The 107,330-nt window shown below is 34.6% G+C and overlaps 16 protein-coding genes across 21 annotated transcripts; 10 read left to right on the forward strand and 6 right to left on the reverse strand.

The window, feature by feature from the left end:
* Nucleotides 1-837: 837 nt before the first annotated feature.
* On the forward strand, nt 838-7,541 carry LOC123214039 (protein STICHEL). The gene is made up of 6 exons (XM_044633728.1): nt 838-3,403; nt 3,599-3,788; nt 4,422-4,988; nt 5,627-6,422; nt 6,876-6,957; nt 7,042-7,541. The coding sequence occupies exons 1-6, from the start codon at nt 1,256-1,258 to the stop codon at nt 7,138-7,140; spliced, it is 3,882 nt and encodes a 1,293-aa protein (XP_044489663.1). The 5' UTR covers nt 838-1,255; the 3' UTR covers nt 7,141-7,541.
* Nucleotides 7,542-7,781: 240 nt separating this feature from the next.
* LOC123214040 (2-C-methyl-D-erythritol 4-phosphate cytidylyltransferase, chloroplastic) lies at nt 7,782-11,921 on the reverse strand. The gene is made up of 12 exons (XM_044633729.1): nt 11,766-11,921; nt 11,604-11,686; nt 11,288-11,359; nt 10,522-10,577; nt 9,922-10,001; nt 9,665-9,747; nt 9,219-9,296; nt 8,944-9,012; nt 8,533-8,601; nt 8,377-8,423; nt 8,132-8,222; nt 7,782-8,030 (listed from the first exon to the last, which is right to left on the reverse strand). The coding sequence occupies exons 1-12, from the start codon at nt 11,842-11,844 to the stop codon at nt 7,956-7,958; spliced, it is 882 nt and encodes a 293-aa protein (XP_044489664.1). The 5' UTR covers nt 11,845-11,921; the 3' UTR covers nt 7,782-7,955.
* Nucleotides 11,922-15,760: 3,839 nt separating this feature from the next.
* On the forward strand, nt 15,761-18,827 carry LOC123212766 (phenylacetaldehyde reductase). Its single transcript, XM_044631954.1, has 3 exons — nt 15,761-16,374; nt 16,968-17,317; nt 18,510-18,827. The coding sequence occupies exons 1-3, from the start codon at nt 15,898-15,900 to the stop codon at nt 18,670-18,672; spliced, it is 990 nt and encodes a 329-aa protein (XP_044487889.1). The 5' UTR covers nt 15,761-15,897; the 3' UTR covers nt 18,673-18,827.
* A 2,170-nt stretch (nt 18,828-20,997) lies between these two features.
* Nucleotides 20,998-22,350, forward strand: LOC123212759 (probable methyltransferase At1g29790). The gene has a single exon (XM_044631946.1). The coding sequence runs from the start codon at nt 20,998-21,000 to the stop codon at nt 22,348-22,350; it is 1,353 nt and encodes a 450-aa protein (XP_044487881.1).
* Nucleotides 22,351-22,734: 384 nt separating this feature from the next.
* LOC123212823 (leucine-rich repeat receptor protein kinase HPCA1-like) lies at nt 22,735-29,521 on the reverse strand. The gene is made up of 19 exons (XM_044632032.1): nt 28,795-29,521; nt 28,158-28,278; nt 27,995-28,066; nt 27,758-27,832; nt 27,591-27,662; nt 27,316-27,477; nt 27,144-27,218; nt 26,964-27,035; nt 26,795-26,866; nt 26,613-26,681; nt 26,456-26,530; nt 25,975-26,046; nt 25,711-25,848; nt 25,058-25,539; nt 24,816-24,968; nt 24,598-24,734; nt 24,249-24,468; nt 23,659-23,894; nt 22,735-23,395 (listed from the first exon to the last, which is right to left on the reverse strand). The coding sequence occupies exons 1-19, from the start codon at nt 28,874-28,876 to the stop codon at nt 22,916-22,918; spliced, it is 2,865 nt and encodes a 954-aa protein (XP_044487967.1). The 5' UTR covers nt 28,877-29,521; the 3' UTR covers nt 22,735-22,915.
* Nucleotides 29,522-41,266: 11,745 nt separating this feature from the next.
* On the forward strand, nt 41,267-44,363 carry LOC123214409 (calcium-transporting ATPase 12, plasma membrane-type-like). Its single transcript, XM_044634152.1, is given in 2 exon segments — nt 41,267-41,765; nt 41,768-44,363. Coding segments are annotated over 2 exon segments (2,907 nt in total). The 5' UTR covers nt 41,267-41,344; the 3' UTR covers nt 44,254-44,363.
* A 1,458-nt stretch (nt 44,364-45,821) lies between these two features.
* On the forward strand, nt 45,822-47,061 carry LOC123214413 (60S acidic ribosomal protein P1-like). Its single transcript, XM_044634159.1, has 4 exons — nt 45,822-45,948; nt 46,057-46,137; nt 46,526-46,738; nt 46,836-47,061. Exons 2-4 carry the CDS (start codon nt 46,069-46,071, stop codon nt 46,887-46,889), a joined length of 336 nt encoding a protein of 111 aa, XP_044490094.1. The 5' UTR covers nt 45,822-45,948; nt 46,057-46,068; the 3' UTR covers nt 46,890-47,061.
* Nucleotides 47,062-49,576: 2,515 nt separating this feature from the next.
* On the forward strand, nt 49,577-52,610 carry LOC123214411 (pentatricopeptide repeat-containing protein At1g05600). 3 transcript variants are annotated; one of them, XM_044634155.1, is made up of 2 exons: nt 49,577-49,693; nt 49,924-52,610. In XM_044634155.1, exon 2 carries the CDS (start codon nt 50,082-50,084, stop codon nt 51,606-51,608), a length of 1,527 nt encoding a protein of 508 aa, XP_044490090.1. In that variant the 5' UTR covers nt 49,577-49,693; nt 49,924-50,081; the 3' UTR covers nt 51,609-52,610. The 3 variants fall into 3 exon arrangements, with proteins under 3 accessions (XP_044490090.1, XP_044490091.1, XP_044490092.1); XM_044634156.1 differs by having other exon boundaries at nt 49,587-49,677; XM_044634157.1 differs by having other exon boundaries at nt 49,630-51,330; nt 51,436-52,610.
* Nucleotides 52,611-53,707: 1,097 nt separating this feature from the next.
* On the forward strand, nt 53,708-56,082 carry LOC123214412 (basic transcription factor 3-like). The gene is made up of 6 exons (XM_044634158.1): nt 53,708-53,840; nt 54,490-54,557; nt 55,051-55,199; nt 55,312-55,368; nt 55,621-55,659; nt 55,758-56,082. Exons 2-6 carry the CDS (start codon nt 54,490-54,492, stop codon nt 55,928-55,930), a joined length of 486 nt encoding a protein of 161 aa, XP_044490093.1. The 5' UTR covers nt 53,708-53,840; the 3' UTR covers nt 55,931-56,082.
* Nucleotides 56,083-57,110: 1,028 nt separating this feature from the next.
* On the reverse strand, nt 57,111-62,516 carry LOC123214410 (leucine-rich repeat receptor protein kinase HPCA1-like). Its single transcript, XM_044634154.1, has 19 exons — nt 62,157-62,516; nt 61,791-61,911; nt 61,590-61,661; nt 61,356-61,430; nt 61,177-61,248; nt 60,880-61,041; nt 60,720-60,794; nt 60,457-60,528; nt 60,291-60,362; nt 60,124-60,192; nt 59,939-60,013; nt 59,773-59,844; nt 59,523-59,654; nt 59,009-59,439; nt 58,753-58,896; nt 58,536-58,669; nt 58,088-58,307; nt 57,745-57,980; nt 57,111-57,573 (listed from the first exon to the last, which is right to left on the reverse strand). Exons 1-19 carry the CDS (start codon nt 62,236-62,238, stop codon nt 57,187-57,189), a joined length of 2,703 nt encoding a protein of 900 aa, XP_044490089.1. The 5' UTR covers nt 62,239-62,516; the 3' UTR covers nt 57,111-57,186.
* Nucleotides 62,517-63,496: 980 nt separating this feature from the next.
* Nucleotides 63,497-68,674, reverse strand: LOC123214414 (glutathione S-transferase zeta class-like). The gene is made up of 11 exons (XM_044634160.1): nt 68,516-68,674; nt 68,333-68,429; nt 68,186-68,242; nt 68,023-68,108; nt 67,861-67,932; nt 66,980-67,033; nt 66,807-66,882; nt 65,547-65,608; nt 64,488-64,547; nt 63,979-64,106; nt 63,497-63,668 (listed from the first exon to the last, which is right to left on the reverse strand). The coding sequence occupies exons 1-10, from the start codon at nt 68,516-68,518 to the stop codon at nt 64,005-64,007; spliced, it is 669 nt and encodes a 222-aa protein (XP_044490095.1). The 5' UTR covers nt 68,519-68,674; the 3' UTR covers nt 63,497-63,668; nt 63,979-64,004.
* A 4,353-nt stretch (nt 68,675-73,027) lies between these two features.
* Nucleotides 73,028-77,427, forward strand: LOC123214863 (ferric reduction oxidase 7, chloroplastic-like). Its single transcript, XM_044634869.1, has 9 exons — nt 73,028-73,572; nt 73,666-73,759; nt 73,831-74,028; nt 74,926-75,160; nt 75,307-75,634; nt 75,720-75,987; nt 76,177-76,432; nt 76,533-76,968; nt 77,051-77,427. The coding sequence occupies exons 1-9, from the start codon at nt 73,356-73,358 to the stop codon at nt 77,218-77,220; spliced, it is 2,202 nt and encodes a 733-aa protein (XP_044490804.1). The 5' UTR covers nt 73,028-73,355; the 3' UTR covers nt 77,221-77,427.
* Nucleotides 77,428-80,250: 2,823 nt separating this feature from the next.
* On the forward strand, nt 80,251-84,455 carry LOC123213056 (endoglucanase 25-like). Its single transcript, XM_044632390.1, has 6 exons — nt 80,251-80,754; nt 81,008-81,324; nt 81,458-81,916; nt 83,151-83,286; nt 83,363-83,535; nt 83,649-84,455. Exons 1-6 carry the CDS (start codon nt 80,376-80,378, stop codon nt 84,048-84,050), a joined length of 1,866 nt encoding a protein of 621 aa, XP_044488325.1. The 5' UTR covers nt 80,251-80,375; the 3' UTR covers nt 84,051-84,455.
* Nucleotides 84,456-84,588: 133 nt separating this feature from the next.
* LOC123213057 (MLO-like protein 13) lies at nt 84,589-89,137 on the forward strand. Its single transcript, XM_044632391.1, has 14 exons — nt 84,589-84,983; nt 85,205-85,323; nt 85,876-85,933; nt 86,253-86,458; nt 86,801-86,917; nt 87,115-87,261; nt 87,447-87,521; nt 87,625-87,713; nt 87,814-87,863; nt 87,947-87,987; nt 88,066-88,269; nt 88,353-88,420; nt 88,532-88,592; nt 88,738-89,137. Exons 2-14 carry the CDS (start codon nt 85,207-85,209, stop codon nt 88,957-88,959), a joined length of 1,455 nt encoding a protein of 484 aa, XP_044488326.1. The 5' UTR covers nt 84,589-84,983; nt 85,205-85,206; the 3' UTR covers nt 88,960-89,137.
* A 6-nt stretch (nt 89,138-89,143) lies between these two features.
* LOC123213058 (transmembrane protein 64-like) lies at nt 89,144-91,601 on the reverse strand. Of its 2 annotated transcripts, XM_044632393.1 has the most exons (6): nt 91,453-91,601; nt 91,268-91,362; nt 90,949-91,170; nt 90,345-90,581; nt 90,028-90,245; nt 89,144-89,687 (listed from the first exon to the last, which is right to left on the reverse strand). In XM_044632393.1, exons 3-6 carry the CDS (start codon nt 91,168-91,170, stop codon nt 89,414-89,416), a joined length of 951 nt encoding a protein of 316 aa, XP_044488328.1. In that variant the 5' UTR covers nt 91,268-91,362; nt 91,453-91,601; the 3' UTR covers nt 89,144-89,413. The 2 variants fall into 2 exon arrangements, with proteins under 2 accessions (XP_044488328.1, XP_044488327.1); XM_044632392.1 differs by having other exon boundaries at nt 91,268-91,601.
* Nucleotides 91,602-92,165: 564 nt separating this feature from the next.
* On the reverse strand, nt 92,166-107,049 carry LOC123213798 (nuclear pore complex protein NUP160). Of its 3 annotated transcripts, none has more exons than XM_044633385.1 (25): nt 106,420-107,049; nt 106,280-106,340; nt 106,043-106,200; nt 105,606-105,691; nt 104,294-104,398; nt 104,109-104,200; nt 103,508-103,628; nt 102,807-102,989; nt 102,452-102,644; nt 101,687-102,261; nt 100,982-101,144; nt 99,626-99,903; nt 99,308-99,495; nt 98,488-98,564; nt 98,027-98,373; nt 97,430-97,498; nt 97,012-97,330; nt 96,372-96,497; nt 95,853-95,961; nt 95,684-95,755; nt 95,443-95,578; nt 94,596-94,703; nt 94,100-94,240; nt 92,677-92,850; nt 92,166-92,587 (listed from the first exon to the last, which is right to left on the reverse strand). In XM_044633385.1, the coding sequence occupies exons 1-25, from the start codon at nt 106,994-106,996 to the stop codon at nt 92,516-92,518; spliced, it is 4,530 nt and encodes a 1,509-aa protein (XP_044489320.1). In that variant the 5' UTR covers nt 106,997-107,049; the 3' UTR covers nt 92,166-92,515. The 3 variants fall into 3 exon arrangements, with proteins under 3 accessions (XP_044489320.1, XP_044489321.1, XP_044489319.1); XM_044633386.1 differs by having other exon boundaries at nt 95,443-95,566; nt 96,372-96,500; nt 106,420-107,048; XM_044633384.1 differs by having other exon boundaries at nt 96,372-96,500; nt 106,420-107,048.
* Nucleotides 107,050-107,330: the final 281 nt, after the last annotated feature.

Consider the following 107,330-nt stretch of genomic DNA (forward strand, 5'->3'; position numbering starts at 1 on the left):
AAAAAGTGTATTTGTATTTTCTAAATTAATGAAAATTGGACCAAAGATGAGAATTTATTAATGTTTTTATTTTAAAGGTAAAATATGTCATTTTGAAAAAAAAAAAAAAGTGGAAAATAGTTTTTTTTTTTTTTTCCAATTTCAAATAAATACAATAATAATTGTAAGATGTTGGGTTTTAAAATTCATCTTTTCATTACAAAGGTGCTTGTCTGGATTCCATCTAACCAATCAATGTCTTGTCGAAATTGTGAATTTATGACTGGGTTGGGATAGTGAGCTGTGGATTCTTCTCATAATATTGGCTATCTCACCTAAAATTTCACTTTTGGGGTTTTGCATTTAAATGTTTTCCATTGCATTAATTCGACAATTTTGGTTTTATAAAAAAAAAAAAAAAGGGCAATAAATTATCACATTAATTAATTATCCAAAATCTTGATGAAAATATCATTAGTGATCAACTCATCATATCATCTATTAACAAAAAAACAAGATGCAAAATAGCATGGAATTTATTATATATACTTTTAAGAACAATGAATAATAATAATAATATCATTCAAGATATTAACTAAATAATAAAAAATTATATACACAAATATTTAAATATATAAATAATAAATAATTAAATAATTTTTAAATTAATAATAAAATAATATATAATAAAATTGAGAATAATGAGATATACTAGATTATATTACAGGATATAAATAGATAAAATTTTATTATTTATTTTTTAAAATAGTATGATTTATGGTAATTATATACATGATTATGTAATAAAAGGAAACACAACGTGTAGTAAAACAAAATAAATCCCAACACATTCACCCAAATAACAGGAGGTTCACCTTGTTAATGTTCCACTCAAACAAAAGTTTCAATTTTCAAAGGACTTTGATTTGAGGCGCCAACTCTAAAATGAAATCCCCCTCAAGAAAACCCTATTGAGCCAGTCAGTGTTTAAGAAGAAAAGAATTTTTCTTTTCTATTTGAACAATAAGCGGTCGATTTCTTACTTGAGTCGAGCCCCACTGTGTCAGTTTCTTTTCAGAACCCTTAATGGCATACCGTCTTTGCTTCCCATCTGAACAACCTTTTCAAACTCAATAAATGTCGCTGCTGTTCTTCATTAAAGTTTCAAATTTGAATGATTTTGTGTGTTTGATGGATGAGATGGGAATGCGGGTATTGCTGCGAAGTGAGTTTTGATTGGTGGGTAGTTTTTTATTTTGTTTTGGTTTGATTAAGAATGGCTGAAATGAGAAACAAGCTTCAGTTGAAGAGAGAGCTGACACAGATAAAGAAAGCATCCAGGGTTTTGCGTGATCCGGGGACAACTTCATCGTGGAAGTCACCTTTGAGTTCGTCCAGATCTATAGCAGCAGTAGCAGCAGCAGCAGCAGCAGCAGCTTCGGGGTCTGGTTCTTCTGGTTGGAAGAACAACAAGCAATTGGTTGATGAAAACACCAATGTGAATATGAATGGGAGTGTGAGAGAGAAGAAGGTGTTCTTGTATAATTGGAAGAATCACAAGTCCTCAAGTGAAGCAAGTGCAATTGCGAGAAAGGATGAAGACGATGATTATGTTGACGAGGATGATGAGCGTGAAGGGTCTTCTTCTGTCATTAAGAGTTTTGATGATAGTTGCAGTGATGCAAGAAATGGTGGTGGTGGTGGTGGGGACATTGATTCAAAGAGTGATACTTTTTTGGGTGATAAAAGGTCTTCTTCTATGATTTTGAGATGTAGAGATGCAAATCTTGCCTCGTTGGCAACTCCATCTATGAGAAGAGCTCTGGGAGCCAAGACGAAGAGTAAGTTAATCAATTCCCATTTAGATTCTTTATCTAGATATCATAAAAAACAACTGGTTCTTGCTAGGAATTCAGTTCATTCTAAATTAAGATTGCGAGCAGTTCATCCTTCGATGACATTAGGTTTAGGCAGACATGATTCTGTTGAGCAATCTGATGATACTGAAGACTATTGTAATTCGGAAGATTTACGCAAATATTTGGGGGCTTCCCCATTGCTTTTAAAACTCAAGCATAAGAATTGGTCACATTCATCGCCTAAATTTTTGAGAAATAGCGGGAAAGACGACTCTTCCTATTCCTATAGTACACCTGCATTGTCAACTAGTTCTTATAATAGGTATGTTAATCAAAATCCAAGCAGGATTGGATTTTGGGATGCCACAACAGCATCAGTGAATGATAATGATGATGAAGTGGATGATCATTTCGATTTTCCGGGTCGCCAAGGATGTGGGATTCCTTGCTATTGGTCTAAGAGGACGCCGAAACATAGAGGGGTCTGTGGGAGTTGTTGCTCTCCTTCCCTTTCAGATACTTTACGGAGGAAAGGGAGTAGCATATTCTGTGGGAGTCAGAGTATGCGTCATGGAAGAAGACGTTCGTCATCCATTTCTAATAAACGGAGAATGGCTTCTAGAAGCGCTCAAGGTATTCTGCCGTTACTTACCAACAGTGGTGATGGGAGCACAGGGTCATCCATAGGAACTGGGCGTAGTGATGATGAGCTCTCAACAAACTATGGGGAGCTTGATTTGGAAGCTTTAAGTAGACTGGATGGAAGGAGGTGGTCATCAAGCTGTAGGAGTCAAGATGGGCATGAGATTGTGGCTCTAAATGGAGAAGAGGATGGTACACTGGAAAACATAAGGAGTCTAAGCCAGAAGTATAAGCCAATGTTCTTTGATGAACTGATTGGGCAGAATATTGTGGTTCAATCACTTGCAAATGCTGTTTCAAGGGGAAGAATTGCTCCTGTTTATCTATTTCAAGGCCCTCGAGGGACTGGGAAAACATCAACAGCTAAGATCTTTGCTGCATCTCTAAATTGTCTGGCTACTGAAGAAACAAAGCCATGTGGGTTTTGTAGAGAATGCTCTGATTTCATGTCCAGAAAAAGCAGGGATTTCTTTGAAGTTGATGGCACTAATAAGAAAGGAGTTGACAGAGTTAGGTACCTTTTAAAAAACCTGTCAATTGAATCCCCATTAGCCTCTTCACGGTATAGGGTTTTTGTTATCGATGAGTGTCACTTGTTGCCCTCTAAGACATGGCTGGCATTTCTCAAATTTCTCGAAGAACCATTGCAGCGAGTTGTGTTCATATTCATAACAACCGATATTGACAATGTGCCCCGTACCATACAGTCACGGTGTCAGAAGTACTATTTCAACAAAATAAAAGATGGTGAGATTGTAAACAGGTTGAGGAAAATTTCTGCTGAAGAGAATCTGGATGTTGAATTAGATGCATTGAATTTGATTGCTTTGAATGCTGATGGTTCTCTTCGAGATGCAGAAACAATGTTAGATCAGCTGAGTTTGCTGGGAAAAAGAATAACTACATCTCTTGTAAACGAACTTGTGAGTATCTCAACATTCCTCTTTTAACACGTTTTGCTTCAGCTTTTGTTTTTGCCTTTACTGCAAAAGATCATTTGAAGAACAATAACTTTATGAGGAAAAACAACTCCTCTCATGAAAATGCTTTTCTTTTCATGGCCATTTAGTTGTACAGATAAATGGAATGAACTTTGTAACCTGCTGTCTTCTCTGCAGGTTGGGGTCGTTTCAGATGATAAGTTACTGGAACTTTTGGAATTGGCAATGTCATCAGACACTGCTGAGACAGTAAAAAGAGCCAGAGAGTTGATGGACTCCGGAGTCGATCCGATGGTTTTGACGTCTCAACTGGCAAGCCTTATAATGGATATCATTGCTGGAACTTACAATATCGGAGGAAGGAGTTGTGAGTATCATCTGTTTAATCTATTTTGCTAAGGCAAACTCTCAAGAGATAGCTAATTCATACTATAATAGGATTAATCTGTTGTGTTTGAGATGGCATTTGAAACAATTTATATGAGGTAATATGGAATTACCATGAACAACAGGATATCATTATTCTCATGAACCCATAACCGGCATTCAGACGAGAAATATTTGATTCAGTCTAAGTTTTAGGGATTCAAGTGTTCATTAACATTGCTTTCAAAACGTAGGATTTTTGGCAATAATTTTATATATTGTATTAACAGTACTCACCTTCCATTGGTGCTGCACAATTTGCTGTATTTTGGATTTAGCCTTGATTGGAAAATGACACTTCTGATGTAATTTAAACCACCAACATTAAAGAGTCATGCTCTGCTGCAAAATTACATATATATTTTAGTGCTGCTGAAGGTTCTTTCATTCTCAACTCAATTGAGGTTTTCTTAACTTTTTCATGATGTTCCATTTGTGAATCTCAGAAAAAAGGATAAGATCTCTACTCATTTTATCCTTTTTGGGAACTCCTTGAGTTTGCTAACTTGTCTCTATTTTAATGCCTGTACATGGTGGTATAGTACTGATTTGAATCTTTGGTGTCATTTTCCAGTAACTGAAGTGGAGTTAGAGAGATTAAAGCATGCTTTGAAGCTTCTTTCAGAGGCCGAGAAACAGCTAAGGGTTTCAAGTGAACGCTCGACATGGTTCACAGCAACTTTATTGCAGCTTGGTTTAATGCCTTCTCCAGAACTCTCCCTGTCAGGTAGCAGCAGGCGGCAGAGCTCTAAAACAACCGAGGAAGATCCTTCAAGTGCTTCAAGAGAAGCTACTGTTCACCAGTGGAAATTGGGTGGTGCTCAATATATGCATCGTGATTCAGCTTCTCCTGCTTCTGTACATGAACTATTAAATGGAAATAGCATTCATCAGGGGGAATTATTTTCATGGATTGATGGTCATAATTCTTATTCCAAGCCATCACATAGCCAATTGAAGGACTCTGGTGCCTTAGCTGCTTCAAATGATAATGGCACGGTTGGCAATATGATTATTACATGCAGAAATTCAGAAAAGCTTAGAGATATCTGGGCAAAGTGTATTGAAAGGTGCCACTCAAAGACACTGAAGCAGCTACTGCGAGCCCATGGAAAGCTTTTGTCTATCTCTGAAGTTGAAGGTAAGCCCATAACTATTAAATTACAAAAAAGCAGAACTTACTATGCAGATGTATGTATGTATTCATAATCATTATTATTTTTATTGTGATTAAATCCATTTCTCTTAAACCTCAAGTAGCCGCCTAGGTGCTTCCAAGCAAATTTTGATAGAAAGATATGCGTTTGGTCTAGAGATTTTATGTATCGGTGAAAGCATAGTAGTTCTGTTGTCTATGAAATCACTATCTAGTAAGTTATTTTAGTTCTTTAGAGAACTAAATTGAAACGGGTTCTGGCTAAAATACCACCTGTGTATTGTTAACTGTTCCCTGTGGAGAAAACTTGTCATCAAGCTTATTATCTGGGGCAATACCCTCTTAGTTTGTCCCATCATTCTAAACGGCTTGATGGTTGAAATGCAACTTTTTACTGTCATATAATGTGTTACATAGTTCAAATCAGCAAAGCTGCAGGTAGTGTTGTGCAAGAAATAAATCTTGAAGGACAATATTATTTATAGTTCTCAAAGTTTAATAAACACTTGGGCTACAATTTTTTGCAAGGATTTACACATCTGACTGTCAAAGGATTTTGTTGTCGATTGTAGATTTCATTTCTTTTTCCATTTCTGATTCCCTTATAATGGTTCTCCTTGCAGGTGTTTTTGTTGCCTTTGTCGCATTTGGGGACTCGGCTATTAAATCTAGAGTAGAAAGATTTTTGAGCAGTATCACCAATTCAATTGAATTTGTTCTGAGACGAAATGTGGAGGTTAGAATAATCCTTTTCCCAGATGATGAGGTTTCTTTAAATGGTGGAATTTTGAATGATTTACCAAAAGGTCTGAAGCAGACACAAAAAGCTGCAGCAGTTGAGAGAGAAAGAAAGGCAGTTTGTTCAAATGCAAACAATAAATATTCTCTTTCAGACTTACAACTGATGCCCCACAAGTTATCCAGAGGAAATTTTGATGAGTTGGGATCAGAAGATTATTCTAATTGTTCCCCATTTCAGGCTGGAACCTTTCAATCTACCAGTAGATCATTGGAATTGCTGGCTGAGGGCAATTCTGGACTTATTGGTACAAAAGAGAGACCGGAGATTCCAATGCAGAGAATAGAATCCATTATCTGTGAGCAGAGGTTAGAAACTGCTTGGTTACAGGCTGCAGAGAAAGGCACATCTGAATCGTTGAGTCATTTGAGACCTGAGAAGAATCAAGTACTGCCTCAGGAGGGTATCTATATACAAAATCATATAGAATCCATTCTTTCATCAGGATTGCCGTCAAAGCAATGGGAAGATCAACTAAATCAGGAACTCAGAGCATTGAAGCTTGAAGATGAAAGAGTGCTTCAAAAAGACCAGAATGGTAAAAGGGGTGATCATTATCCTATGTCACCAAGCTTATTGCATGAAAGCAACTTTATGGGCAATTTCAGCAAAGAGAGCCTGTAAGTCTTTCACTGTTCTATACACTAACTGAACTCTTTTCTTTTTTTTTTGTTATCCTCTGCAAAGTTCTTTAGGCCTCAAATGATTGGAATCACTTATGTCTAGTAATTGACAACAGTTAGCTTCCTTGAAAGCTTGTTGAACTACTTAATTGTTTGTTTCAAATGTCTGGTTTCATTCTAGCTTCTTGGTTACATTTTTGCATAACACCATGGATTAGTGTTCCATGTACGGTGGAAATTTCTCCCAAATGCTTAACAGCCTTGGGAGACATGTAAGTTTTAGGAAAAATATTTCTAATGCCATCCGAACTAATTGTTCCTGGTGTTCATGACATGGTCTTTTTATTTAGATTTTAAATTTTAAAAAAATTAACTTGTCAAAAGATGGTAGTCATCAGTTTATCACTTAGGCTGTATTCAGTTTATGTTAAATCCTGGTGTTTCTACTAGGGGATATGAATCAGGGTCAGCAGCTGGAGGTTGCAGTGGACTTTTCTGTTGGAATAATGGCAAAACTCATAAGAGGGGAAAGGTATGCCATCCCTACCCCTATAATTCACTCCTTAGTGCTTTGAATAGCTTTAAGAATGTGTTATTGCTGTTTGTGGATTAATAGGTCAAAGGAACCTTAGTTCGAGCACGCAAAAGTGGGCGGTTTTCATTATTTGGTGACTGTGCAAAGGGAAAGAAAAGTGAGAGCAGACTCAGAAGATAAATGGGAAGTTTCAATGGTTCGGAGTCAAAGGCCTTTTTGTTCCATTACCTATATATAATAGTTTTCTGTGTATTTATTTTCTATCTAAGTCATTCTTCAAGAAATGGAAAGCTTATGTGGTTGGACTTCTGCATATCTTAAGTCCAGCCAATTCTCGTGCAATGAAAAACACAAATGTGGAGTTTAGCTGAATATACAAATGAGAACTTTATTGGGGCATTTGGGGTTGCTTTGAAAGGGTGGTGTAGAATTTCATTTTTTGGAACGATAAGAGACTGTTCATGCAGAATTGTAATACTCGGGAGGCTTATCTGGCACTTGTTGCTTAGATCTCTATGTGGGCTACTAGAAGTTGAATTTTTTTGGTTTCATAACATTTATTTACCAGTTATGCTTGTGAATATTACTAAAATGTATACCACATCATCATATGGATTTTGACTGAAAATTGCATGGATGGCGTGGTAGAAATCTTTTTACTTCAGACTTTTCCTGAAATTACTCATCTGGCATTACTTATATCTGTGCTGATGCTTGAATGGACTTTACTATCAAAACAGAAATAAAAGAATGCATATGTGCAATAAAATGATCAGTAGGACTGCAGAGTGCTGCAAACGGATTTGCATTGAGATCCAAGCTTTTAATGAATTTCTCTCTTTTATTCCCCTTCAAACTTCTTATTACATTTTTTCTCTATGATTGCCCAGCGAGAATTTTGCACAGATGTATCCTAATACAAGGCTTACGGTTTCGAAATTATTCTAACATGTAATTCAAACTGAATGGGAAAGTGAATATGAAAAGATAGTGGACTAAACTTTATTTGCAGGCTCCAAGTTCATATTCAATATTCTTTCTGCAAGTAACAAATCATCAGGGGTTGTAACCTGCAGGCCGGAAATAGGTGAAATAGAAGTGATTACTTTTCTCATGCATAGAATGAATTGATATATGTTTTTGTGACTATGTATAGAAGTGAGCTCCTTACCTTGATGTTTGTGTAGGATCCTTCAGTGATGTATACAGGATGCTTAAGATGCTCTATGATTGACACATCATCAGTGACTTCAAGACCTTCCCTGTAATCAAGTAGAAAGCTAAGAACTTATTTTCTGTTTAGGATATGATTGTAGAATCCCTAAATTTCCATTTAGAGCTATTATTTCCAGGTATAAATTTAATGAAATGAGTTTCACTAGCAGTTTGAACAGGGAAACTAAGAATCATTAGTACCTATTAACAAGTTCGAAACCTTTTTTAAGCAATTCAGGTTTAATCACCTGCAAAAAAGATTTGACAGAAATTACCAAAAAAGACATATCGGATATTTTGAATTATGATGCATGCAACAAGAATATTAATAAGCTATTATTTCTTTCAATAGCAAACCTGAGGAGTTTGAATTTCCCAAAGTGTTTTCCGGTCTAGGGTTCTGACTACAAAAGATTCATTGTTTGCCTGTGTATGGACCAAAAAATGAATTTCTTATCACTAATAATAACAATGATTCGAACAAAATTTAAACATTACACTGTATCACCAGAATGCTTAAATTATGGATCAAAGGAGATCAATCTAAGATGATGAGACATTCTATAAAATATATGTTGCATTAAGTATCGTCCAGTTTGTATGATGGTATATCACAGGGCTGAAGGAAAAGAAAAAAATTTCTTGTCTAGCAGATTTCACATTTCATGGAAATCAGAACAAAAAGAAGAGTGTGACATTAACCAGCCAAACTTACCAGCAGCCCCCAAAATTCTGTGACATCAACAAGATTCAAAGATTAATAGGTACCTCTTTAATTGTAGCTTTGGCAGGAACACCAAGTACAGCTGCTCCAATCAGCCAACCATCCTTAAGGACCTAGTAAGCAGTTCATGAACACAATAAGCCTCTTACAGGTAATGTCATTTAGGGACAAAGATCAAATAGTACCAACCTGTCCAACATAACTATCTCTTTTTTATCACTTTCGCTTTACAATTTAAAATGTAAATTAACAATTAAATTAGCATGTAAAACTGCAAAAAATCTGAAAACAACTCAAGCGTTAGTGTTCCCATGCATACCTTTTCTACATCCCCAGCTGTTACCAGAGGTCTTGCAGAATCATGGATGCAAACAAGCTCAGAATTTGAATCAATTGCCTGGAAACAAAAGTATCATATGTTGGTTTGAACATATTTTATCATCAAGAATGATCATGTCTATATCAGCCACTAACAGCACATCAAGCAACAGAAAAAAAATGAGTATGATAATATGATCAAACTACAGAGTATTGGCCAGCCATTGATAGCCTCTGGATATAATGAGATCATCAGAAGCCCTTCACAAATAAAAATATTGAACTGACATTTGAGATAAATAAGTAGAACAGGTGTACTGCTCTCAAATTTTAGATTAGGAGACATTCCGTTCATCCAACTGATACATCACATGATCATGGAAAATTTAGTCTACAAAGACGATCAAAAAACAAACTTCTCTTAATCAATGAGCATCATTCATGCACCTGAAATCCACTATGAACAGAATCCTGCCTCTCCTTCCCCGGCAGTGTGAATTTAAGGTCTACACTGATTTTTTCTTTGGAATCTAAGAAGAAAACCAAGAAATTAGTATAAGTAACTGCAGCCGTACACCTACTAACTCAAAGCAACATTACAAAGTGGAATATAAACTTGTCTAAGCATGCATATATACAGAAGTGTGCAGTGGGCTCAAGGGGGAGTATATATATACACACACGATAAAAGACAGAGATGAAACCTGCAAAGACATCTTGGTAGGATGGATCACAAACTACAACAATTTCCTTCACTTCAGGCAAGCGTGAGAAAGTGTAGAAACTAGACAGAAAAAGCAAAAAATAAAGCATGTATCAGTTTCAGCATAAAATGAACTACATTTCCTAGGGTTCACCTATATGCCAAGGACATCTCTAGCACATGCAACATTGATCCATGAACCAAATTAGGAACATTGAGTTAACAAAGTAATGTCACTTCTATGCTAGATCCCATGCCAATGTTCCCAGTCATGACACCTCTCACACCTTATTTATTCTTCACCTTAGTTATTCTTCCTACTAACTATAACTAACATAATATTTATTATAATCAAGTGGCATAAGACTAATGCATCAATTTAATGTTCTATTTCTGCTGGTTATAAAACATTATATCTGTTTTATGATCAGAACAGATCGTCAATATCCTCTTTAACCATACATTGCATCACAATTTGCTGGTCTGTTTTATGATTGCAGGATTTTTGGTTACCGTCTTCAGCAAGAATGTAGATAACACAAGGCAAAATGTTCCCAAATGTAAAAATGTAGTATAGTTGGTTCAATTTATTGCCATTTACCTATACAAAGCAATTGGTTGTCCCAAGAGTGGTAGATACTGCTTTGGCATGCTTGCCTATTTGAACAAACATAACAAAACCATCATCTGGAAGACCATAGATAATGAAGTAGATGAAAAACTTAAGCATATAATATGCATAAGCATACTATTGTGCAAAACTTATGGAAACACCAAAATATTAATGCATGAATAAAGTACATAACAACATCAAAACAAAATGATAACAATTAACACATGAACATGCAGCTCTTGATACTGGTAGAATACCAAAATATTAGTGAATGTTTTGATAGGTAACTCTGATGAGAAAGGAAAAACAAATGAATCTAGAAAGTATAATTCAACAGCTTATCAAGTGAGGTCATGTGAAAGCTTAATCCATCAGCATTGCATAATCATGATTATATTAAAAAGAGTGCATTGACCGAATAACTGTGACTTACAAGATAACTTCTCCTTTGTTGGTTGCTATAACCAACCATCCTACAATGCATGAAATACCACTTTATAAGAAAGCAATTTCCAAACAATGTAAGAGGAAATGGTTACGGAATATGGCCATTGTATTCAAATAAGACTTAGGATAAGAAGTGAACAAATGAAAATAACATGTCTGTAGAAAATTAGTAATAGCCCGAGCATTAAATTCATACATGCGATCAAAAATCAAAGAACAATATGATATTTGGATGATATGCCAAATGTTAAAACACCCTCGTCTTCATGTAATACAAGAATAACTATTCAAACAATGTGAGACTTACAGCCATTCTCTTGCCCTTCCCCCCAGCCAAAAGAATAACTGAGACACTTTTCTCTTTCACAACAACAGAACTCTGTCACATAAAAGCACAACAAAAATTACTCAATATATAAAACATAATCTAAGCATTATCTGAAAATTATAGTTTATATATAAATGGTTTTAAGTAACTAAAACATCGCTACACAAGTACTGTAGCAAAACCCCGTTATCTATGACACAATTAATCCTGCAAAAGAAGTAAACAAACCAGACCCACATCGCACATACGCTTCTAATTGCAATAAAACTAATCAAAATAAACTAATCCCACTTACATTATCAAGCTTTGCAGAACAACAAATCCTGGATGAGGCAATTCTGGCCTTCCTTGGTAAACCAAAGATTTGATTTTTATGACCTGAAACAACACCAAAATCAATAAAAATCAAATACGTCACAACACACAAAGTACAGAATCCTCGTTTAAAGGGAAGCACCAGTTTTGGTGAGCATTCGATGAGTGTCTGGAATGAGAGAAAGAGATGGAGGAGTCAAGTTGAGTAGAAGAAGCCCCATGTTCTTGGATTGTTTGTGAGCCTAACTCACTCACTCAGTAAGTCAGACAGTGAAATAAGTATGAAAATTGAAATGTGGAGGGTATTCAGAACTAGAAGGTGTTGATTTTGTGGAGAATCCGACAAAACATAAGGATCATGTTTACATGTACATGTAAAAACGAAGACGTGTGACATGTTTATTTACCGAAAATTCCTTTTTGAATTTATAAATGTTTTTTTTCAATAAAACTCGTATTTTTCTCTTTTCTTCAAAATATTCTCTCTCTGTATGTATAAGTTAGATATACCGATGTTTTTAAAATTGGATTGATGATTAAATTAATTATCTTATTAATTTATGATTTAATCAATTCAATCAGAGAATAATAAAAAAATAATTAAATTATTAAAAAATCAATAAAACTATGTATACCTATTTTTGATACATAATTTGTGTACACAGATAAGGTGTTATTATGTGATTAGATGTTTCTTTATCATATGATGACACGTTTTAAAACCACCTAATTACATGATGACACATCATTGTGTACATAAATTGTGTACCAAAAATGGGTACACATAACATTACTCTTAAAAAATAAATAAAATTTAAAAAAGTTTAAAAGTTCAATCCAATCAAATTTGAATTTTGATCAATTTATTCAGTCAAACACAATTTTTGATTAGATTCAACTGAATCAATAGTAAAATCAATTTTTTATAGTAATCAGACCAGACTTAAAGTCAGTTTCTGGTTTAACCAATTTATCTGATTCAATTTTTAAATCATTGAGATAACTATAATATTTTAGTATGAAAATGAGCCAGTTATTTATAAAAGAGGAAAAGAGTTTTTTTATTAATTAAAAGTTGTTAATACGGTTGATAATGAGTTTGCATTTTAAATAAAAAGGTTAAGTTTGGTTTTAAAATGGACAATTTACTCTTAGCAACAAAGTCTTACTAAGTAATTGACTCATTATCTTATCGCATTCATTTCATTACAACTCCTCTTTGATGTTTTAACCATATCATGTTAGCCTGACAATGGCCATATCAACCATAAGCTTAAAAAACTTGATTTGGGTTTCAATAAGTAAAATTTTAGTTCGTGTTAAAATCTATTTTTAAGATAGATTATGTTAGGGTCTACAAGAAAGGGCCATGAGCTCCCTTAGAATGGCCTCAAAAATTTTATAAATTATAAATATATATATATCTTTAATAAAGAATATATTAAAGATTCATTTTTGGTGGGTTGATCTTGAAAAACCCATCAAAATAGATTTACATAATAAAAGTATAGATTATATCTTTAAGTCGACACAATTTGCAAGACTCATTTTTTGATGGGTTATAACCTATCGTATAACTATCATGCTAAATTAGGTTTGATCAAATTCATAATATGTTTACTTTATTATTATATGTTAAAGTTTAAGATCCTCTCTTAAAACCAAACTATATTACATGTTAGTTGAGAATTCACTAAGATATGAATATATAACTAAATTAAATAGGAGGAAAGTCATCCCTTTTGTTGCTTAAAAAAAAAAATTATCTCTTTTGTTAGGTATGAGAAAAGATGAAGGTCCCTATCACATAATAGGTGATATTTTTTAGTTGAAGGTTAAAAGATAATTTTATTAATCTCTTCTTTCTATACCCAAAATAAAAGGAGTTTGTTACGTTGATATTGCACGAATGACCTAATATATTTTTAAGGATAGGGTTTTGACTTGGCTGAGGGGAGGCTATGAGTGATGTTAGCATGAAGGTAATTTTCACATACATTTGAGAGAAAGTTAATGGGTTTATTTGTGAGTAGTATTGACCGATGACTTAATATGTAGTAAATGAAAGATTGCAATGGTGGACTTGAGCTGAGGCTTTTGGATTTGTTATCGGCCAAACGACTATTTCCCACCCAAGGTTTAGCGTTTTCTCAAATGTACCCCCTTTAACTATGGAAACACCAAACACCCACCCATGGTCGGTTAGATTTAACCAAACCCTAACGGTGATAGGGGTAAAATCGTCATTTTTGCTATAATATTAAAAATAAACTAAAATAGAATCTAATTTTGCCCCCCTAAACTTTAAAAACTAAAATTTTCCCCCAGCCTAAGTTTTAAAAAATCGCAGTTTCACCCTAGGGTTTGGTTTTGAAATCTCCGGCGACCGTTCCGGCTCCGTTGCCGACGGTCTCTCCCTCCAGAAGCAGCCTCTCCTTCCGGCGAATACTTTCCTCCCATTTGGAGGCTCCATCGGCGTCGAAAACGGGAAGAGAGACGAAGAACTTCGTCGGGGAAGACGAAGTTCTTCGTCTCCTCAGACGAAGACGAAGCTGTCGTCTTCGTCTGGGAAGACGATCGTCTTCCCAGTGGGAGGATGATCGTCTTCCCAGACGAAGACGACGGCTTCGTCTTCGTCTGGGGAGACGAAGAACTTCGTCTTCCCCGACGAAGTTCTTCGTCTCTCTTCCCGTTTCCGACGCCGATGGAGCCTCCAAATGGGAGGAAAGTATTCGCCGGAAGGAGAGGCTGCTTCGGGAGGGAGAGACTGTCGGCAACGGAGCCGGAACGGTCGCCGGAGATTTCAAAACCAAACCCTAGGGTGAAACTGCGATTTTTTAAAACTTAGGCTGAGGGAAAATTTTAGTTTTTAAAGTTTAGGGGGGTAAAAAGAGATAAAATTTTTAGGCGTTAGGGTTTGGTTAAATCTAACCGGCCATGGGTGGGTGTTTGGTGTTTCCATAGTTAAAGGGGGTACATTTGAGAAAACGCTAAACCTTGGGTGGGAAATAGTCGTTTGGCCTTTGTTATCCCCGATGATCAAATGTATAACAAGGACAGGATTATTGAGTGTCATCTTTTATGATCGGAGAGACCTATAACATTTTTCAAAGACTAAAGGGCTATTTTATCTCAAGTTTTAGTATATTCTTAAAATCATATTTACGAAGTTTGAAAAATTTAAAATTTTACCTATGAGCTAACTTCTATTTAAAAAAGTAAGGATAAATCATCATTTTATTAATTATATTAAAATGATATAAAATTAATTATTTCTTTCCCCCACAGTTTTAAAAATTAACAAAATTTATTTTTGTCTAAAGTTTTCTAACTTTTAAAAGTAACATTCCTCCCACCCAAAACCTAAGGTTTATTTTCCAAAGACTCTTTGACCAACAAAGAAAGAGCTTCAACCTACCATCTCACTGGCCACCTTCGAAGCTTCCAGATGGCCCATCGAAGAGTAATCTTTGTCGAATCTAGAAGAATCGACTAAGATGCTTATCTTTGTCGATTCCAGAAGAATCGACTAAGATGTTTATCTTTGTCTATTCGTTTGGAATCGACGAAGATTTCGTCGATTCAAACGAATCAACGTGTCTTTGTTGATTCGTTTGGAATTGACAAAAACGCGTCTTTATCACCTCTTCTTTCATCAAAGAGTGAAGATCTGGTGGTCGACGAATAGTGGGTAGAAGCGTTGTCGTTGGTTGTCGAAGATGGTGGCCGAAGAACATATGGAAAATAATCTCTAGGTTTTGGAGGGGGGAAATGTTACTTTTGAAAATTATAAAACTTTAGGTAAGGGTGAAATTGTTAGTTTTTTAATTGTGAGAGAAAAATATAATAAATTTTATATATTTTTAATATAATTAATGAAATAACGATTCTACCCTTACTTTTTTTTAATGGAAATTAGTTTATGAATGGGACTTCAAATTTTTCAAACTCGATGGATGTGACTTTAAGAATCTGCTAAAACTTGGGGGTGAAAGAGTCATTTGGCCTTTTTCAAACCCTAACAAAGATCCTTTAACATGTTTATGTAGTTTGATATTTGTGCTTGGATATAATCAGATAATTGTCTCGCTAAATCAAACATTAAAAAAATAAATAAATAAAAAGACAGAGAGGGGCCGTTCATCAGTTAAGTATCAAAACCAAATTCTATCATAGGATAATCCTATCCTCATCCAAAAACATTTTATCCATTAAATGAAGTATAATTAGCAATATCACTGCTGATACCTAACCAAAACTTCACCAACCAACAAATGACAGAGGTCAGCAAGGAAGCAGTGTGTGTGACTGGAGCCAACGGGTTTATCGGCTCATGGCTGGTCCAGACCCTTCTCACCACCGGCTACACCACCATTCACGCTACCATCTATCCGGGCTCTGACCCATCTCATCTCTTTACTCTCCAATCTGCCTCCAAGGCCAACATCAAAGTCTTCGAGGCTGACATTCTAGATGAGGGGGCAGTTTTAAGGGCAGTGGAGGGTTGCTCAGGGGTCTTCCACGTGGCATCTCCATGTACCTTGGAGGATCCTCAGGACCCACAAAAGGAACTTGTTTTGCCTGCTGTACAAGGTACTCTTAATGTGTTGGAGGCTGCTAAGAAAATCAAGGTGAGGCGTGTGGTGCTCACGAGCTCTATTTCTGCTCTTGTGCCTAACCCCGCTTGGCCTCATAATAAAGTGTTTGATGAGACTTCGTGGACTGACCTTGATTATTGCAAGTCTCGCCAGGTATTTTTATAAACTGGGTAACTGTTGCTTCGATTGATTTTGGCTTAAAGACTTCTTTTTAATGAATAGTGAAAGATGTTTTGATTTTTAAACGTTTTAGTACGATATTGCTGATTATCTTTAAATTGATCTTCTATTTGATTGAGTTTGTGCTCTGTGAAATTACTGAAAGAAGTTAAAGTTCTGATCTTTATGTGTTTTGAAATGAGATTGTTGATTATAATTGGTTTGTCTTGGTGGACGTTTAAATGGGAATTAAGTAGCAATGTGCACCATGTTAGTTATTATCACTCTTCTAAGCTTTTATGTTTTTGGTTTGGTGGCTGCTTAACATGATATCTCTGTCCTGTCATGAGTCTTATTGTGTATCTGCTTTGTCTTCTGGTATCTCTGTTGGATTGGTCTTACTTAAGGAAGGTTGTACTATTGTTTTGTGTTTACCAACTAGCCTAAGTTGAATCACTTTGTTTATACTTTTCGGTATTATGAAAACCACCCTGTTGGATTATAAGCTCTACTTTGTGATAATGATTTATGCATGAACTGAGGTTGTTTTGTGCTGCATTTGTTTTTTGTTGTTTTAACCGTGGCAGAAATGGTACGCTGTGTCAAAGACATTGGCAGAGAAAGTGGCATGGGAATTTGCTGAGAAGAATGGGATTGATGTCGTGGCTATCCACCCGGCTACATGTCTGGGTCCGCTTCTCCAACCTTATTTGAATGCGAGCTGTGCTGTGTTGCAGCAGTTGTTGCAGGGTTCAAAAGATCCTCAAGAGTTTCATTGGTTGGGAGCTGTGCATGTCAAAGATGTTGCAAAGGCGCAAGTGTTGCTGTTTGAATCGCCTGCTGCTTCTGGTAGATATCTTTGCACCAATGGTATCTATCAGTTTAGTGAATTTGCTGAAAGAGTTTCCAAGCTCTTCCCCAAGTTTCCGGTTCACAGGTTTGTGTCTCTTATAACCTTATGCTCTGTATCAAATACAGTGACCTAGTTACTTGTAATACAAATAAAGAACACATGCATTGAAATCTGAAAATTTGTCATTCCCAATATATAATTTAGTGGCTTCTTGATGCAAAGTTTGGTAGTTCTCTTTTTCAACTACTAGAGAATCCCAATCAAATATAATCAGAACAGCTAACATTAAAACTGATTTGTTTGCCTGTGTCCAATGGAGTTTACCTCACTTCTGAATGGTTAGTTGTCACACAACAAAAGATTACTCTTCAGATAAATCTGCCAGATTCAATTATTGTGTGTAGTTTGCATTTGGTATTGGATGCTCTCTATTTGGCCTTGTTGAACAAGCTTTACCTTCTAGATGTGTTCCTAGAGTCCTTTTGAAGCTTTGATGTGTTATAATGCTGGTATGATTTTTTATACTGCTTTTTACAAAGTTAAAGAAGACAAACCTAAAGGTAAAATGTTCCATGTAGTAGTTCTTCATTATATACTCATTACCTGTGTATTACTTGATAATGCAAGGTACTCCACCTACTGTTTGTGTATCGAGTAATTCCTTGTCACCATCGGCTTCCTCTCTAGATTTTTACTGCTGGTGAATAACGAATACGCTATAGTATATTTTAATTTTAAGCTTGATGTGCATTAAATTATTCATGTTTTTACTTTTGCTTCTTGTGGGGCTCTTCATGGTACCAAATTGGATTAATCTTATCATTACTAATCATTGAAAGTATTTTCAACTAATTTGTTGGATTCATCACTTGTCATTCATCATTCTTTGAACTCTTCTCATTCATTAGTAGGATCCTTATATTGTTTGGGATTTTAATAATATTGTCTACCTCATTTGCCTTCATATGCAAAGGAGTTTATGCATCTAATTTTTATGAACAAATAATTTTTTACCTGTTAACCGAATTCTCGGTTTTTACTTGCCTTTTATACATCTTAATTTGTATGAACAAATAATTTTTGTTGGGAGGGTGCATGCCAGTCCTTTGAGAGTATGCCTGCATTGATATTCCTGTTCACTCTTCTAACTTCATATCATTTAGTATTCCAAAATTTATCAAAATTATATCCCAACTTTTGTATATGTTTATCTGGCATTGATGTGTAAATATGAAAGTTTTCTTCTGTTTTGTGATTGACATGAATCATTGTACAGATTTGATGGGGAAACTCATCCAGGTCTGGTTTCCTGCAAAGATGCGGCCAAGAGACTAATGAATCTGGGACTTATTTTCACACCAGTCGAAGATGCTGTTTCTGAGACAGTTGAAAGTCTTGAAGCTAAAGGCTTCCTTGTGCAGAAAATGTCACATTCTTAAGCTATTTCTTCTTTTTTATGTGGGTTGAGGTGAGGGACCTGTGTTTTGATTACCTAAAGTCTCTTTTTGATTCATTTCTCAATGTAACTAGTTGTCAGCAAACAATAAAGACATTTCCATCGTCTGATAAATTAATCACTCTCTTTCATCATTAATCTCTCTTTAAATCTTCTAAAAGGAACTTTTATTCCTTGATCTTATTGTTGCTACTTGAAAAGGGATGAAATAATCTAATCATGAACCTTACTTGTAACATCTGCAATCCTATAAATCAGGATCCTCCTAATGAATGAGAAGAATGATAATGACACATTCTAATCATTAAAATTTAAATAATATGGCTAACACTCTGAAGCATGGCCAACACTCCACGTGAATCATCTACCCAAGCAAAGAGCCTCTCTTTGATCTCCCAAAAAGAAAAATGTGCTTCTATCACTTCACCCCACTTCCTATTGTTTTACTCTCCTCATTACCCTCCCCTCCTAATAGGTGCCCGCGACAGTCTCCTCCTGACTAGGTGTAATCTTTATCATTTATGAACGACACAAAACCATGGAAGATGACACTTGTGTAAGTAGTAGACGCAGAATTTTACTGCTTGTTCATATAAAGAAAAGTTGGGAAAATGTTTAATGATGCAATTAGTGTGTGGTCCAATTAGAGGTGGCTGCAGTAGCTTCACTGCCAAAAGAGATAGCTGCTTGCTTTTATCCAAAGCAAAACAATGCAATAAGAGGACTTTTGCTTCAATCAGGATGGGCTGTGGAGAAGGTTGTAGATGACTCCTGTATGGTCACATATATTCCTTTTTGGTTTTCTGAGGTACATCCTGTAGGACAGGTGCCAAAGTGCTTTGTGAATCGGCTAAACCACAAAACTGGTTATGATAATAGAAAACCTTAGAAAGCTAGCACAGCCTTTTCCAACAAATTGTGTGATTGTGACGAGACAACAATATAACTCTTTGTAAAGTTATGAAAAATTCAAGATTTAGTAATTAATGTTTACAGTGATGAAAATTATTAACTCTCCCTATTAATTTCTCCCCAAGTTCTACCTACTTGGGATTATAATTTGCTAGTTTAAGTCAAGGGTGGTCCTAATTAATATTAATTATCATTAACTCAACATGGTAAATATCCTAATTATTAATATTTCTTCAAATGCATTGAAGAAGTCTGGCAGAGGCAAGCTGCCTGCTTTGATTGCTTCAAATGCAATGAAGAAATCCAGATCCTTATTGGTTTTATATTTAATTCATAACACCATTAACTAGATTTGAGCTCCATCTGCATTGGGAATATATTAATATTTCTTTCCTAGTTCCTATGCGTCAATCCTTATTTTAATATTACAATAAATAAATGCAAAATATAAAGTAAAAATATCCCACTACTTGTAGGGTGGGGTGATGATCCTGATGGGTATTGCAGCTAACATCTTCATGACACCATTAAAATATTCACAAGCTGGATCTTTCGCTGGAATTCCAGGTTTGACCTATCAAGTTCAGATCTTGTAAAAATTTTCAGGTCTATATAAAGACAAGTGTATGTAAACAGTTTATAATATTTTGACTTTTACATCAACACGAATTTGTTTCAGAGTTTCATGTAAAATATCCTCTGCTAAAAAATGAATGGAATGTGATACTGCCATTGATAAATTATAAAAGTTGATTCATTTATGGAAAATGTGAACATTTGTACTTGGTTATTAATATTATAGACATCAAAATACTTAATTTTGAGACAATTCTAGTGAGATCCAAAGTATATAGCAAATGACTTGCTTGTAAAATCATCAAGAATATTTTTTTCTTGAGGTGAAAGCTTCTTTGACTCTAAGTCAAATTCAGTTGTCTTGTATAACCAAATTTAGAGTAGCTACTTTAAGAGGTATTTTGAGGGGTAAGGGAGAAGATTCCAAATATTGAAGAGTAAGAGTTTAAATTTCTCATAATAAATTTTTAAAATTGAACTCTTAATTTTTCCGATAACGTAAGTTAATGTGAGATATAACAAAAGAATTAAAAATGCAGATGTCCTCGACCCTTTGCATTCTAACAAACTCGGCAACTGGCCAGAAATGAACTAAAATGCTGCAGTAGCCAATGAGATGAGTCAAGATCCGAAGAGCGTGCAAAGTTGACATTGTATTCCTTTGCATGTTCTGTAATAAAGTTCTTGAACGTCCAAAGCGGCGAATAACAATGGCCGAAGTCCCTTTTGAACATGAACTTCTGCTTCTTTCTTCTCTTATCATTCACTTTATAACCTTCAGACTTCCTCCATTCATTTCAGTCTCTTTGTTGAGCACAATATGGGAAATGGAGCTCATGACGATTATGCTAAAAAGCAAGCAAAACAGCAGCCTCACAACAAGTATAAACTCAAGATTCTTTTGCTTGTTATTTTTACAAATCTTCTCACTATATACATCTTCAGTGGCCCTTCTTTAAACTGGAAGTTAACTGGGTACAGCAACCACTTTTCTCTCCCTCTTTGGGGCTCTTCCATTCTCTTGCAGGAGCTCAACTCTACTAAATTGGAGCTTGCAGCTAGTCATTCCTTCATTGTTGAGTTGCAGCAGCAGCTCAAGTCTACTAATCTGCTTGTAGAGGCCTTGTTGATTGAGCTTACAAGAGAACAGGAACATTCGACTCAGAAGGTAGCGGGTGTGTCTGGTGGGAAGTTCAATGCTGACTTAATTGTCAGATTGCCTAATGAACTGAGGGCTGCATTAGGTCCTCACAAGCTTCCCTTAGGGAAGTCTCCAACAACAGGATTGGATGAAGTAAACTCGCCGGTTGGGGCAGGCTGCTTTAAGTTTCAAGAGGAGTTGGTTCAGTATATGACATATGAGATTGGCGGGGAGTGTCCTGTAGATGATGTTTTTGCACAGAGGCTTTTGCTTAAAGGCTGTGAACCATTGCCTCGTAGGAGATGCCATCCTAAGTCCCCTGTCAATTATGTTGAGCCGACGCCATTTCCAGAAAGTCTATGGGCAAAAGCACCAGACACCAGCATCATTTGGGATCCTTACACCTGCAAAAGCTACCAGTGCCTCATTGACCGAAACAATGCGCCAGGTGTCTTTGATTGCAAAGATTGCTTTGACCTGCAGGGCAGAGAGAAGAATAGATGGCTCTTTGACAGAGGCCTGGATTATGGCATTGATCAAGTTCTGAACACGAAACCTCGAAGGACAATCCGAATTGGACTTGATATAGGAGGAGGATCCGGCACATTTGCTGCTAGAATGAGGGAGAGGAATGTGACAGTTGTCACAACTTCAATGAATTTTGATGGTCCATTCAACAGCTTTATTGCTTCAAGAGGGTTGATACCAATGCATGTTAGTGTTTTCCAGAGGCTTCCTTTCTTTGAAAACACACTGGATATAGTACATTCGATGCACGTCCTAAGCAACTGGATCCCAGATGCCATGCTTCAGTTCACACTCTTTGACATCTATAGAGTGCTGAGGCCAGGAGGGCTTTTCTGGCTTGACCACTTCTTCTGCTTTGGATCACAGCTAAACGAAACTTATGTTCCAATGTTCAATAGGATTGGATTCAGGAAACTCAGATGGAATACTGGTATGAAGCTTGATCGGGGAATTGACAAGAATGAATGGTACTTTTCAGCTCTGCTGGAGAAACCAATGAGCTGATGTATACATTTATATACCATTTTGTGCTAGATTAAAACTATTTTATATAACAAAGGCAAGAGGATTCTATAAACATCTTTACTGGTTTTTGTATGATTTATTATATAGTTCATTAAGAAAATGACATCACATATCAGTTCCTTGTTCTCCTAGGAATTAAGAAACAAAGAAATTGAATGATTATGATAAAAAAAACGACATGTTGGAAGACTACTGTTGGAAGATTTGATTCATTTTAATTTAGGAAAAGAAAAATGGTAATATTGTATTTTCCTTTTCTTCAAACCAGAAAACTTTGTTTAAATTAAAACCAAAGCGAGGCATTCTATTACAATATTAGAATACAATCAATTTAATCAAAAAGAGCCTATACCAGATGAATGCTTTTCTTGTAAACAGTTTTTCTGTCCTATATTCACAATGAAAGATCACAAGCTGCATTTCTAGTCATTAGTACAAACAACAGTGTTCATCCAAACCAATTTGCATCCTCTACCCACGGCAAATACCAAACATGGGAATATCTATTTCTTACCAAGTTCAACATTCAAAACTTAAGTGATACTCAATGAGGCTTTACATTTGAAGACGGAAAGCTACCACTGTAATCGAAAGCCTCATCAACATTGTCGTAAGGGTGCTTTAAAGAATCTTTACTTGCATTGTCATAACTTGCTGATGTGGATGCTGATTCTGCTTTCGGATTTAGACCAGCAATCTGCAAAATATTCTCAATCTCCTTCACCACTTCACTCATTGTAGGCCTATCAGCTCCTGATTCTTGAACACAGCTCATTGCCACGTCCACATACTTTCCAAAACCTTTCAGTGTTGTACCCAAACCAATGGTTGGGTCAAGAAGTTCATATAGGTTATACAGATCTTTTTTCTTATCAATTGCAGTCTTTATCTCTCTCACAATGTACTTGCCTCGCTCTATTGGCCTTCTTGCAGTTATTAGCTCCAACATCAGCACTCCAAAGCTATAAACATCACTCTTTTCAGTCAACTGTTGTGTCATGTAATATTCAGGATCCAAGTAACCCTGCACACAAAAAAGAAGAATCCATACTGAGGATATATAGCATTGGTTTAGAATATTCAGTGAACTTTACAGGGTTTCACATAAATTTATTAAACTAAACATTCTTAGTGATATCAAGTTGCACACTTGTTTCACTAAAATAATGCAGATTAAGCAGCTTCCGTAATTTTGGCAGCAAAGATGACCAAAAAAGGGGAGGGGTGTGGTTGGGGGGAATGAAAAGATATACATACTAGAGCACGTGTATACTTAAAATTACTTACTATCGTCCCCTTAACTTGAGTAGAGACATGATCCTTCCCAGTCTCAATCATAGCTCTAGAAAGACCAAAATCAGCAACCTTTGCATTTAAGCAATCATCTAGTAATATGTTTGTTGATTTGATATCCCTGTGTATGATTGGAGGGTTCGCAAGCTCATGCAGATAGGCTAGGCCTCTGGCTGCTCCAAGTGTTATTTTAAGTCTTCTTAACCAATCCATTTTGATTCCAGTCTTTCCTGCAAATATAGGATGCAATTTTTTTCAGAAGTGATTAGACAAAGCGTAATATAACCAGCAAATAATTTTCCTTTTTTCAATAATAGAAGTTCTGATCCATTGAAGGGGTAGCTCAGTATGCTTCAGAGCTTGAAAAGAATAATTTGTCAGCTCTATAGTATCCATTGTTTTTACAAGCTAGCTTGATGATATTCACTATGTTTCACTATTGTTTTTTTTTATGGAGACAGAATATTTTAAATTATGGATGCTGAAAACTGTAGTCTCATGAAATAGTAAGTAATCAATTGAAGAATCAAAGTGTACAGGAATTCTTGCAGTGGTGAAGAAGGTAAAGAGAAGGAGGGGAATACCTGATAAAGTATCACTCAGAGAACCATTTGGAATGTACTCATATATTAGCATTTGTTCACCTTGTTCAAAGCAGAATCCATAAAGGCCAACAAGATTTTTATGATGCACTCTAGATAGAAGTTCAATCTCTGTTTTGAATTCATGTCCACCTTGCATAGATCCTTGTCGAGCTCGTTTAATGGCAACCAGTTCTCCAGTGGGAAGAGTTCCTCTATAAACCTGCAAAAATGTTGACAAAATAAATATCTGTGAATGAGTAAATTAATCAACATGTTGTGCTGAATGAGCAATGAACCAACCATGGAAAGTGGTGAGGAAGGGGATCAAAGGGGCAAAAGAGAATCAAACCTTTCCATAACCGCCAGATCCGATGCTGTTGGTTTCTGAAAAATGATTTGTGCATTTGTTGACCTCTTCAAAGGAGAAGCATCTTGCGGCTTTCAGTTGAGGAATACTACCACTGCTCTTGTTTTGCTCCCAGTGTCCTGCATGGATTTGTACAACATAAATACTTATGACAATTCATAAACTGACGAATATTAAGTGTAGATAAAATCCTATGGTACCAAAAGGGTTCTGTTCGTATGCTTTTTGTGCTATCTTCTTTTGACGCTGTGCATAAACCCCAGCAAAGATTAATAGTAACAGAAGGACACAACCACCAGCTGCTGCTCCAATGATAATGCCAATGTTTGTCGACTTATTTGATCCCGATTCTCCTGAAAGATGACACATAAATACACTTGCATCAATATCAAAAAGGCATACTCCAACTAATCATTTAGTTCTATGAGAATAGCAGACTTACCAGCAAAGTGCTGATACTGCCCAGCAATAAAATAGTATGGTCCAAAATCACTTGGAGGTTTGTAAGTCTGGTTGCTAAGGACAAATCCAAGACTATAAATTCCTGTTAGATTGAAACTATCCTCACCAGATGGAGGAAATACTTGGAGATTCAAATTGAGGTACTCATTTGAATCCCAGTGTGGGTTACTCAAAGAAATTGAATCCACAGGAAGTTGATAAGACTGGAATGCTCGTATCATAGATTCCACAAGACTTGTAAAGTAAGTGTAGTTATTCAAGCCTGAAAAGGAGAGAGCTCTGAAGACTAGAGTTCCTTTATATGGGTGAGCACAGTGACAGTTGGGGCTAGAAATCTGATCTGAAGGGCAGGGACTGGAAATACAATTGTTGTATGGTGTTGAATAGTTGGAATTCTCTTGGTCGGGTGAGCAGTAATCTCTTGTTGCACCTGACTCCTCACAAATCGGGTTACTTGCAAGTCTGCATAAATCAGTAAAAAAGCCCACTAAGTGAAAGAAAACATTTTTCTTCTTTTTGGAAGTACCTTGAATTCTTATCCAGGGTCTATAAAGCCCAAGAAGTTATCAGTCACACATTTTAAAGCAAACGATTGGAGAACAATTCTAAGAGAATTGAAGAATTAAGCTTTACATGAACTCAACATTTTCTGCTCCTGTTGTTTCCGTGAAACTATCAATTTGATTTCCTGTTAAATCAATTAATTCCAGCTGGGTGCTGTGGCTGCTGCCAATGTTCAAGGTGCCATTAAGCTGGTTGTTTCTCATTACCCTGTCACATCGTCAATAAAATTAGAAATTTTTGCCATTGCTTGGGGAGTTTCACTAATTTTCTGCTTCAGTTGTAATTTTTTATAGCAAGTAATGTCCACTACTTGAAATTGAAGCCTATACTTACACTGTCTGTAAAGAGGGAAGGCTGAAAAATTCAGTAGGAACTTCACCTTGCAGTTGAGTACTGTCCATCGTTCTGCCACACAAAGTAGTTGGTTATTGTCCTTCTCATGTGACTGAAAATTTCATAAGACCAAACACACAGAGTACAGGGGGAGAGAAGTTCCACAAGATTTCTTTCTAAAAGATAATAAGAAAGATAGTCATTAAATGAAGACTACTAATACAGCCTAGAAAGTGGGATATTTTTCTAGAGTATATTCAGATCAATGTGCATCTGCAATCTAATATGCTAATGTTCTGAAAGAAGAAAGCAGTGAGTATCATTAACAAAATGAATGGCCTTGATAAAAAGAACAGTGATAAAAGTGTTACTCGGGAACCAGAATGATGCAACTAATCCACTGTCACTTGAAAATTACATCTCTGTACTGCGTCATTGGTAAGAGAGTAAGAGATGGAGAAGAAAGAACAGAGAGACATACAATGTTGTTAACAATTGCATTGTCAAAAGCCATGTAGGAAAAGTGGATGAATCAAAACTGTTATTACTCATGTCCCTGCAGATCAAAACATAGAATTAAAATTGAGATCAAATGAGGTGAAAAAAATCAATAGAGCTAATTAACCTTCTCTACTTACAAGTAGCTGAGGGCATTCAAGCCAGAAAGGTTAGGCATGGGACCAGTCAGTCTATTGTTGGACAAAAACCTGAAAATTTTATCAACAAACACTAAAATTGTAAAGGTTTTTGTGTAAGAGGATGATGCCTTCCCAGAAACAAGTATCAAAGCTTATTTGTCAAGGCTTTTTTGTCGGCTTACAGCTCATTAATATTTGAAAGATTGTTGAGGTTTGCAGGAACAGATCCACTCAATTGATTTCTATCAAAGCGTCTGTAATCAGGACCGAAAAATTCATCAGAAGAAATTTCAGAGGACCTCAGTGTTGCAAATCTATTATTTCCTTTGAAAGTAAGATGCAGATACTCACACCACCTCCAGAGTTTGCACAAGTCCAAGGGATGTAGGAAGACTACCATTGAGGTTGTTGCTGTCAAATAGCCTGGCACAAGGTGGAGAAAAGTTAAATGTAAAGAAAAGAAATATTAACTGAAAGCAGTACTTGCAATGGTTACTCCACACATATCATTAGAAACTCCAGTAAACTTACACATGTAACAGAGACATGTTTGAGCTGAAAAGTTGTTCCGGGATGGTGCCTGACAGTTGATTCATTCCAAAATGACTGTCATTGATGGAGAGGATGTTAGACTAAAATAAAGCAAAGAAAACAAGACCATAGTTTGTGAAAGGAACTAAAGTATCAAACGCATATGACATACAAGTGCTTGGTACCAACTAGCATATCCAGGCCAGGTGAATTTCCACTAGAGACTGGGACTGTCCCAGTAAGTTTGTTATCAGCGAGATCAAGCCAATAAAGTTCGGCCAGGTTACCGATAGTAGGCGGAATTGGTCCACTAAAACTATTAGAATTTAGAGATCTGCGTACAGAAGAGCTTGTAAGCTATAAACCTATGATGAGATATTCAGACATTAGATGCCTCAAGTAAAACATATAATTAACACTTGTGATAGTATAAGTGAAGTGTCTTACAGAAAGACAAGCTTGGATAGAGATCCAATTGAGTTGGGAATTGGCCCAGAAAAACCGCAACCTACCAAGATTCTGGCAAGCAAAACAAACACAATGTATTTTTCATGAGGATTCTAACCAAAGAAGTTCCTATCAGCTAATGGTTTGAGAAGAATTTATGTCCTTACAAGTTTGTTAGCTTCTTCAAATTCCCGATTGTTGATGGAAGGGGTCCGGTCAGATCCTGGTTGTAGGATAAATCCCTGCATGAAGAGTTCATAATCAAATAAAGACAGGTATGAAGGAAAAAAATTTTCCAACGAAGACATAACAGTCAAATGAAGGTGCTGACTTATACGAAATGAAAAGATAAAAAGAGATGTAGAATTCTCCATTCACATTATCAGTAACTTTAAAAGACATACAGAGTTTGTAATTCTGATAAAGTTGTTATGTCTCCGGATAGAGTACCCGACAATCCAATGCCTGATAATGTTCTGAAAGAAAGAGTGGTTTAGCTTTAAAAGGCCGAAGAAGCAACTTATTTGTAAATATTCAGCATGCAAAAAAGCTTGCTAAAAACTTTACATAGAAATCACACGAGACTTGCTGCACTGAATTCCATCCCAATTTCCACCACAAGGATCTGAGCCCTTCCAATTAGGTGGAAAATTCTGCCAGATATCCTTGAGAGACGATAGAGCAGCAGCTGTATCAAAATCCATAAAACAAAAGAAATAATGTTTATCTGGTCAGCACCAAAATCTTATAATTTGAGAAAGAAGTAGGATTTACAGATTATTTTAACACCAGTCTTAGCCCTGAAATTAAGTATTATTGCAATGTAAGCAATATTTCCTAGAACAGCTGCTCAAAACTCTAAAGTGCCGTCGTACCAACAAAATTCAAAAGAAAATGAAGGATAAGCTGATTCTCTTTACTGGTCCATTCCAAGTATTTCCTAGACCTAGATAGTACTCTAATAACTCAAACTACGAGCATAAGTAATTCTGCCAAAAGGTCAGATTGAAAATTCAATATCATTTTGCAGTTAATAACACAACAGGCAGAAGTAACTATCAACTGTAAACAAAAAATTATCTCCAAAACCCTACAATTGATGCTTCATTTAAAGTTATTGAATCTTGATTTTTCACCAAAACTAAGCTAAAACCTCACAAGCATGAAAGATCCTTTCATTACAAATCAACAATGCAAAACTTACCATCATCTGAGTTAGTTGTTGCTGCTATGATTAAAAATTGGATTGAAAGACACAGCACAAACACTTGAAATTTTAGACCCATTTCTGAAGAAACAAATAAATACAAGCTTCAAACTTGAAGAAGCTTTACAACTTTTCTTGTCCTCTCAGTTTCTAAACTTGCAGAAAACACAAAACCCATATGATATAATTCTCTAAAACAGCTGATGGAAAGCCACAAATTTGACAAAACAGAGTTATAAAGCATGTTGGTTCATATTAATTGGCAACCAAAGCTTTGTCTCATCCCGGAAGAAATACAGAAGATCGCTTGCACGTTGGAGGTTACAAAGTCAATAATCTATTTTTTAACTTAAAAACACCAAGTAAACGTTCAAGAAAATGAACTGGAGTTGTCTTACATTGGTCCATGGCCAACCAAAAAATCAAAATATATTATAATAACTAAAAATCTGGTCTGAATTGACGCAGTCTAACAACTGGGTTGCATTAAATGTATGAACAGAGTATTGGTGAGAAGCATTTGGTGGTTTATTATTTCGATAATTATCAGACCAGCGGAAAAAAAATTTATGACTTGGCTTGTGGTTGTGCGGTTGGAAAAATTTTCAAGTATTCATTAGGAATCATTCAACGTGTTGAATTTTAACATGAACAAACAAGCAACTGTTTGAGGCAATAATTTAAGGGTTTTTAATTAAAAATAGGTGGAAAATAATTCCAGATGAAAAGGTTTCCATACCTAATCTTAATGATAGGTATCCGAGAAATCTTTTTGAATGTTGAAAAGGTTTGCACTGGGATTTGTCTCAATCTAATTGTCTTTTCCTCTGATGTAAAGATCATATTTTATGTACTCCAAAATGTAAACACATCATCAACAACTATGTAATCTCGATTATTTATCTGTACAGGATTTACTCTCCATGATATAATATAGGCTAAAAGATTATTCCCACCAACTGTTTATTAAAAACTTGAACAGGTATCTACTCATTTTTAAAAATTTAGATATCCATTCATGGATAATTTTTTTATTAAAAATCTCAATTAAAATTAAGGTAAAATTATTATTTAATAAAAAAATAAAAAAAACATTTATCATAATTTTTCTCCTTAATTCAAAAATCTTTTAATTTTTTTTTATAATTTTCTTCGAAATTTGAAAAGTAATTATTTTTCTTAGATTTTTTTTTCTTCGATGACAATTTCTTCCTAGCCTGTTGACCGACCTTCCCTTCTTCTTCTCCCTCGATCGGTCGCCTCCTTCCATCCTTCATCAGAGACAGAGATCATCATCTCTGTTTCAGAAGTAGACAAAGGCCTTCATCTCTTTATAAGAGAAGAAGACCTTCATCTCATCTCAGATGAAGAAGAAAAGTCTTCGTCTGAGACGAAGATGTCGTCTCCAACGAAGGCAAAATTAGTACAAGGATTGTCGATCGGCTAGGGAGAAGAAAGAGGGAAGGTCAGTTGATGGCTAGGAAGAGTGAGTTGTTGGAGGAGAAAAAACTAGGGGGAAATTGTGAGATTTCAAACTTTGAAGGAAAATTTAGGGGAAAATTGTGAGATTTTAAAATTAAAGGGGAAAAAGTTATAAAAAGTTTAGTCTTTTTAAATTTTTTTGTTAAATGATAATTTTACTTTTAATTTTAACTGAGATTTTTGATAAAAAGTTGCTAATGGGTAAGTGTTTAGGCTTTTGAAAGTTAGTGGGTATCACTTTAAGTTTTCAATAAACCTTAGGTGGGAATAAGTCTTTTGGCCTATAATATAATATGTTATATTTTTGCCCTTCTTCTCTTGTTTGGGTGTAGAGAGGCCCTTTTACTTTTGGGCCAAAAGATTATTTCCCACCCAAGTTTTAATTCAATCTTAAAAACATATTCACGATAGATTAAAAACTCAAACATTCACCCATAAGTTAATTGTCGTTATAATTTTCAGTTAGAAGCGAGGGCAAAATCATTATTTCACCATTAAACCTTAAATTTTTAAAAGTTAATATCATTTTTCCTTAAATTTTAAAAATTAACATTTTACCTTATTCTCAAAGTTTAAAAAGTTTAGATTTTACCCTTAGAGTTTATTTCACTTCTTTGACCACCACCATTCCAACCATTGGTCAATGCTTTTTACCCATCCTTCAAATTTGACAGCAAAGACAATCACCCAACCACCACGAAGGACAACCATTGTCATTGTCACATTTGAAAGACACAATAAAAGATGATGTTTCATCGCATATGGACAACGGTATGACGAACGACAATAAAGTGTGGTCGTGTCTCGATGACGAGACAAAGCATCATCCTTCCAGATGCGACAATGACAGTCATCGTCCTTCGTGGTGGTTGGATAGTTGTCCTTCATCGCTAGATCTGAAAGATGAGTAAAAAGCGTTGACCAATGACCAGAATAGTGGTGGTCGAAGAATCTAAACAAACCATAGAGGTGAAATTTAAACTTTTTAAACTTTAAAAATAAAGGTAAAAGTTAGTTTTTAAAATCTTGGGGGGGATGATATTAATTTTTAAAAAATTAAGGTTTAGTGGTAAAATGACGATTTTACTATTACTTTTCACTGAAAATTATAATAGCAGTTAACTCATAGATGGATGTTTGAATTTTTCATCTGTCGTGGATATGCTTTTGAGATTGAGTTAAAACTTGGGTAGAAAATTGTCCTTTGCCCTTTACTTTTGACCATACTTTATGTATGCTGGATTAATAATTGAGCCCTAAATTTAGAATTAAAAGTTTCATAATTAAATTATAAATATATTATTGTTTATTAATATCATATATTTTAATCTTAATATAATTTTATTTTTAATTTAAAATTATTTAATTCTAAGATAATAAATCACAAATCACTTTGTAGGCATCACATTGCAATCACGGAAAGACTGTCTAATTATCAAAGTGAAAACTATTTTAAGCGCTTGATAGAGATCCCGTGCTAAAAAAAGCAAAGACGTACCTATAACTGAAGGAGAAATTATCTCACAAGTATCATCACATAATCATAAATAAAATCTCATCTTTCTGTTGTGTGACTGTCAATTTTCTCTGTGTTGAAGTTAAAGTTGAAATACTTGAAATTCATAACAGTGTTGAAGAATATGATATCCTCTTCAAATTAGAGAGACGCATTCAGAATCTGACAATTGAGATGGAAAAGATATATCTCTTTAATAAAGAGATACGAACAGAAGAGAACCTGAAATTCGGAAGAGGACCCAGTTCCTTTATAAAAATTGAATGCTAAAACATTTAAGCTAGCTCTAACTTCAGTTCCACCACCCAGATGCGCAAGAAAGGTGGTGATCATCGAAATCAAAGCATTTTTAAGTTTGATATTGAGAAACTCAAGCAGGCCTCTTAACTTTTTGACGTAAATTTTAAATTTCTTTCTTTTACTAGTCAGAAAAGCCGCCTGGTCTCCATGATTTCCTAGTGAAGATTAAGCTCCAAATATCTGGCCTCAGCATGCCGGCTGCACTGACCTGTTCGCTATGTAGAAAAGGGTAAGTCAATATTCCCAAACTTCAGGTAAAATCTTTGCAAGATATATATGTAATAATTTTTTGTCCTAGCATTCTAATATTAATTTCTCAGAATTATGTATCATTATATTTGTCATAAATATTATATAAAAAATTATTATCAAAATATCCTGGATAAAATATGACAAATCTTATCATTTCTATTCAAGAGATCGGTTTTACGTCTTTCCAGGCCGCTTGAAACCCACAAGAGTCTGCTCTGAAAACTTCATTTATGAATTCCATAACATTATCTGCAAGCCTGGTATATTATTATTGAGTTAGCTGGGAGGTGACTGTTGCTGATTCTTGTTTATTCTCTGGATATATAAACTCATAGATTAATAGAAGAATCTACATATAAACCAGCAACCTAACAACTCATCAACTCTTGCTTAACTGACTCGAATATGAATTGAGCCTCGACGGTATCTAAAATGAAGAAAGATTCTAAATAAGGGTGACTGGGATTGGGATGTAATGATACTTTTATCCCTTTAAGGAGATTAATATAAGGGAAATTTTAGAAAATCGCCAAAATGCCCCCCCATTAAGCAAAAATACCCAAAATCACTATTTTCAAGCCAAAATGCCCAAAATCACTGTTTCAAAAAAAAATGCCTATAACTTTTTTTAATACCAAAACTACCCTTCCCCTCATATTTATATAACTCTCCCACTTACTATGGGGTTTTAATGTAATTTTAGATAAATATGAGAGGTTTTTGGATATTTTATATTATAAAGGCATTTTGATATTTATTTATTTATTTCAAGCTTTTTCTAAAATGTCAAAATTACTCTTCTCTTCATTTATATAACTCCCCTCACTCATTATGGGGGTTAAAATAATTTTAGATAAATATGAGGGGTTTTTGGATATTTTACATTGTAAAGGCATTTCCATTTTTCAACTTTTAGAATTGGAATTTCAGTTCCGTTTTTTCGAATTTCACCATTTTACGATATATCGATTCGTATTTTTCAGATTTCTGAAGGATTTTCCGTTTGTTGCCATTCTAGGGTTTTTCAACTTTGACAATTCGAATTTCAGTTTCGTTTTTTCGGATTTCATCGTTTTACGAGATATCGACTCGTATTTTTTAGATTTTCGAAGGATTTTTCGTTTGTTGCCATTCTAGGGTTTTTCAACTTTTAGAATTCGAATTTCAGTTTCGTTTTTTCAGATTTCACCGTTTTACGAGATATCGACTCATATTTTTCAGATTTCTGAAGGATTTTTCGATTGTTGTCATTCTAGGGTTTTTTAACTTTTAGAATTCGAATTTTAGTTTAGTTTTTTCGAATTTCACCGTTTGACGAGATATCGACTCGTATTTTTCAGATTTCTGAAGGATTTTCCGTTTGTTGCCATTTTAGGGTTTTTCAACTTTTAGAATTTGAATTTCAGTTCCGTTTTTTCAGATTTCACCGTTTGACGAGATATCGACTCGTATTTTTCAGATTTCCGAAGGATTTTCTGTTTGTTACCATTCTAGGGTTTTTCAACTTTTAGAATTTAAATTTCAGTTTCGTTTTTTCGGATTTCACCGTTTTATGAGATATCGACTCGTATTTTTCAGATTTCTGAAGGATTTTTCGATTGTTGTCATTCTAGGGTTTTTCAACTTTTACAATTCGAATTTCAATTTCATTTTTTTGAATTTTATCGTTTTACGAGATATGGACTTGTATTTTCCAGATTTTCGAACGAGATCTTGACATGCTTATACTCAATTTTATTTTTTATATGATTCTTCATTGTTGTACTTCAGGTTTATGTAACCGATATATTTTTATTATTGTTTTAAATGTGTAATTGTATTGTCATTTGATGTAATAAATTTAGTGTTACTTTATTTCAGTATTATTTTATTTTCTCTAATTGTTTCAATTATGTAAATGTTTGAGTAATCATACGTTTTTATTGTTTTTTCATGATAAGATTATTTAAAAAATGAAATCAAATACGATACACATTCATATATAACCACAAATAAAGTATATCATACACATATGCACATACAATAAATATATACATCTAAACATAGGAATAACGCTAAATATATACATCAATATCCCACAGAATTTGGTTTCGGGTAAACGAAGGAAGGACCCGAAACATGTCCTCTCAAATAGTCGCAGCTGTCGAGGGGTCAATGTAGAAGAAATCTGGGATAATGCAGTACGCTGTGCACGAGATATCGCATCTGCCCGGAAGTGTCTGGACTCGTCGGGAATGCGCAGCTCTGTGTCAACCCGTCTTCTTTTGCGAGAAATATCCTGTAACAATCACATAAAATTTGTTAGACATTCATAAAAATAAATATGTAAACAAATGTATTAGTGAAAAAAACATAAAAAGATGAGAAATACCAAATAATTAAAAAGGAAATGACAAAACTTAACAAATAAGAACTGAAATTCGAGTTCTATACGTTCAACTGTCGTAGAATGTTAACAATCTAAAAAGTTATCATGAAATGACGAAAAATAGAAAAAACGAAACTGAAATTCAAATTGTGTAGGTTGAAATACCTTGAAGTGACGATAATCAGAAAATTGTTCGAAAATTTTGAAAATATGAATCTATACATCCTAAAATAGTGAAATTCGAAAAAACGGAAATGAAAAGCGAATTCTATACGTTGAAATACATAAAAGGCACGATAATCGAAAAATAGTTCAAAAATCTTGAAAATACGAATCGATATATCCTAAATTGGTAAAATTTGAAAAACGGAACTGGAAATCGAATTCTATACGTTGAAACACCTTAAAGTGACCATACTCAGAAAATCATTCGGAAATCGTCAAAATACGAATCGATATATCCTAAAATGATGAAATTTGAAAAAACGTAACTGAAATTCGAATTCTATACGCTGAAATACCTTAAAGTGACAATAATTGAAAAATCGTTCGGAGATCATGAAAATACGATTCGATATATCCTGAAATGGTGAAATTCGAAAAAATGGAGTTGAAATTCGAATTCTATACGTTGAAATACCTTAAAGTTACGATAATCAAAAAATCGTTCGAAACTCATGAAAGTACGAATTCATATATCCTAAGATGGTGAAATTCGGAAAAACGGAACTGAAATTCGAATTTTATACGTTGAAATACCTTAAAGTGACCATACTCGAAAAATCATTCGGAAATCGTCAAAATACGAATCGATATATCCTAAAATGGTGAAATTCAAAAAACGTAACTGAAATTCGAATTCTATACGCTGAAATACCTTAAAATGACGATAATTGAAAAATCGTTCAGAGATCATGAAAATACGATTCGATATATCCTGAAATGGTAAAATTCGGAAAAACAGAGCTAAAATTCGAACTCTATCAATTGAAATACTTATGAATGTCGCTAACCGAAAAATCATTTAAAAAATTGAAAAAATCGATTTGATATATCCTATAAATAAAAATATCAAAATATTAAGTTGAAATAACGTCGTTACATCGTAAATTGTGTCAAAAAGCACCAAAATTCGAAAACAGATATAAAATTCGAAAACTACACGATCGGAAACCGTGAATAAGAAAATTCGCAATTTAACCCCTCGTAAAAGTTCTTTAATGATTTATTAGGTCCTAATCGGACTTAAATAAAGATTTTGTACGCATAATTATTTTGCTTTTTCAGGAAACTGGCATGCAATTAATGTGGCATGCAATTAATGTTGAGCTGCTGGAAAAGAGAAAAAAAAAAAAGTCAAAAAGTATTTGCTTTTTCAGGAAACTGGCATGTAATTAATGTGGGTGCCTGGAAACAGAACAATATCCATAAAACCCCCTCTTTTGAAATGAGTGTTCCGGCTCCCCAAGGTTTTAAAAAATCCACTTTACCCCCCAACTAGACTTGCAAAGGACGCTGCCGTGGGAAAATTCGTCCTGCCGTGGGAAATTCCGTTCCCACGGCAGACTGCCGATCCATTCGGCAGCCAATTTCGCTTCATTTTTGGTCGTTTCAACCTCCGATTTTTACATAAATCAACTCTACACATTGTATTACATAAAACCCCTCAATCAATTCAACAAAAACAACCAAAAATCCAAACATTTTAACCAATATTCAAAGCGTAAACCCTAAACTTTCAAACCCAAAATTCTCAATCAAATCTCAATTATATCAGCAATAAATTGATCCAAACAAGATTACGGGAGATATACTAACCTTCTTTGCCATTTACGGTTGCCGGAAAGCTTCAAAATCGACGGAAATGACCTTTGCCGTGGGATTGACGTGGGAGGAGGAAAACTTGTGGAATTTTCGTGGACATGCACAGTAAAAACAAAACTTGCCGTGGGATTTTCGTGAAATTTTGGTGTGTTTATAAAGGGGGCAGTTTCGTAATTTGGCTTTTCCCACGACAACCTGCGAAATTTCAAAAAAACCCGACGTGGGCTAAGAATTTCCCCGACACCCCAATGTGTTAAAAAAGCCAGTTTACCCCCCCAAACCCATTGTCCATTCAACTGCCGTGGGAGAATTCGTCTTGCCGTGGGAAACTCCGTTCCCACGGCAGACTGCCGATCCTTTCGGCAGCCAATTTCGGCCAATTTTTGGTCGTTTCGACCTCCGATTTTTTCATAAATCAAATCTACACATTGTATAACATAATACCCCTCAATCAATTCAACAAAAACAACCAAAAATTGAAACATTTTAAGCATTATTCAAACCGTAAACCCTAAAATTTCAAACCCAAAAATCTCAATCAAATCTCAATAATATGAGCAATAACTTGATCCAAACAAGATTACGGGAGATGTGATAACATTATTTTCCATTTTCGGTTGCCGGAAAGCGAGAAAATCGACGGAAATGACGTTCGCCGTGGGATGTGGAAAAAATTCGAATTTTCTTTGAATTGCACAGTGAAAATTTGCTGTGTTTATATATGGGGGCAGTTTCGTCATTTCATAAAACATGGGTATTTTTGCTTAAACCTGAATTTTTTGGGCAATTTCGCTTAGACCCCTTTAATTTTGCCTAGTTTTTAAAATTTCCCTTAATATAAAAAGGCCAAATTGACTACTCCTACCCAAGGTTTGATTTTACCACCCGTTAACAAGAGAAAATTTAAATACCTACTTGTTTGTTAAATTTTGTTATTACTGTCAAGGATAAAATTATTATTTATCAAAACATTAAAAAAAACAAAATTTTATCACATTCCTTCTCCTCTCTTCCCCCCCCATTCAAAAAAAATTTTAAAATCTAACAAATTTTTCTTTACCTAAATTTAAAAAATCAACAATTTCCCTTAAAGTTTTCCCAACCATGTTGTTGGCAGTTGGAAACGACAATGGCAATGGCCTTCTCCTCTCTCCCTCGCAGTTTCTCTACCACGAAAGACCACCAATTTCGATTGGAACAGTGGCCCAAAGACCTGTGTCTCCTGGAATCTTTGTCGACTCTTTGAGACGAAGAGTGATGAAGATTTGTGCAAAATGCCGATCTTTGGCATCTTTCACCTTCTGGAAACATCTATTAGTCTAATCAACGTTTCCCAAAGATGAAGGACATCGAGCCAATGGAGATTCCAGGAAACACTAGTCTTTGGGTCATCGTTCCAACCGATATTGGTGGTCTTTCGTGGTAGAGAAGCCTGGAGGGAGGAGGAGAAGGTCGTCACAGTCTTTGACTGTCGACAAAGGAGCTAGGAAAACCCTAAGGAAAAATGTTGATTTTTCAAACTTTAAATGAGGAAAAATTTGTTAGATTTTAAAATTTAAGGGGGGAAATGTGATAAATTTTTAATTTTTTAAAAATATTTTGATAAATGACAATTTTACTCTTGGCAATAATAATAAAATTTGATAGACGTTTTGATATTTGAAATTTTCTATAATTAATGGGTGAAAAGGGTTTTGCACTAAACTTTGGTGGGAAATAGTTATTTGGCCATATAAAAATGTAAAGAGAGATCATGGTGTGATGTGTCAAATTCCCAACACCGTCCATAGTCTCTTTTTAGATGTAATTTTGAGAAAGAATCTCAGCATTTATATGGCATCATTATACTCTTGACATCTTATGTAAATTGCTTTTCAAACCTTATACAATTAATACAACAATCAATCAATCAATATTATTCTTGTAACAATAAGTCTGGGACTAGGAGTTTTCCCTTGTTTTAACCTTGCAAAAAGGTTACCCATTTCTGGTTAATATGACCAAAATAACTTCATCAATAACTATATAAGAAGGTAATATAGTAATTAGAATCGACGAAAAAAGAAATAACAAATAAGACCACCTCAATTTCTCTTTTTAAGATTGATTCAATTTGAAAATACGCTGAGGTTACATAAGGTTCGATACTCTCACAAAATAATAGTTATGATCATTACATTCTATAGATGTGATACATAAATTTCATTTTTCTCTTTGTAAAGTAGTTGAACTATTCCATAATTTGTTTTTGCATAGGATAGATGCCTCTAGCAGTTGATTTTCATATAACTTCACTATCATGATCTCATAATTCTAAGGGTTGCTAGCTAGGTTTGAACAATCTTATTGACTTGACTAGGATCAAATATCCTTGACATTGATACTCATTGAAGGTGGAAAGTTACCACTATATATGAAAGCCTCTTCGTCATTTCCATATGGATGCTGCAAATTATCTTTTTTTGGGTTTTTTGTAACTCGCCGAAGTGGATGCTGATTCTGCATTCGGATTCAGACCAGCAATCTGCAAAATGTTCTTCATCTCCCTTACCACATCACTCATTGCAGGCCTGTCAGCTTGTGATTCTTGAGCACAACTCAGGGCCGCATCCACATATTTTTGGAAACCTTTTGCTGTGTCATGTAATATTCTGGATCCATGTAACCCAGCATATAAAAGAGAAGAATCCATACTGAAGATTTATAGCATTGGTTGAGAATACTTAATGAACTTTACAGGGATTACATAAAATCGATCTATTAACTAAACATGCTTAGTCATATCAAGTTGCATATTTGTTTCACTAAAATAATCCAGATTAAGCAGTTATCATAATCTCGGCAACAGAGATGAGCAAAAAGGGGTAATGATATTCATACTAGAGCAAGTGTAAGCATAACGTTGATTATCATTATCCCCTTAACTTGAGTAGAGGCATGACCCTAATCAGTATCGATCATAACTCTAGACAAGCCAAAATCAACAATTTTTGCTTTTTGGCTTTCATCTAGTGGTATGTTTGTTGATTTGATATCCCTATGTATAATTGAAGGGTTCACAAGCTCATGGAGATAGGCCAGGCCTCAGGCTTCTCCAAGGGTTATTTAAGTTTCTTAAACAATCCATGCTGATTCCAGCCTTTCCTGCATGCAATTATTTTTGTAAGTGATTAGAGACAGCATAATATAGCCAGCAATAATAGGTCCGCATACCTTCTGGCTAATGTGATAGACCTTTTATTCTATTTATATTCATATGTACATAATTTTGTACACAAACAACGGAATATCAATATATAATCAGATATTATTTTATCTTTAATTTTTAACTATCTAATCATATGATAATCTGTTATTATATATACATAAAATTATGCATATATCACTACTCTATTCATAATAAATACACAAAATTTTTATTGTATCTATATTCATGGCAGGTTTGCAATCCTTTCATTAGTCATATTCATCATGTATCTGTAAATTTTTCAACATTCATCATGCAACAAATAATAAATATTATTATTGTCAATTTTTTTAAATATATAAATGCTTCATACTATTTCAATATGGTTGTTGGTCAATATGACTATGTGGAGAAAATAGTCCATTTGAATATCAAAAGCAAGCAATTAGATCAGGGGAATGCAATCCAAAGGCATTCCACACATCAGGACTATGTGGGCCAGTTTAAATGTTCACAAGACTTTCTTGGGCCCAGGTTCATTTTTTCACTAGTCATTGCAATGATTTTGATTGAAAACTCAAGTTTAATTGTCTCTGGTCTTGAAAATAAGCAATTTGAGTCAATGGTGAAGGAAGCAGAGAATGATTTATCATGTGGTAGCACAAGTTCTGGGTAACTAATCCATTTGGGAACATTCATTCTTTGTTTATAATTTTAAGTAGTTGTTTAGATGCCGCTGCATAATTGATCTATATTTTTTTAATATGTACAGAATTTATGACTTGCAAGTTAAGGATGATGAATGATGATGATTTACCAACGTTGGAGAAGAAAGAGAACCAGTTTGTGGTAAGTGGCCAACCCTTCTGTGTTAATGGGTTCGATACTTTCTGGCCGATGGTATTTGCTGCTGATAAATCTACAAGGGGAAAGGTCAGTGAAGTGTTCCAACACTTCTGTGGGTCTAACAGTATGTAGGACTTGGGCTTTTAACGATGGCCAATGGCAACCTCTTCAGAAATCTCCAGCAGTATATGATGAGGAAGTTTTCAAAGTATTCTTGTTTGTCAGTTCTCATACTTGTACTAAATTATATGCCTTTTTGTAAGTAGGAAGGCTCTTACCAAGAGTCAACCAATTTATATCCCCTTACTAAAACTTCTTTCATGCCTCTTTTCAAGTAGGAATGCTCTTACCAACAGTCCGCCAAGGATTCTTGGAGGATTTGCAACGACTAAAGAATCAAACAATTCCAGGAGGCAATAACTCTAAACTAATTTGGCAACGACAAGCATAATAGGCGAAACTCAACAAATGAGAATTGGAACTTTTGACGATAGATTGATAGAGAGCTTCAATGGTGACAACAACAAGAAGTATATAAAAGTAATATTGGAAACTTCGCTGACATATATTGATCCTCCAAATTTGTTTTGATCCTTATATTTTTTACTTGCGTAATTAACTACGCTCCAATCAGGCCGGTATATACTTTGAACAAATTTGTATCGAAACTACTTAATGATATTTTAATATCTGGGAATGATGGAAACGTCTACCAAATTGAAAAACTTTCCCTTTTAGTTGGTTTCTCAATGTAGTCATCAGTAGGGAAACCATGGCTGACAGAAGTACAACGAAGTTTAATATCACCGCCTCCACACTGTCAGAAACAGTGAAGAGCAAAGACTCGAAGGCTTTGCGTAATCATGGAGGAGTTGAAGGCGTGGCGAGAGCTGTAGGAACAAATCCCAGCAATGGAATCAGCGGCAGCAAGGATGATATAAAGAGGAGGTCCCAACATTTTGGAACAAACACTTACCGTAAGCCCCCTCCAAAAGGGTTTCTATATTTTCTAATGGATGCTTTTAAAGATACTGCCATAATTATTCTTCTTCTGTGGGCTGCCCTGGCTCTTGGAAATGGGATTTATGCATATGGGGTTGAAGAAGGTTGGCATGATGGTGGAATTTTATTAGTGGCTGTTCTTTGCCTGACTGTTTTATCTGCGTTTAGCAACTTCACTCTGGAAACTCACTTTGAAAACTCTCAGAGTCGAATATCAAAGTTAGAGTTGTAAGAGACGGACAGGGACTAGAAGTCTCCATATTTGACCTTGTAGTCGGAGATGTTGTGTTCCTAAGAATCGGTGATCAGATTCCGGCTGACGGGCTGTTCTTGGATGGAGATTCTTTGCTGGTGGAGGAGTCAAGCATCACAGGACAAAGTAACTTTGTTCACATCGATTCCAATGATAATCCTTTCCTGTTTTCTGGCACAAAAGTAGCATCTGGTTCTTGTCAGATGCTGGTGGTGTCAGTGGGAATGAACACTGCATGGGGTCAGATGATGAGTTCGATATCATGTCAATCCAATGAAACTAGAACTCCATTACAAGCTTGGATTCACAAACTAATCTCCTCTATTGGAAGATTTGTCCTCGTAGTAGCTTCGCTAGTTCTTTTCTATCTGATAGTTCACTATTTCACTGGAAAAACAAAAGATAAGACTGGGAAAAAGGAGTTTAATGGTAGTAAAACAGACTTAAATGATGTTCTTAGATCTGTTGCCCGCTTTGTTGCGGCTGCTGCGGCCGTCGTGGTGTCGGGGATCCCCGGAAGTTTATCGTTGTGTGTATCTCTCACTCTTGCTGATTCCGTGAAGAGGATGAAGGCTAATCAGGCAATGGTAAGAAAACTTTCGGCTTGTGAGACAATGGGCTCAGCCACAGTTATTTGTACAGACAAAACGGGCACATTGACCTTAAATCAGATGAAAGTAATCAGGTTTTGGCTTGGCCAAGAATCCATTGAGGAAGAGTCTTATAAAGAAGTTGCCACAGATGTTCTTGAATTAATCCACCAAGCAGTTAGTTTGAACACCTCTGGTAGAGTTGGCAAACCTGTTTCGGGATCTGCACCTGAAATTTCCGGTAGCCCAACTGAAAAAGCAATTATTTTGTGGGGAGTTGAAGAATTAGGGATGAACATGGAAGAAATGAAGCAAAGATACACCATTGTCCGCCAAGAAGCCTTCACCTCTGAGAAAAAACGAAGTGGGGTTTCGATTAGGAAAAAAGCCGACAACACAGTTCACGTACACTGGAAAGGAGCTGCTGAGATGATCCTAGCTATGTGTTCATATTATTGTGAAAAAAGTGGGAACATAAAGACCATGGATGAAGATGAAAGGATAAGAATGGAAAATATAATCAATGGCATGGCAGCTAGTTGTCTCAGATGCATTGCTTTTGCCCACAAGCAAATTCAAGATGGAACTACCCATATGAAAGAAGATGGCTTGACCCTGCTGGGAATTGTTGCTCTCAAGGATCCATGTCAGCCAGATATAAGGAAATGTGTGGAAATTTGCAAATCAGCCGGCGTGGACATCAAAATGATCACAGGGGACAATGTTTTCACAGCCAAAGCTATAGCTACAGAGTGTGGAATACTACAGTACCATGAGCAAGCCACAAATGGCCAACAGGTGGTAGAAGGCATACAATTTCGGAACTATACACAGGCAGAGAGAATGGAAAAGGTCGATAAGATCCGGGTAATGGCAAGGTCTTCTCCTTCAGACAAACTTTTGTTAGTACAAAGTTTGAAAGAGAAAGGTCGTGTGGTTGCAGTCACTGGAGATGATACAAATGATATCCCTGCACTTATAGAAGCTGATATAGGACTTTTTATGGGCATTCAAGACTCTCGGGTCACAAAGGAAAGCTCAGATATCATCATATTAGATAATAAATTCACTACTGTGGCTGTTGTTATAAGATGGGGACGATGTGTTTATAACATCCAAAAATTCATTCAGTTTCAACTCACCATCAATGTTGCAGCTCTTGTGATCAACTGTGTTGAAGTTTTTATTCCTGGTGAGTCTCCTCTTACAACAGTTCAGTTGTTATGGGTGAACCTCATCATGGGCACACTAGGAGCTTTTGCACTGGCTACCGAAAGGCCAGCAGATGAGCTAATCAAGAGGCCTCCTAAGGGTCGTTCGGAGCCCCTTTTAACAAACATCATTTGGAGAAATCTTCTATCTCAAGCCCTGTATCAGATAGCAATCTCATTGATCTTGCAATTCAAGGGCAAATCCATCCTTAATTTGAGTCGTCAAGTAATCAACACAATGATTTTCAATACTTTCGTCCTTTGCCAAGTTTTCAGTCTCTTCAATGCAAGGAAGTTGGAGACAAAGAATATCTTCAAGGGCATTAACAAGAACAGATTGCTCCTCGGAATTGTGGGAATAACTCTGGGAGCTCAATTTCTGATGGTGGAGCTCTCAAACAAATTTGCTTCTACAGAAAGATTGAATCTGAGGCAATGGCAAATTTGTGTTGGGCTAGCAGCTGTCACCTGGCCAATTGGTTTGATTGCGAAGTTCATATCAGTTCCAGAGAAGCCAGTGCTCTTCATCAACTCCCAGGGTGAATTGGAGTTCGGTTTTATAAAATGCCTCAAATTCTTGTTGTGTGTTCTAAAATTATTTCTTCTAAGTGATTGTGACCATTAGTCTATCACTATAAGTTTTTAAAGAAATGTATTTTAATGTAACTACGTGCTCATAAATCTGGATATGAATAAGAAAAAAGAAATGCAGCCTGTTTAATAGGTATTTTCTTCTGTTTTTTTGGGTAAAGTTTTAGTCCATACAATATTAAAAGAAAGAAAATTGTATAGAGGCTCACGTCTATCAATCTCGAAAGGTCAAAAAAGTTGGTGACCTTATATATGAGGAGTTGGTAATCAAATTCAATTTATTGAATTATCACTTAAAGAGAAATTTAAAATCGGTTATGATGCAAAAATAATTTTTTAAGAATGATGTTATGAAAACAAGTAGAAATCTAATTTGAATATGTTCCGAATATGAGGTTCTACAGTAAAAATATCAGAGACGAATGAGTAAAACATCAAAATTTGTAGATGGCAATAGGGAAAACCAATCTTCTAGGGCAATTATGCAATGGCCAAAAAATGGAATTTTAAAGAGGAGTATGAATGATTGACTTTAAAACGTAAAATTGAACTAAATTGTTTAAAAATTATAGTTTGGTTTGGTTTTGATTAAAAAATTTTCAAATTATTTTTTTCAATTTGGGTTATGATTTGAATGATTTTTAAACTGATACAAACCATAAACCATATTATATATATATATATATGAGCAATGCTATGTGTACCCATTTTTGGTACATAATTCATGTACACAGTGATGTGTCATCATGTAATTGAATGATTTTAAAACATGTGTCACCGTATGAAAAAGAAATATCCAATCATATGATGACACCTCATCTGTGTATACAAATTGTGTATAAAAAATTGGTATACATAGTTTTATTGTATATATATATATATAACTATGTTTCACATAATTTTTTAATAAATAATTGGATGTATAATTTATTTTTTAATATTTTTTTATCATTTTCTTTAAATGTATATTATATATACATTTTATATTTATTTTACATGTTTATATTATATTTCAAAAATTATAATTCAATCAATTTTATTAAATTTTATATATAATTTTAAAAAATTCAAACCATGATAGTCGAATCGCTTATTGTATCGTATATTAAAATCTTAATTTTTCATATTATGTATTATGTATCGTATCGTATCGTATGATACATTTTTTTAAAAAATAAAATAATAAAATATGATAATTGACATGTCATTATTTTAGAAAATATCACAAACAGCTTTAACATTTGAAAATTTTTCATAAACACCCATATTGCACCATCATTTTATCTGAAAAACTATATCAATCTATATTAGTAATATGTATCGTATTATTAGATACATTAACTATATCATATTAATTTGATACATTTTATGATATGTATGATTTTTCATATGTATTATCTCGTATTATATCATAGAATATTACTAACTATGATTCAAACCATAATTCAAACCAAACCAAACAGTATTTTTTAGATTAAAAAATTTTTAATTCATTTTTTAAGTTTGGTTTGAAAAAATTTTCAAACTGCACCAAACGAACTGTACACACCCATAATTTTAAACATTAGACGGGAGAATTGCAGGCCCACATGGTTCGGATGGGCCTTCAAATTGTGGTGAAGCCCAAACTAACAGAGTGTCTTTAAAATCTCGCAGAAACCCTAACCCTAAATCTAGCATCGCTTCGCAGCAAACGGCACTGAGCAACCAGTAGCAGACATTTCCTTAGGTAACAAATTTACCCTCTGTAGCTTATTTCTCTGTCGTCGATTCTTTTTCAGTCAGTTGATCATATTAGCACTTTAGCTATATTAATTTGGCGTTTATCGTTGTCTAGTCAGATCAAACGATGTCGGTTGCAGAACTTGCGTGCACTTATGCTTGTTTGGCCCTCCATGATGATGGTATCGCCATCACTGTATCCTTCTCAACCAGTTTTATGAATGCTCTTCTGTGTTTTTTTCATTTATTTTGGCTTTAAATAATTATTTATGGTTGAGATCTGAGATTAGTGTTTTGTGTTTTAGTGTTTTACAAACTCGTTTTTATGAATGCCCTTTTTTCTTTTCATTTGGCTTTAAATAATTAGCTTACTTCACATGACGATAATTCTGGAAGAATTAATGAAAACTATTGTTGAAGTTAATGTTCAGTTAGTTTTATCTCTTTTATGCTTCTATCTAATTTATTTGACAGTAAAGAGATGATATGAATGTAAATGGTTAAATTGTTTGTTCTTTCTGTAATGGAATATGGATTTAGGGTATATGGATTTAGGGTATATTTTTTCTTAACGGTTTGAATAGGCAGAGAAGATTGCACAATTGGTGAAAGCTTCTAATATTACCGTGGAATCTTACTGGCCTAGCTTGTTTGCTAAGCTTGCTGAGAAGCGTAGCATTGATGACCTTGTTATGAATGTGGGTGCTGGTGGCGGTGGTGCTCCAGCTGCTGTTGCTGCCCCTGCTGGAGGTGCTGGTGGGGCTGCTGCTGCTGCCCCTCCACCAGAGGAGAAGAAGGTAACTGAGATGTCCTTTATCTGCATTTATTTTATTGTTCTGTATTTATGAGCTCTGTGTTATCTAATATTCCTATGATTTCTATGTGAATTTGCAGGAGGAGCCAAAGGAAGAGAGTGATGACGACATGGGATTCAGTTTGTTTGATTAGGAGCTCCTTTCAGTATGTTTTGGTCATCATCTAAAGTGTAGTTTACTTTTGAATGTAGTAGTATTTTTCTTTTTGGTTCAAGGTATTGATAATTGCCAGCATTTGGATTTTGAAAATTTTGTGTTTGAGATTCTGAATCTATACAAGTTTTAATGGATTAGTTTTGTTTTCATCATTGTTCAATTGTTTCCTGTTTATGCATTGATGGATAAATAATGCTGAATCTGTTGGTTTCAGCCTATTGTGAAGGCATTGCTTCTTTACTAAGCCTTAGTAGCGCTAGTTGTAGTCCGATATACAATGCCTAAACCTTTCTTTTTTGTGGGTGGATACGAATGAACTCCACATAAATATCAGCTATATTACCTTTATAATTTGATTACAATTTATGGATTTGTATCGATGTCAAAAATTTAGTGAATTAGCATTATACTTGGAAATATTACATTGTGTGCAAATTTCAAACTCCAAAATGAACAGCGTTAATTACCCCATAACCATTTCGGTGACAAAGCTCAACGTTGACACAAGAAGTCAAGAAGAGAGCATTAATTTTGTACTTCGCGTCAAAAAATGCCTGGACAAATTCGATTTTTCATTTTTAAAATTTGTTCTAGATAGTGAAAATGGAAGAGGTCGAAGTGCCAGCCTAGAAAACTCAAGCGCAAAGACGATGACACAGAGGACGAAGAGGAAGAACAAGAAAACTACAACAAAAACGAAGATCATAATATTAAAAATTACTGTAATATGGACAACGATAATGACTTAGAAAACGTTGCGATGGTGCCAGCTTTGACAGGGAACGAGAACAAGATCTTCATTGATGGTGGGACGGGCATCTATGGACAAGTCAAAGGTTTGGTTAGTGGTGGGATGCATGATCGAGAACGAGGTCTTGATCTTCAGCTAGCGGTGAATTGATTGCACGCGTCTAAGATGAATGTTGTGGCGATTGATAGAGCGAAGTTGGTTAGGGACAGTAGTAGGGGGAATTCGGTTATGTTGTTGGAGAATATTAAGCTTTCTCGGCTATGCTTGTCGAACGAGCGACATTACATCTAGACATGGGGTGATGGCAAGAATACAAAGTTTTCATAGTCGATGGAAGATTAACCCTATAAGTAAATCAATAGTCTTATTAGTAAATTATTTAAATAAATATTATAAATAATTTTTATATCTATTAAACATATAAAAATAAGCTTAAATTTTTTATTTTTCTTTTTAAAATATAAAGGATAGGTTAAACTTAGGGGGAAAAAAACAAAACTCTCATGTGATTTGATGATTCTTTTCATCTTATATAATGGTTGAAATTCAAGTTTAAATCTCATTAAAAAAAAAATTGCATTTTTTTTCTACTAACGTCAATAACTAGGTTTAACCAAGTAATCACGGTCCAATTTAATGCAATAACTATAATAATATTACTACTAATCGTTTTTATTATATATAGCAAGTGATGGTTTGATCAGAATACATCGTCGGTGTGATTCCTTCAAAACAAATTATGAAGAGAAAATAGTGAAATTTAAAAGGTTATATTTTTTTTTTTTTAAATAAGATTAAAATGCAACAACGTGTAATATAAATGTTTAATACGAGTTTAATATGACAAATATATAAAATATGTATTTTATATGTTTAAAATTTAAAGATAGATTGAACATGTTTAAATTGGTATAATATGACAAGCATATATAATTCACATATAATACACGAATTTACTATCAAAAGGTTTTTTATACGAAATTTTGGTTTATATATTTAATTGGTGAAAAAAAAAGCTTTAAGGCCAAACTTTGGATCGGAAAATGTCAGTCACTCTTTCGGTAAAAGGAAAATTTGATATAAGTCATCTATAACGTTAGTACGAAACTTGGCAAAACTATTTTCTAAAGGCCAAAGGACTTATTCATCTCAAGTTTTGACGTGTTTTGAAATTTGATGTGTTTTGATAGTCATATTTATCAAATTTAAAAAATTTAAAATTTTATTTATAGATTAATTATCATTAAAATTTTATGTTAGAGATAAGGTAAAATCGTAATTTAATTAATAATATTAAAAAAATATAAAATTCGTTACATTTCACTTCTAAGTTTTAAAACTAATAATTTTATCTTTCTCTAAAGTTTTTTAATATTGAAAAGTCACAATTCCCTCCCCCCCACAAACCTAAGGTTTTTTTCTTTATTCCTCCAACCACTATCTTCGACACCGATGAGCTTTTCTTTCCACCATAAAACATTAATTGATATATGACAGGACATGATGACCTCCCCTCTCTAGATATTTATTTCTTCGTCGAGACAAAAAGACCAATCTCTTCTTTGGAGATAAAGAGAGAAAAAAACATCGACCAATGTTTTAGGGAGGATAGGCGAGGTCGTTGGTGTCGAAGATGGTGACCAAAGGGAAGAAGAAAAAAACCTAAGTTTGGGGGGAAAATATGATTTTTCAAAATCAGAAAACTTTAAGTAGGGGTAAAATAGTTAGTTTTTAAAACTTTAGAGGGAAAATGTAATGAATGAATTTTTATTTTGTAATATTATTAGTAAAATGATAATTTTACCCTCATCTTTAACAGAAAATTTTAACCCCGATTGGCTCAGGGGTGTAATTTTAGGTTTTTCAAATCCCATAGGTGTGAAAAGACACATCAAAACTTGGGGGTGATACAGTACTTTGGCCATTTCTTCTAAATTTCACAGTGTAATTGCAAGCACCCATGATTTATATGCGGAAGTGGATGCTCACAAAAGGCCAAATACGAAGAAACAACGTAAGCGCTCCCCTCTGTAAGTTCGAAAGTTCCATTGTTGAGACTTGAGAGTTGAGAGTATTAACCATCCACAGACTTCATTTTACCTTCTGGGTTCTTTTGATTATTCCTCAAACCTGTTTGTTTCTGAGAGATCTTAATCTACTGTCTATGTTTAAGAAAAAAATTGTATATTTTCTATTATTTCCTGTTTAAAATAGTTTAATATTGTTACATTCGAGTAATTCTTTTTTAATTATAATGCAGTTTTTTTGTATTTGGGGGCTTCAAAATAGTAGAGGTTTTGTTGGAGTAGTAGAGAAAAGCGCGGTTTAGCACATGTTCGACGAAATGTCTCGATGAAGAAATTGAAATGCACCCAATAATTTGAAAGACAAGTTTGTGTGGCAGCGAAGCGGATCACAATGAGTGTTGTATGGCCAAGGCTTCTAACTCCTAATAACCTTTCTCAGATCATAAAAAAGCAGAAAAATCCACTGACAGCTCTCAGAATTTTTAATGAAGCTCTAGAGAGATGCCCCAGTTATCGACACAATGGTCCGGTTTATGCTACAATGATTGGCATTCTTGCAAGTTCGAATCGAATCATGGAAATGAAAGAAGTTATTAATCAGATGAGAGAGGATTCTTGTGAGTGTAAGGATAATGTTTTTGCCACTGCTATACAGACTTATGCAAGTGCTGGATTATTGAATGAAGCTGTTGCGCTTTTTAAGAACCTTTCACAATTCAATTGTGTGAATTGGACAGAGTCTTTTAATACCCTTTTGAGGGTAATGGTGAAAGAGTCCAAGCTTGAAGACGTTCATCAAATATTCTTGGAGAGTTGTTATGGATGGGAAGTGAAGTCTCGAGTTCAGTCGCTGAATTTGCTAATGGATGTATTATGTCAACGTAAACGGTCTGATCTTGCATTGCAAATTTTTCAGGAGATGGATTATCAGGGTTGTTATCCCGATAGGGAAAGTTATCGTATCTTAATGAGGGGTTTGTGTGGTGATGAGAGACTTCATGAGGCAAAGCACTTGTTGTATTCTATGTTTTGGAGAATCTCTCAGAAGGGTAGTGGTGAGGATATTGTGGTGTATAGGATTTTTTTATTTGCTTTATGTGATAACGGGAAAGTTCAAGAGGCAATTGAGATTCTTGAAAAGATCTTAAGGAAGGGGCTTAAGTCTCCTAAGAGTTGTCGCCATCGTATGGATCTTAGTCCATGTAATACTGGTGAAGATATAGAAAGGACTAAGTGTTTGATTAGTGAAGCTTTGATCAGAGGAAGTATTCCCAGTTTGCGTAGTTACAGTGCAATGGCTGTTGATCTATATAAAGAAGGTAGGATTGGTGAGGGTAATAAACTGCTTGATGAGATGCGAACTAAAGGCTTTTGGCCATCACTGGTGATTTATGAAGCAAAATTGGCAGCTTTGTGTAAAGAAGGCATGGTTAATGAAGCAGTTAAGGTGGTTGAGGAGGAAATGGTGAAAGGAACTTCATTGCCCACTGTTAAAGTGTATAATATCTTATTGAAAGGCCTATGTGATGCAGGGAATTCAAGAGTTGCGGTTGGCTATTTGAACAAGATGGCTAAACAGGTTGGCTGTGTTGCTAACGAGGAAACTTATGGCATTTTAGTGGATGGGTTGTGTAGAGATGGTAATTTTATTGAAGCAAATAAGATTTTGGAGAAGATGCTGATTAAATCTTATTGGCCTTCTCTTCACATTTACAATGTGCTTATAAAAGGTCTTTGCTCTGTAGGCAGGCAATATGAAGCAATGATGTGGTTGGAGGAGATGATCAGCCAGGGGAAGCTGCCAGAGCCTTCTGTTTGGAGCTGCTTGGCAGCATCTGTATGCTGCGATATGGCTGACATGAACGTTTGCTATAAGACCTTTGAGCAGCTAAGTGGTGGTGATACAAATGCTGTTTAAGCCTCATCTAACTGAGGGGATAGAAGGTAACTGAAACACCTTTTGTAGGATCTGCCTATCTATATACAGGGTTCTAGAAGTTCTGCCTTTCAACCATGTGAATGAATCAACAAGTTAAAGTCTTCAAGATTGAGCAAAAGCTTTTCTTTTTTGAGATGGATGGAAAACATTTTTGGGCATAAATCAGATTAACTGAAAAAACAGATTTCATTGATCTGGAATGTGCAGTGGCTAGAGGATAAATTTTAGATGCTGTTGGTGAAAGATCCAGGTCACACTTATTCAGAAACTTTAATGACCATGCCTATCTGTGTGGATAGATAAGTAAAGAACTCCTTAATTAGAGGCAATGAAGGATATCATAAAAGGTGGCAGAAGCATCAGGGCCATGACTAGAGGCCGAATCAGCTGTCAGAAGCCAAAGAAAACAGATTTGGGATTGTTATTGAATTTGAACCGTACAATTCCAGGTGATAAAGCAATATTCTTCAGTCATAATCTAAAAGAAGCAGAAAGGTTGGATTCTTTGGGTTTTTGTTGACTATATGATAAAATTCATGTACAGCTGAGTTGATGGCCTTCATATGTTTACACCAGAACAGAAACACCAGAGTGCAGGGGGTGGGTTTGTTCATGGCTACCTCTTAACTATAATGTGAAGAGAGTCAAGGAGAGTTTTGGTGGGTTAGGCTTAGGTAGACTAATTATTGGTGCTCTCTCCTCCTGTGTGCGTTGAAGAAGATGGTAGAAAGCTATGTGTTAGGTTGGTGTTATCTTGTGTGGCTTGGAAGCAGCACAAGGGTTTCATGCCTACTTATGCCAAAGTCTGTTCTTCACTAGATTTCGTATAATAGACTTAAAATGATAATTGAATTAATATGTTGTCTACTGTTAGGATTAATCGCAGGAATCCTTTATTTATATCTTAATTTACTAGCCTTGTTATATACTTTGTCATGATCCAAGTGAAATGAATTCATAAATGAGTTTATTTTTGTCATCCTAGCTGGAAGTAAAATAAAGAAAGAATGGAAAGAGACAGAATCCAAGAACAAAAGAATAAATTGTTCATTTTCATCAATGGATGAGTTCATTTTCACAGTTATGATATAATGTCTTTATCTCTGTTTCCCTTAACTTGAGTAGGGACATATATGTTTTTAGTGTCGTGGGTAAGTTCTGAGATACCAAATTCTGCAACTTTTCCTTTGAAAATGTTTATCCAATAGTATGGTGGTTCATTTGGCATCCCTAACCTATGTATAATTTGGTCTCAAGTTGCATCAAGGGCTATTTTGAGTCTTGTTACCCAGTCCAAATTGATACTTCCCAATATGAAGGGGCATGTTAACTTACCCTTACTTAAAATCAAGCACAAAAGAAAACTTATAAATAATAATTGAACATGAATGAAAATCTTATTAGACACCATAAAAAATGTCTGAACATAACTCAAATCTTGTTCATATAAAACATTAAATGTCTTAATACATCACAATATAAATAAAAATAAATCACAACTTATAATGAAAACAATCTCTCTATATATATTCATTATAGTTAACACTCGTTTTGTGCAAAAAAATAAAAAAATGTATGAATCAAGTTAAATTATCAAATTAAAACTTTAATTTAAGTAGAGCCAAATATTAACTCAAGTTAAATTAACTTAATTTGGGTATACTCTGAGATAAAAATAACTCATTTTTATTTATACCATTTTGACCTGGCCCATTCCCGACCCATGTGCCCATCTTACAGTAGTAGGGCGAATCTTGATGGGAAATGTTTCACTCTTTCATGCAAGTCATATGATAAATTGAATTTTATTATTAGATTCTTGATCACAATCCACAGCCGAAGTTTTGTGGTTAAACCATTGTTAGAGTTCAACTGTATAACTCGTCCAAGTAACTAATTTCTATTTCTAAGTCTTTAATTCCTTGTCCGAGAAATATATAAATTAACGGCCTGGATCAATTTGATATCCACCCAATTAAGATCCAACGGCAGATAAAGACTTCACAATTCAATGAAGCAAGCCTTTTTCTCCGTTAAGATCACGCCACGTGGGCAACCTTACAACGGATCTTGGCCGTCACTCTGGAAAAGCATTTTTATATCGAAGCAAATGCTAATCCAAAGCCTTAAGCGCCGCCTGCGAACTAAGCAAGCAAACTTCTCTTATTTTTTCTCCCATCCTCTTCTTCCCCACACAAAACCCTAGCCAAGGTAACCCTAAAACCCTTCTGGGTCTTCTTGTTATTTCTCTTTTATTCTAAATAATCCCACTTTATTAATCACTTATTGCTCATATTTGGTTTTTATTTTGCTTTATTGATATGTGGTTCATGGGTTTTCTTTTTGGTTCTTTTGTTGGATTGATTATGCGGGTTGAGCTGAAATATATGTATTTTTAAAGTTCTGCACCATTTTAGATAATAGGGTATTGCGCTTTTGTTTCAATTGCGCCATTGTTGTTACTCCTGGGACTGTTGCTAATTTTTTGTTTTAGGGTTAGGTTTTATATTGTATATGTAATTTGTTTTGGAATTAGGATTTTTAGCTGAAATAATTTAATCGTACTCTTTTTGCGGCGCATATTTTTGAGATTTTTATATAAATGCCAATATGTGGTTCAATTTTTGTTCCTTCAAGCTTAAACTGGTTATGTATTGTTGTGTAGTCGTTACATGTTAATTCAAAACTCTTGCAATTATATTGTGGGTACATTTGCTTTTTGACATCTTGCATTTTGTGGAGATTTTAGCATCCATTTCCTTTTGTTCTTTGATACAGCCTAAGATGTCTTTTTTGGGTGTGGGTTGACTGATGTTATCCGTGTAATTTATTCTGATTGTTTCCTATCTCTTTTATGCAGATGAATGTTGAGAGGCTAATGAAGATGGCTGGTGCAGTTCGCACTGGCGGAAAGGGTAGCATGAGAAGGTGTGGAATTTACTTTGCTGTGAATTAATTTTATGTGGTTTGAATGAAAATGTGGAGAGTTCGTTTTCAATTAGCATGATAACCAGATTATTGTTACCTGTTCTTTTATGCTTTGAACTTTAAAATTGTTTCTATGCATTCTGTTTGGTATTATTTAGTTTCAGCATCTAGCCAGAAAGATTTTAATTTATGAAATAAGGCTTCTTTTTGTGATAATCTTGGTGTTTTTGGTAGTTAAATTAAGAAATGTTCATTGAGTGGCTCTGGTATCAGGAGGGAGAAGAGTCCAACACTAGTCTTTAGTGCTTTTTTTATTTGCAATAAAAGATTTGGTTAATTATGTTGCCTTTGGTCTGTGTGTGTATAACTGCATCCTAAATAAATAGTTTTGCTTCAGTTGGAGAAGTTTTAGGTTCTTTCAGTGAGATTGGGTTGTACTTGAAAATTTGAGATAAATCCTATTTTCTTTCTTAACATTTGCTTTAATATACAGAAAGAAGAAAGCTGTCCACAAGACAACCACCACTGATGACAAAAGACTTCAGAGCACCTTGAAGAGAATAGGGGTGAATGCTATTCCTGCAATTGAGGAAGTTAACATTTTCAAGGATGATGTAGTTATTCAGTTTGTAAACCCCAAAGGTAAAGCCTATGTAACACAAGTTATGGAGCCTTTCATGTTTTAGTTTTTTCATCTGTTCAATCAATTATAATCCTCTCTGTCAGCTTTCTAACTATTTTTTTTTATGTTCAGTTCAAGCTTCTATTGCTGCAAATACATGGGTTGTTAGTGGTTCTCCACAGACCAAGAGTAAGCTTAGCTGTCATTTATAATCTGGAAAGAAAAATCTTTAATACGTGTGTGTGTGTGTGTGTATGACCACAGCTTGGTTTTAGGAAAAACTTTGTTTTACTTATTAAGAATCTGGTTCTGTGGCAGTTATCTTGTATTTTTGTTGCTGATGTCATTTGAGCTATCCTTGGCATTCTTCATTTTGGTGCTTGTTAAATTCTGATAATTATAATGTCATGAGAATTGACTTATGATTTTTCTGTTTAACAGAGTTGCAGGATATTCTCCCGGGAATCATTAACCAATTAGGTATGCATTTTGTGTTTTTGTTTTCTTTTCTTGAATAATTGTCCTCACTTAATTTGTTACATTTGGCTGAACCATGTTTGCTTTCAAATCAATATCAGGACCAGATAACTTGGACAACTTGAGGAAGCTGGCAGAGCAGTTCCAGAAGCAAGTGCCTGCTGCTGGAGCTGGTGCTGCCAACAATCAAGAGGAAGATGATGATGAGGTCCCAGAGCTTGTGGCTGGTGAGACCTTTGAAGCTGCAGCAGAGGAAAAAACTGCTGCCTCTTAGAGAGTTTTTCCCATTAGATGGACTATGTGTTATTCTACATATTTTCTATGATTTTATTATTTTTTTTCCAGTTTTAACTTTGTGATGTTTAATCAGATGCTTCTTGTGACACCAGTATTGTTGCCTCAATTTAATGTTTTGGTCCAAAGAAACTTCATTCTCGCAGTGTTATTATTTTTGTTAAGACGAAGCAACAACACACCATAATTTACATGGTTCAGTGTATTGATTCGATTTTTGAGTCAACGAAGTTTGTTTTTCTAGACCCAAATCCTGGAAGATGCATGAATACTCTTGTGCTATGCTTTGAGCAATTGTGAACCACAACTGTGTCAATTCACCATTGCTAAGATAACACCAACTGAAGAAATCTGTAAAATACAATCTTCTCACCAATTGAATTGGATTTTGTTTAAACAAAAACTTTAAATTTAAACTTCTAACATGTACGTTTGCTCGTCTGTATTACAGCCACGACTGCATTTACATTTTGTGTCAGTCGTTGCCCACAAAGCTACATATTATGGCCACAGCGCCTCTAAGGGACGGTATTTGCCATTCTTCCTTGCTTTACTAAAGACATGGACGAGTTTCCACACTATTTTCACTCAAAAGGATGTGTAAAGGAGTATTCAACCGCTGGATTCTTTACTAGATCTTTTCTTAATGAAATTAAGCATTCTCTGGATTTCATTTTCAGTGATTTGGTCAAATTTCTTCTCCTGTGGGTTCTCAGAAATTGAATAGGTAAATTATTGTATTTTATAAGATTAACAACTTTTTTAGTTGTACGTCACTCCACAAAAAACATTTTATAGTCATAGTTTAGCCATCACTCGGAGTAGTTTAACATGACAGAAACAGAATTATTATTAAAAAAAGTGCTTGCAAATCCAATCCATGTACTCAAAAGTTAAAATTTACATTGTGCTGAATTAGGTTCCACCTTCCCAAGTTCTTTTTAAGTTCTTATTTGATCTATACAATGAAAGTTCATTAGAGACAAACTTTTTAATCACATTCTAATAGTTATAATAAGATTTAACTGATTTGTTCCATTGAATCTAATCTTTTTTTTTTTTTTAATGAATCTGGGTTGAACACTCTGCTTAAAGGCATAAAACCTTCAAGAATATATGCATGGAAGAAACTATACAACAGCAAAAGAGGTATCGGGCAATGACAGAAAAAATAAAGAGCTAGTACTGATTATCTACTTTCAATAAAAAAGAATCTTAATGTTCAAATTATCCAGGTTATTTGAAACTAATAGAAAAGACTGATGGTTCAGATTGGAGATCATCAGAGTCAGCTAGCTGTAGGATGCGTTCAATCACTCTGACTACCTCACTCATTGTGGGCCTTTTGTCTCCAAATTCTTCAACACACATCATAGCCAGATCAACAAAATTCTCAAAACCGATTAATGTTGTGTCCTCACTGATGGCAGGATCAAGCATTTCATGGAGGTTATATAAATTCTTTGTCCTATCCATTGCCATCTTCAACTCACTCACAATGTAACTCCCTCTTTCAATTGGACTTCGCCCAGTTATTAACTCTGCCATTACCACTCCTAAGCTATAAACATCGCTCTTTTTCGTTAACTGCAGTGTCTTGAAATATTCGGGATCCAAGTAGCCCTGGACCATTAAAATAAAAATTTAGTTCTCATGCAAACCTCTACACTGCTATAGTATGATGCTCACTAAATCAAATCTTTTAGCCAACAAGCTTATTATCTGTTATAATTCATCACTTGATTAACATAATTCATGCTAGTATAAGGTTTTGGAGGATGCTGCTATACTTACTGGGGTTCCTTTGACGTCCGTAATAATTTGGTTTTTTTCACTGCCATCCAAAGTCTTCGATAGACCAAAATCAGCAACTTTTGCAATTAAGTGATCATCAAGTAGAATGTTATTTGATTTGATGTCCCTGTGTATGATTGTTGGATTTGCAAGCTCATGCAAATATGCCAAACCTCTTGCTGCATCAAGGGCTATTCTCAGTCTCCATATCCAACTTAACTGGATTCCTGATTTTCCTGCTTTGTCAAAATTAGATCAAGACAATATATTATAAATTTGTTTTGATGTTCAGAAATTTAGCGTATGATAAAGTATGTGACAGAAGAAGTGTGGAAAGAGGTACCTGAGAGACTATCTTTTAAAGTACCATTCTGAATGAATTCATAGACCAGCATCTGTTCTCCTTGCTCATAGCAGAAACCCACAAGACTTAAAACATTTCTATGATGAAGCCTTGATAGGAGTTCGATCTCACTTTTAAACTCATTTAAACCCTGCAACGATCCCTGCTTAGCTCTTTTAATTGCAACTATTAACCCTGTTTCAAGCCTTCCTTTGTAGACCTGTCCACGTTTTGGAAAACCAACATGCCATTATAAATTGACAAACTATAAAGATACAAGACAAAAAGTTAAAAGCAACTTTTTCTTTCAAGACAAGCAACACATGCTAAAAGAAAGTGATTAGTGCAGTCAAATTAGAACTTTATCCCATATGATTGTTTAATGATTCTGTTAAAATTCATGCTCAATCTTGGAAGGGAACAATGGCAAAGAAACAAACAAATGAACCTGTCCATAACCCCCAGATCCTAGAATGTTGGTGTTTGAAAAATTGTTGGTACATTTCTTTAGCTCTTCAAAGGAGAAACATCTCACACCATTGATATGAGGACGGCTAGTAGTGTCATTCAGATCCCAAGATGCTGCAAAAGTATGACACAGGAACTTTAAGCAATGGAATAATTACTGCGTAGAATGCACTGGAGAAAAAATAGTTTCCAATTACCAAATGGATCATTTAGTTGAGTCGCCCTTTTAGCTCTCTTCCTCTGACGAATAGCATACATTCCAGTAATAACTAGTAGTACTAGAAGTATAAATCCACCTACTGTTGCTCCAATAATGACTCCAATATTTGCTGATTTTTTCGCTGCATAACATACGGAAAAGAATGAGAGACCATCAATTTCCCCTGTAAGTTCAGCAAAATGTGGATGAATTCCTAAAATAATGGTATCAGATACAGCAAAATTTGTTCTTACTTCGATAATAATCACTGTTGTAGCCATATTCAAAGGGTCCGAAATTTGCTCCAAGAGTGACAAAACTTATGTTGTTTAGCTGAGAGACGATGAGGGAAAAATTTGTTCTGTCGAGAAGACCATTTCCAGATGGATAGACTAGCACCTCAAGTGCTAGGTATTCATCCCCAGACACGACCTGGAAGGTCACTGACATTGACTGTACAGGAAGATTTAATGCTTTAAAAGAGCTCATGAACTTGTCTCTGACATCATTGTAGTAACTTTCGTTGTCCCAGTTTGAGAAGGTAAAGGATCTAAAGTATAAGGTTCCGGTGATTGGTGGCGATGAACAGGTCTCACAAGCGTTTGTTGGTGTGGAAGGTGAAGAGCTTGAAACTTGCGAGCAGTTATTTTCTTCTGAGTTCTCACAAACTGGATTATTCAGAAGACTGGAAAAAATAGATGAGGAAAAGTCACATCTTTGAGGTATCATAAAGTTGAAAAACAAGCAATGCTGAAGACTGTAACTTACTCTAATGTCTTATTGTATCCGCTTGCTTCCACAGAATCTATGAAATTGCTCTGCAAATCAATGAGTTGCAACTCACTTCCGTAGCTTGAACCGATATCTAAGGTTCCATTGAGCTGGTTGTTCTTTAGTACCCTGTAACCAAGGTCAAATTGATCAGATTATAACATTATTCCATCTTATTGGCTAGCAGTTCATGTTTGCGTCCGATGGATTTCAATGTGGCGATTTTTGAGAATAAGCTGATACTCACACCGACTGCAACAGAGGAAGACTGAAGAGTTCAACTGGTATTGATCCCTGAAGTTGTGTGTTCTCCATTATTCTGCCAGTGCAAGGTAATAACCATTATAATTCATACTCATTGTTAAAAATGCAAGCCCCAAGGGTTTGTGAGAGAGAGAGAGAGAGAGATTTACAAAGTTGTCAAAGATTGCAAGCTTGAAAACCATGGTGGAATTGTTGAAACTTCAAAACTGTTGTTGCTCATGTCCCTGTAAATTAGATATTTGTTATCCAAATTAGAGGAAGAAGAGGAATATAATACTTAATGGTGTTTCAGAACCACACTATAAACAGATTTCTGAGAGTTCTGTTATCTTACACATAGCGCAGGCTGCTAACGCCAGTAAGATTAGGCATAGGGCCAGTCAATTGATTATTGGACAAATGTCTGAAAATAAGTTACAAAAAATTTAATGAAAAAACAGTAATCAGTTAATATTGAAAATACAAGTTTAACTTGCCAACTTCTCTGCATATTTCACTTACATAGTTGTGATATTTGGAAACTTAGTGAAATTCAAACCGACTGTCCCAGTAAATAAATTGTTGTCCATACGTCTGTTGCCAAGACAAACTTAAGATAAGAAACTCAGGAATTAATGACAAGAAAATCTGAAACTTTCCAGCTAATGCTGATGATTAGGATACTCACATGACCTGCAAGCTTTGCGCTTGTTCTAATGAACTGGGGATACTGCCAGTGAAGTTGTTGTTTCCGAAAAGCCTGCTCAAATCAATAATTGTCTCTCAGCAGCTAGCATGATGAATGCAATTTGAGTTTTAAGCTGTTGATGCCTAATGTTTGTATATAAATGTGCTCATTAAGTATGGAAGCATACTAAATATGAATACAAGGTCACAACTCAACATGTAAGTCTTATCTCATCATCAGGTAGCCCGTCCAGAAGAACTTACACATGTATCAGTTTCATTTTTGAGCTGAAAAGTGAAAGCGGGACTGGTCCTGTAAGCAGATTTCTTCCAAAATGACTGCAGATATAATAGAACAGTGTTGATTAGTCGCTTTAAAAAAAAAATAAAGCTTGCAAAGGAAGGAACATTGTGTAGTACAGACAAGTGCAATGCGTTTACTAGTCCATCCAATCCAGGTGAACTGTCATTAGAGACCGGAATTGTTCCATCAAGCTGGTTGTCAGTTAAATCCAGCAACACAAGTTTGGTAAGATTGCCAATTGAAGCTGGTATAGGTCCACTGAAGCTATTAGAATTTAAATTTCTGCAGAAAATGGCATGGAAGAGTTTTCACAAATAGGACAAGATACAATCTGGATCTTAAACATCCTTCTAAATTGATATTTAAGAATAAGAGCCCCAAAAAACCAGAAGAGAGTACCGAAGGTGAAGTGCTTACAAAGTAACCAGCTGTGTCAGAGATCCTAATGTGTCTGGAATCAGGCCGCTGAAGCCACAATTTGTAAGCACTCTGGCAAGCAATGCAAAAGATTCAAATAGGTGAATAATACATTTGCCATAATGAAAAATATATTTATATATTTAAGGTAGAGAAGCTGTGGCAAAAATTAATCTTACAGGTTCACAAGCTTTTTCAAATTCCCAATTGCTGGTGTGAGAGTTCCTGTCAAACCTTTGTTTTGAGATAGATCCCTGTGGAGCAGATGCAACAATCAAGACAATATCATATGTTTATGCTTATGAAGATTAAACACATCTAGCAAATTTGAGCAGTCAAAAACATATCGGTAGATCTAATATTGTTGGTCAATCTTTGCATCAGGAAAGAGAAAGGGAGGAGAGGAAACTTACAACTTCGTTAGTTCTGGTAAATTCTGAATGTCTGCTGGCAGGTTCCCTTTCAAGCCTATGCCTGATAATACTCTGAAAATTAAAAAAAAAAAGAAAAAAAAAAAAAAAACCTCCTCAGGTCTTTCTCAAGCAGTGGAACATGAATATTAGCAGCCACACAAGAGCTTGCACCATAAGTTCAAGAAGAAAAAACTGGCTTACATGGAGATCACACTAGAATTGATACAACTAATTCCTTGCCAAGAACTGCCACAAGGATCATCACCAACCCAATTGGGTGGCGTGTTCTGCCACTGATCGTTGAGAGACTTTAGAGCAGCAACTGCATGCAGTAGATTGCACAAAATAGCATTCTTCGATCAAATACCAAAACTGAATTCATCAGTCAGAAAGAAATAGATGCAAGCTGAGCTATGATCTAGCATCAGTAGATAAAAACAAGTTTTAGAAACACATGCATCGCAAGTTTTAAACAAGTAATCTTAGCAAACCATTTTTCATATGGTGTGTGTGACCAAATTATAGGACAAATGATCTGCACTGCACATAAATATATAAAAAACTTACATTCCTGAGGATTTGTTTCTGCCGTTGAAACAAGAAACTGAATGCATAGAGCTAGCAGGAAAACACTGGATCTAAGAGCCATTGCTTGATGAAATGATTGGCACAAATCCCACAAATCCTAAAAGAATGTTTACAGCTTCATATATAACTCTTTATATAAGAATAATATTTAAACTTGAGAGCATTTGACAAGAAAGAAAGAACCCTTCTTAAATAGAAACTTTCCCAAGTCAAGCAACCATATTTGATATGTTCAAGAATCTCTAAAAGAGCCTTGCATCTTTTGCTCTAGATTTCATATTCAGTGATTTGGTCAAGCTCCTTCTTATTCATATGTTGGTAAATTTTTGTCATCTATAAAATATTTGCGTTTGTAATTGACTCTAGCTATAACATGAGACAGAGTAGTTTGGCATGACGGAAGCAGATTATTATAAAATGCTTGCAATTGTAATCCAAATGACGCATTTTCATTTTATTCAGGTGTAAAATTGAGACACGTTATTTTTAATGTTTTAACTCCAACTCCTGCTTTCCCATGTCCTATACTCAGTTCCCATTCGACTCATATCGTTCCTTTGAAACCGAACCAACAATACAAACAAAACAAACTTTGATCCAATAATCGATCTTATAACCATTGAACCAAGTAAATCAAAAGTTTGATCTTGATATGCTTGTTAAAGTTTTTTTTACATAAAGTCTCATTTTTTGTGAGCTAAATTAGCTATTTAAGGTTTCTTTTCTCAGTTATTGTTTGTGGTACAGTAATGTCTGATCTCATATGCTTGTTCTTTCTCCAGATATAATTTCCATAATATTCAATTGCGTTAGATGATATTGTCCATCGTACTACAATTAACTACAATGAGAAATCTTCTTCGTTTTGACCAATTTATAAGGTTTAAAAAAGCCAGAATATTAAACTGTCTAAATACTGAACCGTCCTTATTCCACGGTTTTTAGTAATTTATAAAATCATCAAACAAGTACAAAAATTGTATGAGATTCAATGAACTTGTCTAAAAAGAAAATTCAGTTTCTGATATGCACACAAATAATTCTTCCTTTAATATTATTATAACGCATTTAAAATCTAATTCTTCAATAATAAAATGAAATAAATCAAAATTCGGAAAATAAATTTAACTGGTTAGGATAAAAGAAAGAAAAATTGTTTTTAAACTTATTCCAACTTCTTAGCTTCTTATTGAATCGACATAATAGTTCAAAACTTAAACAGTGGTAATCTATGGATATTAAGACAGTTTTTACAAGAAAATATAGTTGGCTTGCATCATATTTAACTGATAAAGCAAATAGTTACAAGGGAATGAAGATGATGAAGGGGGCTCAAGAAAATTCAAATTAGATATTCATATAATCCTTTATTATAATTCATCACAGCTATACATGACAGAACAACCCACTTATTTGCAAATTCTTTGAAACCTTTAACTAAAGCTCCAATGTTTTGCACTTGAGCTGAATACTTGAGTCAACAATGTTGATCTGAAAAGGAGAAAGCAAAAGGAAATGTCAACTGATTATTTTTATCATCTTAATAATCAATTAGAAAATATGTTCAGAGAAAACACTATGTATAAAACCACAATCACTGAGCTGGGTGGTTTATGAAACTTCTTATCACAATTCATATGCAACTACTCAGGAATCTGGATTTCCTGTAAGGTATATAGCAAATATATTTTTTCCAGCAACCCAACATACTTGGAAATAAAGAAAAAAACTATAAAAATATTAGTGAAAACTTTCATTGGTGCAGAATATTAATCATTATTTGTAAAATGTTATTGCATACCTCCTCAGCTTATTTATCTAACAAGTTCAGGAGGAAGGGGTGTCGGGCTGGTTTGCTGGCATAGCTTTTTGGAATGCCGGTAGCTCACCATATGCTTCATGCAACCTCACTAAAATAGGGAACTCGCTCTGCATAAACCATTGAGGAAAGGCATTTGTTGGCAGAAACATAAAAAGAAATGCTAATGTAAATTGTACAATATAACAAAGAACAAGATAAAAGAGTGGTTGGTTATCATAAGAGACAGTGGAAAGATTTGTATCTGTTTACACATGATAGAACTATGAAAGGAAACATAGAACTATAACACCAATGAATTTTATGGATGATATGCAGCAAAATTAGCAAATACATAAGTTTGAAACATGTCTTTTCTTTTCCACTTCATGATTTCAAGGAATATAGTACCACTGCAAGTTTGAAATATAAGAAATTCTGAAATCATAAATTAGAAATGCAAATTGCTGGGAGATGTAGATAATACATAAAATTCATAGGGAAAGCATTACCATATCAAGATTAAACCTTTTAAATGCTGTATCAAGTTGCGGCGCCAGAAAACAATCTGCCTGCAATTTACATAATATATTAGGCCTTTCCAAACCATACAAACTCCTTTTCCACGTTCTATGGTCAATTAGATATGTTAAGTTTAGCATCCCATGCACATGCACCTTAAGAGCACATACTGCATGCCTGACAATAGTATAATTATGATCAACATATTTTCTATCTAACCCTAGTTTTACAGATGGCAAGTTCTATGGTCAATTAGATATGTTAAGTTTCAGCATCCCATGCACATGCATCTTAAGAGTACATACTGCATGCCTGACAATAGTATTATTATGATCAACATATTTTCTATCTAACCCTAGTTTTACAGATGGCACGTTCTATGGTCAATTATATATGTTAAGTTTTAGCATCCCATGCACATGCATCTTAAGAGTACATACTGCATGCCTGACATTAGTATAATTATGATCAACATATTTTCTGTCTAAACCTAGTTTTACAGATGGAATTGGGAGAACTCCATTTAAGAAGCCCATGTCACAAAAGGGAGAGTGCATACATTCTTTTACAGGCTAAAACTTGGAAAATACACTATAAAATGCAAATCATTGCTCTTCCCTGCAGGTTTTGTTGAGCCCTTGCCCCCACCCGCTTCTCACTTTCTCTATGACAATTATTTCCAGATAATATTTTTATGATAGAGAGAGCTCAATGTTTGGCAGTGAAGAAAGGATATAAAGATACATGAATATTGTTATCATACAAGTCCTTGGCTGTGATAGCTAACATGTTATATTGATTTTTCAATTTGCAGGTTTCTTTTTGTGAAATTATGTATTTATATCTTCTATGTTCTATCCATACTGATAGTGTGGTAACCTGAACACATCCCACTTAGATCTACCAAACCTAATTAAATCTTAATCTTCCATCTAGTACATCTTCAAAACTTTCAAAACCCAGCTTTCATTAAAGTTTGATCACAACTACCATGTATTACCATAAATGAATTCAGTGGAACACAAACAGTGAAGAAAGTAAAAACAAACCAGGTATACTTCATCTCCAGTTGCATATTTTCCAGCATAGTCTTTTAGCAGCTTCTCAAGTGCTGAATCGCAGGCAAGTTATGGTTAAGTCAAAAAGGTAAAGCAATACAGGAATCATAAACAATCATGTATCTCAACAAGATAGTTCATATTTCAGAATTAACCAGGAAAAATTCAAACTTCAACACAAATCCTCCAATGAAACATATCCGAAAGTGTTATGTATGTAAGTATAAATTCTAAGTATGTAAAATATATTCCAAATGTGTGTAATCATGTATTTACATGCATAAAATACACATGTGCCTAGGTGCATGTGTGCTTGCTGATTTATATGAATATGCATGAGATGTGTAAATGTGTGTGTGAGAGAGAGAGCACTTATCTGTGTTGTGCACATAAATATCATTTAGTTTTTAAGGTGAGATGAGTTCTTTTCGAACTTCCAGTACAATCATAGAGGTATATGTAATCGACAGTGGAGCTATCAAATGTTCTCACATATACATGGCTGAAGGTAATGCAACAATGCCCATTGGATTTTGCAATAACTCAGAAACTTGCTCAATGGATGTACTAAATGGGTCTGTTTTTAAATAGGGAGGTCATATTTGTTACATTATCATATCTAAAATCTCTCACACTCATATAAATGTCTTTCACATAGTACAACAATTGAATTGATCTTTCATTGTTTAAACATTTTTCCAAATTCTAGTCATAAGAAGTAACTTAAGCAAAAAGAATAGTTCTGCAAAAAGAAGTAAGATAATAAACAGCAGTTGATATCAAGTTTATCAATTAATAGTAGTAATGATATAGATAATCATTAAATGCCAATTCTGACATAGTTAAATCAATTATTCCATCCATCAGCTATGCCTTTCATGCTTTTTTGAATACCATATCGGTAAAAAACCAAAAGCCTAACATGAAGGATATGCAAAAGCAATATAAATAACTATAGCCTCTCATGCATAAGATCAAATCAGAATTTCTAGGAAGTAATTTTACTCTTCAGTTTTACATACTCCTCTCCTAATAAAACCTTTATTGTTCATGAAAATGAAACTCTGAACAGACATATTAGATGTCTGTTTTACAATCAAAAGAAAATTGGAAGCACAAATACTATGTTTGGATTAATCAGGAAGATTTTCAGCTTTCAGTTACTCATATATTGTCTTCTTTTCTCCTTCCTTTGGTTTAGAGGAGATGTGCAAATTTGTGTAGGTGAAAGGGGAATTTTGCAATGTTTACCTGCAAAGCCTTTTCCAAGGAAATGTTTAACCCAAGGAAGTTTCTCATCAGGGCTAAATTTCTCATCAATGTACTTCTGCAAATGTAGAAGCCACAACCAAAATAAAATGTTGTCTATACATTCAAATACATTAGAAAATATCTCAAGAATGAAAAGGATTTCTGATTCAGACCAATACAACAAGATTTTGCAGAGGCTGTATGCTTGAGGACACAATATTTGCAACCTGCAAATCAGTTTACAAAAAGGATATTCATTGGTGTCCAAAATCTGAAACATATATTTTTAGTACATTGTGAAGCACACTAGATATTGAAGCCCACAAAAAGAACAAAAAGGTGAGGAAAGTCAATAAGCTAATAAAAATAAAAATAAAATAAAAACACTGAAGATATGAGCATCCTAAAAGCTGACTACGGATACAGTAAGGATTGTGAAATATTAATTATGTTAGGCAATGATATAAAAGGTAATCCCTATTGGTAAAATTTGTATGCATACAACATATAATTTATGCATCTCAGAACTGTTCTGTGTGACATTGTTAGTGTCTTTCTAAACCTCCATATGTACAGCAATACGTGGTGCTGAATCAAGAACAAGTTATAATTCATAAATTTGTAACAAAAATTACTTCGAGTCCCATGAATCCAACCAAACCTCGCAAGCAAGAACAATTAGAGTAATAAGCACAGGCTTGTTATACATTCATGTGAATCATGTCAAATGCTACATTCCTAATTCTATGCAATAACAGAAAATTCACAAGCTTCAATGTCTCAAGTTGCTAGGAACAAATAGCAGGGAAAATTGAATCACATACAAAGCCATATCCAGCCGACCCCAAAACATGGAACAACATGTAAGTGACCAAAAATGAAAACGAATAGTCCTCTGCAAAATTAGAAATCAGAACAGATAAATTCTAAAAGCAGACGCAGGATTCTTGGTTTACGAAGAACCAGTTTCTTTATGATGGTTATCATATTACAGAAAAATATGCCAATGGAACAATAAGAAAAATAATTGAGGGGAAAGAAAATAGATATTAACCTCAAAATTGATAGCTTTTATCTTAAGATCAGAAGGCAACAACGGATGTTGAGGAAACTTCTCTTCCAGATACTGCAAGCAAAGACAACATACACTAAAAATTCCTCCATATGAAACAAAAGAGACCCAAAGATAATATAAATTTTAGGAGTAATAACTGACCATTAAAATAGCAAAAGAATCAGAGAGAACAACATCCCCATCTACCAAAACCGGCACATAACCAAGAGGATTGAGCTTTCTAAACTCTACAAAAAGTCAAACCCACATCCATTTGAGCCATCGGGTACTGTAGTTATCATAAAAAACCAAAAACATAACTCACCAGGACTGTCCTGCTCTCCCTTCACCAAGTTCACGGCTTTATATTCATAATCTAATCCTAAAATACTCAAATACCCAGAATCAAATTTCAAATCTTTTTCAATTAACGAGTAGAAACACAATGATTGAATTAAAAAAAAAACTGAACCTTTCAAATTGAGGCCAATTCGGACACGACAAGAGCAAGAACTCCTCCAGTAAGAATAGAGTTGGAGCTTACTGTTACCGCTTTCATTTCCACTTGCCTAACAAGTAACAACAATGAAAATTAGATTGCATCCCATTAAATAAGAAAATAACAATCAAAAGCAAGATGAAGAGGTTGTTGTACCATGTTTGAGTCTCTGACCAAGCGACAAGACCAAGAAAATAATCTGAAGTTTAAGTGGAAAAATAACAGACGTGCTCTACTCAAATACTGCTTTTGGTTTAACTTGTCATTTGTCACACAAACTTTGGTGCCGGCTATGTGATTAGATTAACTCATTTATGAGTCACTCGTGACGCATGCCTTTGTCAATCTGTGAAAGCCCCCGTTCTGGAATGGCCAATTGAATTTTTTTCACCTTAGTTTTAATCCAATATTAAAATCACATTTACAATGGTTTAAAAATTTAAATATTTATTTATAACTTAACTTTTATTAAAATTTTTTGTTAAAAATAATAGTAGAATTATCATTTTATCATTAAATCTTAAAACCCTAAAAATTTATATAATTTTTTTTTTAGCTTAAAAAACTAACAATTTTTTCAGTGGCTCAACGAAATTCAATGGCCAAGAGAACCGGACCACCGTGGAGAAGATGCATCAACGAAGGATTTGATAGCGAAGAAGTGTCCTTCATTGACACTTCTGGGCTTCATCATCAAGAAGCGTCAACGAAGAATGCTTTTGGACCAAATTCCCTTGAATCATCTCTAATCTCCTCTAGAATCGTCAATCCCTAGTCTCATATGAAAATCAAGTCATCAAAAAAATTGAAACCCTAGGGGAGAATGTAATTTTTCAAAGTTTAATTATGAGAAAAATTTGTTAGTTTTCTAAACTAAAGAGAGAAAATGATATAAATTTTTAGAGTTTTAAGGTTTAGTGATAAAATGATAATTTTACCCTTGCCTATAATGAAAAATTTTAACAAAAGTTAAGTTATAGGTGAGTATTTCAATTTTTAAATTGTCATAGGATGTAATTTTGAAATTAGACTAAAACTTGGGTGGGAAATAGTCCTTTGGCCTTTTGGAATTTTGATTTCTTGAGATATCTCAATTCCTTTTGGTTATTTCAGTTATTGACATAAGTCTATAAGTGAATAAAACTGTGGTGTGGGAATAATAAATGAAGGTACAATTGACTGGGGGTGGATATGAATTGAACCTAGTCTAAACACCTCTTGGCTCGATTTAATTTGAATAAAAATTAACTCAATTTGAGTTTGATTCGAATTTGTCAAGCTAAAATTAAAGATGGTTCAAGTTTAGTTCAAATAAAAATAATACAATTCGAGTTTAATTCGAATTTATGATTCAAATTTATGACTCGGATATGTGGCTCAAATTGGTGGTTTGAATTTGTGACTCATTGATAAAACGACATCGTTTAACAATTAAGGGTGGATATGAACTGAACCTAGTCTAAACACCTTTTGGCTCGAGTTTAATTCGAATAAAAATTAACTCAGCTTGAGTTTGATTCGAATTTGTCGAGCCAACATTAAGGGTGGTTCAAGTTTAGTTCAAAAAAAATAATACAATTCGAGTTTAACTCGAATCTATGACTCAAATTCATGACTCGGATATGTGGCTCAAATTGGTGGTTTGAATTCATGGCTCATTGATAAAACGATATCGTTTAATAATTATTTAACATAATTCGAATTAAGCTACAAGCCAAGTTCGAACTGAATAAAGTCATCTATGTAACTCGTGAGCTAAACTGAATCAAAAACTCTATAGCTTGAGTTTGGCTCGGTTTTAAAACGAGTCGAGCCTCTTAATTCAAACTTGATTTATATTCGAATTAAATGAATTTGAATCAAATCGATTCAAATCTAGCCTTACAACTGACCCAAAGGATTCCAAAAAAACAATATATTATGTGTTGGATAATGGCTAAAATGATTTTTTTTTTCCCAACTTCTATTAAATTTTGTTGTTAGTTATAAAGATAAAAATATCATTTAAATAGTAATATTAAAAAAACTGAGATTTTATCTTTTTTTCACTTTAATTTTAAAAACTAACAATTTTTTTCTTTACTTTATATATTTTAGTTTTGAAAAATAAGTTTTTCCCCTTAACTCTTGGTTTCATATTTTTCAAATTTCTCTTTTTAGCCACTCTCCCAAACTTTTTGAACTGTCATTTCACCCCCATGTAATTTTCATCTGTTGCCCTTCTTCAGGCGACTTCCTCCCTTTGTCTTCAGTCACCATCAACCTAGTATCAATGTATGGCAAAGAAAGGACAAAGAGGGTGCGTCAGACTCAATGTTCTCCTTTGTGTTTCTGTGTTCAAGAAAGAGATGTGTTTCTTGCTTGAGTAGAGCAAAAGAGATCATTGGTGTGTTGATCGAGAGGAATGGAAGGCATCGGCCAGAGATAGAAAGGTCGTCGATGACAAATGTCATTGCTAAGTAGAGAAAGAGAGGTGTTGCCAAGCAGAAAATATGTCCCTCTCTTGGACACAAAAACATAGAGGAGGCCGCAAAAATGGGCACACTCTCTTTGTCCTCTCTTCGTTGAAGAATGATGTTGAGCTAACTATGGTCGAAGATAAAGAGAGGAGGTCGTCAGAAGAAGGGCAGTAAATGGAAATTATACGGTAGTGAAATGAAAGTTTTAAAAAGTTTTGAGAGCATGAGAAACTTGAAAAATATGAAACCATTGAATTGAGAGAAAAAATCACTTTTCAAAACTAAAAAATATGAGTTCAAAAGAAAAATTATCAGTTTTTAAAATTAAACTGATAAAATGGGATAAAATTTTAATTTTTTTAATATTATTAATTAAATAATATTTTTACTTTTATAATTAATAGTAAAATTTAATAAAAATTGAATAATAAATGATTATTTAAATTTGTAAAACTTAATATATAGACTAAACCTTTTTCTTTTTTTTTTTTCAGCAAAATAGATTATCCTATTAGACTTTTTCAAAGTTGTCAAACCATGTGAGATCAATCCATTAAAGCCTGAGGTTAAGTTTATCGAAGTTATATCATGTTGTTACTAGCCGAGGAAGAAAAATAGACAGTTGAACAGTAATGAACAGAAACATTACTCCTGCACATTTGATTTAGAAATGAAGAAATAGAGACTGACACAGGGCAATTATCCAAACACTTGGCTGCAAATTGTTGGCGTGGACATTGCTCTGCCACTTTACACTCAGTCCTAGGAACAAATTTAGCTCTGGATGGCAGAGCCCATCACTTATGCTCTTTTTGATTGGATTATGATTGAAAAGTTGACTTTAACCTTAGTCCAAGGGTTCATACAAGTAATTTACATTAACCCTAATCAATATTATAAATGGATTTAACTCTTAATTTGCACCTTACTTATAAAGTAGCATTACACATACAAGCCGTGCGTCTAGAAATTAAGCCTGAAAATGCACCATAATTAGACTTCGGTCTCATGAAAATTAGGTTGCAGTCACATCCATTTGTGGACAGGTTTCTTCTTCTTCTTCTTCGTTATGTCAAAAAAATTTTCACCATGCATTCATTTTTACAGTATATATATGGTCTGTGCAATGGTCATATTGAACCAGACCTAATTTGTTCAAACTTAGAATAAAAAAATTTTATTCTCGAGACTTCGATATGCTCATTCGAGTTTTAGAATTTTTCAGACTTCAAATTTGTTTTGGGTTGCCAAAGTACCTTTTAAAAATATATAAAACATCTCACTAAATCAAAAGTGGGTTCAAACACCTCATAATTTTGTGTTTAATTTTTCATACAATTAAACACAAACATTTTCCATATCTCTTCCCATCAAACAAGTATTCTTCAGTTCTATCAATACAAATGTATTGAAACAAAATTCTCTCTCTTAAACTCCATTCGAAGATAATTTAACCAATTCAACTTAATTCTTTGCCGTTTATCAATCTCGACCACAAGTCATTCAATAACAAGAAAAATAAAAGTCCACAAGAGATTCATTAATAACACCAAATATAGCATCATTTACATAGATTTGAACAATTAAAATGTGGCACTTATGTATTTTAATATATAAAAGTGATATCCATATATTTTAAATTATACTTATCAGACAGGTTTGAAGGTGTTTATTAGATTTTCATTTATTTTTTTTGCTGCTATTAGAATAAAAAGGAATTATTTAATGAAAAATAATTTCCATCTCAATTCTATATAGCAATTAAAAAATTATCATTTATTGTTTATGAGAATTTAGCATTAATTGATGTGACGATGATAAGCAATGAAGGTGTAAGGTCCCTCCTCTAACAAAAATCCTGGTTCATCCCTCATTGTAGTTACTAAAATAAATGCGTCTATTGGCATTATAATTATTTCCTCAAGCAAATTCTTGTTTCAAAAATAAGTTATAATATTTTCTTTGTCCCTGTACTGGAGGGCTTCTCTGGTTTTTTATGATGAAGGTACAAACTTAGTGGACCTTCTTGTGGACCTTCTCTCCCTCAATAATTTGCATTTGACAATTGACAAGGCATAAGCACAACCACCTGATATTTTACGTTTTTTTCCTTTTATAAACCAAGCATATTACTTGGAATTAAAGCCACCACGCGTTCCGAGATTCCTTACAAGTAACATTCTGTTAACAGTTATAGTACCATCACCAAAACTCAGATGGCTGCTAGTGTTATTTGTCTACACTTGTAATCTGTTGATTCTGGTGGGAATTCATTTCTCATCAGATTTTTTAAGCAATCTGTGGACACTCTTCTACCTTTTTTTTGTGGCTTTGTTTTAGTTATCCTCAAGTCCAAATCTTTTCATGTGTGAAACGACAAATCCTTAATATACTTGGCTTCTGTGGGACTGGGTTCCACAAAGTTTGGATTTTTTTCCGATCTTTACCTGTATTTATGTAGCTTTTGGACTTCTGGGTTCACTCATCAGCACACTGCACGCCAGAGAAAACGCTGAAAAAGAAGTGATTTTGTTGCCATGGACGAACCTCTTCTTCAAAATGGAGGTGTTGAGGCTGTTTATGTGAAGAAGACGTCTCTTTTTGTATCATCAGTCAAATGGGTTCTCAAGTTTGTGATGTGCGTGGTTTTTGTTGCTTGGATTGCTTTCATATTTGTGTACCCGTCAGAATTAGGTACCCAACTGTTTGAGATATGGATTAAAGCCACCACTGGAACCGTTTTCGGTGTTACAGGTTGGAAATTCAAACTTTTGGCTCTCTGTATTTCATCTTTTTTTATTGTTGTCTTGTTAGTCGTCTCCAGTTTAATAATTTGTAATATTGCAGGGAGCATATTTTTGATATTCAGTGGACCAGTCCTTGTTATTGCATTTCTTTCCATTATGCATCTTACTCTCTCAGGGGAAGAGGACCTCCCAAGGTTTGTGATTCTGTGATAAGTGAGATTTCCGTGTTAAATGCGTTATTGTGTAACATAGAACTTGTGTTTAGGAAGAAGACTTCAAAATATCCGCGATTTCGGTTGTGGACGTTTCCTGTGCTTGTGGATGGACCATTTGGAGTTGTATCTGCGGCTGAGTTTGTTGGGATTGTCCTGTTTGTTGTGTTCATAATTTGGGCTGTTTATGCTTACACCATGACTAATTTCAGTACCCTATCCAAGTTCCAAATTCCTTCTAAAGAGAAAAGGTACCATATCTTTTCTGTCATAGATCAATTATGTTGCCTCTTTTGTTGATTTTAGTTGTTAAAACTTTTATTTTATTAGAAAGCAATTGGTCATCGTAACTTTTAGCTTGTTGAAGTCGATAGTTTCTGCCAATTGATGAATACTCTCCTTTTCACTTTTCCTTTTTTTCTTTTTCTTTTTTTCTCTAAATACTCTCTGCCACCAATTCTGGCTAGATTCATTTTAGAATGGCCGTCTATCATTTCTTTTATACTGCTTGAGCTTGTTTAGGCCTCCTTTTATTTTTAATTGAAACTGCATATGAGGGCTAATTTGACTTTGTTCTTACTACTGGCTAAACCATGACCTGGATTCAACTCAACTGATGGTTTGCAAATATATATAATGAAAACGGTTAGGAGAAATAAAAATTATAATTGGAACTTTCTAGTTTATTTTTATTCAACTCCATTTCAAAATTTGGCCTGATTGGAATATGAAACCTTGTTAAAGCTTCTAGTTCAATATTTTTCAAGTTCAACTAGTAATCTGATTCTCACATCCATTGGCCTTATCATTGTACTAGTCCTATCATAGATTCTTTGGCATTTACATGTCTAGGAAATTTTTCTCTGTAATTGATATTCTCTATTAGTACACATGTTCTGCTCCACAGCTCTACTTGAATATGTTTTGAGATATTGTTATTTTTTTTTCTCATAATTTTCCTTTGTTTATTTGAAAATATTCTGCTGGTCTAAGACTAAAATTTCAGTAGGTTGTTATAATTAAACTTGTAACAAGAAACCATTAAGATAGTTCAGGTGGTTAGTGTCTGCAATTAATAGGCTTTGTTATTCGTTTATTTATAAGGATCATTAATATTTAATGACATCCTTGTGTCCTTGAACTTTCAGTCTTTTGATGTTAGAATTATCTGGACTGCGCTTTGGTATGATTGGATTACTTTGCTTGGCATTTTTGTTTCTCCCGGTTGCAAGAGGTTCTGTTCTTCTCCGCCTGGTAGACATCCCTTTTGAGCATGCTACTAAATATCATGTGTGGCTGGGACATCTCACCATGCTGCTTTTCACTCTTCATGGGCTATTTTATGTTATTGCATGGGCTATTCAAGGTCGTCTCCAAAAGGAAGTGAGTTTTCACACACTTGATTCTCTTCATCATATGAATATGTGTGCTTTGTGGAAATACAATGCATACATATACACGACATGCTTGTGCTTCACTGAAATAGAGCAAATTTGTTACTTATTACATGTTTTAATTTGTACGTGCAGCTACGGGCGTGGGCAAATTATGGTGTTGCTAATCTTCCAGGAGTTATCAGCCTTTTAGCTGGACTGATGATGTGGGTGACATCACTTCATCCTGTGAGAAAGCAGTTTTTCGAGTTGTTCTTCTACACGCATCAGTTATATGTAGTCTTTGTTGTCTTCCTGGCACTGCATGTTGGTGATTTCATTTTTAGTATAGCTGCTGGAGGAATATTTCTTTTCATACTTGATCGCTTTCTGAGGTTCTGCCAATCAAGAAGGACAGTGGATGTACTTTCAGCCTCGTGCCTTTCCTGTGGGACTGTGGAATTGGTTGTTTCAAAACCAGCAAGTAATTATAATGCTGCATGAAGTTATTGTTTTCTTGAAATTTTTTAACTACAATGTCGTTAATTGTTTCATTTATGACTATGCAGGTATGCGGTACAATGCCCTCAGTTTCATTTTCCTTCAGATTCGAGAATTATCTTGGTTGCAGTGGCATCCTTTCAGTGTCTCCTCTAGTCCTCTAGATGGTAAATATCATCTGTCTGTTCTCATAAAGGTTCTTGGAGAATGGACAGAGAAGTTAAGGGGAAATATTTTGAAAATATCCAAGGCTGAATCCGAACAAGAGCTACTTAATACCAAGATAACAGCTTCTGTGGAGGGACCATATGGACATGAATTGCCTTACCACTTAATGTATGTGCACTAAATCTTGATTAAATTGCTGTGCACGATGACTGATGACCATCCTTTGTCTTTTCTTTGCTGAATTATTTAGTTCCAATTTAGAACCATCACGCTATTGCAATGGTGTTTACTGGACATTCAGATTATTTCTAAGTTTTATCCTTCTGAAGCTTTTTTTTTTTTTTTTGGTTATCTTAGGTATGAGAACCTTATCTTGGTGGCCGGTGGCATTGGAATTTCACCATTCTTGGCTATTATAAGTGATATTCTCCACCGTGTAAGGGAACAGAAACCTTGTCTTCCAAGAAAGATTTTGATTGTTTGGGCGGTCAAGAAATCAAATGAGCTTCCTCTTCTTTTAAATCTTGACATGGAATCAATATGCCCGTCTTACTCTAACAAACTAAGTATTCAGTCTTGCATATATGTCACACGAGAATCAGAACCTCCATTGGTAGGTTAAGTTTTTTCTGTATCTTCCCTAAATAATTTTTCCTTTACCTTTTCATTAAAATCAGTCAACTGAGTTCTGACATTTCATTTTTCTTCTGCAGGAGGAGGGTATGCATCACAAGGCTATAAGCTCTTCAGTTTATCGTGTCTCCAATGGTTGTGGCATGTCGGTTTTGGTTGGTACAGGAGATAATATATGGTCTGGGCTATATGTTATCTCATCTACGTTAGGATTTATTATTTTGGTGGCTCTGTTGAATATCTTCTATGTAAACCGCTTTAGCATTGATACATGGTGGTACAAAGGCCTTCTTTTCGTAGTTTGTATGGTTGCTGGTGCGCTACTATTTGGAGGTTCTGTGATTGGTTTATGGCATCTTTGGGGAAGACAAAATTCTGAAAGGGATGAATATAAGGATGATGGGATAGAAGTTGACAGATCACAGAATGTTGAGACCGTGGCACCCAAAGATATCGAACCAGCGAATCCCAACAGTTCAACTGTTTTTGTGTATGGTTCAAGGCCAGACTTTGAAGGTATTTTCCCTCTTTCCGTTCTCTTTTTTAGTACAAAACCATAATGATAAGAAATGTCTCTGAAATGTTCTTTTTGCTGCAGAAATATTTGGATCCGTATCTAAAAAATGGGGCAATGTTGATGTGGGTGTAATCGTGTGTGGTCCACCTACTCTGCAGTCAAGTGTTGCAAAAGAAATCCGATCGCACAGTTTATGCAGAGAGAAGCATCATCCAATATTCCATTTCAACAGCCATAGCTTTGATCTGTAGCAGCTGCATCTTCCTTCTAACTATTACTACTCAAAAAATGCATACACCCTTCTGCGTAGCTTTGTATAAAGAGCAGCGTAGCTTTGTATATATGTATGTGTATATATAGGCTTTCATTTTCGAATATGTTTTCTTAACCCACATATATTTTACATGTAGTTATGGTTCAATATATATAATATAAAGATATGCTGTGCTAAAAAATAAGACCTTTTGTCGATTTATCTCCATTTGAAAATCTGCCGCTTCCCAAAACAACAAGCTCTTCATTTGTTTACCCATAGATTGAGGATTATTGCCCCTTTTTGCGGAAAATTTTATTTATCAAGGCTTTGATGTTGGTCTGCTTTTGTGTAATCCTGAAACCCTTTACCACATCATTTGAGGAGCGATCAGCCAATGCTGGCTCTATTTCAGTAGCCATGGTTCTGATTTGTTATGGTAATCTTCATTAATTTGTTAATTAAGACATTCCATGCACCAAAACGAATTGACATGTTTACTAGTAGTTTGGTTTCAAAATACCAACCATGACTGGAATTATCAGGTGCTGAATAAGTTTAGAAGAAAAGAGTGAATGAGCCAGAAATAGGTTACAAGTTGCTTGGATCTCAGTTAAATAAAAAAGATTTAGATCTTAATCATTCAAGTATTGTTGGTGAGCTGTACAATTCAGTTCTTATAATGGAAGAAGGACAATTTATCTGACAAATTGATTGGTTTTGGTTGTTGTAACTGAAATATAAGAAAATGAAAGGCTTTAATGTTCTGTCCATGTGTTTTTTCTGCTGTTGATGATGAGATTGGCATCAATGCCCATGTGGGTGTATTGGAATTTTATAAGACACTCTAATGGTAAACTGGGTTTTTTATTTTTAATTAATTGTCATCAATTTGTAATTTTCAAAATTAACAAACCCACCATTTGGTATAGAATGAATGAGGAAGGGTGTCAAAAGACAGATGCACAAACGTTGAAACCAAAAGAAGAAAGAGAAAACAATAATTAATATCTTAAGAGTGTCGGCAAAGGTTCTGTTTTGAAGGAGGCTTCACTTTGAAAGTGATGGGTGTGGTTAAAAAGAGTCGGTAGTCGGTGCTGCTAAGGCCAAAATTTTATACTTTTTTATTTATTTTAAAAACAATATTTGGCAACCTTTTTGCCAAGTTTTATTTTATTAATAAATTTTATCAAATTTTAGGGTAAAAATACTCTTAATAATTAATTAAAAAAATAAATTTTAATATGATAAATTTAAATATTCTTATTTTTTATTATAATGTTAAAATAATAAAATTATCCTTTTATAATTTCTCCGAAAGCAACGTCTTTCTTTCCTTGGATAATACCTCTCAACAAGATTGATCCCTTTGGATTTTGGCCTATGATGGCCTTTGTGATTGCATTAGAACTAATAGAAAAGAGAAACAATTAATGGAGTGGTTTGTGAGGATAAGCACGGTGACAGAAGAGTGGATCTGATGGTATCGATTGGTTATGAACAATTGGAATATACAAGTAATGGTAGTGATGTCACTGGTAAAAGAGTTTGTATTTGATGAGAGAATAAATTGTGAATGAACAAAATAAAAATAATTATAATTAATAATTAGAGTTTGATGACAATTTTGAAAGGTAAGAAAATATTCTTTAATAAAAAAGAGAGGATGAAAAATAGTCCTTGAGCTGAAAGAAATGAACCAAAGAGCAAGATAAAGATTAGGCGGCAATAGTGGGTTGAAGGGAGCTTTCATGGAAGGAAACTTATTAAGTGCAAGACAAGCAAGCACCAACTGTACTACAGTGTTATTCACTTACTTTCTCTGCCAAAGCACTATTTCCCCCCAAGGTTTAATAGGTTCCCAAAGTCATATTTACAAGATTTAATAAATCAAATCTTCTACCTATAAACTAAGTTCTGTTACCAGAGGTAAAGATAAAATTATTTTTTTATTAATAATATTAAAAAATATATAAAATTTATTTTATTTTTCCCTTCACAATTTTAACTTTACCCTGACCTAAAATTTTCTAATATTTAAAAGTAGCATTCCTTCCTTTCAAAATCTAGGATTTATTTTTTAGAGATTCTCTTATTGCTAGAGAAAACGTTTCAACCCACCATCTCAGTGACCACCCTTCATCTCTTCGAAACTTACAAATGATGCAACAAAAATGCATCTTATGACAAATCGACAAAGACTCGTCTTTGTTGACTCTATTAATTCCAGGTGAATTGATGACAACGAGGGTCTTTATTACTTTTTTTACCTCAAAGAGTGAAGATCTAGTGGCTAACAAGATAGTGGGTTGAAACATTATTGTCAATGGTCAAAGAGTGTTTGAAAAATAATCTCGAGGTTTTAAGAGAAAAAAAATATTATTTTTGAAAGTTAGAATACTTCAAACAGAGGTAAAGTTATTAGTTTTTAAAACTATAGAAAAAAATAAATGAATTTTATATTTTTTAAATATTATTAATAATATGATAATTTTATCCTTGTCTCTTTTAACAAAAGTTACCTTATGGATGGGATTTTTGGTTTTTTAAACTCTATAGGTGTACTAGGCTATACACTAAAACTTTAGGGGGGGGAGGGTCATTTGGCCTTACTTTCTCATTAATTTTGGTTACCAAAAACATGACAACCCCCAAATTTAGCGAATATACTTAATCTTCCACTAGTTTTAGAAACTAACAACACTTATGACAAATGGATTTACATCACATACAAATAAATTTTTTAATATTAAAGTAGTACTATTATATATCTTAACATTCACATACATCATGTGATTTACAAATCACTTGGCTTTACTTGAAGAGTCACACTGAATCAAAATTTAGTGGGAAGTAATGTTTAATTACCAAACATTGGGGGGGTTTCAATTTTCAAAGTAAAAATTGCAGAGAAAAAACGAGACCGGACAGACAGGCTGTCTGTGTCGATTGGTGGACTTGTTGGTGTCATAAATTGGACCTAGCACTTACTATAAAATTTAAAAAATACAATCCACGCCCACATGATTTTATTTATTTATTGTTCACTCCCACCGTCATCGCCACTCTTCCTCTTTACTTAACTTTACTATCCACTTTCTGTCTCTCTGCGTTGCTCTCACTTCCAGCTAGCTAGATCTGTCTTAACGCAAAATGAGTATGTACGGCAGAGATCCATGGGGCGGGCCCCTTGAGATAAACACGGCGGACTCAGCCACCGACGACGACCGCAGTAGGAATCTGCAGGATTTCGATCGAGCTGCGTTGTCGAGACCGTTGGATGAGACGCAGCAGAGCTGGCTTTTGGGTCCTACTGAGCAGAAGAAGAAGAAGTACGTAGATCTGGGATGTATCATTGTGAGCCGTAAGATCTTTGTTTGGACGGTCGGAACTCTCCTCGTCTCCGGCTTATTGGCTGGTTTCATCACTCTTATTGTCAAGACTGTGCCACATCATCACCATGCTCATGGCCCTCCTGATAATTACACCCTCGCTCTTCACAAGGCCCTCATGTTTTTCAATGCTCAGAAATGTATGTATTTGATCTTGCTTTTCTTTGCTTTTAGTTTCTGATCTGAAAATATTCTTCGAATATTAGGATAAAATTCTAATATCTGAGTTCAAGATGACTTCTTTTTAGCCAAATGGGTTTGAGTAAAATTTATTATATACTGGAGAGATGAAAAAGAACATTTTTTACACTAGTGTATAAGATTGAATCTGGAAACTCTATTTACATTTTATCAGAGTTTGCATTGATGAGGTTTAATTGAATTGATTTGCAGCGGGGAGGTTGCCCAAGCATAATAATGTGTCGTGGAGAGGTAATTCATGTTTGAATGATGGGAAATCGTCTTCCTCGAGTTCAAGTATTACCAAAGATCTGGTGGGGGGCTATTACGATGCTGGGGATGCTATTAAATTTCATTTCCCAGCATCTTTTGCTATGACTATGCTTAGTTGGAGTGTGATTGAGTACAGTGCTAAATATGAAGCTGCTGGTGAACTCAACCATGTTAAAGACATTATCAAATGGGGTGCTGATTATTTTCTCAAGACCTTCAATCATACTGCGGATTCTATTTCTATCATGATTTCACAGGTAAACATTGATTTGTACGCTGATCTGTTCAATTTGTTTGCATTTTGCTATTTTAGAAATAAAAAATGAGACTTTATTCTCCTCAATAGATAATATTCCATTTTTATTTCTTCTGATACGTCATTTTTAACAGGTTGGAGTGGGCGATACAAGCGGTGGAAGTACCACTGAAAATGATCATTATTGTTGGATGCGTCCTGAGGACATTGATTATGATCGACCTGTTGCACAATGTAGTAGTTGTTCAGATCTTGCAGCTGAAATGGCTGCTGCTTTGGCTTCTGCATCTATTGTTTTTAAGGACAATAAGGCGTATTCGCAGAAACTTGTTCATGGTGCGAAAACCCTATTTAGGTTCTCGAGGGAACAGCGAGGCAGATACAGTGCTGGTAATGAGGCTGCGATTTTCTATAATTCTACTAGTTACTGGGATGAGTTTATTTGGGGTGGAGCTTGGTTGTACTATGCAACTGGGAATTCTTCCTATCTTCAGCTCGCTACCACAACTGGTATTGCTAAACATGCTGGGGTTTTCTGGGGAATTCTAGATAATAGCGTACTTAGCTGGGACAACAAGCTTGCCGGTGCTGCTGTGAGTCTCATCTATTTTCATTTTATCTTTTTTTTAACTTGTTTAACTGGTTATGCAATTTGCTTTTTTAACTTTCGTTTTGTGGTAACTGTGACATTTATGTTGCCAAGCTTGTAATTTGATCCAGTTGAGGGTTATCCATCCAGATTCAGATTACCATATTATAATGGAACTTCTTTTGAGCATCTTTTAGGGGCCAATTGCTTAATTTGTTCTTCAATTTCATAACTTTGTTGTAGGTGTAGATTCAAGCTATGGCAATCTCAAGTTTGGCTCGGTTTCAGGGAGTCGAGCTTAAGTATAGGCTTGAGTTCAACAAGCTCCCCTCAAGTCAAGTTCGAGTTTGGCTTGACTTGAGTGAAGTCGAACTCAAGCTTGGCTTGAGTTCAGGCATAGTGCCGAGTCAAGCTTGAGGTGAGCTCAGCTTAGCCTAGCTTGACAGTATAATTTTGTTTTTAATATTTATACAATTTTTTACTAAATTATTTATATTTTGAATTTATCAATGATTGTTTTTTAAAAACTTATGATAACTTTTAAATTTTATGTTTTATTATAAGAGAAAACAGTAGAGAGAAGTTGAATGGTATTGAGAGAGGAAAAAAGTGACGTTGTTTATAATGGAAGAAATGAATGGCTAAGGTATCTCTTTCCGATGTGGGTCTTAAAAAAATTGGGTTTATAAGAGAATTTGGCTTATGAGAATTGGGTTTATTTAGTTAGGTTTTTGAAAATTGGGTTGGGATATTGGGTTTGTGTACTTGGGTTTAGAAATTTGAGAGGGAAATTGAATTGGGTTTTGGGAAGGGAAATTAATATGGAATTTTATTGAAATTGTGAAATATTGGAGGGAAAATGAATTTAATTGAATTGATGGTAAAATTCCACATTGCTTAGGAAAAGAAAGGTTGATGGTTTTATATACAAGGGATTTCCCTTTAGAAGAAATTGGAGAAAGGTAGGAAAGAGGGATGTCATATGACACTATGAATTAATTTTTTTACTTCTCAAATAATTATATTATTTATTTTCATATTTGGTCAAAATGACTTCGTTTTGACTTGAGTTCAAAATCAGGCTTGCCCAAGCTTGTGAGCTTGGTGAGCCGAGCAAGTCTTCAGTATCACTTTGTGGAAATACAAACATGGTTCTCTTTTTGCTTGCTTGTTCTAAAGCTTTCTTGAGTTTTCTTGGAGCGAGGCTATTCATTGCTGATTACTATATGTTTTTCCAGCTGCTTTTAAGCCGCTTGAGATTGTTCTTGAGCCCTGGGTATCCATATGAAGAAATGTTGAGGACGTTCCACAATCAAACAAGCATAACCATGTGCTCGTTCCTCCCGGATTTCACAAGCTTTAATAGGACCAGAGGTAAACTGCATTTTCACTTTTTTGATTGATTTATTTTTATATATTTACCAACGTGTTTTTTGGGAATCTTTCACAGGAGGCTTGATCCAATTAAACCATGGAAGGCCTCAGCCTCTCCAATATGTTGCCAATGCAGCCTTCTTGGCAGCCTTATTCAGTGATTATCTTGATGCTGCAGATACACCTGGATGGTATTGTGGACCCAATTTCTTTTCAACTGATGTCTTGCGTAAATTTGCAAAGACCCAGGTGCGATTTCCTTAATTTATTGGTCAGGGGATTTGATTCTGCTGACACATTTATAAATCGCGGTTACATATGGTAGCTAATAACTGTGTTTCTTTACCTCTTGCCTTTTTCAGATTGATTACATCCTTGGCAAAAATCCTCAGAAAATGAGCTACATAGCGGGTTTTGGTAATCATTATCCGAAACATGTCCACCATAGAGGAGCTTCTATACCAAAGAATAAGATAAGATACAACTGTAAAGGAGGATGGAAATGGAGGGACAGTAAAAAGCCAAACCCAAATACACTTGTTGGTGCTATGGTTGCTGGTCCTGACAAGCATGATGGTTTTCATGATGTGAGAACTAACTATAATTATACCGAGCCAACTCTAGCAGGTAATGCAGGTTTGGTTGCAGCCCTTGTGGCTTTGTCAGGGGAAAAGAGTACTGGCATAGACAAGAACACCATTTTCTCTGCTGTTCCTCCAATGTTCCCAACTCCACCGCCACCCCCAGCACCATGGAAACCATAAAAAGCCATCAAGACTGTCCTTTTACATTAAGTTTGTTGTGTGACTTATGGTCAGATGATTTTGCTGTGGTAGTACTTGGAATGTGAATCATTGAAGTTTAAGCTGATTTAAGACGAGGGATGATATGGAGCTAGTGGAGAACGCTATACACCGAAGGTTGTGAAGAACTAGTGCCAAGTTGGGACTCTAGCTAGCACTGCACTAAGAATTTCTTTGTCAGGACACTTTGTTGTAATTTGTGATATAGATAGTGTATATGTAAGAGAAAAGGGTCTTGTATTCTTTGAAAACACCAGAAGTTGAACAGTTTGAAATTGTTTAACAATAAATACCTCTAAATGTCTAACAATTACCCTCTTGCTGGACGAAATATCATGCTTATATCAATTCTTTTTCTTTTTGCAATGTTTTTTTTGTCTGTCTTCACTGCCTTACGTTTTATGTTTCAACCTTGAGAATGAAGCTTTGCACTATGCAGATTGTGTTTGACGCCAATTTGTATGCTGATTGTATTTGTTTTTATTTCCGCGCCACGGCTTGCTTCCCTACTTTTGGTTTAGTTGATTAGGTGCTGCAACTCAAAGCTTGGGTGCGTTTGATAGTTTTTGTTTTTTCCGGAAACGCCTTCTCCTTCACTGAAAGCCATTTGAAAGAGCGTTTTGAAGGGGTTTAAAAACACATACAAGCACTCCTGCAAGTAACAAATCGGTGGAGTCTGTTATAGGAGTCATCATCAGGCAAGCTAAAGCTGGAGAACTGGAATTGATTGCTTTTCTCAGAACTTTTGAAAAGAAACATTATGTTACAATGAATTTACCTAGTCAAAAGTCATAGCAACAGAATCTCCAGCTTAAAGATTGACACTGTTTTGGGGCTCGTTGCTTCTCACACTCGGTCTGCATTTTATGCTTTTCCTTTGTAACCACTGACCAGGTAAACATTCTTGTGTACGCAAGCTACTTCATTCTTTCTTTTTCACTTTCAGCCCTTACATATTCTTTTCCTTCACCTTTTAAACATGGTTATTCTTTGCCACCCCACATACATTTCTTCCATGTATCACTTTCTGAGGGGATATATATTCTACAATTGTTTGAACGTATTTGCCATGTTTTTCCACATATACTGAGCTGTAGCACTTCTCTCTTTTCAAGTTATGGAGGAGGAGTCCAATTCTATGGAGCATACACCAACATGGGTTGTGGCTGTTGTCTGTTTTGTCATCATTCTCATCTCTTTTTGTGCCGAGCAAGGTCTTCATAAACTTGGAAAGGTACCCAAACAAACTATTTCTATTTCTTTTGGTTTTTACTTCTAGCATTTAGTGGCTTCTTGTTGCTTAATTGTTTTCATTCCACCTTAGCTTGACTAATATTTGAGCAGCTTTAGGCACAGTCAGCATTCATGTTGATTCAAACTGCTTTTTTCATGGCCAAACTTCTGAGCTAATAGATAACTTCTGAAATTTCCTGAATTGTGCTGTTCATAACCTTAAGAAAAAAACTGTTTTGAGAGGCTCCAATAAAATTGGAAAAAAAAAAAAAACCTCATTCCATCGATCCTAATTTGTTTGTGCACCATTGCAAGCTGAGGGCTAAATTTCCTTCTAATCTAGATTTTTCTTGCATCTGCTGAATACCAAATCTTAATAAATTCACATACTACTAAGCACTTGAAAGTTTTACCAACTGAATGAGCTTACTGAATTTTGAACAAGCATGTCTTGCATGCTAACAGTCATTCCCATATGCAACATTCTTATTTCTTTCTTATGAAGTTTCACTGATTGAATTTTTTACTCTTTATTTTTTGTCTGATAATCCAGTGGTTGAAGCGTAACAAGCAAGATGCTCTCTTTGAGGCCTTGCAAAAATTACAAGAGGGTTAGCCTCTATCACCATCTTTTATTTATTCCATTTCCTTTTTTTTGGCCTTTATACATATGCAGTTTGTTTCTTATATACATTCACAGATACACAGATCACATACTTACTATATTAGGGGAATTCCCTTGATATTGATTATGTTCCTGGTTTTTTTCTTAATATTGTTGCCTAGTTATTGTATACCAAGTTTGTTAATTTGATTCTTGAAAATTGTGTCAAACTAAGTGCATGACAATCCATCATTAGTCTGAAATGCCTCATATTTTGTTACTTGGTGCTTGTAAGTCTAATATAATGTGTTGGGATGCTTGTACAGAACTGATGCTTTTAGGGTTTGTTTCCCTTCTTTTAACCGTTTTTCAAGATGCAATAAGCCATATATGCATGCCAACTTATCTTGGATCCTTCATGCTTCCTTGCAAAAGGCAGACAGTCTCACACAAGGAATATTCTCATGGAGCTGTAAGTTCTCGGCGACAGTTACTGTCTATAGAATCTGGTTGGGAGCATTGTGCAAATAAGGTACAAATAATGATTTTCTTTTACTCGAAAGTTGTTGCACATGATTATGTGGACCATAACATTCAGTGAAGGACTGCAAGTGACCTTTAATATGTGTCATATTCACATCCTGGAGCGATTTGGTTTATAGAAAGTTTCTAATGTGTAAAACAGAGGATAAACTAGTTTTATTTCTTATAATTAAAAGTTGATTATTAGAGAACATACATGGATAAAGGATGGCTAATAGAAAGGAAAATGATTATTATAGATGCAAAGTTGCATCTGTCTACTATCGCTCGAGCTGCAGTCCAAGCTTATAGCTACAACCTCTGCTGTTTTTTTTTTTTTTTTGGTATGCAGGGGAAGATTCCATTTTTATCAATGGAAGCATTGCACCAGCTACATATTTTCATCTTTGTATTAGCAGTTGTTCACGTCATCTTTTGTGTGACTATGATAATTCTTGGAGGATTGAAGGTAATGTTGGCGTTTCTATGTTATAATATAATAGGATAATGGTGCTGAAGAAGCTGCCTTATACTGAATCACTGGCCTCTGCTCTCAGTAACTAAAATTAATTGAAAAAATTATTGCTTGTTGCAAATGATTAGGGAAGCATTTGCAACCAATTCTTGAATCTCAACCTATGATGTCCCTAGTTTTTCCTTCTGTAGATAAGACAATGGAAGCAGTGGGAAGATTCAGTTAAGCAGGCAACAGAGGGTGGTACTCCCAAGGACACTCCTCGACGCCATCACCATGAATTTTTGGTTACACGAGCAATGGGATATTGGAGAAGGGCAGCTGTTGTGAGTTGGATGGTGAGTTTTAGGCTATCAACGCAAGAATTATGTATCCCTGCATGCATTTTCTTCTTCAGCTAGATCAAGGAATAACTTATAAACCACAATTGTTGAAAGATCAATAAATCTCCCCCTGAATAGTCATTTTATTTTTCTGATATGACTTATCTTTAACATGAAGGCACCTGATCTCTATTTTGCAGATATCATTCCTCAAACAGTTTTATGGCTCTGTTACTAAGTCAGACTACATAGCACTGCGACAAGGATTTATAATAGTAAGTTTCTTTACCAGTTATCAGTAGCTACTAAATGTTATAACAGATTCCAAATTATGCTGCATAATTATATATTGCTGTAACTTTTTTCTTTTGGGCCTAGACTCATTGCCCAGCAAGTCCTGGTTTTGATTTTCATAAGCACATGACACAGACACTTGAAAGGGATCTCAGAAAAGTTGTTGGCATAAGGTAACTGTTACAGAAACTTAATACATTTTGATTATACAACTGCCTCTGAAAGTTCTAATTGTTTTTTATGATTGACATTGCATACTCCTATAAATGATAGATGGCACTTGTGGCTATTTGTTGTTGTCTTTTTGCTGCTGAATGTGGCAGGTAATGTTCCTAGTGTCTAATTCTTCTTGTTTCATGTTTATGGTAAATCTTAAAAAGACTTACGCATAAATTGCAAAATTCAGGATGGCACACATTTTTTTGGTTGTCATTTCTGCCAATAGTGGTAAGTGGACTAGCTCCATTGCAACTGATAATTGAGGAATAACATAAGCCTGACCTTGTTGAGTTGGTGCAATGACAGCTTCTACTTCTTGTGGGTGCAAAGTTAGAACACATAATCACCCGCCTGGCTCAGGAGGCAAAGGAAAAAAGAGATGATCCAGAGTTACCAGTGAATCCATCCGATGACCACTTTTGGTTTGGTCGCCCGGGCATTGTTCTTGACTTGATACACTTCATTTTATTTCAGAATTCGTTTGAGATTGCATTCTTCTTCTCGATATGGGTATATAGCCAGTTTCACTACTGTGTTTTCTATAGATATCAATTCAAAAACTCACATAGATTCTATAATTTATTATACTGCAGTGCCTCTATGGGTTCCATTCGTGCATCTTAGAAAAACCGGGTTACATTATCCCAAGACTTATTACAGGGTAATCCTCAACAGGCAATTGCAGATCACTTTTTCTTTACTAGTTCATCGGATAACTTAAAGGACTGCTGTTTTGCTGATCATTACCACATTTCTTGCCTGTGATATGCAGTGTGATTGTTCAAGTTCTCTGCAGTTACAGCACCCTGCCTTTGTATGCTCTTGTTGCTCTGGTTAGTATTTCTTTTTCTTCTATCTTATTGTAATTGGCCATATGCATGCTAGTGAACACACTATATAGACAAGCTCTGAAGTTCTTTGACCAAAGTTTGACTGGCTCATTGTCTGTCTTTTGGTATCTTTGTCTGGTGAATGAAGATGGGAAGCAAATTCAGGTGGCCTGAGAATGTGAGATCATCTATAGACAACTGGGTTTCAACTGTAAAGATTAGAGGTGAAGCAAGCAAGAGGGGAAGTTCAGATGCAGACAGGACACAAACGCAGTTGCAGACACACACGCATAAGATGACCCAAGAATCATCCGAAATTGAAGAAATGGTTGTCATTGAAAAAGCAACACCAATAACTGAGTTCTCTTAAGTTCCTTAAAAGATTTTAGATTGGCCCTCAAGTTTCAAGTAGGAATTATTAATATTAATGTGCATATTTAACTTATTTGCCACAGCTTAAAGGTTTGATTTCGATGACCAGTAATTTGAGGCACAAGGAATTATATAAAAACATTGAATCAGATCATTAAACTGATTTTTAAACAAAAGTAATATTCTTGTTAACTACTGGAGGTCACCAAAGTGAATCTGGTGACTGGTACAATTACTGAACAAACAATATACATAGGAGAATGTGTTTAGAAATCTCTCACATCTCATGCAAGTTATTGGCAAGGATTCCTTCTTCTAGTATTCTATTTCTGCTGTTACATGGCAAACATAAAACTATTAAAAAGGAAAACCAAAAGAATATTACAGAGACTGGCGTTTAAATTCCCCTCAGATACCTAACTTTTTACAGATACAAAATATTCTGTGGTGTCTTACTGTAATGAAGAAGATGAGGAACCCAAATGCTTGGATATTTCAGGGGGAAGCTTATTCATCTCAAAAGTGTCATCATTATTGGAACCAGATGGTGCTTCGAGGTTGGCCTTTCCCCTTTCAAGATCCTTCAAAGCCCTTTTTGCGTAAACAGTAAAAGCAATAGTAGTGACAACTGCAAGAATGAAGGAAATAATGTTGTACACAATTTCCACTGTAGTCAAGTGATAGTTCCCATAGTGCACATCTGCTAATGTCCTTATTAGCCTACCACTGCATAAAAGTACAGTGAAATGGTTAAAAATACACCTAAAAAGGATGCATTATATCAACATTTGCTTCAAATAATAGCTCAAACAAATCACTAATTAGGCTATCTTGTCCATCTGTGTATATACATACACTTGTATGTTCCAAGTCATAAGATTTTTATATCTCTAGTCAATCAAGAAGCTTTAACAAGCTTTAGAAGATACTTATAGTGTATGGATATATGCATCGCTCATACATCATTTCATTGTCAATTTAAAAACATAAGGGAAGTATTTTTTTTCTTGTTGGTTTCATTTCTCCTATCATAGCCAAATAATCCCGGGTGATCTAGAAAACAGACCTATAGATGTAAATGAAAGCTTCTGGCACCATCCCAGCAATTGATCCACACAAATAGGGCCAAAATCTCATACTAGTAACCACAATTGCATAGTTGAAAATTGTGTATGGAAAAGGAGAAACTCGAAAGAGAGCAACTACTCGGAATTGATGGAACCAGCTTCCTTCCCCAGCGAGTCTAAGCATAGCAGCTTTCTGAGGCCATCTCTTTAACCATTGCTGCACATTCAACAGAGATACATCATGTCTGAATGACAGAAGTTGAGAAAGCATCGTATTTTACTAATTTATCTTCACTTAAAATTATAAAAATCTTACATGTATGCGGTCACGGAACAGTAGGCCAATGAAATAAGGAAGGACCATTCCTACAGTTGTTCCAACCATAATTATAACAAACCCAAGACCATAACCGAAAATCATACCAGCCAACCACATTGAAGGACCCGAAGGTATTAAGAACACAGGGAAAAATGCCAAAGAAGCAACAAGCACTATAGCTAGAACAGGACGGCCAAAGGCAGTTGCTTCCCATTGCATCATTGGGAAGAGAACCTACAATGAAGTTGATATGAAAACATGAGAATCAAAATAAAGCTAATATCCAGTAGCTACATAGCAAAGATACCTCACTCAGAATATGCCCGAGTTTGAGAAACTACAAATATTATCAATTTTTTCCCCAATTTCTATAATCCCTGAATATAGTTGACTTTGAGTTTCACATTCCTAATGCATTGGCAACCCTAGAGACGTTTAAATATGAAATATATGTATACAAGGTAAAGAGTAGGCTCACCCATCAAATGAATTGTTTGTAGAAGTCGATAAATTTCAGTGATATTGACAGAAAATTTAAGAAATAGGCATAAAAATTGAATGAAGTAGAAATAAATATGAAAAAGTAAAGCAAGAGCGAGACCTTTTCGAAAAGAAAAGGGAGTCCCCATTTTAAGAGGACAAGAGAGACGAGAAGAAGAAAAACGCAGAAAGCAAAGGCTTTGATCCACCAGATGATGAAAGATTTAGTCCTTGTTTGTAGTTGGGGTTCAGATGTTGGGCCTGCTTCACTGGAAACAACCAACCTAACATACTCACTATCTTCCTTAATATGTGTAACCAACTCCTCAGATGAATTTTGCATCTGTAAATTAAATTTAGAAAAAAGATTAATAGATGAAGAGAGCTGATATTTCATAAATAGAAACCATCCTAAATTTAAAAACCCAAAAAGAACAAACCTCTGACCGGGCTCGGAGATGCCGCCGGAAAGCTAAGCTGGTATACTTGTTGTGTTGTGTTGTGTTGTTGAAAAGCTTAGCTGCTTAGGCTTCAACTACAAAAGCAACGATAAACTTCCCATATTCAAAAATAATAACAATAAAATTAATGATCTATGTTTCAATTCAAACTTGACAACAACTACTTTTCCTTGTATCCAGAGCTTTGTTTGTGCAAAAGAAAAGAAGCCGCACACGGCACACGCCAAAGACTCACGCGCTACGCACGCCTCACCATCTTCACTTCCGGTTACTTAACTTTTAAGTTCCCATAACGGCAACGATTGTCCAAATAACAGTGGGGCGAGGACCCACGCAAGGCTTAATGAAATAAGATTCGCGCCCTTTAAGTTTGGAAAAACAGTTCTCCCACCCATCACTTAAATTTTTTAAATACAATTTACTCATAAAATTTTATTAAATAATTTTATATCTCTAATTAATATTAATTTTATTTAAAAATAATAAAAATTATACAGATACAAATATAAATAAAAATGTTAATAACATATAATTATATGTTTAAGATAAATTATAATTTAAAAAAATTAAAAATATTAATAAAATTTTCAAGAGATTTTTAAAATTTTTAAAAATATTTAAAATATTTTTAAAAATTTTTAAATTTCTATATATCTCTCAATAATTTAAAAATAACAACTACATCTCTACAAAATTAAATATAACACAACAAATTAAAAATATAAATATTATATTACAAGTTAATTTGAGCTATAATATATTTTTAAAATGTATCAGATAAATATAATAATTTCTTAAACAAGATAGATAAAAATATTCATTTATCCTTAATAAGTTTAAAAAAATAATATTAACACATTTATAATATTACTCACAATTTAATCTAATAAGAGTATTATTGTTATTTTTTAAACTTTAAGGATTCAATGACACATTTAGACAAAATGAGTTAAACAACCTCTAACTACTAAAGCCAACAACTAAATTTGATGAATGAGTGGAAAAATGATTATTTTTCAAACCTAACTGCCAAAATTCTGTAATTTCATCATAGCTTGGGTAGGAAACAGTCATTTGGCCAAACACACAATTATAAGTCATTCCCAAAGCATCTATGACCTACCCATCTTTTCCACCCTCCAGTTCACCATCATACCCAACGCAATTTACAGCAACTGGAAATAACAATATTACAAATAAGTATTTGGCAAAGGACCCTTTCATCTATCAAGATGCCTCATTGCTGAAACTAACCGCTTGGTCAAATCTACTAATTGCATCGTCCGAGTCCACCTTTTGCTGCACACGTAAGATTGATCAGCATGTCATAAACTAGTGGAATTAAATGTGATTGCAAAAGAGTGTTATTAATCTGCAATACAACATACCAGCATGAGATGATTCAGCAAAGCTCCATGTAGTATCTTCTTCAGCTTTTCACACTGATCAACCATGTGGCCCAACTTGGTCAATTCCTCAAGTTGGTGCCACAGACGCTCTATGGTTGTGTATGGAAACCAAACAGCAAATGGTCTTTTCCTATTAATAATGTCAGCTGGTTTCTGCAAAAGTTTTATAAGGACAGCATTCTTCAGTACTCAACCATTGGAATATCATTAATAAACATTGCAGATGAAAATAATATCAAGAGCAAAAACAAATAAATACATAGAGTAAAGAATGGCTGAACTGTCATGAAACTGTTAAACAGTCCATAAAAGTTTTAACAACGCCGCTGTCTGTTGCTTTTGCAAAACATTTAAAGGTAAATTTTCATCATGGAAAATAATGGGAGATTCATTGAAACTATATGTGCAGAGCAACTCATGGTAGGATTCAATTTCAGTTTATCAAGAGCGAGATTCATGCCATCCTCTTCAAATTAATGCAATGACACACAAGATAATGTAGAAAGCACTTAGAACACCTAAATTTCTATTGAACGTCCAAACTCACAGATGTATGCATCTGAACTTTGCTTCCATTTCTTTGATAATCATGACTGTTATTTAACCATACATCTTGTAAACTTGGCTTTATAGTTTCTATCTTCGATGGGTTGTCATTAGAGTGCTCAAAGTCTTTCTAATGCTATGTACTTATGTTTTTTCACTTTTGTCCACCTAAGATTGTTTTTTCACTTTTGTCCACCTAAGATTTTTTTCATTGCCACATTTATAGATTGAACAGTAATCTCTGTTTTGTAACAAAATGAATTATTATGTGTTCAATACAAGAATGTTACTAATATGTTAAACCAAACAGGTTAGTAAGTAATGAATGAAAATGTTTTTTTATTAATTAGCAGGCAATGATATCTCAAAATTTAGAATGTAAAGTCAGAATTTGTAATTTTTCCTAAGAAAATATTAAATCTTATTCGATTTTTATAGGTTTTAGGGATTTTGCCCCAGCCAAGCGAAAGATATCGATCCCTGCCCCTGAAATCAAATCAGGGATGAAGGATCACCCCTATCCTATAATTTGGACACTTAATCAATACCTTAAAGATGAACAAAAAGAATTATCCAGTATCTACTAGGTGATGTTTAGGCATTGCACAGCTAAAAGCATAAATAATCAAAGCTTCTTTCTTCAGACAAAGATTTAAAAGGCTCATGCAATTGCTTTTCTCACTGCATGGGATAGCAAAATTAAATCCAAACCATGTCCAAAAATCAGTTGTATAGTAGCATAAATTTTCACAATTCTAAGAGTTCAATGATAATCCTGGTCAAAATAAACATAAAAAGAGGAATGTTGGCTGGTCTAGCATGCAAGATAAGATAGCCAGGGAAGATATCAACTTACCATCGATGCAAAGGCTTCTATGTACTCCAGCAGCAAGTTTGTAGCCTCTGTATATCGACCATAATCAACATATAGTCGTAACAAGGTTGCAGGACTTGATTCTTGGCCAGTCATACCCTTGGTCCTATCTCTTTGACCATCCTATCAAACCAATGGAAACACAAATAGAATTTGGCATGACAAACCATCATACTAAAATGATGAGAAACTAAGCAGCATCAGTGAAAGACAATGGAATTGTAACAGAGAATTAGTTGCAGAAAGAGAAAAGCTTGATAAAATGTATCATAATAAACATCTCAGACAGCTGGAATCATGATTAAGTAAACTAGAGTCAATTAAGCCTGCCAATGAAAGAAGGGCCCTCAAGAATAATAATAGGTTGACAAATCTATCAATAAAGAAACTGATCAATGGATCAGTATGTGTTTATTCCTTCTGGATTCTTCACACAATCCATAAAAACAAAATGTCCATCGTATAGCAAGAAAATCACCTTGAACTTGTGGACCAACCATAGGGGCAACTCAATCTGTGAATCCATGCGAAGAAGGGTCTCAGCAACAACGACCGGTAATCCAGCATGGAAGTCTTTATATTTTTCCTGCAATTCAGAAAACTTTTTTTTTAAGAAACACAAGAAAACATTATAAATTGAAGAGTATTACAAAGACTTGAACAAGCTGTCCACACTATATCCATACATGTATGAGTAAAGATAGTCCAAAAACAAAAACTAAATAAAGATACAGGGCATAATGAAGGTCTGAAAATCCAAAAAAAAGGAAAACACTCCTTTAATCACATCACTTCAGCCTCCCAATAATTAAAAATAGAGGAAACAGGCACATAAAAAATTTATGCCATATAGAAGCCTAAAAATTTGATTTGTCCCATAAGAATTTCGTTTTAACACAAAATCAGCATTTACCAATCATATTTAGATACATGAGGTGTAAGTAAATGTGCCGCTAAGTACTTAAAGACTTCTCAATAACTAATTTAAGTCCAAAGAATTTTACCAATTAGCCAGATTAGAAAACAAAATTAATATCTAGACTAGCTTAGACCCATCTGAACCAAATCTTTTATGTACAGTAATAAGAGAGAACGCGAAAAAAAGAGATATTATAGGGAAATGTTGAGAAAGGATTATAATAGTATCTGTTAGTTGTGCTGCTTCTGCATGATCTATTCCATACTATTATCTTCATGTAACAAAGATAATATATAGTATTAGGTATTCAAATTGATGTGCCACAAGCAGAAATATATATTAACATAGTTAAGAGTAGCAATAAGTAAACAGGAAGCCAAAATTAAAGCATGCAAATAATACTAACAAGATAGAGTTCAAGGGTTTCCCATTGACCATTCGCCTTATGCTGTTTAGTGGTCAGAGTGTTATCAGGAGAATTATGAAGCACCACTTCATCTTTTGATGATGTAAGCAAAAGACTATGAGTCCTGAAATCATTCCTAAAATTTGTAAATCACATTACAACACATTTACCATGAGATACACATGGTTCAGAGTAAATCAACAAAAGTGAACCAAAGTTGTGCAGATGAGAAGTGTCTTACCCACTATAAGAAGAACCCACTTTAGTCGGACAACAGTTTAATGACATAGCAGAGAAAACTCTCTCCAATTCACTGAGCAAAAGAAAAAATGTCATATTACTGAAATGTCAAAGGAAGCTTGTATACTAAATAGGAAATATTTAATGCAACCCAAGAACAAAATATATACCTCTTTAATCTTGAGCCCTTGCAAAAGTTTAAAAGAACAGTAAATGCCATATCATACAAGTTTCTCTGGACCAGCAGATCAACCAAATCTAATGGAGCTTCATCAATTCCTTGAAGAAATGTGGTTTACAAATAATACATTATTTCATATGGAAAAGAAAGATAAGATATAAGGGAAAGCTGATGCTCAAAAAATTCTTAGAACAAATCTTGAGATAATGATTTCACAATGCTTAATAATGACAGTTTTTTTTTTTTTTTCCATAATATTTTGAGATTTCCCCACAGCTTGCAAAGATGACAAGGATATTAACTTTAACAAATTGTTCAGATTCCTCATTTCTTCAGGGATTATGTGTCAGATTCCATGGTATGAGTACTGATCTGCTTTCAGACATTCCATTGTGTAACCATGCAAATACTACTGTTATATAGGACCGCTTCACAAACATTGAGTTTAAGGTCAAGTAGATCCACAAGGTTAAATTATAGTAGTATAGGACCCCACAAAGAAGATTACCATTAAATGTCCATTTGACATTTTCCATTGAGAGTAAGTATTCAGCCGAAGTTAGCACAAACTCTTTCTCAAGTTTCTGAATATCTATGTATGAATGCAGCCTCTGAGGTTGTATATCATTGCCAGCCGCTGCAGTGAGAAAAAAGCACATTATTTCCTTGAACTAAACAGGACATCGATCATTTATAAACATACCCATCAATAAGTCACCAGTGGCCTGAAATATCGAACGTAATAAGGAACAATCAAAGATGAAGAGACAGTTTGAAATTACTGTAGCCATGCTATAAAAAATAAGCTACTGTACAGACAACCTACAAGATATTTAATAAACTTTAATTAAAAGTCCTGTTTTTGAAAATAGTAAATATAATTGGTAATTAATTTAGATAATGGTTAAAGTGATACCATGTTGCAGTTTATATTATTTTATTAGGATGCCTTTAGATTTATAATTTTATCAGACTATGATATAAGCTGATTATGAAATCCTACTCCTAAATGATTTTGAAAATCCTTAATATAAAAACAGCCTTGTAAGATATTCACCAAACACCTTTGAGTTGTTGCAATTCCAAGGAGGCACAGAACCTAGAAACATAGCAAACATAGAAACAACATTTTTTTGATGACTACTTACGTTGTTCTTTTACTATCTTTTTAGCCTTTTTACTTGGATAATTCTCATTTTGGAAAGAAGTTTGGCCAAGCAAAGGATCAATCCAAGCATATGCAGGATGAACAAGATGCAGAGCATTGATAGCAGCAGAAAGCCCATTCAGCCTCTCCTGAAGTGCCAATAAAATCTGCTGGTGATCTTTTGAAAGTGGTTCAGTTCTCAAACGAGTAGAATATTGGTATATGTAATTAGCTGCCCTTCTCCAGTTATGCCTTTGCATTTCAAATGCATAAAGCAACTTATATGGGTTCGGTCTTGCAAAGACATCTGAACGTTCTGCCTGTTTAGTGCAAATATGTCAAAGTTAAACTGTAAGCAAGAAAATATCAAGAATACAGGACAAGAAAGCTTGATTTTCTTCTCTGCAGCTAGGTATTACCTTCCAGGCAAGCTCTCGTTCAATCTTCTCTGCTAAACCAACAAAGGGTAGTTGACCATCACAAAGAAACTGCAGTAAAAATATGTGAAATTCCCCAAATAATTAAAATGCTGGTTAAAAAGGTTGTTTCATGGGGAAAAAAATGAGAAAATAATCTATAGACACTCACAATAAACTTTGAGCAGGTTCTCCCACACATCACATAAAATAATACAACTCTATTCACTTTCATACACGACAATAATTACACGTGCAACACTAGACAAGAACCGCAAACTTGTAAAGTGAAAATAACATAACAAAAAGTAATTGACAATGATTTTCTTATAACACCTATGGCTTTTTCAGTCCCCGTTAACTCCAGTATTTGGCATACACTTGACTCCTAATTTTGAAAAAACTAGTCTAATTGGGGAGAATCTGTTCACCACCCATGGAGATCAAGTTAAAAAGCGGTTTATATTCCTAAATTACATTACCCAAAATCAAATTTAAGAATATAATCTGTTTTCATTACTTTCTAAAGGCAAAAATTAATAACAATTCCAGTAATAAACAATAATGAACAAAAGGAAAAATTACGATTTGGTAGAGAACCTTTGTTGCTTTGCGCTCGTAGAGAACTATAACAAAACGTCTCAGGCAGATGTATTTGCTCTCTTCATCAGGATTTGAAATTATAGCACAGTATGCATCATGTAAAAGATTAAGATCTAAAGTAAATTTGAAGACATTTGCCCAAAGTCGCCCTTTAATGCTAGTAGCTGATTCATTTTGTGGATTTCCATCATAGTTATCATCTTCTGGACCAACAGCTTCATCAACGTGCTCAAGTGCAGCAAGAGCAAACTGGCAAGAACCTTCGCTAATGTTATATTGCTCAAATATCTGCATTGCCCATTGATAGTACTGAAGCTTCCATGCAGCAGATGACAAACAACCATCTGGGTACAAAAATAAGGATATAAATTAATGAAAAATTAAATCACCCATTTGTTCAAAAGATAAAGAATCATTGCTTTGTGTGGAATTATTAGAATTTTCTTGAATCAACTTACTTAAACCAAGATATGGCAACCCTGTATTATGAGATAAACTTTGTAAAGCCTCGCAAGCTCCTTGTCCAGACGAAGCTCTGCAGCAAGTAGTTTAAATGTCAGTCAAAAACAACATCATAGGCATTTAAAAAAAATAAACATAAGCCAGATCTAATAATAAGTTTGAGAAAGAAAACAGTGATAATCTATTGAAAAAACAATGTTTACTAAGAAAATATGACTTTAGAGCTGATTTTGCCACCTAATTATAAAGTAATCACCGAATGTTGCAAAAAATTTTGAAAAGAAGTTAATTATTAAATACACAAGCTAAATCTGCTTTATGAGCAGAAGCAAGAAATCTAGACATGGTCCAAAAATAATCCAATTACTAAAATGTGCAGATTGCGTCAAACATACAGAGAGGTATTAAGTTCCGATAAGGATTCTAAGATAACGGTCAAAAATCCAATAAACTAAACAAATTTAACTAGAAGTGGTTTAACATTTTGGGCAAACATGCAGCCCAATGCTCTCAATCCATCATCATTTAACGGAATTTTTGCATCAAAACAAGTACAAGCTCCCACACAGCTCTCATTAACACTTGTCCAGTAGCGTTTCTCATCTCAAAAACTGAAGCCTGTACGATGATGAACTTCTTAGAAATAAAATTCTGAAATAAGAAATAAAACAAAGTGAAAGTTTTACAATTTCCTTTTTTCTCTACTTGCCAGACAAGTCAGATTCCAGTGACCCCTAAGGAGCTGATTTCATTGGTTAAACACAGACAACAAAGATTATAGCAAGTAATTATTATATTTACAAAGAAATAAAATACCTGAAGAAACAACAAACAGCTTCAGTGACTTTCTTCTCTTTAAGAATTCCAGGCAATCCACATTGTGCTTGTGCCAGAAGGCAACATCCCAAAAGATGTTGAAGAACAGACCAATCACCACCAGTATCTTGGATACTTCTAAATATTTTCTCCTTTTGAGAATTTGCCTCCACAAGGGTAAGTAGGCACTGAAAAGAGGCTAGGAAAAGGAAATGGTTCAGCAAAAATCCTCAAGATATATGTACATCTGTGTTTATGTCTATGTAACTTTTTCTCCAAATGAAATTCAATGCAGAAAAAGAAAGGCACAGAAATAACCTGAGCAGCTTCATATTGGCCATGCTCAAGAAGGATCAGTGCAAGCTGAGTTGAATGCCGCAAGAAAGAAGAAGATTCCTCCCCAGTTTTGCCCCAAATGATCCAGCTAGTAAAGCCCCGCACTGAACCAGTAACTTCTTGTGGATTAGGGAGACGTCTTGATAAGATGTGGCTAGGATCTCCAGTAGAATTTTGACTATGTAGTAAAAGTATAAAAGCTAAGGTGAAATCGCATTTGCCGAGCTTCTCATTCCATGATCTTTTTTCGATGTTGCTATCTACAAAATTAACAGATATTAGGACGATTATCAAGTCCATGTTACATCAGAAAAATGATCTAGTCAGTAAATGCACTAATGGCAGCGTATTTATTTCAGCTCCTCTGTTGTCAAGTATTTTATCATAGAGTTTGCTAAATAGTGAAATTATTGCTCTAACAATAAAGCAACATGGATCTTGCAAATGACATTTCATGTTAAATTTCTCTGCAAATATGCAGTTTAGTTATAACAATAATAGCCAAGAAGAACTATTTATAGAATCACCACTTCCATATATAGTGTGAATGTGCCATTAGAAAAGACTGCTCCCCACTAGTTAGAGAATAAGAGTATGGTGAGTTCAGTTGAATTGAGTTTAAAAGAAAGCACTTGAGATATGTAAAATTTTGGGTGTTCATTACTTTTAAAGTTTAGGGAAGTTTCTTTATTCATTATTCAACACAACTGAGAAGCTTCTATTATGTAGGTGGGAAAGATTTTAATTGAGTAAGATTTTATATGACCTGTGTGATCCATCTTGCATATTTTTTGGAGCCTTTCGGTCCTTGGAGCTGCTTGTCCTTTGTTGACAACTTGTCCATTCTTGTATACTTTTTTTTCAAATATGTTTTCTTCGTTTCCTTGGGGCAAAGATAAAAGTTGAAAGAAACTTATTCACAGGGTACATGTATTTTCTATTTTTTGTCAATTAATTTGCAATGATTTAAACTTTAAGCCCCAAAGCACTTTCAAATCATATTGGCTGTACATCCAAAATATTAATTAGACAAGTTTGAACTTCACTGAATTGTCATATTAATCAACTCATCAATTTCCAGATGAAGTTAATTTTCTTTTGGTTTATAATAGCAAATAGATTTAACATGTCAACAACATTGACCTGGACATATAAAATAATAATCAAAATCATATAAGAGAATTAAAATTTTTATTGTAATTTTGATTGAATGAAAGTAGAGAATTTCAACTTTTATTCTAATTTTGTTTGAATAAAACAATCTGTCAAGCCACCAATTTTAATTTTCTACTGGTTTATGAATAACAAATTATTTACTACCTCAACAACAAAACTTACCAATTTGTAAGGATGAGAGTTGAGAGCTGAAATCTTCTATTGCTGGTGATTCAGAAGGTGTTGTGCCAAAAAAGAGAATGATAAGCCACTCAGAAATAATTTCTTGAATCATTGGAATCAACTCAAGTTGTATTCTCACTACATCATCATGCAACATACTAATCTGCAAGCAAAGACCAACAACTTACATAGAGAACTTTTTTACATGCAACCAAACAAAATACAAAGCAAGGATGGTGATTTCACCTTATTTTGAAAGGTAGAAAAATTAGAAACACCATTAACAGGTTGGAAATAAGAGAAGGGATCATAATAGAAGATGGCAAAGGCCATGAGGAGGAGAATTTTTTTCTGACCTTGATTCTTGAGAAAGGGAGAGTAGACTGAGAATTCATTACATAAATTGGAATCTAGTGAATGTAGAACCAGAAGGAGAAATAGACAAAGAATAGAGATACAGAGAGATAGGGAAAACAATAGGGGGAATTTGTTCTTTCAAGGGGGAATTTAGTCATTACATCAAATCTCAGGGGGTCTATTTTAACCGTAAAAACCAAGCAAGCATGTTAGCTGCTACAAACATGATATCAATGTAAGAAAAAGTACAGGAAAGTTCTTTAAAAATATGGACACAGAATAGAAATAACAGGTATTATATGAAGTGCAACAATGAAATTAAAGTTTAAGACAATGAGAGAACCTGACCTGGCCACTGATGTTCACCAAATAGCTTACAAACAGAAGAACATCTAATGTAGACTCAAACATCACCTTCGCAATTTGAGAAGTTGCCTGGACTAAAATAGAAGTATTGAGATTTAAAACTATTTCAGAGTCAGAGTTTTGTATTATTTTGCAAGGTACAAGAAACTGCAGATAGCTCTCAATGACATTTAGGACTCTATCCCAAGATGCAGCCTTTTTTCCCACAGCAAGAAGAGATAGTAGCATGTCTACAGAAAATTTCCTCAGATTTTTGTGATCTAAAAGCCCCTTCTCCCTAGCAACATCAGCTCCAAGATCTGATATATTGAGTGCCGTTACTGATGAACTATATCCTGTTTCTAGAATTTTCAATAAGCGAGGCACAATTTCTTCAGCTGAGATAATAGGTTTGCCCACAAGTGATTCATAAACTATTGCAGATGCTGTTTTCCCCAATTGTTGACTGATGCTAGCAATACATCTAAGCACTTCAAAAAGAATCTCATGTTCTGAAACATCATCCAAAACTTCCAACCCAAAGCTTGATGGCCGATCAACAAATTCCTCAGAAGAACCTAAAAGAAAATCGAAGGATGAAAGAGTAACCAAAAACAACAATCAATCAGAGAACAGAAATAATACCCACCAAGAAAATGAGAGAGAGAAAGAGAGCATATAAAGTAACAGAAATTTTTTCTAGAAATAAATAAGTACAAAATTTTTTCTTCATTCTACTTCACTTAAAAGCATGAATCTCTAACATACCGTCAATAAGCAGCTCAATTTTTTCTAGATCACGAAACACAGATACTGAATTCTTTCGGAGTAAACCAACAGCACCTGTTGAATGGTTAACAAACAACCCATATGGCTTATTGTTCTTGCACCAGTGATGGAAATAACGAGAACAGAAATTCTTCCAGCCATAAAATATGGACAGAGGACTTTCAGCAATTCCCTAGCACAAACCATACACCACATTAGCAAGAAAAACAGAAAAACCCACAGCCCCTCCTAACCACTTTGAAGAAAGATAAAACTAAACTCCAAAACAGTATCACAGGGATTGAGACAGAAGTAAAAACAATAAAAACAGCAGTAATAAAGCCAAATGAAAAACCTCATGTTCAATCAGTGAAATGATCTCCTTTTTAAGTCCATCAACAGTTAAAGACTGAAACTCAGAATCAGTCCACTGCCTATTATAATCCAGCAAAGTTGCACGAAAAACCATATTATGATGAACCCCAGGATGAAACAGCCTGCGTATGAAAATAGAAGATATAAACGGAACGATGTAATCCTGCAAAAATTAAAATGCACAATAAGCAACATGCCTTTTGAGTTTAGAAATTCCAAAATGATAACAATAACCAGGAAATAGGATTAAAAAAACATAAATACAATAATGTACACATGCTGCAAAGGGAATTATTGGTTAGGCAATTGTTCATATCACTGGAAAAGGAATTTAGAGAGGTAAATGAATAATTAACTTTCAAAGGAAATAGAAAGATTACAGTGCCAAGTAATTATTGGAGGAAATTAGTGATTTTGTGTATTTTCTCATTGCGTGTAAAGACTAGAATGCCATCTCATTGTCTATATTAAAGAGCAATCTAAAAACTGCATGGGAGGGGAATTAAATTTCCTTTCAATTCAATTCATAGTGTCTTCAGTAATATGGGAAGCATGAAATATATAGAAAGAAAAAAACAGAACCCAATACCCTTTTTAATATAAATGAAATTAACTAACAGCTCCAACATGACAGTCTAAATTTTACTGTAAAGCAACAAAAGCATCACTTTAGTCATGCACCTTGGGAGATGTAACTATTGAATGGGTAATTGAAAGAAGATCATCAGATGAATGTTCAGAACTTTGAAACAGCATGTCAGCAACAAACTCTTCCTGCAAAGCATAACAGTGTGCTTCTTCCCTAAAAACAAAGGTTGCACAAATAATTTATTTAGAACCATGGCAGAAATAATTTAGTTAGAACAATATGATTTATTAAAAGTTTACTCATGGCCAATGGAGAGAAGAATTAAAACAGCAGAAAAGGAAGTAATATGCCAACAAATATTATGCTGAAACTCAAGTGTGGGACTATGAAATATGAAAAGCATGTTCCAAAATTATCCATTTAATATTCTTACACATCAATAAACAAAAAATATGTCAAAATTAGAAACAAGCATATAAAATATTGGATAGTTATTCAAAGAAAAAAGGAAATCCAGTTTCCCATATGAAAAATATGTAGTTCTAAATTAAAAAATTCATGCATACTTCAATCACTCTTTCCAAATTTTCATGTGGCTTAATTTGGATTAAATGAAGTACTACAAGAAGTTTGAGCATGATAATCACACATATATTATAAAGTGTGTCAAAAAATGGTCAACTAAAAACTCACACATTGTTATGGGACAAATTGTGAATTGCCAGACCACTATCCTTCAATATCCATATCCTGTCTGAGGCAAGTTTGACATCAATGCATGACCCCTAACATTAAAAAGGACAAAAAAAAAGCAATGAATGTAAGCATATCAAGATACAATATGTCACTCATGTGCTCTCTCTAATAACATTGTTTACCTCCTCCATCGGAACACTTAGCATTGAGGGTTCCAGTGACAATATCGGCTCTTTCCCCCAACTACTCCGAAGACTACATACATCAATTGCCTCCATGCCAACTTCCTTCATAAAAGTATCAATCAAAATTACAACAAACAATGAGAGACTAATAAGAAATTAAATTATGTTAAACATAGATAAAAATAGTGGGTAATCAGATAAATATAAATAAACAAAAATAAAAATAATAACAAAAAGACTCAAATATTTCAAATTGTCTACAAAAGCGTTTGGACTGAAAGAAGAGTAAAAGATTTAATTAAAAGTAACTTCTGACATCACTGCAATCAAGTGTGTAAAACAAGCACAGTAGAATGAGATGGACACTCTCAACTATATACACTGACCTAAAATGCATAAAGCAAACAAGAAGAAAAGGTAAAGTAAAGCCAAAGACAGAAGAAAAATTGATAAATCCAAGAAAGGGAACTTCAAAACTTCAGTATCCTTTCAATTGCACTCTATAACATTGTATCACATTTTATTTAGCAATATCTGAGAATCAACTTCAATACTTTTCATGTAGGTCAGGAACAATCCAACCGTTAAATTCCAATATATGATTAGGAAATAACAAAATCCTCTTTCCCACTTCATACAAATCTACACATGCCCAAACATTGCTTTGCTCTAGAAACTGCTTTCATCTGTGTTCTCTTATCATTGTTAGCCTCAGGTTTTATAAAAAAATTACAAAAATATTGAGTAAAAGGTAGACAGCAAGAATTGAACATGGAAATCTAGCTGACACAAGAAAGCACATCAAGGGACAAGATGAGGGATAAAAGGGAATCAGATATATATGTAATAAGTCAATGAAGAGTTTTATAAGACCTAGCCTTATTAACAATCACCTTCAAACCACTATTACTTCTCTTTCTTACTCTTTCCATCCAGCTCAATAGAGGACCATATTACATCAACAAGTATTTTTCACAAGTCTAGTCAAAATTAATTTGGCCAACCAGTTACAGAAATTTTAACATCAGGTAAGCAAACCATCATATTTTTAACCCTGTGAAAGATGTTAGAAACTGAACTTGAATAAAAAAGGAAGAACTTATAGTTTGCTGCTTGCATCAAATCATTAAAATCAAACATAAACTACATGCTACAAACATGATCTTTAGTCTATAGAAAATATTGAGAATTTTCCAATAAAAAGAAGAGAGTGAATTGTGAGATAGGGTATGATGGATAAAATATGCAACTCTAAAATTTAATGCTTCAAGACCAATAATAGGACTAGTCATTAATTTGGGATGCATACCGAAGTGTATTTATACCAGATTGCCAAAGGAATGTCGCTTGAGCCGGAATTAGTTTCACCCACCCACAACTTCAGAGATGAAGCTCCTGAAAGCAAATGGAAAAAAAATATCCTATGATAATATTAGTTTCAAAGAATAATAAACTGAAAATTTTAATGAAAAGTGCTTTCACGTTATAATTAATTGGAGGATAGTCTATTTCATGGTGCACTGGTGATTTCATGTGGTAAAACAAATAGCTCAAGCATTTTTTTTCTTACTTATGGTAAGTTTATCAAGTCTCATCATCTATGAAGAAAATCTCAATCTCGACACATGCTAAACATACAAATCAAAGTGCTTAAAGATAAAAACCTTTTGTACAGGAGCTAAGGCATAAACATAAAGGAAACATATATTTATCTGCAATTCAGAAAAGAGAAGTGATAAACGTTGCCTTCCACTGATAGATTGGTAATTGTATGACTAAATATTCTGCTCCGAGAAGAAAGATCCCACACTCGAAAAATACCACCCGAATGAAGCACATACACCAGTTTTTTCCCTTGCACCTCTTTTATAGCCACATCCTGCACGGCCCCTACCGTCCTACCCCTGCATCAGATGACCTCAAGCAAAATGAAAATCTTCAAAGGTATTATAACCCTAAAGCCAAAAGAAGCAGTCCAAGTACCTTGACATTAAACCCCACAAACGACCAATTCCTGAATCTTCCCGTAGCTCCTGAATGAAACCTACATAACAGGTAATAAGATTGGAAATTGATCATTACCATAATCATGGTTGATAAATAATAAAAAATTTATAGCATACCAGGAGCGGTGGGATGATGAGTAGCAAGCTGAAAAGAAGCAACAGATCCATCATTTCTGCCCACAACCAGGGATCCAAAAGTGGCGGCTGCACTTGTTATGGGAATGTCTCCATAATTGAATAAATTAAACTCTAAAAGGTCTTGTTGTGGAAAAATAGGATACGTTTCATAATGAGAGAAATTTGCTGAAATTTTAAGAAGGAAAACAATTCCAGAGAGGGATAAGACACAAAGAGAGTAAACATTGGAGGTGAGCTCGAAAAGAAAAGCAAAAGAAGACAGTTTACAAGGGAAATTGATTCGCAAACCAAGACTAGGAAATGACCGAGAAAAACAGAGAGGGAGTAAGTCGAGTGTATTTGGAAGACTCTGGTGAATTCGCAAAATGAGATGGAGCGAAGGATCACCAACAAGAGTGCATGAAGCGTAACCATCAGCATGAGGAGCAATAAAATTAGGGTGTGACTGTAACTCTAAATCAATACTAGAAGAAGAAACCGAAACCTCAATCAATTTAAAGGAGTCACTACCGATGATCGGCACTTCCGCCCCCGCCCACCTCCATTTCCTTGACATTGTTTCTGCTTAAACCCTAAACCAAACCCGCCCCGCGCTTGCAACAAATTAAAATGAAAGTACTTAAGAATCCTGTTAGGGCCCTTTTTTAACAAATCTAAACATTAGGGTTTAAATGAACTGAAATGTACAAAAAAATTTCACCCCTCTTGTTTGCTAGTTTCGTCCATTTCTTATTTTCAAGGGTTTGAGTCGTTTGACCAATTTCAAAATAAAATTGTGGTCACAACTCATGAATGGGAATAGTAATAGTAATGATAGTTATAATAATGGCAATTAGAATGGGAATGACAATGGAAAATACACGGGCAATTGGAATGGGAATGAGGCTTGC

This window comes from Mangifera indica, chromosome 4 (assembly GCF_011075055.1).
Source record: "Mangifera indica cultivar Alphonso chromosome 4, CATAS_Mindica_2.1, whole genome shotgun sequence".
NCBI classification, from domain to species: Eukaryota; Viridiplantae; Streptophyta; class Magnoliopsida; order Sapindales; family Anacardiaceae; genus Mangifera; species Mangifera indica.

Coding starts and splice junctions, on each gene's coding strand:
- LOC123214040 (XM_044633729.1), bottom strand. CDS start 11,844: ATGGGGCTTCTTCTACTCAACTTGACTCCTCCATCTCTTTCTCTCATT. Junction 9,297..9,664: donor CTGTTCATAGTGGATTTCAG/GTGCATGAATGA, acceptor TTTTGTTTCCAG/GCAATTGATTCAAATTCTGA. Junction 8,031..8,131: donor GATCCTACACAAACATCAAG/GTAAGGAGCTCA, acceptor TCCGGCCTGCAG/GTTACAACCCCTGATGATTT.
- LOC123214412 (XM_044634158.1), top strand. CDS start 54,490: ATGAATGTTGAGAGGCTAATGAAGATGGCTGGTGCAGTTCGCACTGGC. Junction 55,200..55,311: donor TCAGTTTGTAAACCCCAAAG/GTAAAGCCTATG, acceptor TTTTATGTTCAG/TTCAAGCTTCTATTGCTGCA. Junction 55,660..55,757: donor GGGAATCATTAACCAATTAG/GTATGCATTTTG, acceptor AATCAATATCAG/GACCAGATAACTTGGACAAC.
- LOC123214414 (XM_044634160.1), bottom strand. Junction 68,243..68,332: donor AATTGGCCTCAATTTGAAAG/GTTCAGTTTTTT, acceptor TGAGTATTTTAG/GATTAGATTATGAATATAAA. Junction 64,107..64,487: donor AAAGGTTTAATCTTGATATG/GTAATGCTTTCC, acceptor TGGTTTATGCAG/AGCGAGTTCCCTATTTTAGT.
- LOC123213057 (XM_044632391.1), top strand. CDS start 85,207: ATGGAGGAGGAGTCCAATTCTATGGAGCATACACCAACATGGGTTGTG. Junction 85,934..86,252: donor CTTGCAAAAATTACAAGAGG/GTTAGCCTCTAT, acceptor ATGCTTGTACAG/AACTGATGCTTTTAGGGTTT. Junction 88,421..88,531: donor ATCCCAAGACTTATTACAGG/GTAATCCTCAAC, acceptor TGTGATATGCAG/TGTGATTGTTCAAGTTCTCT.
- LOC123212759 (XM_044631946.1), top strand. CDS start 20,998: ATGGGAAATGGAGCTCATGACGATTATGCTAAAAAGCAAGCAAAACAG.
- LOC123212766 (XM_044631954.1), top strand. CDS start 15,898: ATGACAGAGGTCAGCAAGGAAGCAGTGTGTGTGACTGGAGCCAACGGG. Junction 16,375..16,967: donor ATTATTGCAAGTCTCGCCAG/GTATTTTTATAA, acceptor TAACCGTGGCAG/AAATGGTACGCTGTGTCAAA. Junction 17,318..18,509: donor CCCAAGTTTCCGGTTCACAG/GTTTGTGTCTCT, acceptor ATCATTGTACAG/ATTTGATGGGGAAACTCATC.
- LOC123213798 (XM_044633384.1), bottom strand. CDS start 106,996: ATGTCAAGGAAATGGAGGTGGGCGGGGGCGGAAGTGCCGATCATCGGT. Junction 99,904..100,981: donor ACTCTCATCCTTACAAATTG/GTAAGTTTTGTT, acceptor TTAATTTTGTAG/ATAGCAACATCGAAAAAAGA. Junction 94,241..94,595: donor GGTTGGTCCACAAGTTCAAG/GTGATTTTCTTG, acceptor TTGGTTTGATAG/GATGGTCAAAGAGATAGGAC.
- LOC123213056 (XM_044632390.1), top strand. CDS start 80,376: ATGAGTATGTACGGCAGAGATCCATGGGGCGGGCCCCTTGAGATAAAC. Junction 80,755..81,007: donor GTTTTTCAATGCTCAGAAAT/GTATGTATTTGA, acceptor ATTGATTTGCAG/CGGGGAGGTTGCCCAAGCAT. Junction 81,917..83,150: donor ACAAGCTTGCCGGTGCTGCT/GTGAGTCTCATC, acceptor ATGTTTTTCCAG/CTGCTTTTAAGCCGCTTGAG.
- LOC123214863 (XM_044634869.1), top strand. CDS start 73,356: ATGGACGAACCTCTTCTTCAAAATGGAGGTGTTGAGGCTGTTTATGTG. Junction 75,635..75,719: donor GGTTGTTTCAAAACCAGCAA/GTAATTATAATG, acceptor ATGACTATGCAG/GTATGCGGTACAATGCCCTC. Junction 75,988..76,176: donor GAATTGCCTTACCACTTAAT/GTATGTGCACTA, acceptor TGGTTATCTTAG/GTATGAGAACCTTATCTTGG.
- LOC123213058 (XM_044632393.1), bottom strand. CDS start 91,170: ATGCAAAATTCATCTGAGGAGTTGGTTACACATATTAAGGAAGATAGT. Junction 90,246..90,344: donor TGTTCCGTGACCGCATACAT/GTAAGATTTTTA, acceptor TTGAATGTGCAG/CAATGGTTAAAGAGATGGCC. Junction 89,688..90,027: donor GCTTTCATTTACATCTATAG/GTCTGTTTTCTA, acceptor ACTTTTATGCAG/TGGTAGGCTAATAAGGACAT.
- LOC123214411 (XM_044634155.1), top strand. CDS start 50,082: ATGAGTGTTGTATGGCCAAGGCTTCTAACTCCTAATAACCTTTCTCAG.
- LOC123214410 (XM_044634154.1), bottom strand. CDS start 62,238: ATGGCTCTTAGATCCAGTGTTTTCCTGCTAGCTCTATGCATTCAGTTT. Junction 58,670..58,752: donor TCAACTAAATGATCCATTTG/GTAATTGGAAAC, acceptor ATACTTTTGCAG/CATCTTGGGATCTGAATGAC. Junction 57,574..57,744: donor CGGACGTCAAAGGAACCCCA/GTAAGTATAGCA, acceptor TTAATGGTCCAG/GGCTACTTGGATCCCGAATA.
- LOC123214039 (XM_044633728.1), top strand. CDS start 1,256: ATGGCTGAAATGAGAAACAAGCTTCAGTTGAAGAGAGAGCTGACACAG. Junction 3,404..3,598: donor CATCTCTTGTAAACGAACTT/GTGAGTATCTCA, acceptor TCTTCTCTGCAG/GTTGGGGTCGTTTCAGATGA. Junction 6,958..7,041: donor AAACTCATAAGAGGGGAAAG/GTATGCCATCCC, acceptor GTGGATTAATAG/GTCAAAGGAACCTTAGTTCG.
- LOC123212823 (XM_044632032.1), bottom strand. CDS start 28,876: ATGGGTCTAAAATTTCAAGTGTTTGTGCTGTGTCTTTCAATCCAATTT. Junction 27,833..27,994: donor TTATCAGAATTACAAACTCT/GTATGTCTTTTA, acceptor CTCTTCATGCAG/GGATTTATCCTACAACCAGG. Junction 25,849..25,974: donor CTTCCCTCTTTACAGACAGT/GTAAGTATAGGC, acceptor ACGATGTGACAG/GGTAATGAGAAACAACCAGC.
- LOC123214413 (XM_044634159.1), top strand. CDS start 46,069: ATGTCGGTTGCAGAACTTGCGTGCACTTATGCTTGTTTGGCCCTCCAT. Junction 46,138..46,525: donor ATGATGGTATCGCCATCACT/GTATCCTTCTCA, acceptor CGGTTTGAATAG/GCAGAGAAGATTGCACAATT. Junction 46,739..46,835: donor CTCCACCAGAGGAGAAGAAG/GTAACTGAGATG, acceptor GTGAATTTGCAG/GAGGAGCCAAAGGAAGAGAG.